Consider the following 113519-nt stretch of genomic DNA (forward strand, 5'->3'; position numbering starts at 1 on the left):
CGATTTATCGATATTTTGATTCCGCTTTTAGATTTTTCAATTTTTTTAACTCTCAACTTTTTTTTGCCTTTCGATTGATCTTTCAATTCCTCAGTATTTAAATTTTTCAATTTTTCGATTTTTTAAATTTTGGACTTTCGATTTTTCGTTTTTTGGTTTTTGAATTTTAGATTTTCAAATTTTTTGACCCGAAAATCGAAAAATCAAACAATCGAAACGTCGAGAAATCGAGAAATTGAAAAGTCGAGAAGTCGAAAAATATCGAAAAACAGAAATACTTCAAAATCGAAAAATGCAAAAGCTAACCATTGAAAATTTAAAACTAAAAAAAGTAAAAATTTTAAATCCGAAAAATCATAAACCGAGGAGTTGAAAATCGAAAGATGGGGAAATCGAAACATCAAAAAACTGAAAAATCTAATATTTAAAAATTAGAAAAATTAAGATAGAAACATTGAGGAACCGATAAATCAAAAAATTGGAAAATCTAAAATTTACAAAATTGAAGAATTAAAATATAGAAAAATTGAAGACTTGAAAAATCGAGAAATTGAAATATCAATAAAATCGAAAAAGCAGAAAATCCAGAAAACGAAAAAGTGAAAAATTGAGAAATCGAAAAGTCGAAATATCGAAAAATTGGAAAATCTAGAACAAGTGAAGAATCTAAAAACGCAAAATTCCCAAAATTGAAACATCAAAAAATTGAGCAATCAAAAAATCGGTAAATCAAAAAACTGAAAAATCGACAAATCGGAAAAGTTCAAAATTTAAAAATTCGAAAATTTGAAAAATTGTAAAATTGAAGAGTCAAAAAACTAAAAAATTGATGAATTAAAAGTTCCAAAACTGAAATGACGAAAACTTGAGAAATCGAAAAACTGAAGAACTGAAAAACTGAAAAATCTAATAATTGAGAAGCCGAAAATCGAAAAAGCGAAAACTCAAAAAATCGAAACAAAAATTGAAACTAAAACATCAAGTAATAGAGAAATTGAAATGTCGATTTTTCGTTTTTCAGTTTATAAATTTTAGATTTTTTCAATTTTTCTAATTTTTAAATTATACATTTTCGGTTTTACGATTTTTTTGTTTCGATTTCTTGACATCTTTGTTTTTCGATTTTTAAAATTTTCGATTATTTTAATTTTTCCAGAAATTGAAAAAGTGAAAAATTAAGAAATCGAAAAGTCGAAATATCGAAAAATTCAAAATTTGAAAAATGGAAAATTTGAAATATTGGAAAATTATGGAGTCAAAAAACTAAAAAAGGGATAAATTGAAAAATTCCAAAATTAAAATGACGAAAAATTGGAAAATCCAAAAACTGAAGAACTGAAAAACCGAAAATCTAATAATTGAAAAGCCGAAAATCGAAAAATCGAAAAAGCGAGAACTCAAAAAATCGAAACAAAAATGAAACTGAAACATCATTCGATAGCTTGACATCTTTGGCTTTCGATTTTTAAAATTTTTCAATTTTTAGATTTCTCGATTTTTAAAATTTTCGATTATTTTAATTTTTCCAGAAATCGAAAAATTGAGAAATCGAAAAGCCGAAATATTAAGAAATTGGAAAATTTAGAACAACTGAAGAATCTAAAAACTCAAAAATTCCAAAACTGAAACATCAAAAAATTGAGAAATCAGAAAATTGGAAAATTAACTGAAGGTTCAAAATTTAAAAATTCGAAAATGGGGGAGTCAAAAAACTAAAAAACTGATAAATTAAAATGTTCCAAAACTGAAATGACGAAAAATGGGGAAATCGAAAAACTGAAGAACTGAAAAATCGAAAATCTAATAATTGAAAGCCGAAAAGTCGAAAATTTGAAAAACCGAGTAACCAAACAATCGAAACATCCAAAAATCGAAAAACTAAAAATTTTAGTCAAAAAATTGAAAAACCGAAAAATCAAAAACTAAGAAGTCGAAACATCGAAACTTCAAAAAAACTGAAAAATCGAGAAATCGAAAAATCTAAAATTAAAAACATGAAAATTATTTATAGAGAATTGAAGACTTGAAAAATTGAGAAATTGGGAAATTGAAACATCAGAAAAATCCAGAAATCGGAAAAGTGAAAAATTGAGAAATCGAAAAGTCAAAATATCGAAAAATTGGGAAATCGAAAAGTTCAAAATTTAAAAAATGGAAAATTTGAAATGTTGGAAAATTGTGCAGTCAAAAAACTAAAAACTGGATAAATTAAAAAACTTCAAAACTGAAACGACGAAAAATTGAAAAATCTAATAATTAAAAAGCCGAAAATCGAAAAATCCAAAAAGCGAGAACTTAAAAAATCGAAACAAAAATTGAAACTGAAACATCAATCGAAATTGAAATGATTTTTTGTTTTTCGGTTTATAAATTTTAGATTTTTTCAATTTTTTGATTATTAAAATTTTTCAATTTTTAGATTTCTCGATTTTTCAAAATCCTCCAGGTGTGCGGTATTTCGAGCTTACTTTCAACTTATAAACTAAGGGAATATATAACTGTGTAAAACATTCAATAAAGGTTTTTTTATTATTTCAATTACAACTTGAAGAAATCAATAATTAATATGTTAAATTTTTATAAAAACAATTTTCTGCGGTTTGGGTACTAATGAAAGTCCACAAACCCCAGAAAAAGCTACAGGACTGGATTCACACGGCTCAACTTTAAAATTCTTGACTAGAGCAGCTACAAATATATACATCATTGTTCTAGCAAACTCCTCCCCAACGCACATTCTTTTACCTAAAACACACAGCTCAACTTCCATATCACTCTCAAACCATTCATTTACCACACTGAAACGGAAGAATGGACTCTGAAGGTACAAATTTTTTCTCGTCGTCTAAAAATCTCTCAGGGCGAAATTCTTCAGGCTGGTCAAAGACTTTGGGATCCATATGAATGCCCCACAATAACGGCATTATCGTCATACCTCTGCGAATTTTAACATTATCAACGTAGATATCTTCAGAAGCATAGTGAGGAAATCCCAGTGGTATTGCAGTTCTGTTTCTGGAAACTTCAGTAAGTACTGCTTGCGTGTACGATAGTTTCGGTACGTCACTCATTTCTAGTCTTTTTCCATGTAAAATTTCAAAAATTTCTTGACGTACTTTATCTTGTACATCTTGGTACTGCGCCAAGTACAGAATGATCCACTTTAACGAAGCTATTGTAGTTTCAGTACTACCAGCAAAAATGTCAAATAAAAGGTAAATGAGTTGGTCCATGTTGTAGATTTCTGGAGGACCTCCTTTAGATCGTTGCAGCAAAAACGCTTCAATAAAATTTGTAGCAGAATCGTCGCTAGAAAATGTCTTTTCGCACTCATTAATGTAGACAGTACAGCTTTCTAGAATTTTGTCCATAGTGTCCCTAAAAGTGTTCACAGTTTTCCTATATTGTGGCAAAAACCTACAACAACAATGTATTACGTTTTACTATCTTCAGCTACGTACCGTAAAAATGGTAAATAGTTTAAAGCTGCTCCAATCTGTGCTTCGTGCACTATTATCTCAAGATTGTTCATCAAATTTTTGCGAACTGCGTCATCTCGCGAAAAAAATTTACCCAGAATTAAAGTACCAGCTATGTTGCTGACGTAGTGCGTAACGGCTTCTCCAGGGTCCAGAGGTACACAATTCCCTTGAGTATTTATATGCTGCTTAAAACAAAATCAGACAATAACCGATTACACTAAAGTTACAAACACACATCTACAAAGTCATCAGTGTAATTCGTTATAAGATCTTCCAGTTGCTCTCTAGCTGGTGAAAATTTGGTGATCCCAAGTGATCTTAAAAAGTTAGTAGTAAACTTACGCTGATCTTTCCATAGACTGAGTGGACTACACGTTAACCCTGTCAAGACAAACTGAAAAAATTGCCAAAGTTATGTTTTTTGTGTTACCTTTGTCCTTAAACATCATACGTAACATAAAAAGTGGCGGCCTTCCTACAGCTTCGTCTTTGAGTAAAATTTTTTTTAGTAATTTAGCTTCTGAAATCACGGCGATGTTTACTAAACCTAGTTTGATTCGAAAAATTGGTCCGTATTTTTGTGCTAGTTTTGTCAAAGTCAGGTACGGTGCCACAGGGTCCAACTTATGTAAACAACCTATTAGTGGCAGATTCCATGGTCCCGGGAGGTGTTTTTCGTGGTTGTAGTAAATATATAGAACACAAATGGGAACTAGTATAATTAAGACGGCTACAAACATCTACAATATTTTTGGAAACAAATTATAAATTCAAAGTTTAATGGTTAAGATCGGTTCACTTACGTTCTCGTTACACACGTGCCACACAAATTAAATAATAAATATGTGAGTAAGTAGATCAAAAGAACCTGTTTATCGCGACCCTGACTGGATTTTAATTGTAAAACTAAGTCAGCAATGCGATTTCCTAAGCAGGGCAACGAGTTTCCACTAGCTGACCGAAAAATATTTACTGGGTCGTGAACCATGACCCCTCAAGGCTTCAACAATCACAAACAATCTAAAACTCCATTCATGTTTTAGTTTTATAACAGAGAACTTAAGAGTTAATCTTAAATGCCAATTACAATTTACTATTTCAAAAAACCCGAATGAGAAGTTATTAAATCTAAATAATAACTTTGGAATAGCATTAGACCGATCACACATTTAATTACGCCAGACCTATGTTAAGAATTTTTCACAACAAAAAATTTGTAATATGTTAAATTCAATAAATCAAAATGAATGAATAGAGACTACATCGTGAACCGAATTCCCCATTACATTATTTCAAAACACATCGTAAATACGGTCGAAATCACAACAATTCGTTTTGGTACACACTTCGCTGTGAGAGGAATATCCGAAAATAAATATTCAACATACAATTTCTAATACGTGTTTTAACATTTACATCACTACAACAACTATTTCAACAGAAAAACAAATCTCCCTAAAACATTTTAAAACCACATTTACAAGTATGTCAAAGCCTCAGGTCGTACTTTCGGTAAAATACAGAACTAAAACTAAAAAATAAAATTTTTACAAAAACAACTTTCTGTGGTTTGGGCACTAGTGAGATTCCGCAAACCCCCGAAAAATCTATAGGGCTGGAAGTACACGGTTCAATTTTAAAATTCTTGACGAGAGCAGCAACAAATATGTAAGTCATCGTTCTTGCAAACTCTTCTCCGACGCACATTCTTTTACCTGAAACACACAACTCAACTTTTGCCTTACTAACAAAGCACTCATAGTAGTAAGTGTTTATTTTTTTTACCCTACGGGCTTAAAAAGATTCTTGACACTACAATTTTTTTTCCCTAGTTAACAAAAACCAAATAAATACATTTTATAAACTAAATAACTAATTTTTCCTTCCTTTACCCCATCCCCCTTTGCCCCAGACTTACTCTTGTCCTCTCCACTTATTTTATCCATTCCACCCCTCTTCCGTCTTCATTCAATATCTCTGTCACACTCTCCTCTCTTTCTTTGCTCTCCTCACAGTCATGCAGCATGTGCTCTATCGTCACTCGCCCTTCTCCACACATCCTACATATTCTCTCACCTTCGCTTACCCAAAACTTGTTATTTCTCTCTTCATTTCCACACCTAAATCTCGCACTTTTTTTTTTCTTTCGCGCTTTCTCTGTCTAGGTACTTTGGTATTGTTTCTGTTATTATCTTTCGATAGTCTGCATTGTACCTAGAATTACTTACACTCGCTCTTCTCTCTTGTTTATCTATGTCTCTGTCACGCATACACAACTCTTCTCTCATACTCACCCCCATTTCTCTCTCTCTCTCTCTATTTCCATCCATGCGTATCCCAGTTTTTCCTAATATCCTTGTCTACCCTTGTGATGTTCTTTCCCTGCTTCCTTTTTTTTTTCCTTCCTGCATTCATACAATATCCTACATTCCTCTCTTTCTTTCAATCTTACATCATACTTTACACTTCTTTTCCCAGTGTATACTCTTAGTTTCTCTCGTTTACATTCTTCTCTTACTATATAGCCTGGCGTCTATTTCCGTAGCCCTAACATCCACCTCAAATATTGTTCTTGTACTGCTTCAATCTCTGCATATTCCTTCCATCCGCATATCTCCACTCCATACATTAATACACTCCTAACTAAACTATCAAACATTTTCATCCTTCTTCTTACGTCATGTCCAAATATTCTCTCACCTATACTACACACCATTCTCATTAACTGCATTGCTTTGACCCTTTCTTTTATGTGTGCTTTTACCGTGTTAGTTGTTGTAAACTTAAATCCTAAATATTTAAACTCCTTTACTGTGTCTATGATTCGATCTTCCCAACGCCACACTTTTTCCTCCCTTTTTCTCCCTTTTTTTCTAAACACCATCCTTTTTGTTTTTTCTACATTTACCTCCAGTTTCTTTCTTTTAAAGTATCTTTGCAGATTTTTTTTCATCTCATTTATTCCACATTCATCCATCGCCAATATTACCAAATCATCTGCAAATGCCAAACACCATACCTTTTCTCTCCCCACCACAATTCCTCCCGCTTGTACTCCTCTAAACATTTCCTCGATATCGCTTATGTAACAAGCAAACAGACTGGGACTTAATGGGCATCCCTGTCTCAATCCTTTCGTCGTCCAAAACATTTCGCTTTCTATTCCTCGCACTCTCACACTAGTCACTGTCTCTCTATAAATCTCTCTTGCTGCTACAATTAACTTTTCGCTCAGTCCTCTTCTTTCCATGCATTCCCACAAACTCTCTGTCCACCGTATCAAACGCGGCTTTTACAAACAGTGCATTTACCCGACCTCCTTCCTTTAGCAACTCTTTTTCTATTAGGTGATGCAGGATATATACATTGTCCATAGCCCCTCTACCTCTTCTAAATCCCGCTTGACTTTCCGGTAATATATTCTTTTCGTTCATCTCTGTCACCAACCTTTCATTTAACATCATTGCGTACAGTTTATATGCCGTATTTAGAAGAGTTATTCCCCGATAATTCTCTACTTTTTCTTTACTACTCTTTTTATGAATTGGACATATTTGTCCTACTCTCCATTCCCTGGGAAAACCTTTACCCGTCCACACCTCATTCATTAACTCGCTCAATCTTTCAAGCATCCCATCCGTCCCAAATATCCACACTTCGTTTACCAACCCATCCTTCCCCGGTGCTTTTCCCCTTTTCAGTCTTCCTACTTGTTTTCCTACTTCCTCTACTCGAATCTCCGCTTCCCTTTCTCTACCACCAATCCCGGTTTTACTATCTTCTACAATTCTCTCTTCCTTTCCGTTCAACAGTTTCATAAAATGCTTCTTCCACTGTATTATAGGAATGTCTTCACTAATCGTGATTTTGTTCTTCCGTTCTTTATTTATATACTGCCATACGTCTTGCTCAGTTCTTATGGCTTTAATTTTTTCTTCTTCTTCTTGCTGTATCTCTTCTTTCTTTTCTTTGCATCGTTTTCTATAATTATTTTTTGCTTGCCAGTACTCTTCTTTTATACCTTTCCCCTTTTTCCACCTTCGCAAACATTTCCTTGCTTCTATTTTTAAATCTCTGCATCTGCTATCCCACCATCTGTTTCTCTTTTCTGAATTTGTCGTTACAATTTCTTTTCTTATGGCTGCTTTTTCAATTTCTCTTTTTAATTCTTCCATTTTCTTTTCAATTCCTTTTTTTTTAAATTCCACTTCCAACATTTTTTTTTTTATATAATGCTCAATTCCTTTTTTATTCCATACCCATATCTTCTTCTTTTTTCCTACTTCATTCCTTAAGCATCCGCTCCCTCTACTTATGCGCCTCACTTTTACTTCTAGTGGCATGTGATCGGAGTCCACTCTTTCTCCTATCTTGAATGTTTCTACCTCTTCTTCTGCTAATCCGTTTACTATTACGTAGTCTATTACAGATTCCCCTCTTTTACTTATCCAGGTAAATTCCCCCTCCTCGTCCCCTTCCTTCACCCCATTCAAGACTTCCCAACCTCTTTCTTCAATTAATTCCCATAGCAATTTTCCGTCTTTATTTTCTACTTTATCTTTCGATTTTCGTGTGTTTTCCCCGTCTTTTTCCCTGCTTTTGTTCCCTATTCTGGCATTAAAGTTCCCTCCTAACAATAAAAATTCTTCTTCGGACTCTTCGATTTTTTCTTGTATTTCTTGTTTCGTGTTTCTCATTCCTCTACTATATATTGTGCAGATTCTCCATCTGTTTTTATTTATAATCAGTTTTCTTTCAACTAGGCCTTCCATTTCTATTGCCCCCTCTCCTATTTCTTTTATATCTTTCTTCACTCCTGTTATGATTCCACCTTTTGCTCTACCCTTGCGTTTTTCTTTTTTTACCCCTTGCAATTTCCACTGAAATTCCTTTGGCAACACGTCTTTCAGTTTGTTCCAGTCTCTCTCTAGTATCCATGTTTCTGTTAGTCCCACAAAATCAAAATTTTTCACGTAGTTCCAAAATAAGTTATCTTTCTTTTTCAAACCCGCAATATTCCAAAAGAGTAATTTTAAACCACTTTTATCTTCCCCATTCCCCTATTATGTACAAAATCTACATTCTTAAACCTAAAGTCTTTATTTGTCCCATCATTACTACCCCTCCCCTTTGTGTTTCTTTCTTCGGTTAGTGCTGACTTGATTTGAGAAATTTTTCTTCCAATTTTCCTTTATTTTCATTCAATATATACATTTTGTCCCCTACTGCCAGCTTCTTATATCCCACCCCTGTTGTGTATCCTGTTTTTCTTTTCTCTTTAGCTATCTCCCTAATTCCTTTTTGAATTTTTTGCTCTTGTACTGTCCAATCATTATCAATATATATTCTCTTTACTCTCAGTTTATTTTTATTCTTCATCACGTCTTGTTTTTCCTCCCAAAGCGTCTTAACCAGTATTTTCTTGCTTTCCTCTTTCCCTATAATTATTGTTTCCAACACTTTTACTTCTACCTCAATTTCTTTTTTCAAAAATTCCTCTACTTCTTTTGCATCTGTTCTTTCCCTTATTTCCATACCCGTAATTATGAAATTATTTTTTCTTTCTTGCCTCTCTTTTTTCCACCTTCTTCTCTAAATTATTGATTCTTTCTTTGAAGTTTCTCTCCTTTTGTTTCCATTCTTCTCTTTCTCTATCCAGTATTCCATTTATTGTCTGTAATTCTTTTTTTATCCCTCTATTTTCTTCTCTCAGTTGTTTCATTTCTTCCATTAGTTGCTTCATCATTTCCATCAACGGCTCTTGTCCTTGCTTTATTTCTTCTCTTTCTTCCATTTTCAATGTTTTTGCTGGCTCTTTGCGCGGCGTACGCCTCTGCTGTCGCTTCCCTCACTATCAGCTCTTTCTCGCCAGGCCGCAAAAACGTCACCAATCTTATCACTCTCAATCCTTTTCTGATTTGACATAACCTTGTTGTTTTTCTTGTCTCACCAGTTGCACTCGCGTTTTTTTTTTTTACGAAATATTCTCTTGTGCTGCTTTTACTATCACGTAATCACACTTGTTACCCCTGAAAGTCACTGTTAACTATGACTTTAGCTTTAGCTGTTGCTAACAATGTGCACTCGCTCGCTGCTCAATCAAGAGTCAGTGAACCGAATTCGCCATTACATTATTTTAAACACATAATAAATACGGTCGAAATCACAATAAATCGTTTTGCTGCACACTTCGCTGTGAGAGGAATATCCGAAAATAAATATTCAACATACAATTACTAACACGTGTTTTAACATTTACATCACTACAACAATTATTTCAACAGAATAACAAATCTCCCTAAAACATTTTAAAACCACATTTACAAGTATGTCAAAGCCTCAGGTCGTACTTTCAGTAAAATACAGAACTAAAACTAAAAAATTAAATTTTTACAAAAACAACTTTCTGCGGTTTGGGTACTAGTGAGAGCCCGCAAACCCCCGAAAAATCTATAGGACTGAATGCACACGGTTCAATTTTAAAATTCTTGATTAGAGCAGCAACAAATATATAAGTCATCGTTCTTGCAAACTCATCTCCAACGCACATTCTTTTACCTGAAACATACAACTCAACTTTTGCCTTACTAACAAAGCACTCATTTACCGCACTGAAACGGAAGAATCGACTCTGAAGGCGCAAAATTTTTCTCTTTGTCTAAAAATCTCTCGGGGCGAAATTCCTCAGGCTGGTCCCAAACCTTGGGATCCATATGAATGGCCCACAATAACGGCATTATCATGGTACCTTTGCGAATTTTAAAGCTATCGACGTGGACATTTTCAGAAGCGTAGTGGGGAAAACCCAGTGGTATTATGGTTCTAATTCTGGATATTTCTGTAAGTACCGCTTGCGTGTACGGTAGTTTCGGTACGTCACTCATTTCAAGTGTTTTTCCATGTAGAACGTCACAAACTTCCTGGCGTACTTTATTTTGCGCGTCTTGGTACTGCGTTAAGTAGAGAATGATCCATTTCAACGAACTTATAGAGGTTTCGGTGGCAGCCGTAAACATATCGAATAAAAGGTGTATGAGTTGATCCGTGTTGTATATTTCTGAGGGACCACCTTTTGATCGCTGCAGCAGAAACGCTTCAATTAAATTCGTAGCGGAATCACCGTCAGAAAATGTTTTTTCGCACTCGCTAACGTAACCGGCTAAAAGTTTTCGAACTTTGTCCATCGCATCGTTAAAAGTGGTTAACGTTTTCCTATACTTTGGCAAACAGCTAAAAAAAAATTGTCACTTGTTAATATAGGAGTACTTACGTACCTTAAAAATGGTAAAAAGTTTAAAGCTCCTGCAAGCCCCGCTTCATACACGATCATGTCAAGAGAGTGTATTAAATTTTTGCGAACCTCGTCACCACTTGAAAACAATTTACCCAGAAGTAAAGTACCGGCGATGTTACTGACGTAGTGCATCACAGCTTCTGAGGGGTCCAGAGTTACAATGTTCCCTTGACTACTTATGTGCTACTTAAAACAAAATTAAACAATAACCGAAGTTACATTAAAGTGATACACACATGTACAAAGTCTTCAGCATTGTTCGTTATGAGATCTTCTAATTCCTTTCTAGTTGGCGAAAATTTTGTGATCCCAACTGATCTTAGAAAGTTAGAAGTAAACTTGCGTTGATCTTTCCACAAATCGAGTGGGCTGTACACTAACCCTGTCAAGAACGAACTGAAAACAATGTTAGCGTTATGTTCTTCTTGTTACCTTTGCCTCTGGATATCAAACGTAACATAAAAAGTGGTGGCCTTTCCAAAGTTTCGTCTCTGAGTAAAATTTTTTTTAATAACTTTGCTTCTGATATCACAGCGATATTGACTAAACCAAATTTGATTCGAAAAATTGGTCCATATTTTTGTGCTAGTTTTGTCAAAGTCAGGTAGGGTACCACAGGATCCAACTTATGTAAATAACCTATCAGTGGTAGATTCCATGGTCCTGGGAGGTGTTTTTGATGGTCGTAATAAATATATAGAACACAAACGGAGACTAGTAGAACTAACGCAGCTACGAGCATCTACAATATTTTTGGAAACAAATTATAAATTTAATATTTAAAAGCAATTCACTTACGTTTCCGCTGCACACGAGCCACACAAATTATGTCAGTGGGTAAATCAAAACAACCTATTTATCGTGACTCTGACTGGTTTTTAATTGTCAAACTAACCTAAAAACTGAAAAGCGAGTTTCCACTAACTAATTAAACTTAAACCTTGAATGTAAATAATAATTTAATATTTAAAAAATTTCAAAATAATGATAAATTATTATTAATCTAAATAATTGCTTAGGAAAAACCGTCCAGGCCATTTTTGTCGTGAACTGCTGTCGTCAACAAAATGGAACTCTATTTTAGACCGAATTGAATAATTACACCACACTTATGATAAGACTTTTTCATAACAAAGAAGTTGCAGAATGTTAAATTTAATACATCGTGAACCGAATTCGCCATTACATTATTTTAAACACATAATAAATACGGTCGAAATCACAATAATTCATTTTGGTACACACTTCGCTGTGAGAGGAATATCCGAAAATAAATATTCAACATACAATTTCTAACACGTGTTCTAACTTAACATTTACATCAGTACAACAACTATTTCAACGGAAAAACAAATCTCCCTAAAACGTTTTAAAACCACAGTTACAAGTGTATCAAAGCCTCAGGTCGTACTTTCAGTAAAAAACTAAAACTAAATAAAACTTAAATTTTTACAAAGACAACTTTCTGCGGTTTGGGCACTAATGATAGCCCGCAAATCCACGAAAAATCAATAGGACTGGATTCACACGGTTCAAGTTTAAAATTCTTGACGAGACCAGCAACAAATATGATTGTCATCATTCTTGCAAACTCATCTCCAACGCACATTCTTTTACCTGAAACAATCAGCTTAACTTTTGCCTGACTATCAAAGCATTCATTTACCGCACTGAAACGGAAGAATTGACTCAGAAGGACCAAAATTTTTCCCTTCGTCCAAAAATCTCTCGGGCCGAAATTCTTCAGGTTGGTCCCAAACCTTGGGATCCATATGAATGCCCCACAATAACGGCATTATCATGGTACCTTTGCGAATTTTAAAGTTATCGACGTGAACATCTTCAGAAGCGTAGTGTGGAAAACCCAGTGGTATTACGGTTCTAATTCTGGATACTTCAGTAAGTACTGCTTGGGTGTACGGCAGCTTCTGGACGTCACTCATTTCGAGTGTTTTTTCATGTAGAACGTCAAGAACCTCCTGGCGTACTTTATTTTGCACGTCTTGGTACTGTGTTAAGTACAGAATGATCCATTTTAAGGAGGTTATTGTAGTTTCGGTGGTACCCGTAAAAATATCGAATAACAAGTATATGAGTTGATCTGTGTTGTAGATTTCTGAAGGACCACCTTTAGAGCGTTGCAGCAAAAACGCTTCAATTAAATTTGTAGCAGAATCATCGTTAGAAAATGTCTTTTCGCACTCGTTAACGTAGACGGCTAAAATTTTTCGAACCTTGTCCATCGTCTCGCTAAAAGTGGTCAACGTTTTCCTGTATTTTGGCAAAAACCTGAAACAAGATGTTATCATTTTTTCAATAATTTTACCGACGTACCTTAAAAACGGTAGGAAGTTTAAAGCTCCTCCAATCCCCGCTTCACGCACTATTATGTCAAGGTTGTGTATTAAATTTTTGCGAACTTCGTCATCACGCGAAAACAATTTACCCAAAATTAAAGTACCGGCGATGTTGCTGACGTAGTGTACCACAGCTTCTGAAGGGTCCAGAGTTACAATGTTCCCTTGACTACTTATGTGCTACTTAAAACAAAATTAGACAATAACCGAAGTTACATTAAAGTGATACACACATGTACAAATTCTTCAGCATTGTTCGTTATGAGATCTTCTAATTCCTTTCTAGTTGGCGAAAATTTTGTGATCCCAATTGATCTTAAAAAGTTAGTGGTAAACTTGCGTTGATCTTTCCACACATTGAGTGGGCTGTAGGCTAATCCTGTCAAGAAAAGGACGAAGTAAAAACAGTGTTAGGGTTACGTTTTTGTTGTTACCTTTGCCTCCGAACATCACACGTAATATAAAAAGTGGCGGCCTTCCCAAAGTTTCGTCTTTGAGTAAAACTTTTTTTAATAATTTTGCTTCAGAAATCACGGCGATGTTCACTAAGCCTAGTTTGATTCGAAAAATTGGTCCATATTTTTGTGCAAGTTTTGCCAAGGTAAGGTTGGGTGACACAGGGTCAAGTTTATGCATGGACCCGATTATTGGTAGATTCCAAGGCCCTGGGAGGCATTTCTGATGATCGTAGTAAACGTATAGAACAAAAATGGTAACTAATATTGCTAAGGCAGCCACCAGCATCTAAAATATTTATTGTAAATGATGTTAACTATCAGTTCACTTACGTTTCCAAATTCAGGAAGTTCTGTTATTATGTAACTTACACAAGAACCACACAAATTGTGTGACTGAGTAGTTCAAGAGAACCTGTTTATCGCGAAACTGACTGGTTTTTTAACTGTAAAACTAAGAAGACTAGGTAACACCGACTGAAAAAATTAGAAGGCCGTGACCCTGCAAAACATCATCAACATTAATCACAAAGAGTAAAAATTAAAAACTTGATTGAGCAGCGAGCGAGTACACATTGTTAGCAACAGTTAAAGCTAAAGTCATAGTAAACATTGACTTTCAGGGGTAACAAGAGTGATTACGTGATAGTAAAAGCAGCACAAAAGAATATTTCGTAAAAAAAAAAACGCGAGTGCAACTGGTGAGACAAGAAAAACATTGAAAATGGAAGAAAGAGAACAAATAAAGCAAGGACAAGAGCCGTTGATGGAAATGATGAAACAACTAATGGAAGAAATGAAACAACTGAGAGAAGAAAATAGAGGGGTAAAAAAAGAATTACAGACAATAAATGGAATACTAGAAAGAGAAAGAGAAGAATGGAAACAAAAGGAGAGAAGCTTCGAAGAAAGAATCAATAATTTAGAGAAGAAGGTGGGAAAAAAAGAGAGGCAAGAAAGAAGAAACAATTTCATAATTACGGGTATGGAAATAAGGGAAAGAACAGATGCAAAAGAAGTAGAGGAATTTTTGAAAAAAGAAATTGAGGTAGAAGTAAAAGTGTTGGAAACAATAATTAATTATAGGGAAAGAGGAAAGCAAGAAAATACTGGTTAAGACGCTTTGGGAGGAAAAACAAGAGGTGATGAAGAATAAAAATAAACTGAGAGGAAAGAGAATATATATTGATAATGATTGGACAGTACAAGAGGAAAAAATTCCAAAAGGAATTAGGGAGATAGCTAAAGAGGAAAGAAAAAAAGGATACACAACAAGGGTGGGATATAAGAAGCTGGAAGTAGGGCACAAAATGTATATATGGAATGAAAATAAAGGAAAATTGGAACAAAAATTTCTCAAATCAAGTCAGCACTAACCGAAGAAAGAAACACAAAGGGGAGGGATAGTAATGATGGGACAAATAAAGACTTTAGGTTTAAGAATGTAGATTTTGTACACAATTGGGGAATGGGAAAGAAGAATGGGGAAGATAAAAGTGGTTTAAAATTACTCTTTTGTAACATTGCGGGTTTGAAAAAGAAAGATAACTTATTTTGGAACTACGTGAAAAATTTTGATTTTATGGGACTAACAGAAACATGGATACTAGAGAGAGACTGGAACAAACTGAAAGACGTGTTGTCAAAGGAATTTCAGTGGAAATTGCAAGGGGCAAAAAAAGAAAAACGCAAGGGTAGACCAAAAGGTGGAATCATAACAGGAGTGAAGAAAGATATAAAAGAAATAGGAGAGGAAGCAATAGAAATCGAAGGCTTAGTTGAAAGAAAACTGATTGTAAATAAAAAAAGATGGAGAATCTGCACAATATATAATAGGGGAATGAGAAACACGCAACAAGAAATATAAGAAAAAATCGAAGAATCCGAAGAAGAATTTCCATTGTTAGGAGGGGACTTTAATGCCAGAATAGGGAACAAAAGCAGGGAAAAAGACGGGAAAAACACACGAAAATCGAAAGATACAGTAGAAAATAAAAACGGAAAATTGCTATGGGAATTAATTGAAGAAAGAGGTTGGGAATTCTTGAATGGGGTGAAGGAAGGGGACGAGGAGGGGGAATTTACCTGGATAGGTAAAAGAGGGGAATCGGTAATAGACTACGTAATAGTAAACGGATTAGCAGAAGAAGAGGTAGAAACATTCAAGATAGGAGAAAGAGTGGACTCCGATCACATGTCACTAGAAGTAAAAGTGAGGGGCATAAGTAGAGGGAGCGGATGCTTAAGGAATGAAGTAGGAAAACAGAAGAAAGATATGGGCATTTAATGAAAAAGGAATTGAGCATTATAAAAAAAAAAGTGTTGGAAGTGGAATTTAAAGAAAAAGGAACTGAAAAGAAAATGGAAGAATTAAAAAGAGGAATTGAAAAAGCAGCCATAAGAAAAGAAATTGTAACGACAAATTCAGAAAAGAGAAACAGATGGTGGGATAGCAGATGCAGAGATTTAAAAACAGAAGCAAGGAAATGTTTAGGAAGGTGGATAAAGGGGAAAGGTAGAAAAGAAGAGTACTGGCAAGCAAAAAATAATTATAGAAAAAGATGCAAAGAAAAGAAAGAAGAGATACATGAGGTATGGCAGTATATAAATAAAGAACGGAAAAACAAAATAACGATTAGTGAAGACATACCTATAATACAGTGGAAGAAGCATTTTATGAAACTGTTGAATGGAAAGGAAGAGAGAATTGTAGTGCAAGATAGTAAACCGGGATTGGTGGTAGAGAAAGGGAAGCGGAGATTCGAGTAGAGGAAGTAGGAAAACAAGTAGGAAGACTGAAAAGGGGAAAAGCACCGGGGAGGGATGGGTTGGTAAACGAAGTGTGGATATTTGGGACCGATGGGTTGATTGAAAGATTGAGCGAGTTAATGAATGATGTGTGGACGGGTAAAGGTTTTCCCAGGGAATGGAGGGTAGGACAAATATGCCCAATTCATAAAAAGGGTAGTAAAGAAAAAGTAGATAATTATCGGGGAATAACTCTTCTAAATACGGCATATAAACTGTACGCAGTGGTGTTAAATGAAAGGTTGGTGACAGAGATGAACGAAAAGAGTATATTACCGGAAAGTCAAGCGGGATTTAGAAGAAGTAGAGGGGCTATGGACAATGTATATATCCTGCATCATCTAATAGAAAAAGAGTTACTAAAGGAAGGAGGTCGGGTATATGCACTGTTTGTAGACCTAAAAACCGCGTTTGATACGGTGGACAGAGAGTGTTTGTGGGAATGCATGGAAAGAAGAGGACTGAGTGAAAAGTTAATTGTAGCAGCAAGAGAGATTTATAGAGAGACAGTGACTAGTGTGAGAGTGCGAGGAATAGAAAGCGAAATGTTTTAGACGACGAAAGGATTGAGACAGGGATGCCCATTAAGTCCCAGTCTGTTTGCTTGTTACATAAGCGATATCGAGGAAATGTTTAGAGGAGTACAAGCGGGAGGAATTGTGGTGGGGAGAGAAAAGGTATGGTGTTTGGCATTTGTAGATGATTTGGTAATATTTTACGATGGATGAATGTGGAATGAATGAGATGAAAAAAAATCTGCAAAGATATTTTAAAAGAAAGAAACTGGAGGTAAATGTAGAAAAACAAAAATGATGGTGTTTAGAAAAAAAGGGAGAAAAGGGGAGGAAAAAGTGTGGCGTTGGGAAGATCGAATCATAGACACAGTAAAGGAGTTTAAATATTTAGGATTTAAGTTTACAACAACTGACACGGTAAAAGCACACATAAGAGAAAGAAGGGTCAAAGCAATGCAGATAATGGGAATGGTGTGGAGTATAGGTGAGAGAATATTTGGACATGACGTAAGAAGAAGGATGAAAATGTTTGATAGTTTAGTTAGGAGTGTATTAATGTATGGAGTGGAGATATGGGGATGGAAGAAATATGCAGAGATTGAAGCAGTACAAGAAAAATATTTGAGGTGGATGTTAGGGCTACGGAAAGAGACCCCAGGCTATATAGTAAGAGAAGAATGTAAACGAGAGAAACTAAGAGTATACACTGGGAAAAGAGCTGTAAAGTATGATGAAAGGTTCAAAGAAAGAGAGGAATGTAAGATATTGTATGAATGCTGGAAGGAAAAAAAAAAGGAAGCAGGGAAAGAACATCACAAGGGTAGACAAGGATATTATGAAAGACTGGGATACGCATGGATGGAAATAGAGAGAAAGAGAGAAATGGGGGTGAATATGAGAGAAGAGTTGTGTATGCGTGACAGAGACATAGATAAACAAGAGAGAAGAGCGAGTATAAGTAATTCTAGGTACAATGCAGACTATAGAAAGATAATAACAGAAACAATACCAAAGTACCTAGACAGAGAAAGCGCGAAAGAAAAAAAAATAAATGCGAGATTTAGGTGTGGAAATGAAGGAAGAATTAATAAGTTTTGGGTAAGCGAAGGTGAGAGAATGTGTAGGATGTGTGGAGAAGGGCGAGAGACGATAGAGCACATGCTGCATGACTTGGAGGAGAGCAAAGAGAGGAGAGTGTGACAGAGACATTGAATGAAGACGGAAGAGGGGTGGAATGGATGAAAGAAGTGGAGAGGACAAGAGTAAGGCTGGGGCAAGGGGGAATGGGGTAAAGGAAAGAAAAATTAGTTATTTAGTTTATAAAATGTATTTATTTGGTTTTTTGTTAACTAGGGAAAAAATTGTAGTGTCAAGAATCTTTTTAAGCCCATTGGGTAAAAAATAAACACTTACTACTACTACTACTAAAAATTAAAAAGAAAACTATTTTTCCAAAAAATATGTTTATTGTTAACTCCTGCACCTAAGCAATCTAGCAAAGAAGTCTAAAAATAATCATGCCCATTTTAGCATTTACATTTTTATAAAAACCAGTTTCTGCGGTTTGGGCACTAATGATAGCCCACAAACCCCCGAAAAATCAATAGGACCGGATTCACACGGTTCAATTTTAAAGTTCTTGACTAGAGCAACAACAAATATATAAGTCATCATTCTTGCAAACTCCTCTCCAACGCACATTCTTTTACCTGTAACACACAACGTAACTTTTGCCTCGTATGAAAGTATTCATTTACCGCACTGAAACGGAAGAACCGACTCTGAAGGTACAAATTTGTTCTCTTCGTCTAAAAATCTCTCAGGGCGAAATTCGTCAGGCTGGTCCCAAACTTTGGGATCCATATGAATAGCCCACAACAACGGCATTATCGTTGTACCTTTGCGAATTTTAATATTATCAACGTGGATATCGTCAGATACATAGTGCGGAAATCCCAGTGGTGCCAGAGTTCTAATTCTGAACACTTCACTAAGTACTGCTTGTGTGTACGATAGTTTCGGTACGTCACTCATTTCGAGAGTTTTCCCTTGTAAAACTTCCACAAACTCTTGACGTACTTTATTTTGGACATCTTGGTGCTGTGCTAGGTACAAAATGATCCATTTCAACGAACTTATTGTAGTTTCAGTGCTGCCAGTAAAAACATCAAATAAAATGTACACGAGTTTGTCCACACTATAGATTTCCGGCGGACCTCCTTTAGAACGTTGCAACAAAAATGCTTCAATAAAATTTGTAGCGGAGTCGTCGTTAGAAAATGTCTTTTCGCACTCATTAATGTGCACAGACAAACTTTTTCGAATTTTGTTTATCGTATCCCTGAAAGCTGTTAACGATTTTCTATATTTTGGCAAAAACCTGGAACAAAAATTTTATCACTTTTTAAACGGATCTACTGACGCACCGTAAAAATGGTAGAAAATTTAAAGGTCCTCCAAGCTGAGCTTCACGCATTGCTATGTCAAGATTGTGTATTAAATTTTTGCGAACTTCGTCATCACGCGAAAACGATTTACCCAATAGTACAGTACCGGTGACGCTGCTGACGTAGTGTGTCAGAGCTTCTGACGAGTCCAAAATCACTCTGTTCCCTTGACTGTTTATATGCTATTTAAAAATATATAGATAATAGGGGACGTTACACTAATCTAATAAACATACATCTGCGAAGTCGTCAGCATAATTCGTGATGAGATCTTCTAATTCCTTTCTGGCTGGTGAAAATTTTGTAATCCCAGCTGATTTTAAAAAGTTAGTAGTAAATTTGCGTTGTTCTTTCCATACATCGACAGGGCTGTACGCTAATCCTACCAAGATAAAAACAACTGGAAGTATTGTTAATGTAATGTTTGTGTTGCTACCTTTGTTGCCGAACATCTCAAGTAACATCAAAAACGGCGGTCTTCCCAAAGTTTCGTCTTTGAGTAAAATTTTTTTTAGCAATTTTGCTTCGGAAATCACGACCATGTTTACCAAACCTAGGTTGATTCGAAAAATAGGCCCATATTTTTGTGCCAGTTTTGTCAAAGTGAGGTAAGGTGTTAAAGGGTCTAACTTATGTAAATAACCGATTATTGGTAGATTCCATGGTCCTGGGAGGTGTTTTTGGTGGTCATAGTAAATGTATAGAAAAGTGGAAGCTAATATAACTAGAGCAACTATCAGCATCTAAAATAATTTTTCAAATTAATTATAAATTTAATGTTTACAATAAATACACTTACGTTTAGATTACACAATAACCACATAAATTGTACGATTGTGTAGACAGAGAACCTGTTTATCGTGAAACTGACCGGTTCTTTAATTGTGAAAATACGAAATCAATGTGTTGTTCTAAGCTGAAAAACGTGTTTCTACTAATTGATAGATAAAAATGTGCAAGGTTGTGACCCTGCAAAATTGCAACTCAAAAGTAAGACTCGAATTGTATACAAAATGCATATTTAAGCATATTTTTGTAAAATTTTCAAATTGTACCTTTATTTAGCAAATACCAAGACGTTTCGGCAGAATCTTTACTTGAAAAAATCAGTAATTAAGACATCCTAATCCGAACTGGACACATCCCGCTATATTGTTGAATTTGCCACATTTATTTTTATTAGTTCCAAATTCAAACAATTGCTTTAATGTATTAATATTGTTACGTTGATCGGTGATTAAAATCGGCGTGGGTTAAACTCAACAATTTATTTCTCACTAACTCAAATTTACAGCTGTTATGCACAAAATAATTCCGGTGCGAGTTGGCTGAACTCCGTCTTCGCTCAACTCGATTCGTTAACTGAATAATCATCATTCCCAAAGGTGGTCTCTATTTAAAGCCATACTTCCCTTCTAGAAGTTCCGCAGTCGAGGTCTTTCTGGATTGCCTATCGCGACTTCCGCTTCCAGGCTTTTCTTTTACCTAACTTCGCCCGGCCGCCGTCATCGACGATGAGTCATCATCGCCGTACATACTAGAAGCCATAGGCGTCACTGTTATACTTCATGAGGCGGTCTAAATGAACGATCTTCATTTACTTTTTCGACCTTCGTCGAATTCTGTAAGCAACATCGTTGATTCTCGTCACCACAATAGATGGACCTGCCCAGTCTGGTGACAACTTCGGCCAATGACCTTTTCTTTTTCGGGGATTATAAAGCCATACCAAATCCCCTGCCTGAGTTACCCTTAAGGTCGTAGCGTACAAGATGCGCGCTGGTGTCTGACCCGTCGTGTCATGGACAGGTGAACGATTAACCAGAAGGAACAGTGGAAGATGTCGATCCCAATCTTTCTGATGTTCGATCACCATCTTCGAAAGATGTTCGTCCATGGTACAATTGAACCGCTCTACCATTCCATCTGACTGTAGGTGCAACGGTGTAGTCCGCGTCTTTCGTATCCCTAGTGCTTCAGTAACCCTTTTGAATAGGTTTGGCTCGAAGTTTCTGCCTTGGTCCGAATGTATTTCCATTGGAACCCCAAACCTACTCATCCAATTGCCAATTAGCATTTTTGCAACCGTTGTGGCTTCCACTGCAATTCTTTCCAACGGCGAACCGGTGTTGCACTGTTGTATCGGCCCTTTCTCTCTAGTCCTCGGTCCCTTGACTGCCGCACAGGAAGTACATTTCTTACACCAGCTCTCGACGTCTTCTCGGCAACGCACTTAGTAAAATGAGCACCAGAACCTCTCTTGCGCATCTCTAGAAGTACTTCCTTGACTCTGGTTGCCGGAACCACCAACTTTATGCTGGTGTGTTTCCCATCCGGACTTTCTCAACCTCGCTTTAGCAATCCGTTCTCAACAGGCAGGGAGTCCCACTGAGCCCATAAAGTCTTAAAAGAGGGTAACTCGTTTGATATCTCCGACTAAACTGGTCATTCTACCCCATCCTCTTCCCATTTGAGCAACGGTCCGATATCCACGTCCTCCTCCTGGTCTTTTCTAATCTGGGCTGTAGACCATTCTTCTTCTATGACTGCTGTTCTTCCACAGTTGAACGACTTTTCACGCTGCTCGATCTTGTTGCAGTGTTTACAATTCTTACACGGTCTTCTCGACAAAGAGTCCGCATTATTGTAGAGCTTAGCAGCCCTGGGTCGAATTTTGAAGTGATCCTGTTGGAGTCGTTCAAGCCATCTAGCTACTTGTCCTTCGGGATTCTTCATCTGAAGGAACCATGTGAGGGTTGCGTGATCGGTTCTAATCAGGAATTCGAATCCATAGAGATACTTATGGAAGTGTCCAACAGTCCTGACAATCACCAGCAACTCCTTCTTCGTAGCACAATAGTTCTTCTCGGGTTTCGAAAGCACGCTGCTGAAGTACTCGATGACTTTTTCTTCCTTGTCCTGCATCTGTGAGAATACAGCACTAACTCCAATGTTGCTCGCGTCCGTGTCCAAGATGTACATTCTCGATGACTGAGAATAGGAAAGAATAGAACTAGAGCATAGTGAGTTCTTCAATCTTTTAAAGGCTGCTTCACATTCAGCAGTCCAATTAAACTGAGACTTGAAATCCGTTAGCCACTGCAGAGGAGCAGCATTGATCCTTGTTCCCATAGTCTAGATATCGTTTGCCGAAACAGTATTCTCCAGAGATTCTATTTCTTTTTTTAAAAGGAGGCACATCTTCGGATTCAACTTCAAATTTACCTCCTTCACTCGGCTAAATGCTTCTTAAAGTTGGTCATGCGTTCCTCAAATGCCTTTCCCATTATCCTAATGTAGTAAGTAGTAGTAGTAAGTGTTTATTTTTTACCCTACGCTTAAAAAGATTCTTGACACTACAATTTTTTTTCCTAGTTAACAAAAACCAAATAAATACATTTTATAAACTAAATAACTAATTTTTCTTTCCTTTACCCCATCCTCCCTTGCCCCAGCCTTACTCTTGTCCACTCCATTTCTTTCATCCATTCCACCCCTCTTCCGTCTTCATTCAATATCTCTGTCACACTCTCCTCTCTTTCTTTGCTCTCCTCACAGTCATGCAGCATGTGCTCTATCGTCTCTCGCCCTTCTCCACACGTCCTACACATTCTCTCACCTTCGCTTACCCAAAACTTGTTATTTCTCTCTTCATTTCCACACCTAAATCTCGCAATTATTTTTTTTCTTTCGCGCTTTCTCTGTCTAGGTACTTTGGTATTGTTTCTGTTATTATCTTTCTATAGTCTGCATTGTACCTAGAATTACTTACACTCGCTCTTCTCTCTTGTTTATCTATATCTCTGTCACGCATACACAACTCTTCTCTCATACTCACCCCCATTTCTCTCTTTCTCTCTATTTCCATCCATGCGTATCCCAGTCTTTCATAATATCCTTGTCTACCCTTGTGATGTTCTTTCCCTGCTTCCTTTTTTTTTTCCTTCCTGCATTCATACAATATCCTACATTCCTCTCTTTCTTTCAATCTTACATCATACTTTACACATCTTTTCCCAGTGTATGCTCTTAGTTTCTCTCTTTTACATTCTTTTCTTACTATATAACCTGGCGTCTCTTTCCGTAGCCCTAACATACACCTCAAATATTTTTCTTATACTGCTTCAATCTCTGCATATTCCTTCCATCTCCATATCTCCACTCCATACATTAATACACTCCTAACTAAACTATCAAACATTTTCATCCTTCTTCTTACGTCATACCCAAATATTCTCTCACCTATACTCCACACCATTCCCATTATCTGCATTGCTTTGACCCTTCTTTCTCTTATGTGTGCTTTTACCGTGTTAGTTGTTGTAAACTTAGATCCTAAATATTTAAACTCCTTTACTGTGTCTATGATTCGATCTTCCCAACGCCACCCTTTTTCCTCCCCTTTTCTCCCTTTTTTTTTTGTAAACACCATCATTTTTGTTTTTTCTACATTTACCTCCAGTTTCTTTCTTTTAAAGTATCTTTGCAGATTTTTTTTCATCTCATTCATTCCACATTTATCCTTCGCCAATATTACCAAATCATCTGCAAATGCCAAACACCATACCTTTTCTCTCCCCACCACAATTCCTCCCGCTTGTACTCCTCTAAACATTTCCTCGATATCGCTTATGTAACAAGCAAACAGACTGGGACTTAATGGGCATCCCTGTCTCAATCCTTTCGTCGTCCAAAACATATCGCTTTCTATTCCTCGCACTCTCACACTAGTCACTGTCTCTCTATAAATTTCTCTTGCTGCTACAACTAACTTTTCACTCAGTCCTCTTCTTTCCATGCATTCCCACAAACACTCTCTGTCCACCGTATCAAACGCGGCTTTTAGGTCTACAAACAGTGCATATACCCCACCTCCTTCCTTTAGCAACTCTTTTTCTATTAGATGATACAGGATATATACATTGTCCATAGCCCCTCTACCTCTTCTAAATCCCGCTTGACTTTCCGGTAATATACTCTTTTCGTTCATCTCTGTCACCAATCTTTCATTGCGTACAGTTTATATGCCGTATTTAGAAGAGTTATTCCCCGATAATTCTCTACTTTTTCTTTACTACTCTTTTTATGAATTGGGCATATTTGTCCTACTCTCCATTCCCCTGGAAAACCTTTACAAGTCCACACCTCATTGATTAACTCGCTCAATCTTTCAATCATCCCATCCGTCCCAAATATCCACACTACGTTTACCAACCCATCCCTCCCCGGTGCTTTTCCCCTTTTCAGTCTTCCTACTTGTTTTCCTACTTCCTCTACTCGAATCTCCGCTTCCCTTTCTCTACCACCAATCCCGGTTTTACTATCTTCTACAATTCTCTCTTCCTTTCCGTTCAACAGTTTCATAAAATGCTTCTTCCACTGTATTATAGGTATGTCTTCACTAATCGTGATTTTGTTCTTCCGTTCTTTATTTATATACTGCCATACCTCTTTCTCAGTTCTTATGGCTTTAATTTTTTCTTCTTCTTGTTGTTGTATCTCTTCTTTCTTTTCTTTGCATCGTTTTCTATAATTATTTTTTGCTTGCCAGTACTCTTCTTTTATACCTTTCCCCTTTTTCCACCTTCGTAAACATTTCCTTGCTTCCGTTTTTAAATCTCTGCATCTGCTATCCCACCATCTGTTTCTCTTTTCTGAATTTGTCGTTACAAGTTCATTTCTTATGACTGCTTTTTCAATTTCTCTTTTTAATTCTTCCATTTTCTTTTCAGTTCCTTTTTCTTTAAATTCCACTTCCAACATTTTTTTTATAATGCTCAATTCCTTTTTCATTCCATACCCATATCTTCTTCTCTTTTCCTACTTCATTCCTTAAGCATCCGCTCCCTCTACTTATGCCCCTGACTTTTACTTCTAGTGGCATGTGATCGGAGTCCACTCTTTCTCCTATCTTGAATGTTTCTACCTCTTCTTCTGCTAATCCGTTTACTATTACGTAGTCTATTACCGATTCCCCTCTTTTACCTATCCAGGTAAATTCCCCCTCCTCGTCCCCTTCCTTCGCCCCATTCAAGACTTCCCAACCTCTTTCTTCAATTAATTCCCATAGCAATTTTCCGTCTTTATTTTCTACTTTATCTTTCGATTTTCGTGTGTTTTCCCCGTCTTTTTCCCTGCTTTTGTTCCCTATTCTGGCATTAAAGTCCCCTCCTAACAATAGAAATTCTTCTTCGGACTCTTCGATTTTTTCTTGTGTTTCTTGTTTCGTGTTTCTCATTCCTCTACTATATATTGTGCAGATTCTCCATCTTTTTTTATTTACAATCAGTTTTCTTTCAACTAAGCCTTCCATTTCTATTGCCCCCTCTCCTATTTCTTTTATATTTTTCTTCACTCCTGTTATGATTCCACCTTTTGCTCTACCCTTGCGTTTTTCTTTTTTTGCCCCTTGCAATTTCCACTGAAATTCCTTTGGCAACACGTCTTTCAGTTTGTTCCAGTCTCTCTTTAGTATCCATGTTTCTGTTAGACCCACAAAATCAAAATTTTTCACGTAGTTCCAAAATAAGTTATCTTTCTTTTTCAAACCCGCAATATTTCAAACGAGTAATTTTAAACCACTTTTATCTTCCCCATTCTTCTTTCCCATTCCCCTATTATGTACAAAATCTACATTCTTAAACCTAAAGTCTTTATTTGTCCCATGATGACTACCCCTTCCCTTTGTGTTTCTTTCTTCGGTTAGTGCTGACTTGATTTGAGACATTTTTCTTCCAATTTTCCTTTATTTTCATTCCATATATACATTTTGTCCCCTACTTCCAGCTTCGTATATCCCACCCTTGTTGTGTATCCTTTTTTTCTTGCCTCTTTAGCTATCTCCCTAATTTCTTTTTGAATTTTTTGCTCTTGTACTGTCCAATCATTATCAATATATATTCTCTTTCCTCTCAGTTTATTTTTATTCTTCATCACCTCTTGTTTTTCCTCCCAAAGCGTCTTAACCAGTATGTTCTTGCTTTCCTCTTTCCCTATAATTATTGTTTCCAACACTTTTACTTCTACCTCAATTTCTTTTTTCAAAAATTCCTCTACTTCTTTTGCATCTGTTCTTTCCTTTATTTCCATACCCGTAATTATGAAATTGTTTCTTCTTTCTTGCCTCTCTTTTTTTTTCCGCCTTCTTCTCTAAATTATTGATTCTTTCTTCGAAGCTTCTCTCCTTTTGTTTCCATTCTTCTCTTTCTCTTTCCAGTATTCCATTTATTGTCTGTAATTCTTTTTTTACCCCTCTATTTTCTTCTCTCAGTTGTTTCATTTCTTCCATTAGTTGCTTCATCATTTCCATCAACGGCTCTTATCCTTGCTTTCTTTGTTCTCTGTTCTGTCCAGATGCAAACATTCCACTGTGTTTCTATAGAAACTCTCTTGTGACTTTCTGGTGATGTTCAGTTAGATGACCAAGTTCTAGGGTAGGAATGTCTAAGTTTCTTTCTATTCCTTCATCACTGTTACCAGAAAGATCTTCGTTGTGACGAAATATCTTCGTGACTGGTTCACAGACGGCAAGAACCACCCCACTTTTGATGTTCTTGGCATTGGGGAAAAGATTTGCGACGCGTACAGGTATGTCAGAATCGGTATTAACTCGTCATAAGATTATTCTTGGGGGTGTACGGTGATTGAATAATGCCGAGGGTAAATCTGGGTTTGACATTTGCTCTGACTGGAACAATCGCTTCTGCATTCCCTCTAACTTTCACATCCTGACAAGCGATCAGTCTTATAGGCTTGGATTCAGGATAAACTCTTCATTGCCAAGACGTAGGATCGACCGTCAATCCATGGCAAATAATCAAATCCATTCCCAAAATAAATCGTCTTCAATGTTAGCCACGAGAGCCCGATATTTTATCTTCAGTTGACCAATGCAGATTTCTACCTCTGCTTCACCCATGATTGGCGTCGACTCTCCAGTCACGGTCTTCAATCTGATTGTTTCGGGAATAGTCCTTAGATCTTTAGCTTTCAAGGGTCTTCTACGCAGGATTGAGACTTTAGCGCAAGTATCCATTGTGAGTTGTTGTTGCATTTTTTCATTAACTTTTCGAATTTCTTCATTTTGTTCTGTATTCTATCTTCCATGTTGTTTTCCATTCGGTCTTGCATAGTTTTCATTCGATCTACCATACATTCCTGCGCTCGTTTCGTCTTTCATTTCTTTATTTTTTGCGTCCATCATCTGCCTTACTTGTTCCCCCATTTTCGCGGCTTGAGCTGTAGTCTCGATAGGCATAAATTCATCCGAGTTCTTGTCCTATCTGCCCGGAAGTCGTCGTAAAACCATTTATTAATCTCAAATCCCACTTCTGACACCAGTGTTACGATGATCGGTGACTAAAATCGGCGTGGGTAAACTCAACAATTTATTTCTTACTAACTCAAATTTACACTTCACTGGACTCGACTCGACTAAGTCTTTGACCACTAGTATTTAAATGCTCTGTTCAGTTCGTCTTAAAAATGTATTTGAAGTAACCAATATTGCAAATTACAACATTTATAAATCAAGCAAGTGATACAATTCATACTGACAAAGAAGTCTAAAACTAATCACTTCCAGTTTATAACTTAAACTTTTACAAAAACAACTTTCTGCGGTTGGGGCACTAATGATAGCCCACAAACCCCCGAAAAATCAACAGGAACGGATTCACATGGTTCAACTTTAAAATTCTTAACGAGAGCAGCAACAAATATACATATGCATCATCATTTTTGCCAACTCTTCTCCAACGCACATTTTTTTTCCTGAAACAGGCAATTTGGCTTTTACTTTACCAACGAAGCACTAATTTACCACACTGAAACGGAAGAATCGACTCTGAAGATACAAATTTTTTCTCTTCGTCTAAAAATCTCTCAGGGCGAAATTCGTCAGGCTGGTCCCAGACTTTGGGATCCATATGAATGGCCCACAACAACGGCATTATCGTTGTACCTTTGCAAATTTTAATATTATCAAGGTGGATATCCTCAGAAACGTAGTGAGGAAATCCCAGTGGTACCAGAGTTCTAATTCTGGATACTTCACTAAGTACTGCTTGTGTGTACGACAGTTTCGGTACGTCACTCATTTCGAGAGTTTTCCCTTGTAAAATGTCAACAACCTCTTGACGTACTTTATTTTGCACATCTTGGTACTGCGCTAAGTACAGAATGATCCATTTCAACGCACTTATTGTAGTTTCAGTGCTGCCAGTAAAAACATCAAACAAAAGATACATGAGTCTGTCCAGGCTATAGATTTCCGGAGGACCTCCTTTAGATCGTTGCAAAAAAAACGCTTCAATAAAATTTGTAGCGGAGTCGTCGTTAGAAAATGTCTTTTCGCACTCACTAATGTGCACAAACAAACTTTTTCGAATTTTATTTATCGTATCCCTGAAAGCTGTTAACGATTTTCTATATTTTGGCAAAAACCTGAAACAAAAGTTCTATCACTTTTTAAACGGATCTACTGACGCACCGTAAAAATGGTAAAAAATTTAAAGCTGCTCCAAGCTGAGCTTCATGCATTACTATGTCAAGATTGTGTATTAAATTTTTGCGAACTTCGTCGTCACGCGAAAATGATTTACCCAAAAGTAGAGTACCGGAGACGCTGGTGACGTAGTGTGTCAGAGCTTCTAAAGGGTCCAAAATCACTCCGTTCCCTTGACTGTTTATATACTATTTAAAAATATGTTGACAATAGGCGACGTTACACTAATTTAATAAACATACATCTACGAAGTCTCCAGCATAATTCGTTATGAGATCTTCTAATTTCTTTCTGGTTGGTGAAAATTTTGTCATTCCAGCTGATTTTAAAAAGTTAGAAGTAAATTTGCGTTGTTCTTTCCATACATTGAGTGGGCTGTACGCTATTCCTGCCAAGATAAGAACAAACTGGAAATATTGTTAATGTAATGTTTTTGTGGCTACCTTTGAGGCCGAACATCTCACGTAACATAAAAAATGGCGGTCTCGCTAAAGTTTCGTCTTTGAGTAAAATTTTTTTTAGCAATTTTGCTTCGGAAATCACGACGATGTTTACTAAACCTAGTTTGAGTCGAAAAATTGGTCCATATTTTTGTGCTAGTTTTGTCAAGGTAAGATAGGGTGACACTGGGTCTAACTTATGTAAATAGCCGATTATTGGTAGATTCCATGGTCCTGGGAGGTGTTTTTGATTGTCGTAGTAAATATATAGAAGAAAAGTAGAAACTATTAGAATTAGAGCAGCTATCAGCATCTACAGTAATTTTGGAAACTAATTATAAATTTAATGTTTGCAGTAAACACACTTACGTTTACATTACACAAGAACCACACTAATTGTATGAGTGTGTGGACTAAGACAACCTGTTTGTCGTGAAACTGACCGGTTCTTTAATTGTGAAAATAAGAAATCAATGTGATTTTCTAAGCTAAAAAACATGTTTCTACTAACTCATAGAGAAAAATGTGTAAAGTTGTGACCCTGCAAAATTACAACATCAAAAATAAGGCTTAAGTTCTATGTAAAATGCATATTCCTTAAAAAGTGGCATTGTTATACAGAAACAACGGGCTTTAAAAAAAATGCATATTTTGCATATTTTTCAATTTTACTACAATTTACCGATGAAGGACATATTTTAGTAAAATAATGCGAACTGGAGACATTCCGTCAATAGCCGTGGGGCTATTTGAAAAATAAAAAATTAAAAAAGAGTGCGTCGACCCAGGGACGCACGGATGGAGTTTTAACTCTGCGTTGTAAATTTACATAAATTAAACACGTATCCGAAGTTATTAATTTTCTCTTAAAAAATAAAACGCTTTCATTAGTTCATTTGCACATAATACACTTTTGCTTCATGTTGGTAGGCAACTTAAAAATCAGCTTACTTTCAGTTTTATCAGTCAACTAATTCAAGCTGTTCGGATTTTTATGGAAATCAGTATATTTTCAAATGTAGCTATGCCATCTTTCTTTTTTTATTTATTCTTATTTGAAATAATTTATTTTGGCATTTTAATCAGAAAGAAAGTATGATTGTGCTCCAGCCATAAATTCAAAAAAAAACTCTATTCCAAAACGCATTAAATGAAGCAAAAACAATTTTTTGACGAATTAAACCACAACTTCTTGTACCCCTATACCCAGTGTTGGGCAATATCTAGATACTTGTATCTGAATAAAGTATCTAGATACATTTTTGGGTATCTAGTATCTGTATCTAGATACAATCGAATTTAAGCACATAATATCTGTATCTAGAATCTAGATACAAAATTAATGGCGCAGATACAGATACATTTTTTTATTTCACTTTTTTTCAGTAGTTATTAGTTGAGTTACTCTAGTAGTCATTTTTGATACTTCATGTTGGTAATTTTGGTCACATAAACAAAAATAGAGGTAAGAGGTCCACTAATAGTGTTTTGTCACGTAAATTTTCATATTTTAAATACCATCATTTCCTACATTGTAGCCTTCAGTACTTATACATCTTTAAATATAATCCTGAGGGGTAATAAATCTAAGCCATGGTAAGATGGTATTTTAAAAACCATAAACCACAATTCACTATTCACAGCGTTTTACGCTTATCGGGGCAATGCATTTTATCTGTACCTGAGCAACCCGGGTCCGGTAGGCCCGTTGGTTGTATTTGTGTTATTAAATAAGAGTAATTTTAATAGTAAAAATATTTGTTTAAGGTATGTTATTAATTTTAGAAAATAATAATTGCGTGTTACATAATGATTAATTTTTTCAATTAGCACAAATTAGTTCTGTAATCGACTAATCGAATGTTCAATAGATATATTTCTCTCGCATAAATCGCATATTTGTTACTGTTTTATACCTTTATTTTTCAGACAAATGTAGCATCTTTTCCTGTTGCCACATGTGTCATTTCTTCACTTTTTCATTGTTGGACCTAACGCGAAGCGGGCTTGGCAGGTCCGTTTTGCCCTAGAATGTGCCGATTATGTTTTAGTGTAAATCTTGGGCAATAAAATTAATATTTTTACAACCCTCGATAGAATAATTTATCGTGATATATTCTCAGAAATCGTGAAACTTGATTAAAATAAAATGAGTTTCAACAAAAATCTGAAAATTTAAAGTTGCACTCTGGTGATTAAGGCCTGCCAGGCAGCCTTTGATCGTATAAGGGGTTTAAATACTTTTCTAAGAAATTGTACTTATTTTGCCTTAAGGGGACTCGCTAGACGAGGTATAACATTTTTTTAGCTTTTTATTTAAAAAAATGATATTAATATAGATATATCATACATCAAACTGCAGCTTTTTTCATATTCTAGGGCACAGAGACCAGTTCAATCAATTAAAAAAATAATGCTGAGAAATATCGTAAAAAAAGCACCATTGTATGTTTTCTTTTCAAGTTTTTTGAGTCATAACCATCATAGAATCGCTTGAAAATTCGCACATGGATAAAACATCACTTTTTACAGGGCGCAGAGTCATTAAATGTTTGTTAGTGGTACAATTTGTTTAAATAATAATGTGTTTATTCAAATCAAAATATACCACAAATTAATGCAAAATACGTCGAATAATTTTAACAGGAATATCAGAGGAAAATTAATGATCCATTGGTTAGCAGAGTTTTTAACAAAAACTAACAATTATTGAACAAAAAAGGTTTCAATTCGACAGAATAGCAGTTAGTTCAGTACTTTGCCGATAGGAGCGCCACTAAAATTTACGGAAGCGACTTTCCAGGTAAAACTCTTATCGCCTGCTTTACCATAAGCTGCTTGTTAGCGTTCTCGGCTGATTTTTCTAATTTATGGCAAGGAACTCAGTTTTATAACAAGCCGCCAGGACCGGCCGTAGTAATCTATTGTTAGAGAAATTAACTTTTACGCAATGAGGTACTATCATAAAACCGAATTAAAACTGGGGAACTATAATATTTTTACTCCACTCAGGACCCTGAATTCAATACACATGATTACTAAAAATTCATTGTAATATTATTGTTAATATATATTTTGCTTTCTTAATTAATAAAACTAATAAACATATTTAAAATAATAATAAAAATATGTAAAATACAGCTTTTGTTTAACACGTATAAGAAGCTAAGTATATCTACTACTTATCCCAGGAAGGAGGTGTTTTAAAAAAGCCCTACGCCCAGTAATTTTTCCCTTCATTGTTTACTCGAAAAAAGTGCTCGTATATGTTTTTATTTGCCGAGAGATCATTTTCAAAATATATTTATAATTAAAATATGCAAGTCTTGGTGATGAAAAACCTACTCCTAATAAATTATTAAAGTACATAAAAAAATAGAAACAAATTTTATTTATTTTAAAATAATCTCTCGCAAAGGCAGGTTCCTCTTTCTTCTTGAATCAATTATTTCGGGCAATAAAGCGCCGAAGCAAAATCTGCCAAGTTTATCTGCCATCTTTTTACATATATTTCTTCGTCTTTATAAATTTTTTCTAAATTTATTCCTTTGGGTGTCCATACAACAAAATAATCTTGTGAAATACCGTAACAAGCATTTGTCACTGGACTTGAAAGTAGTAATCATAATTTTTTTTTAGTTTCAATTCTCTGTCTGTCAATGTGCAAAATTTGATTATTTTTTTTCTAACCGCTTCTTCGGGAGATAAATCTTGCGATTGTGAAGGGCATTTAATTTCGACTAATGCACTCCTATCCTCTAGAACCCTGTCTGGACTAGCAGCCAAGTAAGGAAATTGTTTTGAAATAAACAAGCCACACCGTTCAGTTTTTATATTTTTATTTATTTCAAAACACTTGACAGCTTTTTCCTCACTTTGCTGTCCATGGTATGTATGACTGTTACCTCTAAATGTACTGCACAACAGAGATTCCACAGTTTTAGCTATTGCTGTAGTCGGTTTAAGTTTGTGAATACGTCCAAAATTTGAAACCGTAACCCTAATTTCTCTTTCTTTTGCCCAAATGTGCCTGTTGCCTAGTGTCTATTTCAATTTGGTCTAAATTCAAAGATAATTTTCTCAAAAAAACCTCTTTGGCTGTCACAAATGTTTCTACATCCATGACAGGATTTTCTAAAAAATATTTAAACCATAATCGCAGTCGGGACCAGCATACGTAATTTTTTACGACATATTTTTTTACGAATACTTTGTCTAAGACGAGCTTGTTTTATAGACGAACAATATTCTTTTGTTATTAAACCAAGACCGTTTTAATCACAATATATTTACTTACCCACTCTAAAAAATTGATGACGTCACCTCAAAATTTTGCTGAATAAATCCTATCTAAATTGTATAAAATATGATGAGTCTCTTCTTGTGATTTATCATTCCATTCATGTTTTTTGGATTTGCATATACAGGATGACCCCAAAAGAGTCCAGCGAGTGAGCGAATTCATCCAAGTGAACCACGAAGTTACTCTGTACATAATCGCTGTAATAGTTAGTCATGTAATTCAAGTTATTAAGAAAGAAATTGCTGAGTTTAACCCACGCCGATTTTATTCGCCCGCTCAACGTAACAATATATTATAAATCAACCAAATGAATACAACACATATTGACAAAAAAGTTTAAAACTAATCACTTCGAATTTAAAACTTAAATTTTTGCAAAAACAACTTTCTGTGGTTTGGGTACTAATGTTAGTCCACAAACCGCCGAAAAATCAATAGGAATGGATTCACACGGTATAATTTTAAAATTCTTGACCAGAGCAGCAACAAATATACATGTCATCATTTTAGCAAACTCATCTCCAACGCACATTCTTTTTCCTGAAACACACCACTTGACTTTTGCCTCACTATCAAAGCATTCATTTACCGCATTGAAAGGGAAGGACCGACTCAGAAGGTGCAAACTTTTTCTCTTCGTCTAAAAATCTCTCAGGGCGAAATTCTTCAGGCCGGTCCCAGACTTTGGGGTCCATATGAATGGCCCACAATAACGACATTATCGTTGTACCTTTGCGAATTTTAACATTATCGTGGTGGATATCCGCAGAAACATAGTGAGGAAATCCCAGTGGTACCAGAGTTCTTATTCTGGACACTTCACTAAGTACAGCTTGTGTGTACGATAGTTTCGGGACGTCACTCATTTCGAGTACTTCTCCTTGTAAAACTTCAACAAATTCTTGGCGTACTTTATCTTGCACATCTTGATGCTGTGCTAAGTAGAGAATGATCCATTTCAATGAACTTATTGTAGTTTCAGTGCTGCCAGTAAAAACATCAAATAAGTTGTACACGAGGTTGTCCACGCTATAGATTTCCGGCGGACCTCCTTTAGAACGTTGCAACAAAAACGCTTCAATAAAATTTGTAGCGGAGTCGTCGTTAGAAAATGTCTTTTCGCATTCATTAATGTGCACAGACAAACTTTTTCGAATTTTGTTTATCGTATCCCTAAAAGCTGTTAACGATTTTCTATATTTTGGCAAAAACCTGGAACAAAAATTCTATCACTTTTTAAATGAATCTACTGACGCACCGTAAAAATGGTAGAAAATTTAAAGGTCCTCCAAGCTGAGCTTCACGCATTGCTATGTCAAGATTGTGGATTAAATTTTTGCGAACTTCGTCATCACGCGAAAACGATTTACCCAATAGTACAGTACCGGTGACGCTGCTGACGTAGTGTGTCAGAGCTTCTGAAGGGTCCAAAATCACTCTGTTCCCTTGACTGTTTATATGCTAGTTAAAAATATATAGATAATAGGCGATGTCACATTTATCTAATAAACATACATCTATGAAGTCTTCCGCATAATTCGTTATGAGATCTTCTAATTCCTTCCTAGCTGGTGAAAATTTTGTAATCCCAGCTGATTTTAAAAAGTTCGTAGTAAATTTGCGTTGTCCTTTCCACACATTGACTGGACTGTACGCTATTCCTACCAAGATAAGAACAAACTGGAAGTATTGTTAATGTAATGTTTTTTTGCTACCTTTGTCGCCGAACATCTCCAGTAACATCAAAAATGGCGGTCTTCCCAAAGTTTCGTCTTTGAGTAAAATTTTTTTTAGCAATTTTGCTTCAGAAATCACGGCCATGTTTACCAAACCCAAGTTGATACGAAAAATTGGCCCATATTTTTGTGCCAGTTTTGTCAAAGTCAGGTAGGGTGCCACAGGATCTAACTTATGTAAATAACCGATTATTGGTAGATTCCATGGTCCTGGGAGGTGTTTTTGTTGATCGTAGTAAATATATAGAAGAAAAATGGAAAGTGATATAACTAGAGCAGCTAGCAGCATCTAAAATAGTTTTTGAAACTAATTATAAATTTAATGTTGACCGTAAATACACATACGTTTACATTACACAAGAACCGTACAAATTGTATGACTGTGTAGATTATGAAAAGTTGTTTGTCGTGAAACTAACCGGTTCTTTAATTGTGAAAATAAGAGATCAATTTGATTTTCTAAGCTGAAAAACGTGTTTCTAGTAAATGATCGAGAAAAATGTCCAAGGTGGTGACTCTGCAAAATATCATCATAAATAAGGGTCGGATTGTATGCAAAATGCAATATTAAATTTTACAATCCTTCGAATATTTTGTATTTTATAGAACGTGTACTTCCAGAATACCGAAAACACACAAAATATTTGTAGACGCGTTTCGCCAGCCACGTTGGCATTATCTAATTAATTAACAGCGGCGCGAAATCGCGCTTGAATAATTTGAATTTCAAAGAAAAAAAAATTCAATCACAAAAAAGGAAATCGTTAAACATAGGCAACCTGGTGCACGAAAATGCTTGCTTGGTAATCGGACGATTTAGCCCTAAGGGTTTTTATTTACAAGGTTGGTTGATTGGTAGAGACAGGGCGGCATGGCGTAGCGTCATTCTGAATGTGCTGGTGTGAGTGTAACCACGTGATAGGAGCTAGGTTTAAATTAGTTGGTTTTGGTAGTTAATAAAATGGGAGGAAGCCTTTGTTTAATGACAATCAATCGTAACTGACGTCACTCATGTCCCCCCAACCCGCGCGGTTAATTCTTGCGGCCTTTTATCGGAAAATGCGGACTTCCGGTCAACGCGAAACACGTGCTGTAAATTTGCTTCATTGTTTGTAAATTCACCAATCAAGTTAGTTTTTCTTAATAGTCAGCTAGCGCAAACACAGTTTAACAATCAGGATTATTTAAATAAACCACTTGCTAGAAGATTTCATGAAATTCACTTAGTCAGGAAAATACCTTGTTGTTTAATTACGAATAGGTTTCTGAATGCAAGATTGCTAATAGTTCATTTACTGCAGTTAAACAAGTTCATTACACTGCGAACTGGCGGGGGTTATGATAATTTCTTCCCTTAGGTGGTTGTCATCGTTATCATGATTAATTCATCGAGGCATGCCCTCACAACGCTACAGATTGATTCATTCATCGAGGTCCGTCCTCGCGACGCTTTTTTTCTCGAAGCGATGATTGGATATTTTTATGTTTGTTTATTATGTGTTTTGTTGAGGTAACCAGTTCACGGTATTTTAAAGTCTCAAAGAAAATTGTTTTTTTTTGAAGTAACCAATCACTTAGGTCATGATATAATTTGACATAATGTAAACTCTTTGTTTGAATCATTGAAAAAGTGTGGCAATTATTGATCTCATGTAAATTTTGTTAACTCTGCAACTTTTCACCTCATACAATATTTCTATAATCTCGCAATTTTAACCTCAGTAATTTTCATTCGTTGTATAATTTTAATTCAACCCAAATTTCATGTTCTACAGTTTTAACCTCACATAATATTTCTATTCGTACAAGTTTATTTCGCACCAGATCTTTTGTTTCATTTTGTTTTGTAAATACTTTGTTGATGAATGTTTCTATCATAAATTGTTTGATGTCCAATTTTTATCTCACATAAGATTTATTTGTTGTTTAAAATTTCACAAGATTGTATGGCGAATTTAAATGTCGTTTATTGCTCTCAACTTGGACCAGTAGTCGAGATCCACTTGCGGGTCTGGCGACTGTAATGGCCTAGTTCCGCAGGGCACGTTCGTAATGGAAATATGCGTGCGGGTAGGCTTTGTGAATCACCGACGTGGGGGGAGAACAGCCCTAGACCGGTAGCCCCAAACTCCGCTTGTCTATTATTTCTTGCGCTCTCGAATCACACACAGTGTATGCAATTGTATGAAAGAACGTCTTCCCGCCACTTTAAAAAAAACACACACACACACACACAACGTAGGTTCCCATTTGTTAGACGATCACAGCTAAGGCCAAATTTTGAATTTTTGAATTTTTCGCGTTCCTTTCAAAATCTTTCAAGGTCAATTTAAAGGCGGGAAGTTTGGGTTATCACAATATATAGTAAAAATACAAAATTTTGCGACAGGATATTCCTAATATAAATACAAAATTTGACAACAATCGGCCCAGTACTTTCGGAGATTATCTGACTCATAAAAATCCGTAATGGCAAACAGACAGACAGACAGACAGACAAACAGACAGACAGACGGACAAACAGACGAAAGACGGAAAAGGGAGACCTATTTCTTCTTACTCTAGGGATCATGAAAGGTCGACAAAATGTAAAATTTTGTTCAATTCGTTATAAAATTTATTTGAAGTATTCAAAATTTCAAATTACGATATTTATAAATCAAGCAAGTGATACAATATATACTAACAAAGATGTCTAAAACTAATCACTTCCAATGTAAAATTTGAATATTATATGATCGTTTTCCGGGTTGGGACCGTGTCAATTGAGTTTTTGGGCTCAACGTTTCGCACCCTTTCGTAACTGGTATCTTCAGGAACAGGGTTGAGAAATTAGGAAGAAGGCACAAGAACACGGTAATTCAGTCTGTCGACCATACCAGAGGCGCACTTTCGTAAGTGCCTTCTTCCTAATTCCTCAACCCTGCTCCTGAAAATGCCACTTACGAAAGTGTGCGAAACGTTAAGGCCAAAAACTCAATTGACACTGTCCCAACCGTGGAAGCCTCCCAAATTAATTTAAATATTTACAAAAACAACTTTCTGTGCTTTGGGCACTAATGATAGCCCACAAACTCCTGAAAAATCAATAGGAATGGATTCACACGGTTCAACTTTGAAATTCTTGACGAGACCAGCAACAAATATATATATCATCATTCGTGCAAACTCGTCTCCAACGCACATTCGTTTACCTGAAACACACAACTTAACTTTTGCCTCTCTATCAAAACATTCATTTACCGCACTGAAACGGAATAAACGACTCAGAAGGTGCAAATTTGTTCTCTTCGTCTAAAAATCTCTCAGGTCGAAAGTCTTCAGGTTGGTCCCAGACTTTAGGATCCATATGAATAGCCCACAACAACGGCATTATTGTTGTACCTTTGCGAATTTTAATATTATCAACGTGGATATCCTCGGAAGCATAGTGAGGAAATCCCAGTGGTACCAGAGTTCTAATTCTGGATACTTCACTAAGTACAGCTTGTGTGTACGATAATTTCGGTACGTCACTCATTTCTAGAGTTTTTCCTTGTAAAACGTCAACAAACTCTTGGCGTACTTTATCCTGCACGTCTTGGTACTGTGCTAAGTACAGGGTGATCCATTTTAACAAACTTATTGTAGTTTCAGTACTACCAAGAAAAACGTCAAATACAAGGTATATGAGTTGGTCCACGTTATAGATTTCCGGAGGACCTCCTCTAGATCTTTGCAGCAAAAATGCTTCAATAAAATTAGTACTAGAGTCCTCGTTAGAAAATGTTTTTTCGCATTCATTAATGTACATAGCTAGATTTTTTCGAACTTTGTCCATCGTCTCCCTAAAAGCGACTAATGATTTCTTATACTTCGGTAAAAACCTAAAAAAAAGAACTTTTATCACTTTTTCAACATATTTTTTCAAAGTACCGCAAAAATGGCAAATAGTTTAAAGCTCCTCCAAGCTTAGCTTCATGCAATATTGTGTCAAGATTGTGTATTAAGGTTTTGCGACTTTCGTCATCACGGGAAAACAATTTACCCAGAAGTAAAGTACCGGCGATGCTGCAGACGTAGTGAACCAGGGCTTCTGAAGAGTCCAAAGTCACTCTGTTCCCTTGAGTACTAACATGCTACTTAAAACAATATATAGATAATAACCGATGTCACACTAAAGTACCAAACACACATCTACAAAGTCTTCAGCATAATTCGTCATAAGATGTTCTAATTCCTTTCTGGCTGGTGAAAATTTTGTGATTCCAGCTGATTTTAAAAAGTTAGCAGTAAATTTGCGTTGATCTTTCCATAAACTGACAGGGCTGTACGTTAATCCTGTTCAGAAAAGAACAAACTCAAAGCATTGTTAGTGTTATGTTTTTCGTTAGTACCTTTACCGCCAAACATCTCATGTAACATAAAAAGTGGCGGTCTTCCCAAAGTTTCGTCTTTGAGTAAAACTTTTTTTAACAATTTTGCTTCGGAAATCACGGCGATGTTCACTAAACCTAGTTTGATTCGAAAAATTGGCCCATATTTTTGTGCAAGTTTGGTCAAGGTCAGGTTGGGTGCCACTGGGTCTAACTTATGTAAATAACCGATTATTGGTAAGGTCCATGGTCCTGGAAGGTGTTCTTGACGATCGTAGTAAATATATAGAACAAAAATGGAAACTAAGATAACCAGTGCGGCTACGAGCATCTAAAATAATTGTGTAAACAAATTATAAATTTAATGTTTAATGTTACTCTCACTTACGTTTACGTTGCGCAAGACTCACTCTAATTATATGACTGTAGAACAACAGAACCTGTTTATCGTGAATCTGACTGGTCAACATCATAAATCACCCACAATCTAAAACTTAATGCACAGTTTATTTTTATAACAGTAACAAGTAAAAAAGATTACTATTTTCCGAAAAAACTTATTTCAAGGTATTACGTTAACATTTCGCTATTTTGTCTAATTTGGGACGAAAAATATGAAAAAAAGGAAGTAAGAAGAATAAATATGATAAATAACGTAAATAATAGTGAATTTTAAAATGTTTTGTGGTGTATTGTTGGTTGCATATGTCATATTAAAAGCTGCTACCATTGTTTAAGTATATTATGTTTGTAATATCGAGTTGTTAAAGGCTGCTTTTGTTCCAAAAATACGAGATAACTAATTGTTTCTTGAACTAGTAATTTTCTAAGGCATGAAAAAATTCCATATAGGTTTCTATGAATTTATTAACGAAATCAACTCATAACTTGCGCGCCATTTTGTGTTAATTAATATGATACTTATGATTATGATAATTTTATAATTATCATTTTAATGAAATTGTGTTCTTCACTTCGCGAACGACAGCAAACAATTTAAAATTACCGCTAGTCAAGCACCTGAAAATCCATCTCTCCCAAATATGTCTTTCTTGGCACGATTTGTAATCCGAAGTCTCCCTCCACATGCAATTTTTCGTCGCCTGAGAACTTGTTTGATGTACAGACCAAAGCACACTCAGGCCAATATCGACTCTAAGCGGTTTATCTATAAGGCGACATTCGTTAGAGTTGATCTGATACACATCCACTACGAAGAACTAACCCATTTCGACCATTGGACTTTACAACGAATAAGTGAACAAAGTTGTTAAACATCTTAACGATTTAATACATAATGTTCCCGAATGACAAAATTTACATTTCAAATTGTATTATCAAATGGTAAAATATTCACCAAAATTTGAAATGACGCAATCTCCAAATTTTACAATAGTATATCCCCCGTTTACGGTTTATGCATCCGTGTCGAGTTTTCACCTTGGACGTCAAGATTTTTGGAAAAAAAATCAACATTTTCCAATTTATAATGTTATTTAAATTTTAAAAAGTAGCATAGTCCTGATCTTGTGACTTATACCTAAGTACGCTATTGAGATTTTTCGGCTTGTCGATTTCTCGATTTTTCAACTTTAAATGTCTAAATTTTTCAATATTTCAATTTTGGGCTTTTCCGATTCTTCCATTCTTCGAATTTTGTATTTCACGATTTTTTTATTTTTCGATTTCTCAATCTTTCGATGTTTCAATGATACGATTTCTCAATTTTTGTCCTCTTCAATTTTACGGTTTTTAAATATTTCGATTTTTCAAATTTTCACGTTTCAAAATTTTCAGGTTGCCGATTTCTAAAGTATTTTTTTTATTTGTCCATTTCTGGACTTCCTAAAGTTTCGATTTTTCACATCTTCAATTCTTCAATTTTTCGATTTTTTAAGATTACGATTTTTCGATTTTGCTTTTTTAGATTTTCGATTTCTCAATTTTTCAATTTTTTGAATATTTCTTTCAGTTATGAAATTTTTCAATATTTCAATTTTTCGACTTTACGATTTTTGAATTGATGGATTTATTTTGATTTCTCGATTTTTTACTTTTTAGATTTTCAATTTATTGTAAACTTTAGATTTTTCAATTCTGCGACTGTTTAATGCTTCGATTTCTCAATTTTTCAACTTTTCGCTGTTTTAATATTTCATTTTTTAAAATTCTAGGTTTTTTGATATCTCGAGTTTTCAGTTCTCCTATATTTCAATTTTTCAATTTTTCGATTTTCGAATTTGTCTTTTTTAAAATTTTTCGATTATTCATTCTTTTAATTTCCTTTTCGGCTTCCGACTCCTCAGTTTCTTGATCCTCCGATTTTTCTTTTGAGCTTTTCAATTTCTGGATTTTCCAATTTTTCAATGTCCCGATTTTTCAATTTTTCAAATTGAATTAGATTTCTCGATTCTTCAATTTTGCGATATTTTAATTATTCAGTGTTTTAAATTTTAGTTTTTCGATTTCTCGATTTTTTGACTTTTCAATTCTTCAGTATATAAATTTTTCAATTTTTCAAATTTTTGAGTTAAATTTTCAGTTTTCTGATTTCTCAATTAATCTATTTTTGATTTTCTCACTTCTCAAAGTTTCGATTTTTCAGTTCTTCAATTCTTCGATTTTTCGACTTCGCTTTATTGGTTTTTCGATTGCTCAATTTTTGGATATTTCTTTCAGTTTTAATATTTTTCAATACTTCGATTCTTTGATTTTTCCACTTCCAGATTTTTCTATTTTTTATTTTTGGATTTTCAGTTTTTTGTTTTTTATACTTCAGATTTTTCAATTTTTCGATTGTTTTATATTTCAATTTCTAAATTTTTCAACTTTTCCATATGTTAATTTCTAAATTTCAAGATTTTTCGGTTTCTCGAGTTTCCAGTTCTATAATTTAATTCTTCAAATTTCCGAATTTTTTAATATTTTGAGATCTCAATTTATTGAGATTCGGATTTTTCGATGTTTTGATTATTCAATCTCTCGCTTTATCAATTTTTCTATATTTAAGTTTTCGATTTTTCGATTTTGGCCTATTTCGGTTTCTCAATTTTTTGATTTCTCGACTTCTCGATTTTTCGACTCCTCGATTTTTTTGTCTTTTGATTTTTCGATTTCTCGATGTCTCAATTTTTGAATTTTACAATGTTTCGATTTTTCGATTTGTTGGTTTTTTGATTTTTTCTTTTCGGTTTCTCCATTTTTCGATGTTTCGATTTTTGATTTATCCGATTTTTCAGTTTTCTAATTTTTTAAATTCTCGACATCTCGATTATTTGATTTTTCAGTTTTTCGATTTTTAAATTTTAGAATTTCGAATTTTCATTTTTTTGATTTTTTAATGTTTGGATTTCTCCATTTCTCAGTTTTAAGATATTTTAACTTTTCAATGTTTTAAATTTTAGATTTTTCGATTTTTCAGTTCTTCAATATTTTTTTATTTTTCAAATTTTGACGTTTCTGAATTTTTAGTTTTCGGATTTGTCAATTAATCTATTTTTTTAGATTCCCATTTATCCATTTCCTAAAGTTTCGATTTTTCAGTTTTTCAGTTCTTCAATTTTTCGATTATTCAGGTTTTTGATTTTTCAATTTTTAGATTTTTTAATTTTGCGATTTTTTGACTCTGCTTTTTTGACTTTTCTGTTTCTTAATTTTTTAATTTCCTATTTTTTTTTTGATATTTCGTTCAATTTTGTGATTTTTTAGTTTTTCGATTTCTCAATTTTAACTGTTCAGTTTTTAAATTATTAATTTTTTTCGGTTTCTCGAGTTTCCAGTTTTATAATTTAATTCTTCAAATTTCCGAATTTTTTAATATTTTGAGATCTCAATTTATTGAGATTCGGATTTTTCGATGTTTTGATTATTCAATCTCTCGCTTTATCAATTTTTCTATATTTAAGTTTTCGATTTTTCGATTTTGGCCTATTTCGGTTTCTCAATTTTTTGATTTTTCGACTTCTCGATTTTTGGACTCCTCGATTTTTTTGTCTATTGATTTTTCGATTTCTCGATGTCTCAATTTTTGAATTTACAACGTTTCGATTTTTCGATTTGTTGGTTTTTTGATTTTTTGCTTTTCGGTTTCTCGATTTTGCGATGTTTCGATTTTTGATTTATCCGATACATATACTTAAACGATGCTGCTACCTACATGTGGAAGTAGATAAGAAACGGAACTGGTAGAGAGTTAATCCTTTTACAATATACTGAACTATGAATAGAACACGCCACAAGGGATTAAATATAGTCACAGTTATTAGAAAACAAATATACTTTATTATTAAATCTAGAAGTACAATCAAGATAAAGCTCTTCATTAAATACTGTCATAATTGGAGATTTAGCCACGTCCTGTTCCTCTCGTGATCACTGTCACTCTCATTGCCACTGGAACTACCAACATTGATAACGTTGTGATTCAGTTTCCCCACGGCGATTTCGCCTAGGCTGTGCCTCGGGGTAAAATCTAGATGAAGACTTGAAGATCTAGAACTACAAACTACAAACACAAACGTGTAAAAAATCCGATAGAAATACTCACGTGACTTGGGTTGCATATGATTATACTCATCTATGTAAGCAGCAGAACACAGCGGAGTACTAATTGGCAGAAGTTCATCAAACTTGGAAAAGTCCGCTTCGAACTCCCTTCTGTCGTAGTTAAAATTTAACAGCCCTTGAAACTTCTTCCCCCAAAAAATCTCAGTTGGCATATAACTCGTCCTGGCTTGTGTCATCTGCCCAGTGCTCTGAGTGGTACCTTCTAACAGTACCACAATTTCGAAACGGTCTTGGGTTAAGTCTTTAGGTGCTAGGTAATACAAAGGCGACTTTTTATCAATTTTGTGGAACACTACCAACGGCCAGTTGAAGAAAATCCCACTTTTGCAACCATCTACAGTCACTGGTATTTCAACTTGGTGGTGATCTAGAACTTGTCCTTCTATGGTACGTTCTGACCGAACATAGAAAGCTCTAATTCTAGCATCTATGATGTGGTTCTTACGCATATCGCCCATCCTGAACATCCAACACAGTTTGTTGTTTCTAGGACAAACCACTGCATTCTTGGAAAATAGAAGAGTTTGCGAACGCAATCTAGGAAGTGTCATTTTGGAAAAAATGATAACAGCCATAATACCTTGCATGATAAAGCCTATAATACACTGCAACGCGTTGACAAAAATGGCTTCCGGACACTCGTCAGTAGTGGCTTTAATCCCATACCCCACAGTATGCTGCGTTTCAATACTAAACAGAAGACACGATCCGAAATTATGGATGTGGTACACACAAGGCGTAAATTTGTTTGCCTTTTGCACTAGTGGTAGATGGTCTGGTTCAAAATCGCCATGGGTATAGCAAATCAACCACCAAATCACCGCAAAAAGCAACCATGACAGGAGCAACGTCGCCAAAAACACCACGATGGTAAAAGTCCATGAGGCGTCCACGAGCTTGGTGAACCTCAAGAACGCGAATCGTTGGCGTTTGGATGCCGGGCGGTGGATGTTGCATTTTCCGTTCTTGAGGATTATTCTTCGGCGGGGTTTGCGGTGGTGTGAAGGGGCTCTTAAAGAGGTTGTTAGTTGAAAACAAAGTTGAACAGAGTTTGAGGGTTTACCTTTGGAAGGCCTGGGTTTCATCGTGGTTCAAGAGATGTTGTCTGGCTTCGCTGCGTTCCTCCATAATGAGGGGTTTTAGGAATGGGTTTGTTTGTGAGCAAATAGAGACTTATCAGATAATTGTGCGAGGTCGGTGGTATTTACACGAATTTGTGAAATGCGGATTTGCGGTTTTTATGGTGATGAGTGGAAAGTTTGGAGTTAGTAAGACGGGTTGGAATGTTATCGGGCTAAGCTGTAAACGAGTTGAAGATGGGTGGGAGATGATGTTTGTAGTTTGATTGTGGTCTCAGAACTAAGATTAATTTCATTAGTTTTCAAAAACTTCATGGTTAAATAAAATGTGTTTATAAAAGTAGCATTTCAAAAGTGATAATTTAGAGTTTGCTTTACAAAGAAAGTGTTTCTTCAGTTGTTTTCCACTATTCATCTTTTAAGATCCTTAGATTATTTTCTAGCGTTCTATGTCAAGTGTATTTTAAATTGCTTAATTTTTTTGCTGAGTACTTGTCTGGCCATAGAAATTTTTAGTACGTAATAATTTAATAAATTTAAATACGGACATTTTAAACTGATTATACTGATGGTGTCGTACATATAAAAAACATTGCTAAAGCCGACCTAGAGACGTCATAACGTGTGTAAAATTAGGAAAATTAAATATTTATTTATTCATGTTAACAAATAACAGTTGTTTATACCAGAATTTTCGTAAAATTTAAGACTGAGTGCAGTACTCTAATTAGTTGGTAAACAAAGTAAATCTCTCAAACGTCTCAGTTTTTATTGTTCGAAAGTAAACTGAAAATTGCACCTTAAACCATAAAAATCCTCAAATCTCAAAACACAATGATTTGTGAAGGTACAGCAAAAATAAGAACAGATTCGTGATCCTGAGAAATTTCCAATAAGATAGAGGTCTCTCTGAGACGATTTGATTAGTTTTAAAATTTCGTCAAAAATGGTGGAGGTGTCCAGATATAGGCACGATTTTCTAAGTTATTTGTGGAAGTACAACAAAAATAAGCACAGATTCGTAATTATGAGAAAATTTCCGATAGGATAGAAGTATCTCCAAGATAATTGGAGTGGTTTTAAAATTTTGTCAAAAATGGTGGAGGCGCCAGGATTTATCCGCTATTTTCTAAGTTATTTGTGAAGCGATTTTCTCAAAACCTCAGAACACCATAACTCTCAAATTCTCAAAACAACATAATCTAAAATCCTCAAAACACCATAAACATCAAACCCTCAAACCATCGTAATTCTAAATTCCTAAGAACACGATAATCCTCAAATTAACAGAAAGTCTTAATCGTTAGATCCTGAGAACACCACAAAACTCAAAACCTCACAACAACATAATCCTCAATTCCTCAGAACTCCAGAACCCCCAAATCTTGAAAATACCATAATCCCCAAATCCTCAAAACACCATAATTCACAAATACTCAAAACACCATGACATTCAAATTCTCAAGTCATATTTCTCAAATCTTCAGAACACGATAATTCTCAAATTGTCACGACATATTAATCCTCAAATCTTCAAAACATCGTAATCCCCAAATCCACAAAACCCCATAATTATCCAATCTTCAGGACACGATAACTATTAAATCTTCAAAACACCATCTTCAAATCCTAAGAACATCTTATTCCTCAAATCGTCAGAAAACCATAATACTCAAACTTTTAAAACAACATATTCGTCAAATCCTCAGAACACCATAATCTTCAAATCCAAACAACATCGTAATCCTCAAATCCTCAGAACAATATTACCCTTAAATCCTCAGAATTTCGTAGTGCTCAAATACTCAAAACACGATAATCTTCAAATCCTCAAAACATCGTAATCCTCAAATCTTCAGAACATTGTAATCCACAAATCCTCGGAACAACATAATCCTCAAATTCTCAGAACATCATAATCCTCAAAAACTCAGAACACGAAAATCCTTAAATTTTCAAAACATCTTAATCCTCAGATCCTCAGAACATCTTAATCTTCAGATTCTCAGAACACCATAAACCTCAAATCCTCAAAAGATACAAATCCTCAGAACATTTTAATCCTCAAATTTTAGAACACCATAATCCTCAAACTCTCAGAATGCCATAATCTTCAAATACTCAAAACACGATAATCCCCAAAATAATCAAAACATCATAATCCTCAAATTCTTAGAACATCGTTATCCTCAAATACTGAGAACACCATAATCCTCCAATCCTCAAAATACCATAACCCTCATATCCTCAAAACACCGTAATCCTCAAGTCACAAAGCACCTAAATCCACATATTCACAGAATACTATATTCCTCAAATCCTCAGAACACCATAATACTCAAATCCTCAGAACATCATAATCCTCCAATACTCAGAACACCATAACCCTCAAATCCTCAAAACAGCATTATCCTCAAATCCTAAGAACACCATAATCCTGAAATCCAAAGAACACCATAATCCTCTAATCCTCAAAACACCATAATCCTCGAATCCTCACTACATCGTAATCGTCAAACCCTCGGAACACCATAATCCTCAAATCTTCAGAACACCATAATTCTCAAATCCTCAAAACACCATAATCCTCAAATCCTCAGAACATCCTAATTCTCAAATCACAGATTCACAGATTACTATAATCCTCAAATCCTCAGAACATTTTAATCATTAAATCGTCAGAAAATCATAATCCTCAAGCTTTTAAAATACCATAATCCTCAAATTCTTAGAACATCGTTATCCTCAAATATTGAGAACACCATAATCCTCAAATCCTCAAAATACCATAACCCTCAAATTCTCAAAACACCATAATCCTCAAGTCCTGAAAGCACTTAAATCCTCAGATACTCAGAAAACTATAATTCTCAAATCCTCAGAACATATTAATCTTCAAATCCTCAGAACACCATTATCTTCAAGTCCTAAGAACACCATAATACTCAAATCCTAAGAACACCATAAACCTCTAATTCTCAAAATACCATAATCCTCGAATTCTCAATACATCGTAATCATCAAACCCTCGGAACACCATAATACTCAAACCTTCAAAACACCACAATTCTCAAATCCCCAAAGCACCATAATCCTCAAATCCTCAGAACACCCTAATTCTCAAATCCTCAGAACACCCTAATTCTCAAATCCTCAGAACAATTTAATCCTTAAATTCTCAGAACACCATAATTCTCAAATCTTCAAAATACCATAATCCTCAAATCCTCAGAAAATCGTAATCTTCAAATAATCAGAACATCATAATCCTCAAATCCCCAGAACATCATAATCCTCAAATTCTCAAAACACATGATCCTTAAATTTTCAAAACAACTTAATCTTCAGATCCTAAGAACATCTTAATATTCAGATCCTCAGAACACCATAAACCTGAAATCCTCAAAAGATCCAAATCCTCAGAACATTTTAATCCTCAAATCGTCAGAAAATCATGATCCTTAAATTTTAGAACACCATAATCCTCAAACTCTCAGAATGTCAAAACACGATAATCTTCAAAATGATCAAAACACCATAATCCTCAAATCCTCAAAATACCATAACCCTCATATCCTCAAAACACCATAATCCTCAAGTCCTCAAAGCACCTAAATCCATATATTCACAGAATACCACATGCCTCACATCCTCAGAACACCATAATTCTCAAATCCTCAGAACATCATAATCCTCAAAAACTCAGAACACAATAATCCTTAAATTTTCCAAACATCTTAATCCTCATATCCTCAGAACATCATAATCCTCAGATCCTCAGAACACTATAATTCTAAAATCCCCAAAACACCATAATCCTCAAATCCTCAGAACACCCTAATTCTCAAATCCTCAGAACACCTTAATCCTTAAATTCTCGGAACACCATAATTCTCAAATTTTCAAAATACCATAATCCTCAAATCCTCAGAAAATCATCATCTTCAAATAATCAGAACATCATAATCCTCAAATCCTCAGAACATCATAATCCTCAAATTCTCAGAACACATTATACTTAAATTTTCAAAACACCTTAATATTCAGATCCTCAGAACACCAGAAACCTCAAATCCTAAAAAGATCCAAATCCTCAGAACATTTTAATCCTCAAATCGTCATAAAATCATAATCCTCAAATTTTAGAACACCATAATACTCAAACTCTCAGAATGTCGAAACACGATAATCTTCAAAATGATCAAAACACGATAATCCTCAAATCCTCAAAATATCATAACAATCATATCCTCAAAACACCATAATCCTCAAGTTCTCAAAGCACCTAAATCCATATATTCACAGAATACCACATTCCTCAAATCCTCAGAACACCATAATCTTCAAATCCTCAGAACATCATAATCCTCAAAAACTCATAACACGATAATCCTTAAATTTTCAAAACATCTTAATCCTCATATCCTCAGAACATCATAATTCTCAGATTATCTTCAAGTCCTAAGAACACCATAATACTCAAATCCTCAGAACATCGTAATCTGCACATCCTCAGAACACCATAATCCTAGAACACCATAATCCTGAAATCCTCAAAAGAACATAATCCTCAAATCCCCACGCCTTATGTTGTATTTTATTATATATCGTGAAAATTTTGAAACTTTACAGTATTCATTCCATTATAAAATTTATTTCAATTATCGAGTTTTACATATTACTACATTTATAAATAAACCAAGTAAGAACAATATATGTATTAATATCCTGAAAGAAAACTCTGAAAATAATCACACTCGCATTTTAAAATTTAAATCTTTACAAAAACAATTTTCTGGGGTTTGGGCAGTAGTGCTATCCCGCAAATTCCTGAAAAATCTATAGGACTGGATTCACACGGTTCAAGTTTGAAATTCTTGACGAGACCAGCGACAAATATATATATAATCATTCTTGCTAACTCATCTCCAACGCACATTCTTTTACCTGAAACGGACGATTTAACTTTCACCTCACTATTAAAGCATTCATTTACCGCACTGAAAGGGAAGAATCGACTCTGAAGGTACAAATTTTTTCTGGTCGTCTAAAAATCTCTCAGGGCGGAATTCCTCAGGCTTTTCCCAGACTTTAGGATCCATATGAATGCCCCACAATAACGGCATTATCGTCGTACCTTTTCGAATTTTAACATCATCGACGTAGATATCTTCATCAGCGTAGTGGGGAAAACCCAATGGTACTATAGTTCTAATTCTGGATATTTCAGTAAGTACTGCTTGCGTGTACGGCAGTTTCGGTACGTCACTCATTTCGAGTGTTTTTCCATGTAGAACTTCAATAACTTCTTTGCGAACTTTATCTTGGACATCTTGGTACTGTGCTAAGTATAGTATGGTCCATTTTAACGAACTCAGTGTGGTTTCGGTGCTACCGGTAAAAACATCAAATAAGAGATGCATAAGTTGGTCCAGGTTATAGATTTCTGGAGGACCACCCTTTGATCGTTGCAGAAGAAACGCTTCAATGAAATTTGTAGCAGAATCGTCGCTAGAAAATGTCTTTTCGCATTCATTAATGTAGACAACTAAACTTTTTCGAATTTTGTGCATCGTATCGCTAACAGTGGTTAATGTTTTCCTATATTTTGTCAAAAACCTGAAAAAAAGTGGTACCGCTTTTTCAAAAATTGTACCCACGTACCGTAAAAATGGTAAAAAGTTTAAAGCTCCTCCAAGCTGACTTTCAAACACTATTGTCTCCAGGTTGTGCATTAAATTTTTGCGAACTTCGTCATCACGCGAGAAAAATTTACCCAAAATTAGAGTACCAGCGACGTTGCTGACGTAGTGCATGAGGGCTTCTGAAGGGTCCAAAGTTACTCTGTTCCCTTGAGTACTAATATACTACTTAAAACAATATATAGATAATAATTGACGTTACACTAAAGTAGCAAACACACATCTGCAAATTCTCCAGCATAATGTGTTATAAGATCTTCTAGGTCCTTTTTGACTGGCGAAAATTTTGTGATCCCAACTGATCTTAAAAAGTTACTAGTAAACCTGCGTTGATCTTTCCACACACTGAGTGGACTGTACGCCAATCCTGTCAGGGAAAGAACAAACTAAACAGTTGTTGGTGTTGTGTTTATGGTTACCTTTGCCAGATGATATCACACGTAACATAAAAAGTGGCGGTCTTCCCAAACTTTCGTCTTTGAGTAAAATTTTTTTTAGTAATTTAGCTTCGGAAATCACGACGACGTTTACTAAACCTAGTTTGATTCGAAAAATTGGTCCATATTTTTGTGCAAGTTTTGTCAAGGTCAGGTTGGGTGACACTGGGTCTAACTTATGTAAATAACCAATTATTGGTAAATTCCATGGTCCTGGGGGATATTTCTGGTGGTCATAATAAATATATAAAACAAAAATGAAAACTAGTGTAACTAATCCAACCACGAGCATCTAAAATATTTTTGTAAACGAATTATAAATTTGGTGTTTAAAGTTATAGAGAGGTTTACTTACGTTTATATTATACAACAGTTGCACAAATTATGATTAAAACAACCTGTTTATCGTGCAATCAACAAGGTCATAAAAACAATCTGAAACCCAATTTACGTTGTTTTTTTTTTTTGTAACGGTGTTCTAAAAAGATTTCTTCGCGAAGAATTAAATCAAAAAGGAAAACAAAAGTAATAAAAGAGTTGACTATTTTTCCATTTAGTGGAAATTCTGAAACCAGTACTCATTCCACTATGAAATTTATTTCAACTATTGGGCATTTCAAAGTGCTAGACTTACAACATAACTAAACCAAGTGACTACAATATCTACTGCAAAAAACCATTTCAACGTTTAAATTTTTACAAAAACAACTTTCTGAGGTTTGGGCACTAATGACAGCCCACAAACCTCTGAAAAATCAATAGGACTGGATTCACACGGCTCAACTTTGAAATTCTTGACGAGAACAACGACAAATATATACATCATCATTTTCGCCAAGCCATATCCAACGCACATTCTTTTACCTAAAACACACCACTTAACTTTAGCTTCGATACCAAACCACTCGTTTACCAGACTGAAACGGAAGAATCAACTCCGAAGAAACAATTTTTTTCTCGTCGTCTAAAAACCTCTCAGGGCGAAATTCTTCAGGCTGGTCCCAGACTTTCGGATCCATATGAATGGCCCACAACAACGGCATTATCATTTGACCTTTGTCAATTTTCACGTCATCCACGAACACATCTTTATCAGCAAAGTGGGGAAAACCCAGTGGTGCTATAGTTCTAATTCTGGAAACTTCAGAAAGTACTGCTTGTGTGTACGGCAGTTTCGGTACGTCACTCATTTCGAGTGTTTTTCCACGTAGAACTTCAACAATTTCTTTGCGAAGTTTATCTTGGACATCTTGGTACTGTGCTAAGTAGAGAATGACCCATTTTAAAGAACTCAGCGTTGTTTCGGTACCAGCAAGAAACATATCAAACAAAAGGTAAATGAGTTGATCCATGTTGTAAATTTCAGGAGGACCTCCCTTAGACCTTTGCAACAAAAACGCTTCAATTAAATTAGTAGCAGAAAAGTCGTTAGAAATAGGTTTTTCGTATTCGTTAATGTAGACGGTTAGACATTCCCGAACTTTGTCCACCGTGTCGCTAAAAGTAGTTAACGTTTTCCTATATTTTGGCAAAAACCTGAAAAACCACTTGCATCACTTTTGCAAAATATTTACCATCGTACCGTAAAAATGGTAAAAAGTTTAGAGTTCCTCCAACCTGAGCTCCGTGCATTATTATCTCAAGATTGTGCATGAAGCTTTTGCGAACTTCGTCATCACGCGAAAACGGTTTGCCCAAAATTAAAGTACCAACAACGTTGGTAATATAGTGTACCAAAGCTTCTGAAGGGTCTAGTGTGACGTGGTTACCCTGCGTCTTTACATGCTACTTAAAAACTTACGTAAATAGTGAAATTGATTTCCATTAATGGAAACAACTTACATCTAGAAATTCTTCAGCATAATTCGTTATAAAATCTTCTAGTTCTTTTCTGACTGGTGAAAATTTTGTAGCTCCAACTAGTTTTAAAAAGTTGCTAGTGAATTTACGTTGATCCTTCCACAGACTCAAGGGAGTGTATGCTAACCCTATTAAGAAAAGGACAAGTAAAAAAAATTGCTACTTTTAAGTTTTATGTGCTACCTTTGCCACGAAACATCACATCCATCATAAAAAGTGGCGGTCTTCCCAAAGTTTCGTCTTTGAGCAAAATTTTGTTCAGCAATTTTGCTTCAGAAACGACGGCGATGTTTACTAAACCTAGTCTGATTCGAAAAATTGGCCCATATTTTTGGGCAAGTTTGGTCAAAGTCAAGTGGGGCGACACTGGGTCTAACTTATGCAAGTAACCTATTATTGGGAGATTCCATGGTCCTGGGAGATGGTTTCGGTTGTCGTAGTAGATATATAAGACAATAATTGAAACTAATATAACTAAGGCAGCCAAAATCATCTACAATATACATATTTCAAATAGATTATAGATTTAATTTTATAGTCCGTTCACTTACGTTTCTTGGTTTCCAAAGGTCTAAAATTGCACTGACTGGTTTCTAAATGCAGTGCAGTTAAAAACAAATGTAATGATTAATTAAAGTCCCGACCTTGCAAGGATAGCAGCACCATAAATTACAAAAAAAGTAGAACGCAGTTAACGCTTGCTTGAACATAAACAAATACAATGTAAAACACCAACAGCGATTTATTTTTAAACCTGTCCCTAAGACTGTCCTTGATTTTCAAAAAAAGGTATTACTTTTTTCCAAAACAAATCAGATTCGAAATTGATTTTAGCAAATGACATAGGTGCTCTTTAAGAAAATAGACTGCGGGTGGGCGGGCCTAGTACTTAAGTTAAGCTAGGTTAAAATTAATTTTGAGCAAATGACATATCTCCCCAAGAAAATAGAGGGCGCGTGGGCGGCTCTAGTATTTGTCAAGTTAAAACTAATTTTGGCAAATGACATACCTTCTAAAAAATAGAGGGCGGGTGGGCGGGGCTACTACTTGTTAAGTAAAGAGTAGTTTTTCAAATGATTACTCTCTAAGAAAATAGAGGGCGGGTGGGCGGGGGTAGTACTTGCTAAGATAAGACTGAACAATATTAACATTAGTCATTGAAACGAAGAGAGGTAGGTGGGCGGGGCTTCTGCTTGCCCATAAGACTCTTTATAAAAAAGCTAAACTCAGCTCCGCCCACGTTTTTTTTCTATTTCATTGACTGATTTTATTTACTGTAAAGTGGGAAGTGAATTCTATTTTGACGAGGAGTAGAATATATTTCAAATAAAATACAAAGTGAAATCCCCACCCATCCTCCTTTTTCGATCAGTCATCACTATTGGTTCTGAGGAACGGAAGTTGAATTTTATATTGATAAATAACAAAATCTAGGATTACAATTTACTTTTAACAAAATTGAAGTTTTACTAACTTTTAATATTTTTTTTTTTCGGAAAAATGTTTCGATTTTTAGATTTTTGGATTTTTGACTTGCAGTTTCTCTAGTTTTCATTTTAAACATGCAATAATATTCAATTTTATGATTTTTGAACTTTTCCATTTTTCAAAAATTTTAAAAGAAGGAGATAAGGACGAAGCAGGGGAAAGTTTGTGATTGGAAATTGGTATGAAATTGTGGGAGAGTTTATATGGATGTAGGGTTCATTCGCAAGTCTAAAAATGGAACAGAATTATCATTTTCGATTTCGTATGTGATTTTTATTGAAGGATGGACATAATTAATAAAATTTAGAAAAGAGTGAAAATCGTCAAGAGAACCTTGTGATAACCCAAACATCTCGTCTTAAATTGACTTGTGAAAAAAATTTGAAAAACCCGCGAAAATTTCAAAAATTAACAAAATGGAACCCTACATTGTGTTTATTCCTCCACTGACAAAAAAAAGAAAACAAAAGCTGAGATCTCTGAGTTCTCAGCTACAAAAAAAAACTTGCCTAACTTCGAATGAAATCAAATTAAACGTTCTGAATTAATGCAAATATGTGAATATCACAAATGTAATAAAAAGAAAGAAAAATCTGAACTAAAGTAACTGGATGCAAATACACAAGTTATTACGGACGTGTGGTGGCAAATTTAAAATTATGGCAGTCAACACGAGAACAAAATTTTAATAAAAACTCTGTACAGCGACAGCGGCATCAAAGCGCCTCCTCGTGAATGCCTATGACTCCAAAAGTTGAGGGGGGACTCGGGTCACTATAAAAGTGTGGCGATGAACTATATCAATTTCATTCTAGAACACAGCAAAATTTCCCGTAGATGGCGTTGTAGCACGAACGGAGTTTGGAGCTCCTGGTTGTGGCTGTTCTTCCACCACGACAGTGATTCTACTATACTCCGTAAACCGCTTCCCTGACTTCTATTTAAGATCCGCGTCTTTTCCGCAGATGGCACGATACATCCCGTCAGCTCGACTAGAAACCGCGCCCCCCGCTCATGCCACGTGTTCCTGTGTTATTTACCCCAATTCCATTTAAATGTTCACTTTCAATTACTCTGATATTAAACTACAATCGAACAAGTGTTAAAGTTTAAAAAAAAACAATAAACAACATTTAAATTCGCCATACACTCTCGCGAAATATGAAACAACAAATAATTCTTATCTGAGATTAAGATCGAACATCAGACAATTTATATGATGGAAGCATTAATCAACAAAATATTTTCCTTATAGAAATAACTACCAAAGATTTATAAAAACAAAAAAAAAGAAACTTGTGCAGACAAAAAAATACGTGAGGTTTGGAACTAACTGCAGAACATGAAAATTTACGTTCAATTTAAATGATACAACAAAGAATAACTAGAAAATTGACAAAAAAAATCTGTATTCAACAATGTGGTGACCGAATTTGAATCAAATTTTCGAGCTGAAATTAATTAACAGCAGCCTAAATCACATTTAAATAATTTGAATTTGAGAAAAAAAATCAATAAAAAAATCGTTAAACGGGCAACCATGTGCACGTTAGCGCTTTTGGGTAGTGTGTAGTTTGCTTGAGATTTTAGTTAGAGGGTTGGTTAGAAGAGGGCGGTTTGGTAGAAGATGGCGGCTTGGTAGAGAGGTGAAAGCGTCACATTTAGTGTGTTTGTTGTGAGTGTAACCACGTGATGAGTAGGTTAAGTTAAGTTGGCTTGATAGTTAATAAAAGGGAAGAAGCCTTTGTTTACCGACAATTAAACGTAACGCCAGCGACGCCACGCTTTTACCCAACACGCGCAGCTAATTCTTGCGCCAACACGTGTAAATTTAATTCATTGTTTGTGAATTCACAGTTGATGTTAGGATTTTAATCGTTAACTGCTGCTAACACAATTTAACAGACATTTGCTAGGAGTTTTCATGAAATACACTTAGTCAGGGCTCGTTTGGTTTTGTTTGCCTAATTATGAGTAAGGTATCTGGATGCTAATACTTAAGTGTCATACTGTTTTTTTTATAAATCTTTGATAGGTTTTTTTATGTAAATATTTTGGTTTCCATCATATAAATTATCTGTTGTCCAATCTTAATTTCAAATAAGAATTATTTGTTTTTTAATATAATATAACCGAACACATTTTCAAATTATTATCGATGTTGGTCAGTTTTTTCGATTGCTCACTGGATGAAGTTGATCTGTTAATAAAAAAATACTACTACCCATTTAAAATCCAGCGTATTAAATTTGTTAAATAAAGATTCATTATTGTTAAAAAAAATCACCCTAATGTTTATTTTTTAAAAACTTCTCGTTTCGAATTCAAAATTGTCTGTAATCAAACCAGGAAATCTTGATCCTTGTCCACTTTATTCTAAGTGTTTAGGGATTATGGAAATCCGCAGTGCGGAGGCGGGGCAGTCTAATACCCCTCGCTGTTGTATACCGATAGGACAACAAATGGGGCTTAATTCAAAGTTGCCTGCCGCTTGAAGTTCCACTTTTTATGTCTCTATTTTATTTGGTGGACATTTTAAGACCATTCCGTCATGAAAATTTTTCAAATATTGGACATTTCAAATTGCTAGATTAAACCAATGACTACAATATGTATTACAAAAACCATTTCCACATTTAAATTTTTACAAAAACAACTTTCTGAGGTTTGGGCACTAATGACAGCCCACAAACCTCTGAAAAATCAATAGGACTGGATTCACACGGCTCGACTTTGAAATGCTTGACGAGAACAACGACAAATAGGTACATCATCATTTTTGCCAAGTCGTATCCAACACACATTCTTTTACCTAAAACACACCACTTAACTTTACCCTCGCTACCAAACCACTCATTTACCAGACTGAAACGGAAGAATCAACTCCGAAGATGCAAATTTTTTCTCGTCGTCTAAAAACCTCTCAGGGCGAAATTCTTCAGGCTGGTGCCAGACCTTAGGATCCATATGCATGGCCCACAACAACGGCATTATCATTTGCCCCTTGTCAATTTTCACGTCATCCACGTACACATCTTTATCAGCAAAGTGGGGAAAACCCAGTGGTACTAGAGTTCTAATTCTGGATACTTCAGTAAGTACTGCTTGCGTGTACGGCAGTTTCGGTACGTCACTCATTTCGAGTGTTTTTCCATGTAGAACTTCAACAACTTCTTTGCGAAGTTTATCTTGGACATCTTGGTACTGTGCTAAGTAGAGAATGACCCATTTTAAAGAACTCAGCGTTGTTTCGGTACCAGCAAGAAACATATCAAACAAAAGGTAAATGAGTTGATCCATGTTGTAAATTTCAGGAGGACCACCCTTAGACCTTTGCAACAAAAACGCTTCAATTAAATTAGTAGCAGAAAAGTCGTTAGAAATAGGTTTTTCGTATTCGTTAATGTAGACGGTTAGACATTCCCGAACTTTGTCCACCGTGTCGCTAAAAGTAGTTAACGTTTTCCTATATTTTGGCAAAAACCTGAAAAACCACTTGCATCACTTTTGCAAAATATTTACCATCGTACCGTAAAAATGGTAAAAAGTTTAGAGTTCCTCCAATCTGAGCTCCGTGCATTATTATCTCAAGATTGTGCATGAAGCTTTTGCGAACTTCGTCATCACGCGAAAACGGTTTTCCCAAAATTAAAGTACCAACAACGTTGGTAATATAGTGTACCAAAGCTTCTGAAGGGTCTAGTGTGACGTGGTTACCCTGCGTCCTTACATGCTACTTAAAAACTTGCGTAAATAGTGAAATTGATTTCCATTAATGGAAACAACTTACATCTAGAAACTCTTCAGCATAATTCGTAATAAAATCTTCTAATTATTTTTTGACTGGTGAAAATTTTGTGGCTCCAACTAGTTTTAAAAAGTTGCTAGTGAATTTACGTTGATCCTTCCACAGACTGAAGGGAGTGTATGCTAACCCTATCAAGAAAAGGACAAGCAAAAAAAAAATTGCTACTTTTAAGTTTTATGTGCTACCTTTGCCACGAAACATCACATGCATCATAAAAAGTGGCGGTCTTCCCAAAGTTTCGTCTTTGAGCAAAATTTTGTTCAGTAATTTTGCTTCAGAAACCACGGCGATGTTTACTAAACCTAGTTTGATTCGAAAAATTGGCCCATATTTTTGGGCAAGTTTGGTCAAAGTCAAGTGGGGTGAAACTGGGTCTAACTTATGCAAGTAACCTATAATTGGGAGATTCCATGGTCCTGGGAGATGGTTTCGGTTGTCGTAGTAGATATATAAGACAATAATTGAAACTAATATAACTAAGGCAGCCAAAATCATCTACAATATACATATTTCAAATAGATTATAGATTTAATTTTATAGTCCGTTCACTTACGTTTCTTGGTTTCGAAAGGTCTAAAATTGCACTGACTGGTTTCTAAATGCAGTGCAGTTAAAAACAAATGTAATGATTAATTAAAGTCCCGACCTTGCAAGGATAGCAGCACCATAAATTACAAAAAAAGTAGAACGCAGTTAACGCTTGCTTGAACATAAACAAATACAATGTAAAACACCAACAGCGATTTATTTTTAAACCTGTCCCTAAGACTGTCCTTGATTTTCAAAAAAAGGTATTACTTTTTTCCAAAACAAATCAGATTCGAAATTGATTTTAGCAAATGACATAGGTGCTCTTTAAGAAAATAGTCTGCGGGTGGGCGGGCCTAGTACTTAAGTTAAGCTAGGTTAAAATTAATTTTGAGCAAATGACATATCTCCCCAAGAAAATAGAGGGCGCGTGGGCGGCTCTAGTATTTGTCAAGTTAAAACTGATTTTGGCAAATGACATACCTTCTAAAAAATAGAGGGCGGGTGGGCGGGGCTACTACTTGTTAAGTAAAGAGTAGTTTTTCAAATGATTACTCTCTAAGAAAATAGAGGGCGGGTGGGCGGGGGTAGTACTTGCTAAGATAAGACTGAACAATATTAACATTAGTCATTGAAACGAAGAGAGGTAGGTGGGCGGGGCTTCTGCTTGCCCATAAGACTCTTTATAAAAAAGCTAAACTCAGCTCCGCCCACGTTTTTTCTCTATTTCATTGACTGATTTTATTTACTGTAAAATGGGAAGTGAATTCTATTTTGACGAGGAGTAGAATATATCTCAAATAAAATACAAAGTGAAATCCCCACCCATCCTCCTTTTTCGATCAGTCATCACTATTGGTTCTGAGGAACGGAAGTTGAATTTTATGTTGATAAATAACAAAATCTAGGATTACAATTTACTTTTAACAAAATTGAAGTTTTACTAACTTTTATTTTTTTTTTTTTTCGAAAAAATGTTTCAATTTTTAGATTTTTGGATTTTTGACTTGCAGTTTCTCTAGTTTTCATTTTAAACATGTAATAATATTCAATTTTATGATTTTTGAACTTTTCCATTTTTCAAAAATTTTAAAAGAAGGAGATAAGGACGAAGTAGGAAAAAGTCTGTGATTGGAAATTGGTATGAAATAGCGGGAGAGTTTATTATTGATGTAGGGTTCATTCGCAAGTCTAAAAATGGAACAGAATTATCATTTTCGACTTCGTATGTGATTTTTATTGAAGGATGGACATAATTAATAAAATTTAGAAAAGAGTGAAAATCGTCAAGAGAACCTTGTGATAACCCAAACATCTCGTCTTAAATTGACTTGTGAAAAAATTTTGAAAAACCCGCGAAAATTTCAAAAATTAACAAAATGGAACCCTACATTGTGTTTATTCCTCCACTGACAAAAAAAAAAAAGAAAAAAAGCTGAGACCTCGTAGTTCTCAGCTACAAAAAAAAACTTACCTAACTTCGAATGAAATCAAATTAAACGTTCTGAATTAATGCAAATATTTGAATATCACAAATGTAATAAAAAGAAAGAAAAATCTGAACTAAAGTAACTGGATGCAAGTACACAAGTTATTACGGACGTGTGGTGGCAAATTTAAAATTATGGCAGTCAACACGAGAACAAAATTTTAATAAAAACTCTGTACAGCGACAGCGGCATCAAAGCGCCTCCTCGTGAATGCCTATGACTCCAAAAGTTGAGAGGGGACTCGGATCACTATAAGAGTGTAGCAATGAACTATATCAATTTCATTCTAGAACACAGCAAAATTCCCCATAGATGGCGTTGTAGCACGAACGGAGTTTGGGGCTCCTGGTTGTGGCTGTTCTTCCACCACGACAGTGATTCTACTATATTCCGTAAACCGCTTCCCGGACTTCTATTTAAGATCCGCATCTTTCCTGCAAATGGCACGATACATCCCGTCAGCTCGACTAGAAACCGCGCCCCCCGCTCATGCCACGTGTTCCTGTGTTATTTACCCCAATTCCATTTAAATGTTCACTTTCAATTACTCTGATATTAAACTACAACCGAACAAGTGTTAAAGTTTAAAAAAAAGCAATAAACAACATTTAAATTCGCCATACACTTTCGCAAAATATGAAACAGCTAATAATTCTTATCTGAGATTAACAGAACATGAAAATTTACGTTCAATTTAAATGATACAACAAAGAATAACTAGAAAATTGACAAAAAAAATCTGTATTCAACAATGTGGTGACCGAATTTCAATCAAATTTTCGAGCTGAAATTAATTAACAGCAGCCTAAATCACATTTAAATAATTTGAATTTGAGAAAAAAATCAATAAAAAAAATCGTTAAACAAGCAACCATGTGCACGTTAGCGTTTTTGGGTAGTGTGTAGTTTGCTTGAGATTTTACTTAGAGGGTTGGTTAGAAGAGGGCGGTTTGGTAGAAGATGGCGGCTTGGTAGAGAGGTGAAAGCGTCACTTTTAGTGTGTTTGTTGAGAGTGTAAGCACGTGGTGAGTAGGTTAAGTTAAGTTGGCTTGGTAGTTAATAAAAGGGAAGAAGCCTTTGTTTACCGACAATTAAACGTAACGCCGACGACGCCACGGTTTTACCCAACACGCGCATCTAATTCTTGCGCCAACAAGTGTAAATTTAATTCATTGTTTGTAAATTCAGAGTTGATGTTAGGATTTTAATCGTTAACTGCTGCTAACACAATTTAACAGACATTTGCTAGGAGTTTTTGTGAAATTCACTTAGTCAGGGTTCGTTTGATTTTGTTTGTCTAATTATGAATAAGGTTTCTAGATGCTAATACTTAAGTGTTATACTGTTGTTTTTATAAATCTTTGCTAGGTTTTTTATGTAAATATTTTGGTTGATAAATGTTTCCATCATATAATTTATCTGATGTCCAATCTTAATGTCAAATAAGAATTATTTGTTTTTTAAAATTTCACAAGATTGTATGGCGAATTTAAATGTTGTTTTTGTCTTTTTGAACTTTAACACGTGTTCAGTTGTAGTTTAATGTCCGAGTTATAAGAATTGAACATATAAATGGAAGTGAGGTTAAACAGAAACGCGTGGTGGAAGCGGAGTACGCAGTTCCTAGTCGAGCTGGCTGGATTTATCGCGCCATCTGCACAAAGATGCAAGTTAGAATAGAATTCAGGGGCGGTCAAGATGACGTAACGCTGTCGGCTTCGTTATAGCCGGGACCGAACTGCAAGTTTGCGCCGTAACGGTCTGCTCGTGTAGGCATGTTATTCGTGCCTTGTGCATATAAATAAGCTCGTAATAAAACTGATTTTGACAATTGACGTACCCTCTAAGAAAAGAGAGGAAAGGTACGTGGGCGCGGCTAGTACCTGCTAAGGTAAAACTGATTTTGGCAAATGAGATATCTTCTAAGAAAAGAGAAGGTGAGAAATTTCATTTTCTAAGAATTTATAAAAATTCTCAAAACTTCAGGGTTATACATCTTGACGGACTACTGATTCCAAAAACATTGCGTGTTTAGGGTCACGGAACAATATTTTTGAAAAATTTGGTGTGAAATACGAATTTTCTGAAATTTTAAAAAATAGCTGTATTTCAATAGGCAACTATTCAGAGCATTCGATTTTGAAGTTACATTTTTGGAAGAGAACTAACATGTAATAAATTATGAATATGAAGTCAATGAAGAAAAACATGATAATTAAAAAACAACATAAAAACAATAAAATAACCGAAAACATTATCAAATTATCGATATTGGTCAGTTTTTTCGATTGCTCACTGGATTAAGTTGATCTGTTAATAAAAAAATACTACCACCCATTTAAAATCTAGCGTATTAAATTTGTTAAATAAAGATTCATTATTGTTAAAAAAAATCACTCTACTGTTTATTTTTTAAAAATTTCTCGTTTCGAATTCACAATTGTCTGTAATCAAACCACAAAATTTTGATCCTTGTCCACTTTATTCTAAGTGTTTAGGGATTATGGAAATCAGCAGTGCGGAGGCGGAGCAGTCTAATACCCATCGCTGTTGGATACCGATAGGACAACAAATGGGGCTTAATTCAAAGTTGCCTGCCGCTTGAAGTTCCACTTTTTATGTCTCTATTTTATTCGGTGGACATTTTAAGACCATTCCGTCATGAAAATTTTTCAAATATTGGACATTTTAAATTGCTACACTAAACCAATGACTATAACATGTATTACAAAAACCATTTCCACATTTAAATTTTTACAAAAACAACTTTCTGAGGTTTGGGCACTAATGACAGCCCACAAACCTCTGAAAAATCCATAGGACTGGATCCACACGGCCCAACTTTGAAATTCTTGACGAGAACAACGACAAATAGATAAATCATCATTTTCGCCAAGTCGTATCCAACACACATTCTTTTACCTAAAACACACCACTTAACTTTACCCTTGCTACCAAACCACTTATTTACCAGACTGAAACGGAAGAATCAACTCCGAAGATACAAATTTTTTCTCGTCGTCCAAAAACCTCTCAGGGCGAAATTCTTCAGGCTGGTCCCAGACTTTCGGATCCATATGAACGGCCCACAACAACGGCATTATCATTTGTCCTTTGTCAATTTTCACGTCATCCACGTACACATCTTCATCAGCAAAGTGGGGAAAACCCAGTGGTACTATAGTTCTAATTCTGGATACTTCAGTAAGTACTGCTTGCGTGTACGGCAGTTTCGCAACGTCACTCATTTCGAGTGTTTTTCCATGTAGAACTTCAACAACTTCTTTGCGAACTTTATCTTGAACATCCTGGTACTGTGCTAAGTAGAGAATGACCCATTTTAAAGAACTTAGCGCTGTTTCGGTACCAGCAATAAACATATCAAACAAAAGGTAAATGAGTTGATCCATGTTGTAAATTTCGGGAGGACCTCCCTTAGATCGTTGCAACAAAAACGCTTCAATTAAATTCGTAGCAGAAAAGTCGTTAGAAATAGGCTTTTCATATTCATGAATGTAGACGGTTAGACATTCCCGAACTTTGTCCACCGTGTCGCTAAAAGTGGTTAACGTTTTCCTATATTTTGGCAAAAACCTAAAAAACCACTTGCATCACTTTAGCAAAATATTTACCATCGTACCGTAAGAATGGTAAAAAGTTTAGAGTTCCTCCAACCTGAGCTCCGTGCATTATTATCTCAAGATTGTGCATCAAGCTTTTGCGATTTTCGTCATCACGCGAAAACGATTTGCCCAAAATTAAAGTACCAACAACGTTGCTAATATAGTGTACCAAAGCTTCTGAAGGGTCTAGTGTGACGTGGTTACCCTGAGTCTTTACATGCTACTTAAAAACTTACGTAAGTAGTGAAAGCGATTTACATTAATGGAAAGAACTTACATCTACAAAGTCTTCAGCATAATTCGTTATAAAATCTTCTAATTCTTTTCTGATTGGTGAAAATTTTGTGGCCCCAACTAGTTTTAAAAAGTTGGTAGTGAATTTACGTTGATCCTTCCACAGACTGAAGGGAGTGTATGCTAACCCTATCAAGAAAAGAACAATTAAAAAAAATTGCTACTTTTAAGTTTTATTGCTACCTTTGCCACGAAACATTACATCCATAATAAAAAGTGGCGGTCTTCCCAAAGTTTCGTCTTTGAGCAAAATTTTGTTCAGCAATTTTGCTTCAGAAACGACGGCGATGTTTACTAAACCTAGTCTGATTCGAAAAATTGGCCCATATTTTTGGGCAAGTTTGGTCAAAGTCAAGTGGGGTGACACTGGGTCTAACTTATGCAAGTAACCTATTATTGGGAGATTCCATGGCCCTGGGAGATGGTTTCGGTTGTCGTAGTAGATATATAGGACAATAATTGAAACTAATATAACTAAGGCAGCCAAAATCATCTACAATATACATATTTCAAATAGATTATAGATTTAATTTTATAGTCCGTTGACTTACGTTTCTTGGTTTCGAAAGGTCTAAAATTGTTACTGTAGATTATAGATTTAATTTTATAGTCCGTTGACTTACGGTTCTTGGTTTCGAAAGGTCTAAAATTGCACTGACTGGTTTCTAAATGCAGTGCTGTTAAAAGCAAATGTAATGATTAATTAAAGTCGCGACCTTGCAAAGATATCAGCACCATAAATTACAAAGAAAGTAGAACGCAGTTAACGCTTGCTTGAACATAAACAAATACAATGTAAAACACCAACAGCAATTTATTTTTAAACCTGTTCCTAAGACTGTCCTTGATTATCAAAAAAGATATTACTTTTTTCCAAAACAAATTAGATTCGAAAGGTGACAACCTCAAAAGTACAAATCGGACAACATCTACAATAATCTGTCTGACATCTTTGGTGCTTCCATTGAAACTACTATTACTTCTATTGCTACTAAAAATTGATAGTGCTGCTTTTGTTTAAAACATGTAAGTCTTTAACATTATTAATGCGGTGAAAAGAATGTCCAAATTCTAAAATGTGATCGGCAAAAGCTGAATTTGTGTTAGTTATACCAGTGTTACCGACTGATTAATTAATTGTGTTTTTTAAAACTAAGGGAAAATTTTTCGAGTTTTTAATATTTCGATTTTTTGATTTTTCAGTTTTTCGATTTCCAATGTTTCAATTTTTCATTTTTTTTTTTTGGTTAGTACTTGCTAAGATGAGACTGATTTTAGCAAGTAACATACAATTTAAGAAAACAGACTGTGGGTGGGTCGGCCTAGTGCTTAAATTAAGCTAAGTTAACATTAATTTTAGCAAATGACATACCTTTTAAGAAAATAGAGGGCGGGTGGGCGGGCTTACTACTTGTCAAGTTAAAACTGATTCTGGCAAATGACATACCTTCTAAAAAAATAGAGGGTGGGTGGGCGGGGCTGATACTTGCTAAGATAAGACTGAACTATATTGACAGTAGTCATTAAAATGAACAGAAGTAGGTGGATGGGGCTACTGCTTGCTTATAGGACTCTTTATAAATAGGCTAAACTCAACCCCGTCCACCTTTTTTCTCTATTTCACTGACTGATTTTATTTACCGTAAAATGGGAATTGAATTCTATTTTGACAAGAAGTAGAATCTAAGATTTTAAACAAAGTAAAAAGCGGCCCCGCCCACCCACCCCTATCCCTTTTCGATCAGTCATCACTATTGGTTCTGAGGAAGCGAAGTTGGATTTTATATTGATAAATAACAGAACCTAGGATTACATTTTTTTATATAAAATTTAATTTTTACTAAATTTTAAATTGTTTTCGAAAAAATATTTCAATTTTTAGATTTTTCGATTTTTGACTTGCAGTTTTTCTAGTTTTCATTTTAAGTATGTAATTATATTCAATTTTATGATTTTAAAAGTTTTCCATTTTCAAATATTTTAGAACAAGAAGATAGAGGACAAAGCAAGGGAAAGTCTGTGATTGGAAATTAATATGAATTTGTGGGAGAGTTTATGTTGATGTAGTGTTCATTGAAAATTTTTGTAACTAAGTGTAAGGGCAATTTATTATTAATGGCAATTTGTGCAATGATACCAAGTTCACTCTCAAAGGCTTCGTGATTTAGGTATCAGTAGTGGTGGGTTTCCTGTAAATATTATAAGAAAATGAACGATTGGACAAGTTTTTTGTAATTCTTAAGTCTAAAAAAAAAACAGAATTATCATTTTCCATTTCGTATGTGATTTTTATTGAAGGATGGACAGAATTGATAAAATTTAGAAAAGAGTTAAAATCGTCAAGAGAACCTTGTGATACTAGGTACCGCTAAATAAAACACAAAATATATGGAGGACACAAAACGTTTATTCCTCCACTGACAAAAAAATCTGCGACTAAGTTGGGCTGCAAAATTTCCCGTAGATGGCGTTGTAGCACGAGCGGAGTTTGGGGCTCCTGGTTGTGGCTGTTCTTCCACCACGACAGTGATTCTACTCTATCGGCAAGCACTGCCGTCCAGCAGCAGTCTATCACGAAGGGAACGTACCGCGCGAGCAGGCTACTAGATGGCGCGATACATCTCGTCAGCTCGACTAGAAACCGCGCCCTCCGCTTCTGCCACGTGTTTCTGTGTTATTTACCCCAATTCCATTTAAATGTTTACTTTCAATTACTGTGATATTAAACTACAACAAAGTGTTAAAGTTTTAAAAAAAGCAATAAACAGCATTTAAATTCGCCATACACTCTTACAAAATTTGAAACAACAAAGAATTCTTATCTGAAATTAAGATCCGACATCAGACAGTTTATATGATGGAAACATTAATCAACAAAATATTTACGTGGTAGAAATAACTAGCAAAGATTTATAAAAACAAAAAAAGGTCTGGTGTAAAGTAAAACTTGTGCAGACAAAAAAACACGTGACGTTAGGAACTGCAGAACATGAAAATTTACTTTCAATTTAAATTAAACAACAAAGAATAACTAGAAAATTGAGAAAAAAATCTGTATTCAACAATGTGGTGACCAAATTAGAATCAAATTTTCGATCTGAAGTTAATTAACAGCAGCCCTAAATCACATTAAAATAATAATTTGAATTTGAGAAATAATATGCAATCAAAAAAATCGTTAAACCTAGGCAACAATGTGTACGTTAGCGCTTTTGGGTAGTGTATAGTCTACTTGAGATTTTAGTTAAAGTGTTAGTTAGAGAGGTGAAAGCGTCACTTTTGGTGTGTTTGTTGTGAATGTAACCACGTGGTGAGTGTAAATTTAATTCATTGTTTGTAAATTCACAGTTCATGTTAGAACTTTAATCGTTAGCTGGTGCTAACACAATTTAACAGACATTTGCTAGGAGTTTTCAAGAAATTCACTTAGTCAGGACTCGTTTGATTTTGTTTGGCTAATTATGAATAAGGTTTCTGGATGCTTACATTATAACACTTTTTAACTCTTCACACAAGATTGCTAATAAGTCATTTACGGCGGTTAAATTAACCTAACGTTGTGCTACTGTGGAAAAAGACCGTAGAAAAGTCCAGCAAAATTCATAATATCGTGAACTGCGAGATCAAAGATTTCTCTCCTTAATTTCGGAGGCTTCCACAGTCGGAATCAAAACATGATCGTTTTCCGGGTTGAACCCGTGTAAATTGAGTTTTTGGGCTCAACGTTTCGCACACTTTCGTAAGCGGCATCTTCAGGAGTAGGGTTAAGAATAAGGCAAAAGAGCACGGTAACTCAGTATGTCAACCATACCAAAGGCGAAACTCTTTTGGCGGGAAGAATTTGGTTATGCTCAAATTTTATTTCACACCAGATCTGTTGTGTTTGCAAATCTTTACTAGTTTTTTTATGTAAATATTTTGGTTGATGAATATTTCCATCATACAAATTATCTGTTGTCCAATCTTAATCTCAAATAAAAATTATTTGTTTTTTAAAATTTCACAAAATTGTATGGCGAATTTAAATGTTGTTTTTGTCTTTTTGAACTTTAACACTTGTTCAGTTGTAGTTTAATGTCCGAGTTATAAGAATTGAATATATAAATGTAAATGAGGTTAAATAACACAGAAACACGTGGTGGAAGCGGAGTGCGCGGTTCCTAGTCGAGCTGGCTGGATTTATCGCGCCATCTGCACAAAGATGCAAGTTAGAATAGAATTCAGGGGCGGTCGAAATGACGTAACGCTGTCGGTTTCGTGATAGCCAGGACCCAACTGCGAGGGTGGGTGGGCGGTTCTAATAGTTGCTAAAATAAGACCGATTTTGGCAAATGAAATAAGCGAGGACCGCGATCCCCTTAGGATTTCTTCATTTTATTCTTAATTTTTATTAATAACTAAAAAATGTACATAATTATGTTCCACATTTTTGGGGGACATGTACTCCTGTACCCTAGACCACGAGGCGCCTCTGAATAATACATATTCTACTGACATAAATAACAACACAACAGGTTTTTCTACTTACGAATTTCGATAATCTTGTTTACAATCTGAACAGTGTGCATGACAACAGCGACCTAATTTTACGTAAACACCAACAGAGTAAGTCATTTTAATTTTTTCTTTACAGAAAAAATATCACCTTAATGTATTTCTTATTTCAGATGATTGAAATAATCCTAGTTTGTTTTACTCTGTTAACACTTATAGCTACATATATTCATTATCGTCGCCAAAATTACCTCCCCGGACCCTGGCATTTACCAATAATTGGCTGTTTACACCGAATCGACCCAAAAACGCCCAATTTAACTTTTTTCAAACTCGCCGAAAAATACGGTCCAATCTATAGACTCAAACTTGGATCAATAAACACGGTATTTATTTCTGACGGAAAATTACTAAAAAAGGTGTTAATGAAGGATGCAACTCTTGCTAGACCACCCCTTTACGTATTTGACATTATATTCGAAGGAAAAGGTAAAACTAAACTAACGCGATAACCCTCAATAATTTTTCATATAACCATTAGGTCTCATATATAGCCCTCTTGACGTTTGGAAAGATCAAAGAAAATTTGTAACCAACTTTTTAAAAGCGGTAGGTGCCACCAAGGCATCCCCAAACAAAAAAAACCTAGAAAACCAAATGAGACAGTCTGCTGAAGAGTTTATCCAAGTAAGCTGACAAACTTATTGATTAACAAAAAAACTTTTTTTTTTTTAATTAACCCAATAGTACGTTCAAAATCAAGGAAAATCTGTGACGCTAAATCCAGTAGAAGCTGTAACAAAGTACGTCTCTAACATAACAAGCAGCCTATTTTTAGGGAGACGTGACGGTGAATTGTCTAAAACCTTGATAAATAGTTTTGATAAAATTGTAAAACAAAACCAAATGGTTGGAACGGTGAATTTCTTCCCGTTTTTGCGGTAGGATAAAAAAAATCGCCCCTATTAAATTGACTTTATCCACTTTTAGTTTCATACCAACACTTAGAAAAGCAGTACAGTCTATTAAAGATGCAATGAACGAAATTCACACCATACTTAACCAAATTGTCTGCGAAAACTTAGAAACTCCGTTCAACGTAATGAGTCTTGCTGGTGCGTTTATGGTGGAAAGATCCAAGTGTAGGTCAGACCAAGTCTACAATATTGATCAACTTCAACATCTTCTATATGATATATTCGGTGCTGCTACTGAAACTAGTGTTACTTCTATAATGTGGGTTTTGTTGTACTTGGCCCACTTCAAACAAGTCCAAAATAAAGTTCGAAAAGAACTTTGGGACGTTCTGCAAGAGAGAGACCCACGGGTGGATGATTTAGCACGACTACCATACACAGAAGCCACTTTAGCGGAAGTAGCTAGAATACGAACTGTCGTTCCGGTGGGAGTTCCTCATCACACATCAGAAGATGTACGTGTTGAAAATGTGACAATTCCGAAAAATACTGTCATTATGTCGTTGCCGTGGGCGATTCATATGGACCCAAAAGTGTGGAAGGACCCTGAGGAGTTTTGTCCTGGGCGGTTTTTAAATGACGAAGGAAAATTTTGTCAGTCTGAATCATTTGTTCCATTCCAAGCTGGTAAAATAAGGGTTTCAAAATATCACGAGTTAAAGATGGTGTTTTAGGGAAAAGGATGTGTGTTGGTAAAGACCTAGCAAACATGATGACCTTTCTATTTGTGTCTACAGTTCTACAGAAATTTAAATTAGAGGGTTGTAACTCGGGTTCTGTAGATCTGTCTTATGTCTTTGGTTTCACAACAACACCGAAACCACAAGATTTGCTTTTTATAGAGTTATAAACAAACACTTTGTGGTGGAAGCACTTATTTTTAGTTTTAACTAGATTTTTCTAATTTTTCAATTTTTTTTTTTTTAATAAATTAAAAATATATAACTATGTCCTACATTTTTGTGACCTCTCCTCGACCACGGCCGGTTCTGAGTAATACATAGTCCCACTGATATCGCAGTACAACAGGTTTCTCGACGTTCACACTTCGAAGATCTTGTTTACATCCTGACTGCTGTGAATGCACCGCGAAAAAATATCAGTGTGTTATTGTGTTTTCATTCCAGATGACTGAACTAATCCTATTTTGCTTAGCACTGGTAATATTTACAGCTGCATACCTATACTATCGTAACCAAAATTCTCTCCCCGGACCCTGGAATTTACCAATAATCGGCTACTTACACAAAATAGATCCAAAAGCGCCTCATTTGACGTTTTCCAAGCTTGCCGAAAAATATGGTCCAATCTACAGACTCAAACTGGGACTGATAGACACCGTATTTATCTCTGACGGAAAATTACTGAAAAAGGTTTTAATGAAGGATGCAACCCTTGCAAGACCATCACTATATCTTTTTGATGTTATAGGTATTTAAAGGAAAAGGTAAACTACACCACGAAAATAGGAACGTAATTTTTTTTTCAACCATCAGAAATAACATGCAGTCCTCTTGATTCGTGGAAAGATATAAGAAAATTTGTAAGTAACTTCTTAAAGGTATCAGGTGCCACCAAAGCGTCACCAAACAAAAAATTACTGGAAAACCAAATGAGACAGTGTGCTGAAGAATTTATCCAAGTAAGCTAATAACAAACTTACATTTTAATATATTAAAATACTTATTACTTCTAATTTTTTTATTAACTTATAGTTTGTTCAGAATCAAGGAAACCCTGTGGCTATAAATCCAACAGAAGCAGTAATAAACTACGTGTCTACCATCACAAGTACCTTATTTTTAGGGACACGTGACAAACAATTCTTGAAAACTTTGACACATAATTATGACAGACTGATAAAAGAAACACAGTTCACCGGACCTTTGAATTTCTTACCATTTTTGCGGTACGTAATGACAAATTTCAACCGATGAAGGTTAATTTAACCACTTTCAGCTTCTTACCCAAATATAAAAATGCCCTTAAGTCTCTTGAAGAATTAATGAGTGATAGTTTTACCACAATTGACAAAATTATAAAAACTTCGCCCTTAAGAACTTGGTAAATCTTGTCGACGCCTTTATGGAACAAAAATCTAGGTCCAAATCCGACAAAGTGTACAATTCTGACCAACTGAAACATCTTTTATCCGACATGTTTGGTGCGTCTACTGAAACTACTGTTACTTCGATTCTGTGGACTTTGTTCTACTTGGCACACTTCAAAGAAGTCCAAAATAGAGTTCGAAAAGAAATTTTGGATTTTCTGCAAGATAGACCTCCACGGATGGACGATTTGTCAAAACTGCCGTTTACAGAAGCCACTTTAGCTGAAGTAGCTAGAATAAGGACTGTGGTTCCCGTGGGACTTCCGCATTCCACGTCGGAAGATATACATGTTGATAATGTAACAATTCCGAAAAATACTGTCATTATGTCGTTGTTGTGGGCGATTCATCAAGATCCAGAAGCGTGGAAAAACCCTGAAAAGTTTTACCCTGAGCGATTTTTGAATGACGAAGGGAGATTTTGTCAACCTGAGTCGTTCATGCCATTTCTAGCTGGTAAATTCAGTTGTTTTTTTTAAATATCAAAAATTTGATAACTATGTTTCAGGTAAAAGAATGTGTGTTGGGAAAGATCTGGGAAATATGATAGTTTTTATATTTGTGTCTAGTCTTTTGCAAAAATTTAAATTGGAGGGTTGTAATTCAGGTTTTGTAGATCTGTCGTATGACACTGGGTTAGCAATAACGCCTAAACCACAAGATTTGCTTTTTGTGAGGTTATAAATAAGTCCACTGACTTGTGTTTATTTGCTAAATATTATTTATAGTTACGAGAAATTAATAAAGCAATTAATTTATTTACAAATGGGATTATTTATATATCATCCAATGTTTTCGTCGTATTGACAACAATTTTTTCTTTTATTTTAAATAATAGCTTTGTTGACTGATATCGCCGAACAGCTAACAGGTTTCTTTGCATTTTTATTTCAACAATTTTCTTTACAACGTGCATGTGTGAAACAGAAATTTACCTAAAAACTAAGATGGTAAGTATTGCAATCGAGTCTATCGGGTGACTGGCTATTTTTATGTTTTCTCGACGTTTCATGAACTCTAGTCGACGAATAAGTGGCTGCTTCGTTTCCGTCTGTCCGAATTTTGATAGATAATCTCTGAAACTACTGGAGCGATTCTTGTCAAATTTTACATGTCTGTTATTAGGATTATCGTGTTAACCAAAATTTGGCTACTTATCTCCAGCAACGTCATCTCGAAAATTTACTCATTTTTATTTCAATTTCATAAAGTAAGATACTTCTGCACTAGTAGTTTATGAATCCGTGTTAATTTTTTACCCTAGATATGCAGATTTTTGGGAAAGAATCAAAATTGTATCAATTTAACTTTTAAAATACGAAACGATTCATGAACGCTTTAAGGTCGAATTTTCGGTTTTTCGATTTTTGATATTTCGGTTTTTCCAATTTTTAGGTCACTCGATTTTAGATTTCCCGAGTTTTTGTGTTTTCGATTTTCGATATGTCGATTTTTGGAATTTCCGATTTTCGGATTTTCATTTGATTCACCCAATTTTTCCATATTTAAAATTTGTCATTTTCGAAATTTCGAACTTTCCATTTGTCCATTTTTCGAAGATTGGATTTTTCGATATTGGAATTTTCAATTGTCTTATTCGAGTTTTAAGTTTTTCTAGTTTTCGATTTTTCGACTTTCGAATTTAGATATTTCGTTTTTGAAGATTTCGATTTTTGGATTTTTGGATTTTTCGCTTTTCGATTTGTAGATTTAGATTTTTGGAGCAGTTGATTAATCGATTTATCGATTTTTGGGATTCCGATTTTCCGAATTACGATTTTTCGATTTTTGGTTTGTCCATTTTTCGAAATTCGAATGTTCAATTGTTGTGCTTTACGCTTTTTCGATTTTTCTATTTTTCAATTCTTCGACTTTGTTTTTTTGAATTTTTGTATTTTCAATTTTCGATTTCCCGAATATTTCATCACTGAATTTTCATTTTTTTGAATTTTTATTTTGTCGAATTTTCGATTTTTCAAGTTTCCAATTTTTCGACTTTCGATTTTTCGAAATTTCAAATTAACAATTTTTCAAATTTCCTATTTTCAATATTGGAATTATTAATTATTTTATTTCATTTTCTCGATATTTAAAATTTTCGAATTTTCGATTTTTCGATTTGTAGATTTTATATTTTTCGGGCAGTTGATCAACCGATTTTTCGATTTTTGGTATTCCGATTTTCGAATTTTCGATTTTCGATTTGTTCATTTGTCGAAATTCGAATGTTTAATTGTTTTACTTTCCGCTTTTTCAATTTCCCGATTTTTCAATCCCTCGACTTTCCGTCTTTTCGAATTTTCGTTTTTTCACTTTTCGATTTTTCGAATATTTCAACAACGAATTTCCAGTTTTTTGGATTTTCATTTTTTCGAATATTTGATTCACCTAATTTTCGATTTTTCGATTTTCGATTTGTCGATATTTCAAATTTCCGATTTTTCGACTTTCGATTTTTCCATATTTCAAATTGACGATTTTTCAAATTTCCAATTTTCGATATTCAAATTTACAATTTTTTTAATTTAATTTTCTCGTAATTTGAATTTTTCGAGTTTCCGATTTTTAGATTCTTGAATTTTTCAATTTGTAGATTTTAGATTTTTGGGTTTTTGGAATCTCCGTTTTCCCAATTTTCGAATTTTCGATTTTCGATGGGTTCATTTTTCGAAATTAGAATTTCCGATTTTTCGACTTTATATTTTTCGACGTTTCCAATTTTCGATATTAAAAATTTTCGATTTTTTTCACTTACGATTTTTTGGATATTTGAAATTTACGATTTTAAAAATTTTCGAATTTTCGAATTATCGGACTGTTGATTTTTCCATTTTTCAGTGTTCAAATTTTAATTCTTTTAATTTTGATTTCTAGAAATTTCAGTTTTTCAAATTTCGAGTTTTCGACTTTTCGACTTTCAATATTTCGTATTTTGTGCATTTGGGCTCTTGGGTTTTTCGATTTTTCAAAATCTGGAGTATCAAACTTTTGATTTCTCGATTTTCAATTTCTCCATTTTTCAATTTTTCATTTGATTCACCCAATTTTCGATTTTTTGTCTTGCGATTTTTCGATATTTCCAATTTTCGATAATCCAAATTTCCAATTTTTCCATATCAAAATTTGCCATTTTCCAAATTTCCAATTTTCGAAATTTCGAACTTCCCATTTGTCCATTTTTCGAATATTCGATTTTTCGATTATGGAATTTTCAAATGTTTTATTTCGATTTTTCAGTTTTTCAAGTTTTCGATTTTTTTACTTTCAAATTTCGATATTTCGATTTTTGGGATTCCGATTTTCGAATTTTCCATTTTCGATTTGTTCATTTTTCGATTTTTGGGATTCCGATTTTCGAATTTTCGATTTTCGATTTCTTCATTTTTCGAAATTCGAATGTCTAGTTGTTTTACTTTCCGCTTTTTCAATTTCCCGATTTTTCAATTCTTCGACTTTCCGTTTTCTAGAATTTTCGTTTTTTCAATTTTCGATTTTTCCATATTTCAAATTTCCGATTTTTCCCTATTTCAAATTTACGATTTTTCAAATTTCCAATTTTCGATATTCAAATTTTCAATTTTTTTAATTTAATTTTCTCGAAATTTGAATTTTTCGATTTTTCGAAATCTCGTTTGTCGAAATTTTGAGTTTTCGTTTTTCGATTTGTAGATTTTAGATTTTTCAAGTACTTGATTAATCGATTTTTCGGTTTTTGGAATTTCCCTTTTTCCAATTTTCGATGGGTTTCGTTATTCGGAATTAGAATTTTCGATTTTTAGTATTCAAATTTTCAATATTTCGTATTTTGCATATTTGGGCTCTTAGGGTTTCGATTTTTCAAAATCTGGAGTATCAAACTTTTGCTTTTCGATTTTCAATTGGTCTATTTCGAGTACTTATAATAGATTTTTTGATTTTTGGAATTTCCGGTTTTCCTATTTTTTTTTTTTAGATTTTCGAATTTACGATTTTTCAATTTTCGAATTTTCGAAATTTCGGATCTTCGATTTTTCCGTTTTTGAATTTTCGATCAATTTTTTAAAATGTAAAACCTTCTCGGGGGGTCCCAACTGTCTTTTTTTTAATGTGAAACTTTCTCGGAAATCCCAATTGTCTTTTTAAAAATGTAAAACCGTCTCGGGGGCCCCAAAAGTATTTTTTAAGAATGTAAAACCTTCTCAGGGTCCCAATTGTCTTTTTTAAAATTGTAAAATATTTTCTAGTGCGCCAAATATTTTTTTATTGTTTTTGCCAAGAATTTTGTTTTGTTTTGTTTTTATTTGTAGTACTATAAAAGACTTATTTGTGTTCGTTTTATCAATGTTATCTACAAAACGTTTTACTTGTGTTCAGTATTATTTATTTTTCAATGTTTTACTTTTTTTATTACACAATAAAACAAAAATTAATAATTTTCTTTAATTTATTTGGGGTGACGCATCAATGCGGCACTATAGGTCCTGGCGTACGCAAAAACCTCGAGTCAAGTTCTTACCGACCAGTATTCAAGAGTATATCAGGTTTATTTGCATTTTAGTTTCTAGAATTCTTATTGCAATGTCAATATAATATTGTACAAGGCAACAGCAAGGACAGTTGTAACTTAAACACCAACAAAGTAATTTTAAATATTTCTTTAATTACCATAAAATATCAACGTATTGTAATTTTCATTTCAGATGACTGAATTAATCTATGCTTCGTTAGGACTATTAATACTTATAGCTACATACATATATTATCGCCATCAAAATTACCTCCCAGGCCCATGGAACTTACCAGTAATTGGTTATTTACACAAAATAGATCCAAGACAGCCCAACTTGACGTTTTTAAAACTAGCCCAAAAATATGGTCCAATCTATAGACTAAAGCTTGGGTTGTTTAACACTGTATTCATCTCTGACGCAAAATTACTAAAACAAGTGTTAATGAAGGATGCAACTCTTTCAAGACCACCTCTTCATCTCTTTGGAATTATACTTGGAGATAAAGGTAAAATGGAACTAGAAACAGAACTATAATATAATATTTTTTATGACCACTAGGAATTATATACTCGCCTCCTGATACGTGGAAAAATCAAAGAAAATGTGTAAGTAACTTCCTAAGAGTGTCAGGTGCCACCAAAATGTCCCCAAACAACGAAGCCTTAGAAAATCAAATAAAACAAAGTGTTCAAGATTTTATCCAAGTAAGCGAACCAACTTATAATTGAACCAGTCATCACAGACTTTTTTGTTGCACTAGTATGTCCAGAATCAAGGTAATCCTGTAACATTAAATCCAACAGAAGCTGTAATAAATTATGTCACTGACATAACCAGCAGCTTAATTTTAGGGACACGTAATAATAAATTAGTGAAAATTCTAACACATAAGGTCTTTAAAATAATGAAACAATGTCAAGTCACTGGACCAGTGAATTTCTTACCATTTTTGCGGTATATTTTAAACGATTCTAACCGACACAGTTTAATTTGATTCACTTTCAGTTTTCTACCAAAATATAGAAAGGGCGTAAAGTCACTTCAAGATTTAATGAACGAAATTTTTACCACACTTGATAAAATCGTCTGTGAAAATGAGACAGCTAACAACGACAAGAAATTAACGAACCTTGCCGATACAATCATGTTGGATAAGTCTGTGGACAAAGTGTGCAATCCTGATCAACTGGAACTTTTATATAACATGTTTGGTGCTTCTACTGAAACTACCATTACTTCTATATTGTGGGTTTTACTGTATTTGGCACACTTCAAAGAAGTCCAAAATAAAGTTCGGAAAGAAATTTGGGATATTCTTGAAGACAAACCTCCACAGATAGACGATATACCAAGACTACCATATACAGAAGCCACTTTAGCTGAAGTGGCTAGAATACGAACTTTATTTCCGTTGGGTTTTCCTCATTATACCACAGACGATGTTTGTGTCGAAAAGGTGACAATTCCGAAAAATAGTGTCATAATTCCGTTGCTGTGGGCAGTCCATATGGATCCAAAAGCATGGCGAAACCCTGAAGATTTTTGTCCTGAACGATTTTTGGACGACGAAGAAAAATTTTACCAACCTGAATCATTCCTTCCGTTTCAAGCTGGTAAAACGTGTGTTTTATGAAAATCAATAGTTTCCTAACCCTATTTCAGGTAAAAGGATTTGTGCCGGTAAAGACGTGGCAAATATGATAGTCTTTATGTTTGTGGCAACTGTCTTACAGAAATTTAAATTGGAGAGTGGTAACAATTCAGGGTCTGTAGATCTGTCCTACGATTGTGGTATGACCACATTACCTAAACCACAAGATCTGATTTTTGTGAAGATATAGAAGAAAATTTGATGTGACAATGTTTGTACCTATATCTGGTTTTGACTATTTTGTTATTAACATATTAAATGGGTTTATGGTGTTATTATGAGTAATTAATAAAATAATAAAGCGAATTATTTATTTCAATTTATGCAAAAACAGGCAATAATTACAATGTTTTCCTCTTGCTAAAAATAATTGTATATTTTCCAGTAAGTTTATGGACGAAGTACAAGGTTTCTCGGTTTTTATTTATCGAATTTGTTTACAGTGCAAACACTTGAATATTCTGTAAAAAAAAACTTTGGCTGATAGAACATAGAGAAAAAGACTAATAAACTAAAAAATGACTTGTATTACACTGCAACAATGAAAGATGCAAAAATTTTGCTATTAACATAAAAGAAAACACCACAAACCTGTTCCAAGACTTAATCCTTGAAATTTAGTACCTTGTATTCAAATATTATTTCTGCATTGCAGAGTCCAAGTTTGAGTAAACATATTTAGATAGCCTTGCTGAGGTATAAACACATATTTTCACACTTGGCCCTCTTAGAGTATTTTCTAGATGTTAACAACATTAGTCGTCACAATCATCATATTCCTATTTCTTCTATACAAATTCTACAACCAAAGAAAAAACCCTCCAGGGCCTTGGAACTTACCAATAATAGGATATCTACACAAACTTGATCCAAAATTTCCAAATTTAACCTTAACAAAACTAGCAGAAAAATTTGGACACATTTATAGCATAAAGCTCGGACTGACGGACGCTGTGGTCATATCAGACGCAAAATTACTGAAAAAAGTTTTAATCAATGATAACACGCTTCAACTACCGCGTCTTTATCATTTTAACATATTGTTCACCGATAGAGGTACTTAGCCGACTAATAAAATCAGTCCATTTTTTTTTGGTTGCAGGAATCGTGTGTTGCCCCCTTAACGTATGGAAAGAAAAACGCAAACTCGTCGACAACTTTCTAAGAACGTGTGTCTCCAAAGGGACACCAAATAAAGAAACCTTGGAAGATCAAATTAGAAAGTATGCCGAAGAATTCATTAACGTAAGAAATATTGTTACTCTCTTTTCAACACTTTTTGGATTTTTTTTAACTAGTACGTTCGAAATCAGAAAACTTTAAACCCTTTAGAAGCAGCAGCTCACTATGTCACTAGTACCACAAGTTCGCTAATTTTGGGTACATCGTTCACCCTTGAAGACAAAACAAGACAAACTATAATAAAGAACAGCCAAAGTGCAATGAGGTTAGGTCGTTTGGGCGGTCCTTTAAATTTCTTCCCAATTCTAAGGTATTTCATAGAAATATTGGAACATCATTTTTACACACGTTTCAGATTTTTGCCAAAATACAAAATCATCGCTGATTCATTCAAAAGATTTAATGGTGAAGTTCTTCAAATTATAAAAGACATTAACAAAAGTACCATCAACGACAACTGGATTCCAAACTTAAGGCAAACATTTTGGCACCAAAGCACTAAATGCAACTGTCCAGAAATCTACACCACTGAACACTTAGAACACCTTCTGTTTGAGATTTTTGGTGCAAGTACCGAAACGACTTTAACTTCTCTATTGTGGATTATGTTGTACCTAGCCCGCTACAAACAAGTACAGGATAAAGTTCGCCAGGAATTTCGTGACGTTCTAGGAACCAAAGCTCCACAGATTGAAGATTCATTAAAATTACCGTACACACAAGCGACCATTTCAGAAGTAGCTAGAATTAGAACAGTGGTACCTCTGGGACTTCCTCATTACTAGAGAGCGGAAAATATGCAGCAAAATTTTGAGAAATATGATCATATGATATGCACCAAATTTATGCAAATATGCAGTAACTTTCTTAATATATGCAGACATATGCAGTTGCATATGCTTCAAAAATTAAAAAAAAAGCTTAAAAGCGAACTAAATTTATTTATAAAATACAAAAACAGGTTTCCCGAGCTTCCGTTTTAATACAAAAAATACATAAATCACTTTGTATAGTGTTTAATTACATCTCACTAACAGATAAATCATGTTTTTAAAGATAATATTCTTATACAAAAAACTAAATATGAACAGAACAAATTAAAAAATAGTAGTAATCCACTATTTAATTACTATTTTGGTAACAATTTATTTTTAATATTTTTCGAAATATTGTAACAACAAGTTTTTCCGGTGATTCTAAAGTAGGCAGGTATAATGTATTTGTAAATATGTAGAAAAACTGCGTACTACATCCACACATTTAAAAATACTTACCGGTTTAGGGCATGCGCTACAAAACACAGTTCGTTCTTGAAAAATAAGTTCAGGAAAAGGTTTAATCCATAAATTAATTTGAGTTATCTTCGACATATTGATACACCTGTATCCCTTTAAATGCTTTCAATACAAACTCACGATGAAAAATAATAGTATAACGTCTCTTCGACCACCACTAAACGTACCATTAATACACTTAACTAACAAACAAAAATATTGAGAATGAACGGTATTTCCAAAAGTAATTAGGGCGCGAATTTACCTGGAAGGATAGCTTAACACCCAGTGGTGTCTCCAAACTACCATAAAACCCTAACCTTTCCTAGTTATTTGAAGCTCAGAAGAATATTTCCAATATGATTCATAAAATTTCGTCTTTCTAGATAAATGCCGATAGAATGACAATAATTTTTTTTTCAAATTAGCTCAAAAATTGATAAAAATGCAAAATATGCACCCGTTCCGTGAAATATGCAGCAGAAGGCAAATATATGCAAATATGCAATTTTTTTATAGCTGTATTCATTTCTAATTAACATGATTCGTCCACATTTTAAATATCAAGACTTATATGCAAAAAATAACGGATATGCAAATTTCATAAAATCCGCTCTCTACTCATTACGCATCAGAAGACATAAATGTAGACGATTTTATAATAAGAAAAAGTAGTGTGATTATCCCGCTCCTGTGGGGGGTTCACATGGACCCAAAATTTTAGAAAAACCCTAAAGATTTTCGTCCTGACAGATTTTTAAACGAAGAAGGGAAATTTTGTCAGTCGGAGTCTCTGATTCCGTCTCAAATCGGTAAAGTTGAGTTTGCACTATTGTAAAAATTTGACGCAATTTTTCAGGTAAACGGATGTGTGTGGGTAAAGATTTAGCAAAAATGGTCATATTTATATTTATGGCTACTGTTCTGCGGAAAGTGAAAATTGAGTGCCGTGAGGGTGTGGATCTGTCTTATACTTTCGGTTTTACATTGCAGCCCAAGCCACAAGAACTGACTTTCACGACTGTATAAATTTGATCTGTTAAATCACAGGACACAGGAATCGTCGTGTTGCAACAGTTATTATAGTTAAATTTGTTTAATTTAGGTGAATTTAAATTTCAAGAATCGAACGAGTATATCTAGGCTCATTAAAGTGGACCCAAAAACATATTAAACTTAACAAGCTTGAAAATCAAATTATCACTTCCGCTAATTAACATTTCTCTGACACCACGCGTCGAATTTGTATTTTAAGGTTATCGCATTCCGTTCTGCAGCAGGTGTTAAAAAAGTGCAAGTAATACAATGTTCTCTTATTTAATTCCTCGTTAAATTAAAAATAATGTGACAGTACTACTTGCCACAGACGATGCGAATTTAAACATAATTTTTTTTAATTTGTATTGCATAAAAACCAGTTGTCGGTCGTTTGTAAGTATATAAAGCAGATTTGTTTACGATATTGTCTAAAAGCTGAAAGTGGTTGGTTTTAAGTAGAAAATAAACAGTAAGTAATAAGCACCAGAATTTCACTAATTTGCTTCCCTAACTTACTCTATCTGTTCTAGTGCTCGCAGCAACTATAACTATTTTGGCAGTTATTATAATCTTTATCTATATATTTCCCGAATTCCATAGGTCTCCTCCAGGACCCTTGAATTTGCCACTGCTTGGCTCTCTCACCAAAATAGACCAAAAAGTACCCACTTTAACTTTTATAAAACTAAAACAAAAGTACGGACCCATCTATAATGTTAAACTTGGTTTGACGAATATTGTAGTCATATCTGATGCAACATTGTTGAAAGACATTTTGCTCAGACATGACTGTCTTCCGCGACCCCCGTGTCACATTTTCAACAAAATTTTTCACAATAAAGGTACCTGTCTACTTATTTACAGGTACTACTAATTATTTGTATTCTTCTATTAGGAATCTCATATACAACCCATGACCCGTGGAAAAACCAACACAAATTTATTGCAAACTTCATAAAAACTTCCAAGGTACTACTTGAAAATCAAATACAGAAATCTGCTGCGGAATTCGTCCAAGTAACAAAGTTCAAACTATGTTGTTAATGTAATTAATTTGTTGTTGTCTAGAATGTCCAAACCCAAGGACTTCGTGTACCTTTACACACAGTTGAAGTTATAACTCGCTATGTAGTTGATATCATGGGGACTGTATGTTTGGGCATATTCAACTACGACGACGCCTTGATCAAAACCCTATCACATAGCTTCAACCAACTTCTCTCCGGTGCTAGTACTTTAATTACAACAACTTCCATACAGTGGAATCTATTGTATCGAGCACAGCACCAAGAAGTCCAAAATCAAGTACGCCAAGAACTCCATGATGTTCTACACGGTAAAACCCTTCACATAGATGACTTATCAAAACTGTCTTACACACAAGCAACTGTGGCCGAAGTGGATACAATTAGAACGCTGCTACCGCTAGGATTTCCTCGTTATACTTCACAAAATATGGTATTTCTAAATTATACTATACCAGCAAGTACCATGATAGTACCGCTACTATGGGGCATTCATATGGATCCAGGTGTTTGGAAGATGCCCGAGGAATTTCGTCCTGGTCGGTTTTTGAATGACGCTGGACACTTTTTTCAACCGGAGTCATTCCTGGCGTACCAAGCTGGTAAAATATGATTCGCAAGACAATGTGTTTGCTAATGGTTCTGTTTCAGGTGAAAGGATGTGTGTTGGTAAAGATTTAGCTAATATAATGGTAGTTTTCTTTGTTGCAACTGTTGTACAGAACTTTAAAATTGAGGGTTTAGAGTCAGGTTCTGTGGATCTGTCGTATGAGTGGAGTTTCCTGACTCTACCAAAGCCACAAGAACTGGTGTTTGTACAGTTGTAAATAATTTGACTGATACTGTTTGATTTTAAGTCAATCATAAATAGAATAAAACAATAAAGATTTGTTTCACCCATTTGTTAAATTTTCGGTTTTTCCAGCTTCCATGACGTGTGATTTACCTGTCGGTTGTCTGTCTGTTTGTGACGATTTTTACTAGACAGATAATCTCCGAAATTTCTGGACCGCTTGGTATCAAATTCTATGAATGTGCCTTGCAAAAATATGGATGACATTAATACAAGTTTTTGTAACTTCATGGACGAGGGAAGTTTTGCCGAAATAATCTTCGACCAATTTTGTTTTGTTTTGTTTTGGAGTTTAGAGAACAAATTACTCTTTTGAGAGAACCATTTTCAAAAATAATAATTAATTACTGTTCAGTAGTTTGTAAGGTTCTGCAAACCCCTGTTAAAGTGGACTTGCCTTAGCCAGTATTATTATGTGTTGGCTAATAGAAGAAAGATTCAAGAACAAGGACGCACTTTAATCGTGAATAATTAATAATGCATATAAATCAATATTTTTTAACGCATATTCTTGCCGAGTAGTATTACATAGTACAGCAGGTTTAATTCCGTTTCAATTTCTAGAATTTTCCTTGCAATGTCAATACAACACCGTGCATGGTAACAGCAGAAATAAATTGTCACTAAAACACCAACAAAGTAAATAATTTTTAAATATTTATACATAAAATATCAATGTATTGTAATTTTCATTTCAGATGACTGAATTAATCGTTCTTTCGTTAGCACTATTAATACTTATAGCTACATACATATATTATTGCCGTCAAAATTACCTCCCAGGCCCATGGAACTTACCAGTAATTGGTTATTTACACAAAATAGATCCAAAAGCGCCTCATTTGTCGTTTTTAAAACTCGCCCAAAAATATGGTCCAATCTATAGACTAAAGCTTGGATCGTTCAACACCGTATTCATCTCTGACGCAAAATTACTAAAACAAGTGTTAATGAAGGATGCGACTCTTTCAAGACCACCTCTTCATCTCTTGGGCATTATATTTGGAGATAAAGGTAAAATGGAACTAGAACTATAAGCCCGAAATATTTTTTATGAACACTAGGAATCATATACTCTTCTTCTGATGTATGGAAAGATCAAAGAAAATTTGTAAGTAATTTCTTGAGAGTGTCAGGTGCTACCAAAATGTTTCCAAATAAAGAAGCGTTAGAAAATCAAATGAAACAAAGTGTTCAAGATGTTATCCAAGTAAGCGAACCAATTTATAATTGAACGATCCACTACAGACTTTCTTGTTGCACTAGTATGTCCAAAATCAAGGTAATTCTGTGACGTTAAATCCATCAGAAGCTATAACACACTATGTCTCTGACATAAGCAGCAGCTTAATTTTAGGTAGACGTGACAGTAAATTAGAGAAAATTCTGACACATAATTTCTTTAAAATAGTAAAACAATATCAAGTCTCTGGACCAGTGAATTTCTTACCATTTTTGCGCTATATTTTAAACGATCCTAACCGACACAGTTTAATTTCATTTACTTTCAGTTTTCTACCAAAATATAGAAAGGGCGTAAAGTTACTTCATGATTTAGTAAACGAAATTTTTACCACACTTAACAAAATCGTCTGTCAAAACGAAAAAACCGACAACGATAAGAAATTAATGAGTATAGTTGATACATTCATGTTGGATAAATCTGTGGACAAAGTATTCAATACTGGCCAACTGCAACTTTTATCTAATATGTTCGGTGCTTCTACTGAAACTACCATTAGTTCGATATTGTGGGTTTTGCTGTACTTGGCACACTTCAAAGAAGTCCAAAATAAAGTTCGAAAAGAACTTTGGAATATTCTCCAAGACAAATCTCCACAGATAGGTGATTTACCAAAACTGCCATATACGGAAGCCACTTTAGCTGAAGTAGCTAGAATAAGATTTTTATTTCCGTTGGGTTTTCCTCATTATACCACTGACGATGTATGTGTAGAAAATGTGAAAATTCCGAAAAATACTGTCATAATGCCGTTCCTGTGGGCGATCTACATGGATCCAAAAGTATGGCGAAACCCTGAAGAGTTTTGTCCAGAACGATTTTTAAATGACGAAGGAAAATTTTTTCAACCTGAATCGTTCCTTCCGTTTCAAGCTGGTAAAATAGGTGTTTTGTGAAAATCAACGGTTTCATAACCTTGTTTCAGGCAAAAGGGTTTGTGTTGGTAAAGATGTGACAAGTATGATGATCTTTACTTTTGTGGCAACTGTCTTACAGAAATTTAAATTGGAGGGTTGTAACGATTCGGGTTCTGTAGATCTGTCCTACGATTGTGGTATAACCACAATTCCTAAACCACAAGATCTGATTTTTGTGAAGATATAGAAAAAAATTTAGTGTGACAAAATTTGTATCTTTTTCTGGTTTTGATTATTTTGTTATTAACATAATATGTGGGTTTACGGTATTATTATGAATAATTAATAAAATAATAAAGCAAATTATTTGTTTCAATTTATGCAAAAACAGGCAACAATTACAATGTTTTCGTCTTGTTAAAAATAATTGTATTTTTTCCAGTAAGTTTATGGACTGCAACAATAAAAGATGCAAAAATCTTGCGATTAACATGGAAGAAAACACCACAAACCTGTTCCAAGATTTAATCCTTGAAATTCAGTACTTTGCATTCAAACATAATTAGTGCATTGCAGTGACCAAGTTCGAGTAAACATATTTAGATAGTTTTGCTAAGGTATAAACACATATTTTCACACTTGACCCTCTTAGAGTTTTTTCTAGATGTTGACAACACTACTCGTCACAATCATCACATTCCTATTTTTTCTATACAAATTCTACAACCAGAGAAAAGAACCTCCAGGGCCTTGGAACTTACCACTAATAGGATACCTACACAAGCTGGATCCGAAATTTCCAAATTTGAGCTTAACAGAACTGGCAAAAAAATATGGACCCATTTATAGCATAAAGCTCGGACTGGAGAACGCTGTGGTCATATCAGACGCAAAATTACTGAAAAAAGTTTTAATGAATGACAACACGCTTCACAGATCGCGTCTTTATCTTTTTAACATCTTGTTCAGCGATAAGGGTATTTAGATGACTAATAAAATAAATCCATTTCTTTTTTTTTTTTTTTGGTTGCAGGAATCGTGTGTTGCCCCCTTAACGTATGGATAGAAAAACGCAAACTCGTCAACAACTTTCTAAGAACGTGTGTCTCCAAAGGGTCACCAAATAAAGAAACCTTGGAAGATCAAATTAGAAAGTCTGCCGAAGAATTCATTAACGTAAGAAATATTGTCACTCTCTTTTCAACACTTTTTTGATTTTTTTTAACTAGTACGTTCGAAATCAGAGAAATTTAAACCCTTTAGAAGCAGCAGCTCACTATGTCATTAGTACCACAAGTTCCCTAATTTTGGGTACATCGTTCACACTTGAAGACAAAATACGACAAACTATAATAAAGAACATCCAAAGTGCAATGAGGTTAGGTCGTTTGGGCGGTCCTTTAAATTTCTTCCCAATTCTAAGGTATTTCATAGAAATATTGGAACATAATTTTTACACACGTTTCAGATTTTTGCCAAAATACAAAATCATCGCTGATTCATTCAAAAGATTTAATGGTGAAGTTCTTCAAATTATAAAAGACATTAACAAAAGTACCATCAACGACAACTGGATTCCAAACTTAAGGCAAACATTTTGGCACCAAAGCACTAAATGCAACTGTCCAGAAATCTACACCACTGAACACTTAGAACACCTTCTGTTTGAGATTTTTGGTGCAAGTACCGAAACGACTTTAACTTCTCTATTGTGGATTATGTTGTACCTAGCCCGCTACCAACAAGTACAGGATAAAGTTCGCCAGGAACTTCGTGACGTTCTAGGAACCAAAGCTCCACAGATTGAAGATTCATTAAAATTACCTTACACACAAGCGACCATTTCAGAAGTAGCTAGAATTAGAACGGTGGTACCTCTGGGACTTCCTCATTACGCATCAGAAGACATAAATGTAGACCATTTTATAATACGAAAAAGTAGTGTGATTATCCCGCTACTATGGAGGGTTCACATGGACCCAAAATTTTGGAAAAACCCTCAAGATTTTCGTCCTGACAGATTTTTAAACGAAGAAGGGAAATTTTGTCGGTCGGAGTCTCTGATTCCGTTTCAAATTGGTAACGTTGAGTTTGCACTATTGTAAAAATTTGACGCAATTTTTCAGGTAAACGAATGTGTGTGGGTAAAGATTTAGCAAAAATGGTCATATTTTTATTTGTGGCTACTGTTCTACAGAAAGTGAAAATTGAGTGCAGCGAGGGTGTGGATCTGTCTTATACTTTTGGTTTTACATTGCAGTCCAACCCACAAGAACTGACTTTCACGACTGTATAAATTTGATCTGTTAAATCACAGGACACAGGAATCGTCGTGTTGCAACAGTTATTATAGATAAATTTGTTTAATTTAGGTGAATTTAAATTTCAAGAATCGAACGAGTATATCTAGACTCATTAAAGTGGACCCAAAAACATATTAAACTTAACAAGCTTGAAAATCAAATTACAACTTCCGCTAATTAACATTTCCCTGACACCACGCGTCGAATTTGTATTTTAAGGTTATCGCATTCAGTTCTGCAGCAGGTGTAAAAAAAGTGCAAGTAATACAATGTTCTCTTGTTTGATTCCTCGTTAAATTAAAATAATGTGAAAGAACATATACGTTTCCAGTTCAAGATAATTGCCACAGACGATGCGAATTTAAGCATACATTTTTTTTAATTTGTATTGCAAAAAAACCAGTTATCGGTCGTTTGTAAGTATATAAAGCAGTTTTGTTTACGATATTGTCTAAAAGCTGAAAGTGGTTAGTTTTAAGTAGAAAATAAACAGTAAGAAATACGCACCAGAATTTCATTAATTTGCTTCCCTAACTTACTCTATTTGTTCTAGTGGTCGCAGCAACTATAGCTATTTTGGCAGTTATTATAATCTTTATGTATATATTTCCCGAATTCCATAGATCTCCTCCAGGACCTTTGAATTTACCACTGCTTGGCTCTCTCACCAAAATAAACAAAAATTACCCACTTTAACTTTTATAAAACTAAAACAAAAGTACGGACCCATCTATAATGTAAAACTTGGTTTGACGAACATTGTAGTCATATCTGATGCAACATTGTTGAAACAAATTTTATTCAGACATGATTGTCTTCCGCGACCCCCGTGTCACATTTTCAACAAAATTTTTCCTAATAAAGGTACCTATATACTTATTTACAGGTACTACCAACAATTAATTCTATTCTTCTATTAGGAATCTCTTATAGAACACATGACCTGTGGAAAAACCAGCACAAATTTATTACAAACTTCATAAAAACTTCCAAGGTACCACTTGAAAATCAAATACAGAAATCTGCTGCGGAATTCGTGTAAGTAACAAAGTTCAAACTATGTTGTTAATAATGAAATTAATTTGTTGTTGTCTAGAATGTCCAAAACCAAGGACATCGTGTACCTTTGCACCCAGTTGAAGCTATAACGCGCTATGTAGTTGATATCATGGGGACTGTATGTTTGGGCATCCTTAACTACGACGATGCCTTGATCAAAACCTTATCACATAGCTTCAACCAACTTCTCTCCGGCGCTAGTACTTTAATTACAACAACTTCCATTCAGTGGAATCTATTGTATCTAGCACAGCACCAAGAAGTCCAAAATCAAGTACGCCAAGAACTCCACGATGTTCTACACGGAAAAACCTTTCACATAGATGACTTATCAAAACTGTCTTACACACAAGCAACTGTTGCCGAAGTGGGTAGAATTAAAACGCTGCTACCGCTAGGATTTCCTCGTTAAACTTCACAAAATATGGTGTTTCTAAATTACGCTATACCAGCAAGTACCATGATAGTACCGCTACTATGGGGCATTCATATGGATCCAGGTGTTTGGAAGATGCCTGAAGAGTTTCGTCCTGGTCGGTTTTTGAATGACGCTGGACACTTTTTTCAACCGGAGTCATTCCTGCCGTACCAAGCTGGTAAAATATGATTCGCAAGACAATGTGTTTGGTAATGGTTCTGTTTCAGGTGAAAGGATGTGTGTTGGTAAAGATTTAGCTAATATAATGGTAGTTTTTTTTGTTGCAACTGTTGTACAGAACTTTAAAATTGAGGGTTTAGAGTCGGGTTCTGTGGATCTGTCGTATGAGTGGAGTTTCCTGACTCTACCAAAGCCCCAAGAACTGGTGTTTGTAAAGTTGTAAATAATTTGACTGATACTGTTTGATATTAAGTCGATCATAATAGTATATTAAAGAACGAGTTTCATAAGGCAAATATTGAGGCACGAATCCAAGTTTATAGAACGAGCGGCGAAGCCGCGAGTTATATAAAGGATGAGTGCCTCAATGGCCTTATGAACGAGTTATTTATACTATTTTTTCTACCGCACACGTTTTTTCCCAAAATTTAATTAAAATTTGCACTTTTTTTAATCTGGGGACTTTTGTCGTGGTTGGTGATGGGTTGGTCTGACACTAACCACGAAATATTTGAGGTTCGAATTTTCACAACAACAATTGTAATTCGAATCAATTCGAGTTTTCGTAATTTAAAATTGGTTAAAATGTCTTGCGAAGAAGTTACGCGTCCGGAAACGTGGGAAATTTTAAGTTTAGATTTGCCACTGACATTCACCTGACATTTCTCGTCATTGCTACCAATCTTATGGATCTAAATTACACCAGATCTATTAAAGAACGCCTTTCCGCTATTAACGAACTGCTGTGACGTCATTTGCGTGCGTTAATAGCTCTATTAGAAAACCAAAAAACGTGGGCGGTAGAAAAATAGAATTAAACAATAAAGATTTGTTTCACCCATTTGTTATATTCTCGGTTTTTCCAGCTTCCATGACGTGTGATTTACCTGTCGGTCGGCTGTCTGTCTGTGACGATTTTTACTAGACAGATAATTTCCGAAATTGCTGGACAGCTTGGTATCAAATTCTATGAATGTGCCTTGCAAAAATATAAATGACATTAAAATTTTGTAACTTCATGGACAAGACAAGTTTTGCCGAAGTAAATTTCAACCAATTTTTTTTGTTTTGTTTTGGAGTTTAGAGAACAAATTACTCTTTTGAGAGAACCATTTTCAAAAATAATAATAATTAATTCTTGTTCATTAGTTTGTGAGGTTATGCAAACCCCTGTTAAAGTGGACTTGCCTGAGCCAGTATTATTATGTGTTGGCTAATAGAAGAAAGATTCAAGAACAAGGACGCACTTAAATCGATAATAAATAATAATGCATATAAATCAATATTATTTAACGCATATTCTTGCCGAGTAGTATTACATAGTACAGCAGGTTTAATTCCATTTCAATTTCTAGAATTTTCCTTGCAATGTCAATACAACACCGTGCATGGTAACAGCAGAAATAAATTGTCACTAAAACACCAACAAAGTAATCATTTTTAAATATTTATACATAAAATATCAATGTATTGTAATTTTCATTTCACATGACTGAATTAATTCTTGTTTCGTTAGCACTGTTAATACTTATAGCTACATACATATTTTATCGCCATCAAAATTACCTCCCAGGCCCATGGAACTTACCAGTAATTGGTTATTTACACAAAATAGATACCAAAGCGCCTCATTTGTCGTTTTTAAAACTCGCCCAAAAATATGGTCCAGTCTACAGACTAAAGCTTGGATCGTTTAACACCGTATTCATCTCTGACGCAAAATTACTAAAACAAGTGTTAATGAAGGATGCAACTCTTTCAAGACCACCTCTTCATCTCTTGGGCATTATATTTGGAGATAAAGGTAAAATGGAACTAGAACTATAAGCCCGAAATATTTTTTATGACCACTAGGAATCATATACTCTTCTTCTGATATATGGAAAGATCAAAGAAAATTTGTAAGTAATTTTTTAAGAGTCTCAGGTGCTACCAAAATGTCCCCAAACAAAGAAGCGTTAGAAAATCAAATGAAACAAAGTGTTCAAGATGTTATCCAAGTAAGCAAACAAATTTATAATTGAACCACCCAGTACAGACTTTCTTGTTGCACTAGTATTTCCAAAACCGAGGTAATTCTGTGACGTTAAATCCATCAGAAGCTGTAACAAACTATGTCTCTGACATAAGCAGCAGCTTAATTTTAGGTAGACGTGACAGGAAATTAGAGAAAATTCTGACACATAATTTCTTTAAAATAGTAAAACAATATCAAGTCTCTGGACCAGTGAATTTCTTACCATTTTTGCGGTATATTTTAAACGATTCTAACCGACACAGTTTAATTTTATTTACTTTCAGTTTTCTACCAAAATACAGAAAGGGCGTAAAGTTACTTCATGATTTAGTGAACGAAATTTTTACCACACTTAACAAAATCGTCTGTCAAAATGAAAAAACCAACAACGATAAGAAATTAATGAATATAGTTGATACGTTCATGTTGGATAAATCTGTAGACAAAGTATTCAATATTGACCAACTGCAACTTTTATCTAATATGTTCGGTGCTTCTACCGAAACTACCATTAGTTCGATATTGTGGGTTTTGCTCTACTTGGCACACTTCAAAGAAGTCCAAAATAAAGTTCGAAAAGAACTTTGGGATATTCTCCAAGATAAACCTTCACAGATAGGTGATTTACCAAAACTGCCATATACGGAAGCCACTTTAGCTGAAGTAGCTAGAATACGATCTTTATTTCCGTTGGGTTTTCCTCATTATACCACTGACGATGTATGTGTAGAAAATGTGAAAATTCCGAAAAATACTGTCATAATGCCGTTGCTGTGGGCGATCCACATGGATCCAAAAGTATGGCGAAACCCTGAAGAGTTTTGTCCAGAACGATTTTTAAATGACGAAGGAAAATTTTTTCAACCTGAATCGTTCCTTCCGTTTCAAGCTGGTAAAATAGGTGTTTTGTGAAAATCAACGGTTTCATAACCTTGTTTCAGGCAAAAGGGTTTGTGTTGGTAAAGATGTGGCAAGTATGATGATCTTTACTTTTGTGGCAACTGTCTTACAGAAATTTAAATTGGAGGGTTGTAACGATTCGGGTTCTGTAGATCTGTCCTACGATTGTGGTATAACCACAATTCCTAAACCACAAGATCTGATTTTTGTGAAGATATAGAAAAAAATTTAGTGTGAGAAAATTTGTATCTATTCCTGGTTTTGATTATTTTTTTATTAACATAATATGTGGGTTTACGGTATTATTATGAATAATTAATAAAATAATAAAGCAAATTATTTGTTTCAATTTATGCAAAAACAGACAACAATTACAATGTTTTCGTCTTGTTAAAAATAACTGTATTTTTTCCATTAAGTTTATGGACGAAGTACAAGGTTTGTCTATGTTTTTAATTATATAATCTGTTTACAGCGCAAACACTTGAATATTCTGTAAAAAAAAACTTTTCCTGATAGAACATAGAGAAAAAGACTAATAAACTAAAAAATGATTTGTATTACACTGCAACAATAAAAGATACAAAAATCTTGCGATTTTAACATAAAAGAAAACACTACAAACCTGTTCCAAGACTTAATCCTTGAAATTTAGTATCCTATATTCAAATATTATTTGTGCATTGCAGTGACCAAGTTTGAGTAAACATATTTAAGTAGCCTTGCTGAGGTATAAACACACAGGTCCTTGGATCTTACCAATAATAGACTACATATCTACACAAACTTAATACAAAATTTCCAAATTTAACCTTAATAGAACTAGTACCTAGTCACATAAATTGAAACAAATAATTTGCTTTATTATTTTATTAATTATTCACAATAATACCGTAAACCCATATATTATGTTAATAACAAAATAGTCAAAACCAGATATAGACACAAGTGTTCTCACACTAAATTCCTTTCTATATCTTCACAAAAATCAGATCTTGTGGTTTAGGAGTTGTGGTTAAACCACAATCATAAGACAGATCTACAGAACCTGAACCGTTACAACCCTCCAATTTAAATTCCTGTAAGACAGTTGCCACAAACATAAAGACCATCATAGTTGCCACATCTTTACCAGCACATATCCTTTTACCTAAAACGCGGTTATAAAACCGTTGATTTTCATAATACACATATTTTACCAGATTGAAACGGAAGGAATGATTCAGGTTGGTAAAATTTTCCTTCGTCGTTCAAAAATCGTTCAGGACAAAACTCTTCAGGGTTCCGCCATGCTTTTGGATCCATATGGATCGCCCACAAGAACGGCATTATGACAGTATTTTTCGGAATTGTCACATTTTCCACACATACATCGTCAGTGGTATAATGAGGAAAACCCAACGGAAATAAAGACCTTATTCTTGTTACTTCAGCTAAAGTGGCTTCCATATATGGCAGTTTTGGTAAATCACCTATCTGTGGAGGTTTGTCTTGAAGAATATCCCAAAGTTCTTTTCGAATTTTGTTTTGGACTTCTTTGAAGTGCGCCAAGTACAGCAAACCCCACACTATCGTAGTAATGGTAGTTTCAGTAGAAGCACCGAACATGTTAGATAAAATATGCAGTTGATCTATACTGCACGCTTTGTCCACAGATTTATCCAATATAAGTGTGTCGACAAGATTCGTTAATTTGTTATCGTTGTTGGTTTTTTCATTTTCACAGACGATTTTGTCATATATGTTAAAAATTTCGGTCATTGAGTCTCGAATTGATTTTACGCCCTTTCTATATTTTGGTAGAAAACTGAAAGTAAATAAAATTAAACTGTATCGGTTAGGTTTTTTAAAGTATACCGCAAAAATGGTAAGAAATTCACTGGTCCAGTGACCTGACATTGTTTTATTACTTTATCGACCTTATGTGTTAGAATTTTCACTAATTTACTATTACGTGTCCCTAAAATTAAGCTGCTAGTTATGTCAGTTACATAATTTATTACAGCTTCTGTTGGATTTAACGTCGCAGGATTACGTTGATTTTGGACATACTAATGCAACAAAAAAGTCTGTACTAAGTGGTTCAATTATAGGTTTGTTCGCTTACTTGGATAAAATCTTGAACACTTTGTTTCAATTGATTTTCTAAAGCTTCTTTGTTTGGGGACATTTTGGTGGCACCTGACACTCTTAAGAAGTTACTTACAAATTTTCTTTGATCTTTCCATACATCAGAAGAAGAGTATATGATTCCTAGTGGTCATAAAAATATTTCAAGCTTATGGTTCTAGTTCCATTTTACCTTTATCTCCAAATATAATTTCAAAGAGATGAAGAGGTGGTCTTGAAATAGTTGCTTCCTTCATTAACACTTGCTTTAGTAATTTTACATCAGAGATGAATACGGTGTTAAACAATCCAAGCTTTACCCTATAGACTGGACCATATTTTTGGGTGAGTTTTAAAAACGACAAATGAGGCACTTTTGGATCTATCTTGTGTAAATAACCAATTACTGGTAAGTTCCATGGGCCTGGGAGGTAATTTTGATGGCGATAATATATGTATGTAGCTATAAGTATTAATAGTGCTAACGAAACGACGATTAATTCAGTCATCTGGAATGAAAGTTACAATACATTGATATTTTATGTATAAACGTTTAAAAATGATTTACTTTGTTGGTGTTTTAGTGACAATTTTTTCCTGCTGTTACCATGCACAGTGTTGTATTGACATTGCAATGAAAATTCTAGAAATTGAAACGCAGATAAACCTGTTGTACTATGTAATACTACGCGGTAAGGATTTGCGTCAAAAGATATTGAATTAAGTATTGATTTATTTACAGCTTTATTAATTACTCACGATTAAAGTGCGTCCTTATTCTTGAATCTTTCTTCCATTAGCCAACATATAATAATAATACAGACACAGGCCAGTCGACTTTAACAGGAGTTTGCAGAACCTCACGAACAATAATTAATTTTTATTATTTTTGAACATTTTTTCCCAAAAGAGTAAAAAAAGATTAAAACGAAGTGACAAAAAAACGATTAAAAAACTCCTTAAGGCGACTAAAACATGCTACAAAAAAAAGGACAAAGTGTTAAAAAAGTAACAATAACCGAATAAAAGGCTTAAAATATGGAGAAAATGACCCCAAAAAAAAACACGACAAATGAATTGCCATTAAAGACTTAAAGAAGACTACAAAAAGAGCCGGAAAAGAAAGATAAAAATGGGATGAAAAACGTAAAAAAAACAGTAGAAAGCCAACAAAAATAAGATGACAACAAAAAGATGGAAAAAAAAACACTAAAAAAGCGACAAAAATTTGTAAAAAGCACCAAATATGCGACAAAACAAGAGCGACTAAAAAAAGTTAACAAAAAAACTAGAAAGAGAAAAGTAAAAAAGGTAAAAATAAATGATAGCGACAAATAAGATGGTGAAAATGCGACAAAAAAAGCCGAGAAAAGTACCAACGTTTAAAAACCGCAAACCAAAGCTGCATAAAAAAAGTAACAAAAAAGAAAAAGGTGATAAAAACTCCACAAAAGAGGAGCTAAAAAATCGTAAAAAGGCAGCAAAAACAAAGAGTAAAACGAGGTGACTAAAAAGCTATTAAAAAAAAGCAAAATTTAAAGGACCGTCCAAAGGACCTAACCTCATTGCACCTTGGATGTTCTTTATTATAGTTTGTCTTGTTTTGTCTTCAAGCGTGAACGATGTGCCCAAAATTAGGGAACGTGTGGTACTAGTGACATAGTGAGCTGTGGCTTCTAAAGAATTTAATGTTCCCTGATTTCGAATGTACTATAGTTAAAAAAAATCCAGAAAGTGTTGAAAAGAGAGTCACAATTGCCTTACGTGAATAAATTCTTCGGCATGCTTTCTTATTTGATCTTCCAAGGTTTCTTTATTTGGTGACCCTTTGGAGACACACGTTCTTAGAAAGTTGTTGACGAGTTTGCGTTTTTCTTTCCATACGTTAAGGTTCCTGCAACCAAAAAAAAAAAAAAATTGTGTAGATATCCTATTATTGGTAAGTTCCAAGGCCCTGGAGGGTTTTTTCTCTAGTTGTAGAATTTGTATAGGAAAAATAGGAGTGTGATAATTGTGACGAGTAGTGTTACCAACATCTAGAAAAAACTCTAAACGGACCAAGTGTGGACGTATGTGTTTATACCTCAGCAAAACTATCTAAATATGTTTACTCAAACTTGGTCACTGCAATGCACTAATAATATTTGAATGCAAAACACTAAATTTCAAGGATTAAATCTTGGAACAGGTTTGTGGTGTTTTCTCCGATTTTAATCGCAAGATTTTTGCAACTTTTATTGTTGCAGTGTAATACAAGTCATTTTTTAGTTTATTAGTTTTTTTTCTCCGTTCTATCAGGAAAAGTTTTTTTTTTACAAAATATTCAAGCGCTGTAAACAGATTCTATAATTAAAAACATAGAGAAACCTTGTACTTCGTCCATAAACTTATCGGAAAATATACAATTATTTCTAGGAAGAGGAAAACATTGTAATTGTTGTCTGTTTTTCCATAAATTGAAACAAATAAGTTGCTTTATTATTTTATTAATAATAATTCATAATAATGCCATAAACCCATTTAATATGATAATAACAAAATAATCAAAACCAGATATAGGTACATACATTGTCACATTAAAGTTCCTTCTATATCTTCAGAAAAATCAGATCTTGTGGTTTAGGAATTGTGGTTATACCACAATCGTAGGACAGATCAACAGAACCTGAATCGTTACAACCCTCCAATTTAAATTTCTGTAAGACAGTTGCCACAAAAATAAAGATCATCATACTTGCCACATCTTTACCAACACAAACCCTTTTGCCTGAAACATGGTTATGAAACTCTTGATTTTCATAAAACACCTATTTTACCAGCTTGAAACGGAAGGAACGATTCAGGTTGGTAAAATTTTCCTTCGTCATTTAAAAATCGTTCAGGACAAAACTCTTCAGGACTTCGCCATATTTTGGGTCCATGTGGATCGCCCACAGGAACGGCATTATGACAGTATTTTTCGGAATTTTCACATTTTCTACGCATATATCGTCAGTGGTATAATGAGGAAATCCCAACGGAAATAAAGATCTTATTCTAGCTACTTCAGCTAAAGTGGCTTCCGTATATGGCAGTTTTGGTAAATCACCTATCTGTGAAGGTTTATCTTGGAGAATATCCCTAAGTTCTTTTCGAACTTTATTTTGGACTTCTTTGAAGTGTGCCGTACAGCAATACCCACAATATCGAACTAATGGTAGTTTCAGTAGAAGCACCGAACATATTAGATAAAAGTTACAGTCGGTCAATATTGAATACTTTGTCCACAGATTTATCCAACATGAATGTATCAGCTATACTCATTAATTTCTTATCGTTGTTGGTTTTTTCATTTTGATAGACGATTTTGTTAAGTGTGGTAAAAATTTCGTTCACTAAATCTTGAAGTAACTTTACGCCCTTTCTGTATTTTGGTAGAAAACTGAAAGTAAATAAAATTTAACAGTGTCGGTTAGGTTCGTTTAAAATATACCGCAAAAGTGGTAAGAAATTCACTGGTCCAGAGACTTGATATTGTTTTACTATTTTAAAGAAATTATGTGTCAGAATTTTCTCTAATTTACTGTCACGTGTACCTAAAATTAAACTGCTGCTTATGTCAGAGACATAGTTTGTTACAGCTTCTGATGGATTTAACGTCACAGCATTACCTTGATTTTGGACATACTAGTGCAAAAAGAAAGTCTGTACTGGGTCGTTCAAGTATAAATTTGTTCGCTTACTTGGATAAAATCTTAAACAGTTTGTTTCATTTGATTTTCTAACGCTTCTTAGTTTGGGGACATTTTGGTAGCACCTGACACTCTTAAGAAATTACTTACAAATTTTCTTTGATCTTTCCATACATCAGAAGAAGAGTATATGATTCCTAGTGGTCATAAAAAATATTTCGAGCTTATAGTTCTTGTTCCATTTTACCTTTATCTCCGAATATAATGCCTAAGAGATGAAGAGGTGGTCCTGAAAGAGTTGCATCCTTCATTAACACTTGTTTTAGTAATTTTGCGTCAGAGATGAATACGGTGTTGAACGATCCAAGCTTTAGTCTATAGATTCGACCATATTTTTGGGCGAGTTTTAAAAACGACAAATGAGGCGCTTTTGGATCTATTTTGGGTAAATAACCAATTACTGGTAAGTTCCATGGGCCTGGGAGGTAATTTTGATGGCGATAATATATGTATGTAGCTATAAGTATTAATAGTGCTAACGAAACAAGGATTAATTAAGTCATCTGAAATGAAAATTACAATACATTGATATTTTATGTATAAATATTTAAAAATGATTTAAGTACTTTTTTGGTGTTTTAGTGACAATTTATTTCTGCTGTTACCATGCACGGTGTTGTATTGACATTGCAAGGAAAATTCTAGAAATTGAAACGGAATTAAACCTGCTGTACTATGTAATACTACTCGGCAAGAATATGCGTTAAAAAAATATTGATTTATGTGCATTATTAATTATTAACGATTAAAGTGCGTCCTTGTTCTTGAATCTTTCTTCTATTAGCCAACACATAATAATACTGGCTCAGGCAAGTCCACTTTAACAGGGGTTTGCATAACCTCACAAACTAATGAACAATAATTAATTATTATTATTTTTGTAAATGGTTCTCTCAAAAGAGTAATTTGTTCTCTAAACTCCAAAACAAAACAAAAAAAATTGGTTGAAAATTACTTCGGCAAAACATCTCTCGTCCATGAAGTTACAAAATTTTGTATTAATGTCATCTATATTTTTGCAAGGCACATTCATAGAATTCGATACCAAACGGTCCAACAATTTCGCAAATTATCTGTCTAGTAAAAATCGTCACAGACAAATAGAGGACCGACGGGTAAATCACTCGTCATGGAAACTGGAAAAACCAAAAATATAACAAATGGGTGAAACAAATCTTTACTGTTTTATTCTATTTATGATCGACTTAATATCAAACAGTATCAGTCAAATTATTTACAACTTCACAAACACCAGTTCTTGTGGCTTTGGCAGGGTCAGGAAACTCCACTCATACGACAGATCCACAGAACCCGACTCTAAACCCTCAATTTTAAAGTTCTGTACAACAGTTGCAATAAAGAAAACTACCATTATATTAGCTAAATCTTTACCAACACACATCCTTTCACCTGAAACAGAACCATGACAAAATATATATATATATACTTGTGAGTCATATTTTACCAGCTTGGTACGGCAGGAATGATTTCGGTTGAAAAAAGTGTCCACCGTCATTCAAAAATCTACCAGGACGAAACTCCTCAGGCATCTTCCAAACATCTGGATCCATATGAATGCCCCATAGCAGCGGTACTATCATGGTACTTGCTGGTATAGTGTAATTTAGAAATACCATATTTTGTGAAGTATAACGAGGAAATCCTAGCGGTAGCAGCGTTCTAATTCTACCCACTTCGGCAACAGTTGCTTGTGTGTAAGGCAGTTTTGATAAGTCATCTATGTGAAGGGTTTTTCCGTGTAGAACATCGTGGAGTTCTTGGCGTACTTGATTTTGGATTTCTTGGTGCTGTGCTAGATACAATAGATTCCACTGTATGGAAGTTGTTGTAATTACAGTACTAGCGCCGGAGAGAAGTTGGTTGAAGCTATGTGATAGGGTTTTGATCAAGGCATCGTCGTAGTTAAGAATGCCCAAACATACAGTCCCCATGATATCAACTACATAGCGCGTTATAGCTTCAACTGGGTGCAAAGGTACAAGATGTCCTTGGTTTTGGACATTCTAGACAACAACAAATTAATTTCATTATTAACAATATAGTTTGAACTTTGTTACTTGGACGAATTCCGCAGCAGATTTCTGTATTTGATTTTCAAGTGGTACCTTGGAAGTTTTTATGAAGTTTCTAATAAATTTGTGCTGGTTTTTCCACAGGTCATGGGTTCTATAAGAAATTCCTAATAGAAGAATACAATTAATTGGTGGTAGTACCTCTAAATAAGTAGATAGATACCTTTATTATGAAAAATTTTGTTGAAAATGTGACACGGTGGTCGCGGAAGACAATCATGTCTGAGCAAAATGTCTTTTAACAATGTTGCTTCAGATATGACTACAATATTCGTCAAACCAAATTTTACATTGTAGATGGGTCCGTACTTTTGTTTTAGTTTTATAAAAGTTAAAGTGGGTAATTTTTGGTCTATTTTGGTGAGAGAGCCAAGCAGTGGTAAATTCAAAGGTCCTGGAGGAGACCTATGGAATTCGGGAAATATATAGATAAAGATTATAATAACTGCTAAAATAGCTATAGTTGCTGCGACCACTAGAACAAATAGAGTAAGTTAGGGAAGCAAATTAGTGAAATTCTGGTGCTTATTACTTACTGTTTATTTTCTACTTAAAACCAACCACTTTCAGCTTTTAGGCAATATCGTAAACAAAACTGCTTTATATACTTACAAACGACCGATAACTGGTTTTTTTGCAATACAAATTAAAAAAAATGTAAGTTTAAATTCGCATCGTCTGTGGCAATTATCTTGAACTGAAAACGCATATGTACTTTTACATTATTTTTAATTTAACGAGGAATTAAATAAGAGAACATTGTATTACTTGCACTTTTTTTACACCTGCTGCAGAACTAAATGCGATAACCTTAAAATGCAAATTCGACGCGTGGTGTCAGGGAAATGTTAATTAGCGGAAGTGGTAATTTGATTTTCAAGCTTGTTAAGTTTAATATGTTTTTGGGTCCACTTTAATGTGTCTAGATATACTCGTTCGATTCTTGAAATTTAAATTCACCTAAATTAAACAAATTTGTCTATAATAACTGTTGCAACACGACGATTCCTGTATCCTGTGATTTAACAGATCAAATTTATACAATCGTGAAAGTCAGTTCTTGTGGATTGGGCTGCAGTGTAAAATCAAATGTATAAGACAGATCCACACCCTCAATGCACTCAATTTTCACCAAAATTTGTCACGAACATTGAAATGACGCAAGCTCCAAATTTTACAATATACACTGCGTTTCAAATAAAATGCACCACCTAGAAGGAGTAGGCGTAGAATGTTGAAATTTTGTGGAGAAGACTATTGCACGTAGACAAACATTTGATTAAAATTTCAAAGAAAAAATAAAATGTCTAACACAAGAAATGTTAATAATGTGTTAAAATTCCACGTGCACGAATACAAGACTGTATTCTTCTAGGCATGCTTAAAATGAGATGATCTATTGCCTGCTGGGGTATCTCATTCCAGGCATTTTGAATTTGTTGTAGACATTCTTCCAAAGTCTTTGGAGGATGTGGTAAATTGCGCAGCCTTCTATGCATTAAATCCTAAACATTTTCGATTGTTGATAAATCTGGTGATAGGGCAGGCCAGGGTAAGAAGTTGACGTTATTTTCGTCAAACACTCTTTAAGTTAATATGGCCACATGAGGCCACGCATTATCTTGTTCAAAAGATGTTCTTCGACGGTTCGAGAGATAAGGAAAAAGAAATTGATTTAACACGTTAACGATGTAATGCCGGGCATTTAGCGTGCCTGGAATGAACACTAAGGGAGTAGTTCAACAGATGTGTATACCATCCCATATCATTACTCCAGGTGTTAGAGCGATATGACATCTCTGTACAAATTCCAGATTTTACCTTTGACCTCAAGGCCTTCGAACACGTATGCGTCCATCAGAGTGCCACAAACAAGACCTAGACTTGTTCCTAAACATTATGACATTCCACTATTACAGCCATTGCTGCCTGTCTTGGTACCAGTGAAGCCTGGTAGTTTTGTGTTCTTGTGGTAAGGGAAGTTTGCAGTTTGGACGATAAGATCTCAAGCCAAAGGAACGAATTTGGCGGTAGATGGTACTCCTCGGATTCTGTGCCCAATTGCTGTCATCCAGTCCATCCCGACTGATCGTTATGGTTACCAAGGGTACTGAATAACACTTCTTCTTAGCAAATGATCTTCGCGTTCTTGGGTGACTCTGAAACGGTCGGTACCCCTGCGACGCATTTGTAGCTCTTCGTTGTTCCATTCTCGACTTGTTCTTAATATCGTAGAATCCGTTGGGCCGAGTCTTCTGGTGATTTCCCGAAATGGTAAACTAGCCTCATGCATCCCAATCATTCGCCCTCTTTCAATAGGTGTTATCTGTTGAAAATTACCTCGTGTGTGAACTCGTAGCATTTTTGCAAGCACAATAATGACAAATGTCAAGTAAAATTGCAAAAGAATCTTACTCAAGTATCTTTAAAACATAATCAAAAAATTAATAAAAATCGAATAACACTCGGTATATTATCTAAACAAGTAGTAGTTTTTCTTTCAAATTTTAATCAATTGTTTGTCTATATGCAACAGTCTTCTCCACCAAATTTCTACATTCTACGCCTACTCCTTCTAGGTGGTGCATTTTATATGAAACGCAGTGTATATCCCCCGTTTACGGTTTATGCATCCGTGTCGAGTTTTCACCTTGGACGTCAAGATTTTTGGAAAAAAAATCAACATTTTCCAATTTATAATGTTATTTAAATTTTAAAAAGTAGCATAGTCCTGATCTTATGACTTATACCTAAATACGCTATTGGGATTTTTCGGCTTGTCGATTTCTCGATTTTTCAACTTTAAATGTCTCAATTTTTCAATATTTCAATTTTGGACTTTTCCGATTCTTCCATTCTTCAAATTTTGTATTTCACAATTTTTTTATTTTTCGATTTCTCAATCTTTCGATGTTTCAATGATACGATTTCTCAATTTTTGTCCTCTTCAATTGTACGGTTTTTAAATATTTCGATTTTTCAAATTTTCACGTTTCAAAATTTTCAGTTTGCCGATTTCTAAAGTATATTTTTTATTTGTCCATTTCTGGACTTCCTAAAGTTTCGATTTTTCACATCTTCAATTCTTCAATTTTTCGATTTTTTAAGATTACGATTTTTCGATTTCTTAATTTCTCAATTTTTTGAATATTTCTTTCAGTTATGAAATTTTTCAATATTTCAATTTTTCGACTTTACGATTTTTGAATTGATGGATTTATTTTGATTTCTCGATTTTTTACTTTTTAGATTTTCAATTTATTGTAAACTTTAGACTTTTCAATTCTGCGATTGTTTAATGCTTCGATTTCTCAATTTTTCAACTTTTCGATGGTTTAATATTTCATTTTTTAAAATTCTAGGTTTTTTGATATCTCGAGTTTTCAGTTCTCCTATATTTCAATTTTTCAATTTTTCGATTTTTCAGTTTTTCAGTTCTTCAATTTTTCGATTATTCATTCTTTTAATTTCTCAATTTATCGAATTCAGATGTTTCGTTGTTTTGATTGTTCAATTTCTCAATTTTTCAATTTTTCACTTTCCTTTTCGGCTTCCGACTACCTACTCAGTTTCTCGATCCTCCGATTTTTCAATTTTTCAAATTTTTGCGTTAAATTTTCAGTTTTCTGATTTCTCAATTAATCTATTTTTGATTTTCTCACTTCTCAAAGTTTCGATTTTTCAGTTCTTCAATTCTTCGATTTTTCGACTTGGCTTTATTGGTTTTTCGATTTCTCAATTTTGGGATACTTCTTTCAGTTTTGATATTTTTCAATACTTCGATTCTTTGATTTTTCCACTTCCAGATTTTTCTATTTTTTGTTTCTGGATTTTCAGTTTTTTGTTTTTTATACTTCAGATTTTTCAATTTTTCGATTGTTTTATATTTCAATTTCTCAATTTTTCAACTTTTCCATATTTTAATTTTTAAATTTCAAGATTTTTCGGTTTCTCGAGTTTCCAGTTCTATAATTTAATTCTTCAAATTTCCGAATTTTTTAATATTTTGTGATCTCAATTTATTGGGATTCGGATTTTTCGATGTTTTGATTATTCAATCTCTCGCTTTATCAATTTTGCTATATTTAAGTTTTCGATTTTTCGATTTTGGCCTATTTCTCGATGTCTCAATTTTTGAAGGTTCGCAAGATGGCGAACAAACAAGACGCACCAACTAAAGCTCCGTGTTTAAAATGTAAATATCTAATAGACAGTGGCTTAACATGTATAAATTGTGGCTCTATGTGTCATCCCAGCTGTTCCCAATATCTACGACATCTCGAAGTACTTAGTGCAACAACAATGAAGTGCTGCGAAAAAAGTGAGTGTAACACTCCAAATTCCATCTTAATCCCGGATAATTCGGACCTATCTCAGTATGGATCACTAACAGAGATCATCAGAGATGTAGTTAGTGCAGCAGTAGCTCCGCTTGTTGATGAAATTTCTCATTTACGTGAGGAAATCCTTGCATTGAAACGATCGATGAGTAATAATCAGCGAGATAAGGCAAGTGACAGTATAAAACCTACAACTACAAAAAGCACCAAGCAACCGAAAGAGAAAGTGCATGATAAGAACATCAATAATCAAAAATCACGAAAATTATCCGGGACTAATGAACCCAACTTGACCTCTTTGGAAAAAGACCAACTAAATCTAATGAATACAATCATAGATCTTTCCAAAAAAGGGACCATAGGAATAAATAAGGATAAGGATGTAAACACTACTACCCCTACTACATTACATAATGATACCGATTTTGTCGAAGTACGCTATAAACACAAAAAGAAAAGTCGCCCTCTTGTTATTGGAAACAACAATACCAGTACCACCTCGACGTTGAAAGCTGCAGAAAAGAAAATCCTTTTGTTTGCCACCCGTTTTGACCCTGATACTACCGATGAGGACATAAAGAAGCACATTGGGACAGTTTGCAACTCGAAAGTGGAAAAGCTCTCCCTCAAAAACAAAGATCGAATAGCATCTTTCAAAATTATGATCCCACTTCAGCACAAAGACAAAATATTGGACGAAAATTTTTGGCCTAACGGAATAGTACTAAATCGCTATTATTTTCCAAGAGAACAGACGAACGATATTTCCCAATACAAAAGAGAAAAGACAAATATGACAACTTTTTTAGGACAACGGCAAAAAGTCCAAAACTGAAACGCAACCACATCCGACCCACCACAGGTAATTACAAAATCAAAATCTTGTTTTTTAATGTCCAGTCTTTAAGAAACAAAATTGGTGAAATAGAAGCATTCCTTGAGGAGCATAAACTTTCCCCTTCCATCCTATGTCTCACTGAGCACTGGTTGACGAGTGCCGAGTGTGACACTGTGACAATAGATGACTACGTAATAAAATCTTGCTTCTCAAGAGATGATGACGGATATGGGGGATCGATTATATTCACCCAACAACAATTTGTAGCGGATGGTTTACCCAAATTAACAGCGCTCTCCTTCAACAGAATTTGTGAAATATCTGCCATTCTAATACCCTCCATGAATTTAACAGTTGTCTCCTTATATCGACCTCCATCGAGTGTCTTTGACGAATTCATAGCTATTGTTAATAGACTGCTTACCTGTTTGGATGTTACAAAAAATATTATCATAGGTGGCGATTTCAATATTGTATTTAATTCTAACAATACAAGGAAAAATAATCTGTTAGATTTATTTCTAGGATATGGTTTAAAGCCGTTAGTTAATTTTAATACTAGGGGGAATAATCGTCTAGACAATGTATTCACGAATATTCAAACTCATTCTATTCATATTCAACCCATGAACTTAGGCCTCTCGGACCATTTGGGAATATTGTTTGAAACAAATATTCCAGTCAACCAGTTCAATGAGAACTCTTTAATCATTAGACCAATCACTGAAATTGGGAAATTTTGTTTGTATAAACATCTTGAAGCGGTTGATTGGAATCCTATCACCTGTAACTGCGCATACGACATAAACAAAGCTTTTGAAGATTTTCTCAATGTTTTGGAGCACTATGTTTGTATCTCGTTCCCAGAAAAAGTAATTAAACCATCTTATTGTAAACGGATTCACTGGTATTCTTACCATCTAAAAACTATGAAAAATAATTTATCCATATTGAATGATCTTTATCTTCTAACAAATCGCCTTGATATCAAAAAATCTAGAAACTCATATCGCAAAATGTATCGAGAAGCAATTAAAAACGCAAAAATTAGTGCTAACGATAAATATATAAATCAATCTCATAATAAAATGCGAGCAATGTGGTCTATGATTAATTCTAAACGAAGTGTTAAGAAAACGAATAAAATAAGCGGTTGTAATAAAAGTGCTCATGATTTTAATGATTTTTTTTGTAACATCGCAAAAAATGTGATTAATAAGCTTCCTCATTCAAACTGTGATCCCATTCTGTTAATGTGCAATAATAACTGTGATAATAGTTTAACGTATTTTCAATTTAGCGAAGTGTCTTGCGCTGAAGTTCGTGATGTCGTAAAAAAATTAAGAAATAGTAAAACCAAAGATATCTATGGTCTTAGTGTTGAAATAGTCAAAACTGTTCTGGATGTAATAATATCTCCCCTTACGAAATTAATTAATACAAGTATTAAAACACTTACTTTTCCTGATTGCTTGAAAATTGCAAATGTCCTACCAATTTTTAAAAAAGGAGAACCCAATGAGATCAGTAATTACCGACCGATATCACTATTGCCCATTTTATCGAAAGTTTTGGAGAGAATTCTGATGGGTCAATTATGTCATTATTTTGAGGAAAAGAAAGTATTATGTGACAATCAATTTGGTTTCAGGCCCAGATTAAACACCTCGAAAGCCATTATTGATATTGTTAACGAAATCACAAATTGCTTTGACAAGGGTATTTTCAGTACAATTTCTTTTCTAGATCTCACCAAGGCCTTTGATTGTGTTTCCCATTCGAATCTGGTTCGTAAACTGTATTTCTATAATTTACATCCCACTAGTTGTCGTTTATTGTCATCCTATCTCTGCAATAGAATCCAAAAAGTCACGGTTGATGGAACATCTTCTAATTATCTCCCTGTGGAATATGGCGTACCTCAGGGATCTATTTTAGGTCCTCTTTTATTCTTAGTCTACATCAACGACCTACCATCCAATATAGAAGACTCGAAAGTTATTCTATACGCTGATGACACCACCATACTCAACAGCAGTAGCAGTCAAAATGACTGCATTGATAAAAGTTTGGAAGCACAATCTAAGGCAAAACTATGGTTTGATACCAACAGTTTAGGCATGAATGTCGACAAATCGGTGTATATGTTCCTCAGTCTTAAAACCAGTGCAACATTAAATTTAGGTCAAGCCAATAATGCACTTTTTCTTGGCATTACCATCGACGACCAGCTTCTCTGGAATACCCATGGAGATACATTAGCTAAGAAACTAAATAAGAACACATATCTTTTGAGACTACTAAGTAATAATGTATCACAGAAAACATTAATAGTTGCCTATTTTGCATTTTTTCACTCTTCAATTGAGTATGGTAACTTAGTTTGGGGACATTCTACTTGTCGACACAGGATATTTGCTCTTCAAAGGCGTGCTGTTCGGATTATAGCTGGACTTCAGTACCGTGATGATTGCAGATCTGCATTTGTTGAACTTAAAATTTTATCTGTGCCTTCAATTTTCATCCTACAATGTTTATTACATCTCAAAGACAATATTGGCAATTATTCTAAGTTCACTGACATTCATTTGTACAACACCCGAAACAAATAAAATTTAGTTCCCAATTCAAATCGTTTGAAGAGGGTACAAACTGGCACAAGATACTTCGCTGTGAAATTTTTTAATGTGTTACCCGAAGAATTTCGTAATAAGCCTATTAATATATTTAAAAAAAAACTCAAAACTTTTCTTATTATGAATTGTTTTTATAGTTTTGAGGATTATCTTCGGTGTAAAAATTTTAATAGTTTATTGATTTAATTTAATGTGTTTGACTTGTGTAAAACTCTATTTGTAGTTTTGAACACCAATAAAGTATTGATTGATATTGATTGATTGAGTTTTACAATGTTTCGATTTTTCGATTTGTTGGTTTTTTGATTTTTTGCTTTTCGGTTTCTCGATTTTTCGATGTTTCGATTTTTTATTTATCCGATCTTTCAATTTTCTAATTTTTTAATTTCTCGACTTCTCGATTGTTTGATTTTTCAGTTTTTCGATTTTTAAATTTTAGATTTTCGAATTTTTATTTTTTTGATTTTTTAATGTTTGGATTTCTCCATTTTTCAGTTTTAAGATATTTTACCTTTTCAATGTTTTAAATTTTAGATTTTTCGATTTTTCAGTTCTTCAATATTTTTTTATTTTTCAAATTTTGACGTTTCTGAATTTTTAGTTTTCGGATTTCTCAATTAATCTATTTTATTAGATTCCCATTTATCCACTTCCTAAAGTTTCGATTTTTCAGTTTTTCAGTTCTTCAATGTTTCGATTATTCAGATTTTTGAATTTTCAATTTTTAGATTTTTTAAGTTTGCGATTTTTCGACTCTGCTTTTTGACTTCTGTTTCTCAATTTTTTAATTTCCTAATTTTTTGATATTTTGTTCAATTTTGTGATTTTTCGGTTTTTCGATTTCTCAATTTTAACTTTTCAATTTTTAAATTATTAATTTTTTTCGGTTTCTCGACTTTCCAGTTCTATAATTTAATTCTTCAAATTTCCGAATTTTTTAATATTTTGAGATCTCAATTTATTGAGATTCGGATTTTTCGATGTTTTGATTATTCAATCTCTCGCTTTATCAATTTTTCTATATTTAAGTTTTCGATTTTTCAATTTTGGCCTATTTCGGTTTCTCAATTTTTTGATTTTTCGACTTCTCGATTTTTCGACTCCTCGATTTTTTTGTCTTTTGATTTTTCGATTTCTCGATGTCTCAATTTTTGAATTTTACAATGTTTCGATTTTTCGATTTGTTGGTTTTTTGATTTTTTGCTTTTCGGTTTCTCGATTTTTCGATGCTTCGATTTTTGATTTATCCGATTTTTCAATTTTCTAATTTTTTAAATTCTCGACTTCCCGATTCTTTGATTTTTCAGTCTTTCGATTTTTAAATTTTAGATTTTCGAATTTTTATTTTTTTGATTTTTTAATGTTTGAATTTCTCCATTTTTCAGTTTTAAGATATTTTAACTTTTCAATGTTTTAAATTTTAGATTTTTCGATTTTCCAGTTCTTCAATATTTTTTTATTTTTCAAATTTTGACGTTTCTGAATTTTTAGTTTTCGGATTTCTCAATTAATCTATTTTATTAGATTCCCATTTATCCACTTCCTAAAGTTTCGATTTTTCAGTTTTTCAGTTCTTCAATTTTTCGATTATTCAGATTTTTGATTTTTCAATTTTTAGAATTTTTAAGTTTGCGATTTTTCGACTCTGCTTTTTTGACTTTTCTGTTTCTTAATTTTTTAATTTCCTAATTTTGTGATATTTCGTTCAATTTTGTGATTTTTCAGTTTTTCGATTTCTCGATTTTAAATTTTCAATTTTTAAATTATTAATTTTTTTCGGTTTTTCGAGTTTCCAGTTCTAAAATTTAATTCTTCAAATTTCCGAATTTTTTAATATTTTAAGATCTCAATTTATTGAGACTCGGATTTTTCGATGTTTTGATTATTCAATCTCTCGCTTTATCAATTTTTACTTCCCGAGCGTAAGCAAAGGAAGTATTGTAATCGAGTCCGTCGGCCGACTCTCTACTTTTACGTTTTCTCGATCTTTCATGACCCCTAGAAGACGAAGAAATAGGTCTCCCATTTCCGTCTGTCTGTCCGTCTGTCCGTCTGTCCGTCTGTCCGTCTGTCCGTCTGTCCGTCTGTCCGTCCGTCTGTCCGTCCGTCTGCCGTCCCGGATAATCTCCGAAAGTACTCGACCGATTGTTGTGAAATTTTGTACTTATATTAAGAATATCATGTAGATGGTAAAACGCTAACCAAAATTTGTCTAATCATCCCCACCACTAATGCGATGACGTCACTTCAAAATTGTACATAGTAAATGGGTTTTCAATTGTATAAAATAACATAGTCCTACACATGTAGTTTACAACTCTGAATCGACTTTTCACCCGAAACGTCCAGATTTTTGGAAAAAAAATCAAAATTATAAAACAACATTTTGAAATTTAATTTTTAATCTGCTAACCAGAATGCTTTGAAATGTTGCAGATGTTTTAAGGCTATAAAGAGCATCATAAATCTTTAGTCAAAAAATATTTGCTTATCCCCTCCAAAAACTTGATGACGTCAGCTCAAAAGTTTGTGGAATAAATCATATCTAAAATGTACAAAATATAATGAGTCTGTACTTGTGATCTATCACTCCATTCATATTTTTTGGATTTGCATATACAGGGTGACTCAAAAAAATTAATGAATGCATAAATATATTTTATTGATTTAATCAGGAACTACAAAACCGAATGCTCTGAAATCTTGCAGATGTTTTAAGGTCATAAAGAGCATAATAAATGTTTAGTCAAAATATATTTGCTTATCCCCTCCAAAAACTTGATGACGTCAGCTCGAAAGTTTGCCGAATAAATCATATCTAAAATGTACAAAATATGATGAGCCTGTACTTGTCATTTATCACTCCATTCATATTTTTTGGATTTGCATATACAGAGTGACTCAAAAAAATTAATGAATGCGTAAATATATTTTATTGATTTAATCAGGAACTACAAAACGGAATGCTCTGACATCTTGCAGATGTTTTAAGGTTATAAAGGGCATAATAAATGTTTAGTCAAAATATATTTGCTTATCCCCTCCAAAAACTTGATGACGTGAGCTCGAAAATTTGCCGAATAAATCATATCTAAAATGTACAAAATATGATCAGTCTGTACTTGTGATCTATCACTCCATTCATATTTTTTGGATTTGCATATACAGGGTGATTCAAGAAAATAAATGAAAGCGTAAATTTATTTTACTGATTTACTCAGGAACTACAAAACCGAATGCTTCGAAATCTTGAAGATATTTTAAAATTATCATAAGCATGGTAAATTTTTGATCAAAACGTATTTGGTCGTCCCCCCTAAAAAATTTATGACGTCACCACAAAATTTTGCTGAAAAAATCCTATCTAAAATGTACAGAATATGGTGAGTCTCTTCTTGTGATTTATCATTCCATTCAAATTTTTTCGATTTGCATATACAGGGTGACTCAAAAAAATTAATGAATGCGTAAATTTATTTTATTGATTTAATCAGGAACTACAAAACCGAATGCTTTGAAATCTTGCAGATGTTTTAAGGTTATAAAGAGCATAATAAATTTTTAGTCAAAATATATTTGGTTATCTTCTACAAAAAACTGATGACGTCAGCTCAAAAGTTTGCCGAATAAATCGTATCTAAAATGTACAAAATATGATGAGTTTGTACTTGTGATTTATCATTCCATTCATATTTTTTAGATTTTCTTAAGAGGTGGTTCAAAAAAATTAATGAAGTCAATCTATTTTATTGATTAAATTAAAGGCAACACTTATTATTAGTATTACATCCCAACCAACCCAATTTGGTAGACACAAAATTTGTTAAAGGAAAAACTCGGTTGAAACATAAGGGTAGCACGCTTATTTACATCGACTTTAACATTACAGACCTGCATTTGTTTTATGCGCTCACTTGGTTCCGCGAATGTGAAATAGACATGTTTATAATCAACCAATTGTGAATTTCACCGTCAAGAATTAAAATAAAACCCAATGTTTTATATAATAAGCGGAAGTCGAAGCAATAAAACCGATGGTCGTTTTGTTTACAGTTTCTCTGTTTGACTCTCACGTATGGTGTTACGCCTGTCATCTTAAATTAAGAATGTTTATACATCCACGATTTTCAGTTGCCTCTGATACGTATACGTGAGTAAATTGTTTCGTTATTTTATTGATTATTACAAATCAATATTCAAAACGACCCAACTCATTTTCCCGAAAATTTGAGAATATAATAATTTTATTCTTAGGGCCGGTTGCATAAACGCAAATCAAATTTAATCTCTGATTAACTCCATAGTAACGATTGTTATTATCATAGTTACAATTGTTCTTAATCAGAGATTAAATTTGATTTGCGTTTATGCAACCGGCCCTTAGTATTACACTGCATCTATCCCAACTGATATACGTGTCCTTGCAAAAATGTTGATGACGTCATCGCAATTTTTTTTAAATTCCCACTACAAAAATGTAATGAGAAAAAAAACGCAATAGGCATGCAGTCGTCAAGTTTCCGACAGCGAGGGAAGTACTGTCTAGACTCTTTAGACCAATTTTTCTATATTTAAATTTTCGATTTTTCGATTTTGACCTATTTCGGTTTCTCAATTTTTCGATTTTTCGACTTCTCGATTTTTCGACTCCTCGATTTTTTTGTCTTTTGATTTTTCGATTTCTCGATGTCTCAATGTTTGAATTTTACAATGTTTCGATTTTTCGATTTGTTGGTTTTTTGATTTTTTGCTTTTCGGTTTCTCGATTTTTCGATGTTTCGATTTTTGATTTATCCAATTTTTCAATTTTCTAATTTTTTAAATTCTCGACTTCTCGATTGTTTGATTTTTCAGTTTTTCGATTTTTTAATTTTAGATTTTCGAATTTTTATTTTTTTGATTTTTTAATGTTTGGATTTCTCCATTTTTCAGTTTTAAGATATTTTAACTTTTCAATGTTTTAAATTTTAGATTTTTCGATTTTTCAGTTCTTCAATATTTTTTTATTTTTCAAATTTTGACGTTTCTGAATTTTTAGTTTTCGGATTTCTCAGTTAATCTATTTTATTAGATTCCCATTTATCTACTTCCTAAAGTTTCGATTTTTCAGTTTTTCAGTTCTTCAATTT

General features: G+C 34.3%; 22 protein-coding genes and 1 long non-coding RNA gene across 36 annotated transcripts; 9 read left to right on the top strand and 14 right to left on the bottom strand.

The window, feature by feature from the left end:
- Positions 1-2569: 2569 nt before the first annotated feature.
- On the bottom strand, positions 2570-4297 carry LOC135131740 (cytochrome P450 306a1-like). The gene is made up of 6 exons (XM_064059588.1): positions 4286-4297; positions 3913-4222; positions 3718-3863; positions 3462-3664; positions 2795-3417; positions 2570-2745 (listed from the first exon to the last, which is right to left on the bottom strand). The coding sequence occupies exons 2-6, from the start codon at positions 4220-4222 to the stop codon at positions 2570-2572; spliced, it is 1458 nt and encodes a 485-aa protein (XP_063915658.1). The 5' UTR covers positions 4286-4297.
- A 5483-nt stretch (positions 4298-9780) lies between these two features.
- LOC135132882 (cytochrome P450 306a1-like) lies at positions 9781-11664 on the bottom strand. The gene is made up of 6 exons (XM_064061095.1): positions 11575-11664; positions 11209-11518; positions 11013-11158; positions 10757-10959; positions 10090-10712; positions 9781-10040 (listed from the first exon to the last, which is right to left on the bottom strand). The coding sequence occupies exons 2-6, from the start codon at positions 11516-11518 to the stop codon at positions 9865-9867; spliced, it is 1458 nt and encodes a 485-aa protein (XP_063917165.1). The 5' UTR covers positions 11575-11664; the 3' UTR covers positions 9781-9864.
- Positions 11665-12213: 549 nt separating this feature from the next.
- Positions 12214-14182, bottom strand: LOC135132881 (cytochrome P450 306a1-like). Of its 2 annotated transcripts, none has more exons than XM_064061094.1 (6): positions 13961-14182; positions 13568-13877; positions 13367-13512; positions 13111-13313; positions 12443-13065; positions 12214-12393 (listed from the first exon to the last, which is right to left on the bottom strand). In XM_064061094.1, the coding sequence occupies exons 2-6, from the start codon at positions 13875-13877 to the stop codon at positions 12218-12220; spliced, it is 1458 nt and encodes a 485-aa protein (XP_063917164.1). In that variant the 5' UTR covers positions 13961-14182; the 3' UTR covers positions 12214-12217. The 2 variants fall into 2 exon arrangements, with proteins under 2 accessions (XP_063917164.1, XP_063917163.1); XM_064061093.1 differs by having other exon boundaries at positions 13922-14182.
- A 4207-nt stretch (positions 14183-18389) lies between these two features.
- LOC135132558 (cytochrome P450 306a1-like) lies at positions 18390-20328 on the bottom strand. The gene is made up of 6 exons (XM_064060684.1): positions 20158-20328; positions 19795-20101; positions 19595-19740; positions 19338-19540; positions 18669-19291; positions 18390-18620 (listed from the first exon to the last, which is right to left on the bottom strand). The coding sequence occupies exons 1-6, from the start codon at positions 20179-20181 to the stop codon at positions 18445-18447; spliced, it is 1479 nt and encodes a 492-aa protein (XP_063916754.1). The 5' UTR covers positions 20182-20328; the 3' UTR covers positions 18390-18444.
- A 7535-nt stretch (positions 20329-27863) lies between these two features.
- Positions 27864-29740, bottom strand: LOC135132559 (cytochrome P450 2J6-like). Its single transcript, XM_064060685.1, has 6 exons — positions 29673-29740; positions 29307-29616; positions 29106-29251; positions 28849-29051; positions 28180-28802; positions 27864-28130 (listed from the first exon to the last, which is right to left on the bottom strand). Exons 2-6 carry the CDS (start codon positions 29614-29616, stop codon positions 28057-28059), a joined length of 1356 nt encoding a protein of 451 aa, XP_063916755.1. The 5' UTR covers positions 29673-29740; the 3' UTR covers positions 27864-28056.
- Positions 29741-33703: 3963 nt separating this feature from the next.
- LOC135131741 (cytochrome P450 2J3-like) lies at positions 33704-35427 on the bottom strand. The gene is made up of 6 exons (XM_064059589.1): positions 35322-35427; positions 35122-35267; positions 34865-35067; positions 34196-34818; positions 33992-34146; positions 33704-33790 (listed from the first exon to the last, which is right to left on the bottom strand). Exons 1-6 carry the CDS (start codon positions 35425-35427, stop codon positions 33704-33706), a joined length of 1320 nt encoding a protein of 439 aa, XP_063915659.1.
- Positions 35428-37936: 2509 nt separating this feature from the next.
- On the bottom strand, positions 37937-40190 carry LOC135132798 (cytochrome P450 306a1-like). The gene is made up of 6 exons (XM_064061003.1): positions 40086-40190; positions 39719-40028; positions 39517-39662; positions 39258-39460; positions 38586-39208; positions 37937-38536 (listed from the first exon to the last, which is right to left on the bottom strand). Exons 2-6 carry the CDS (start codon positions 40026-40028, stop codon positions 38361-38363), a joined length of 1458 nt encoding a protein of 485 aa, XP_063917073.1. The 5' UTR covers positions 40086-40190; the 3' UTR covers positions 37937-38360.
- A 3765-nt stretch (positions 40191-43955) lies between these two features.
- LOC135132177 (ATP-sensitive inward rectifier potassium channel 11-like) lies at positions 43956-45438 on the bottom strand. The gene is made up of 3 exons (XM_064060164.1): positions 45327-45438; positions 44244-45274; positions 43956-44201 (listed from the first exon to the last, which is right to left on the bottom strand). Exons 1-3 carry the CDS (start codon positions 45389-45391, stop codon positions 44029-44031), a joined length of 1269 nt encoding a protein of 422 aa, XP_063916234.1. The 5' UTR covers positions 45392-45438; the 3' UTR covers positions 43956-44028.
- Positions 45439-49976: 4538 nt separating this feature from the next.
- Positions 49977-51919, bottom strand: LOC135133002 (cytochrome P450 306a1-like). Of its 4 annotated transcripts, none has more exons than XM_064061224.1 (6): positions 51837-51919; positions 51464-51773; positions 51266-51411; positions 51007-51209; positions 50339-50943; positions 49977-50289 (listed from the first exon to the last, which is right to left on the bottom strand). In XM_064061224.1, exons 2-6 carry the CDS (start codon positions 51771-51773, stop codon positions 50114-50116), a joined length of 1440 nt encoding a protein of 479 aa, XP_063917294.1. In that variant the 5' UTR covers positions 51837-51919; the 3' UTR covers positions 49977-50113. The 4 variants fall into 4 exon arrangements, with proteins under 4 accessions (XP_063917294.1, XP_063917293.1, XP_063917291.1 ...); XM_064061223.1 differs by having other exon boundaries at positions 50339-50961; XM_064061221.1 differs by having other exon boundaries at positions 50339-51209.
- Positions 51920-52080: 161 nt separating this feature from the next.
- Positions 52081-54283, bottom strand: LOC135133005 (cytochrome P450 306a1-like). Of its 2 annotated transcripts, XM_064061231.1 has the most exons (7): positions 54096-54283; positions 53893-54042; positions 53525-53834; positions 53324-53469; positions 53064-53266; positions 52395-53017; positions 52081-52345 (listed from the first exon to the last, which is right to left on the bottom strand). In XM_064061231.1, exons 3-7 carry the CDS (start codon positions 53832-53834, stop codon positions 52170-52172), a joined length of 1458 nt encoding a protein of 485 aa, XP_063917301.1. In that variant the 5' UTR covers positions 53893-54042; positions 54096-54283; the 3' UTR covers positions 52081-52169. The 2 variants fall into 2 exon arrangements, with proteins under 2 accessions (XP_063917301.1, XP_063917300.1); XM_064061230.1 differs by having other exon boundaries at positions 53893-54283.
- A 3047-nt stretch (positions 54284-57330) lies between these two features.
- On the bottom strand, positions 57331-58573 carry LOC135133009 (cytochrome P450 2U1-like). Its single transcript, XM_064061234.1, has 3 exons — positions 58360-58573; positions 57691-58313; positions 57331-57641 (listed from the first exon to the last, which is right to left on the bottom strand). Exons 1-3 carry the CDS (start codon positions 58428-58430, stop codon positions 57466-57468), a joined length of 870 nt encoding a protein of 289 aa, XP_063917304.1. The 5' UTR covers positions 58431-58573; the 3' UTR covers positions 57331-57465.
- Positions 58574-58811: 238 nt separating this feature from the next.
- On the bottom strand, positions 58812-59132 carry LOC135131742 (cytochrome P450 306a1-like). Its single transcript, XM_064059590.1, has one exon. It carries the CDS (start codon positions 59130-59132, stop codon positions 58812-58814), a length of 321 nt encoding a protein of 106 aa, XP_063915660.1.
- Positions 59133-63357: 4225 nt separating this feature from the next.
- LOC135133004 (cytochrome P450 306a1-like) lies at positions 63358-65300 on the bottom strand. Of its 2 annotated transcripts, none has more exons than XM_064061229.1 (6): positions 65196-65300; positions 64756-65065; positions 64556-64701; positions 64296-64498; positions 63627-64249; positions 63358-63577 (listed from the first exon to the last, which is right to left on the bottom strand). In XM_064061229.1, the coding sequence occupies exons 2-6, from the start codon at positions 65063-65065 to the stop codon at positions 63402-63404; spliced, it is 1458 nt and encodes a 485-aa protein (XP_063917299.1). In that variant the 5' UTR covers positions 65196-65300; the 3' UTR covers positions 63358-63401. The 2 variants fall into 2 exon arrangements, with proteins under 2 accessions (XP_063917299.1, XP_063917298.1); XM_064061228.1 differs by having other exon boundaries at positions 65124-65293.
- A 170-nt stretch (positions 65301-65470) lies between these two features.
- Positions 65471-70992, top strand: LOC135133007 (cytochrome P450 2K6-like). Its single transcript, XM_064061232.1, has 8 exons — positions 65471-65598; positions 66557-66667; positions 69087-69177; positions 69240-69555; positions 69608-69753; positions 69814-70007; positions 70057-70670; positions 70718-70992. Exons 4-8 carry the CDS (start codon positions 69240-69242, stop codon positions 70891-70893), a joined length of 1446 nt encoding a protein of 481 aa, XP_063917302.1. The 5' UTR covers positions 65471-65598; positions 66557-66667; positions 69087-69177; the 3' UTR covers positions 70894-70992.
- A 50-nt stretch (positions 70993-71042) lies between these two features.
- Positions 71043-72895, top strand: LOC135131744 (cytochrome P450 2K6-like). The gene is made up of 6 exons (XM_064059591.1): positions 71043-71416; positions 71475-71558; positions 71605-71685; positions 71759-71952; positions 72080-72609; positions 72662-72895. The coding sequence occupies exons 1-6, from the start codon at positions 71171-71173 to the stop codon at positions 72835-72837; spliced, it is 1311 nt and encodes a 436-aa protein (XP_063915661.1). The 5' UTR covers positions 71043-71170; the 3' UTR covers positions 72838-72895.
- Positions 72896-73001: 106 nt separating this feature from the next.
- LOC135133003 (cytochrome P450 306a1-like) lies at positions 73002-78600 on the top strand. 2 transcript variants are annotated; one of them, XM_064061226.1, is made up of 6 exons: positions 73002-73103; positions 76833-77148; positions 77202-77347; positions 77404-77597; positions 77649-78256; positions 78306-78600. In XM_064061226.1, exons 1-6 carry the CDS (start codon positions 73068-73070, stop codon positions 78482-78484), a joined length of 1479 nt encoding a protein of 492 aa, XP_063917296.1. In that variant the 5' UTR covers positions 73002-73067; the 3' UTR covers positions 78485-78600. The 2 variants fall into 2 exon arrangements, with proteins under 2 accessions (XP_063917296.1, XP_063917297.1); XM_064061227.1 differs by lacking the exon at positions 73002-73103 and adding an exon at positions 76592-76771.
- A 209-nt stretch (positions 78601-78809) lies between these two features.
- LOC135133008 (cytochrome P450 306a1-like) lies at positions 78810-80414 on the top strand. The gene is made up of 5 exons (XM_064061233.1): positions 78810-78990; positions 79038-79350; positions 79397-79539; positions 79593-79786; positions 79832-80414. Exons 2-5 carry the CDS (start codon positions 79038-79040, stop codon positions 80259-80261), a joined length of 1080 nt encoding a protein of 359 aa, XP_063917303.1. The 5' UTR covers positions 78810-78990; the 3' UTR covers positions 80262-80414.
- A 154-nt stretch (positions 80415-80568) lies between these two features.
- LOC135132869 (cytochrome P450 2K6-like) lies at positions 80569-83971 on the top strand. Of its 2 annotated transcripts, XM_064061085.1 has the most exons (6): positions 80569-81562; positions 81610-82257; positions 82319-82630; positions 82684-82805; positions 82857-83415; positions 83465-83971. In XM_064061085.1, coding segments are annotated over exons 2-6 (1170 nt in total). In that variant the 5' UTR covers positions 80569-81562; positions 81610-82256; the 3' UTR covers positions 83641-83971. The 2 variants fall into 2 exon arrangements, with proteins under 2 accessions (XP_063917155.1, XP_063917156.1); XM_064061086.1 differs by having other exon boundaries at positions 80569-82257.
- A 143-nt stretch (positions 83972-84114) lies between these two features.
- On the top strand, positions 84115-86078 carry LOC135132868 (cytochrome P450 306a1-like). The gene is made up of 7 exons (XM_064061084.1): positions 84115-84129; positions 84231-84305; positions 84365-84680; positions 84731-84876; positions 84933-85125; positions 85177-85785; positions 85835-86078. The coding sequence occupies exons 3-7, from the start codon at positions 84365-84367 to the stop codon at positions 86011-86013; spliced, it is 1443 nt and encodes a 480-aa protein (XP_063917154.1). The 5' UTR covers positions 84115-84129; positions 84231-84305; the 3' UTR covers positions 86014-86078.
- A 176-nt stretch (positions 86079-86254) lies between these two features.
- LOC135132806 (cytochrome P450 306a1-like) lies at positions 86255-88571 on the top strand. The gene is made up of 6 exons (XM_064061009.1): positions 86255-86383; positions 86431-86743; positions 86800-86942; positions 86996-87189; positions 87235-87845; positions 87893-88571. The coding sequence occupies exons 2-6, from the start codon at positions 86431-86433 to the stop codon at positions 88060-88062; spliced, it is 1431 nt and encodes a 476-aa protein (XP_063917079.1). The 5' UTR covers positions 86255-86383; the 3' UTR covers positions 88063-88571.
- Positions 88572-88818: 247 nt separating this feature from the next.
- On the top strand, positions 88819-90524 carry LOC135132807 (uncharacterized). The gene is made up of 4 exons (XR_010281094.1): positions 88819-88933; positions 88990-89107; positions 89166-89724; positions 89774-90524. It is a non-coding gene; the product is annotated as an uncharacterized LOC135132807 (long non-coding RNA).
- A 696-nt stretch (positions 90525-91220) lies between these two features.
- LOC135131745 (cytochrome P450 2U1-like) lies at positions 91221-92875 on the top strand. The gene is made up of 5 exons (XM_064059592.1): positions 91221-91530; positions 91581-91726; positions 91783-91976; positions 92028-92635; positions 92685-92875. Exons 1-5 carry the CDS (start codon positions 91467-91469, stop codon positions 92861-92863), a joined length of 1191 nt encoding a protein of 396 aa, XP_063915662.1. The 5' UTR covers positions 91221-91466; the 3' UTR covers positions 92864-92875.
- A 623-nt stretch (positions 92876-93498) lies between these two features.
- LOC135132204 (cytochrome P450 306a1-like) lies at positions 93499-96909 on the bottom strand. Of its 6 annotated transcripts, none has more exons than XM_064060207.1 (10): positions 96836-96909; positions 96517-96646; positions 96314-96462; positions 95512-95611; positions 95321-95395; positions 94946-95261; positions 94751-94896; positions 94501-94694; positions 93843-94450; positions 93499-93793 (listed from the first exon to the last, which is right to left on the bottom strand). In XM_064060207.1, the coding sequence occupies exons 6-10, from the start codon at positions 95259-95261 to the stop codon at positions 93615-93617; spliced, it is 1443 nt and encodes a 480-aa protein (XP_063916277.1). In that variant the 5' UTR covers positions 95321-95395; positions 95512-95611; positions 96314-96462; positions 96517-96646; positions 96836-96909; the 3' UTR covers positions 93499-93614. The 6 variants fall into 6 exon arrangements, with proteins under 6 accessions (XP_063916277.1, XP_063916276.1, XP_063916280.1 ...); XM_064060206.1 differs by having other exon boundaries at positions 95512-95730; XM_064060210.1 differs by having other exon boundaries at positions 95321-95437; positions 95512-95730.
- Positions 96910-113519: the final 16610 nt, after the last annotated feature.

This window comes from Zophobas morio, unplaced genomic scaffold (genome assembly GCF_036711695.1).
Source record: "Zophobas morio isolate AGI-343-1 ecotype UQ-CSIRO unplaced genomic scaffold, CSIRO_AGI_Zmor_V1 ptg000021l, whole genome shotgun sequence".
Taxonomy (NCBI): Eukaryota; Metazoa; Arthropoda; class Insecta; order Coleoptera; family Tenebrionidae; genus Zophobas; species Zophobas morio.

Excerpts from the sequence above, each read along its gene's own strand:
- LOC135131740 (XM_064059588.1), bottom strand. The coding sequence starts at position 4,222 with ATGTTTGTAGCCGTCTTAATTATACTAGTTCCCATTTGTGTTCTATAT. Across the intron at positions 3,864-3,912 it reads TATGATGTTTAAGGACAAAG|GGTTAACGTGTAGTCCACTC; the intron begins GTAACACAAAAA and ends TTGTCTTGACAG. Across the intron at positions 2,746-2,794 it reads CATTCTTCCGTTTCAGTGTG|GTAAAAGAATGTGCGTTGGG; the intron begins GTAAATGAATGG and ends TGTGTGTTTTAG.
- LOC135132882 (XM_064061095.1), bottom strand. The coding sequence starts at position 11,518 with ATGCTCGTAGCTGCGTTAGTTCTACTAGTCTCCGTTTGTGTTCTATAT. Across the intron at positions 11,159-11,208 it reads TTTGATATCCAGAGGCAAAG|GGTTAGTGTACAGCCCACTC; the intron begins GTAACAAGAAGA and ends CGTTCTTGACAG. Across the intron at positions 10,960-11,012 it reads ATGCTGAAGACTTTGTACAT|CACATAAGTAGTCAAGGGAA; the intron begins GTGTGTATCACT and ends TGTTTTAAGTAG.
- LOC135132881 (XM_064061094.1), bottom strand. The coding sequence starts at position 13,877 with ATGCTGGTGGCTGCCTTAGCAATATTAGTTACCATTTTTGTTCTATAC. Across the intron at positions 13,513-13,567 it reads TGTGATGTTCGGAGGCAAAG|GATTAGCCTACAGCCCACTC; the intron begins GTAACAACAAAA and ends TTTTCTTGACAG. Across the intron at positions 13,066-13,110 it reads AACTTCCTACCGTTTTTAAG|GTTTTTGCCAAAATACAGGA; the intron begins GTACGTCGGTAA and ends ATCTTGTTTCAG.
- LOC135132558 (XM_064060684.1), bottom strand. The coding sequence starts at position 20,181 with ATGTGGTTATTGTGTAATCTAAAC. Across the intron at positions 20,102-20,157 it reads GGTTATTGTGTAATCTAAAC|ATGCTGATAGTTGCTCTAGT; the intron begins GTAAGTGTATTT and ends AAATTATTTTAG. Across the intron at positions 19,292-19,337 it reads AATTTTCTACCATTTTTACG|GTTTTTGCCAAAATATAGAA; the intron begins GTGCGTCAGTAG and ends TTTTTGTTCCAG.
- LOC135132559 (XM_064060685.1), bottom strand. The coding sequence starts at position 29,616 with ATGCTGATAGCTGCTCTAATTCTAATAGTTTCTACTTTTCTTCTATAT. Across the intron at positions 29,052-29,105 it reads ATGCTGGAGACTTCGTAGAT|TATATAAACAGTCAAGGGAA; the intron begins GTATGTTTATTA and ends ATTTTTAAATAG. Across the intron at positions 28,803-28,848 it reads AATTTTTTACCATTTTTACG|GTTTTTGCCAAAATATAGAA; the intron begins GTGCGTCAGTAG and ends CTTTTGTTTCAG.
- LOC135131741 (XM_064059589.1), bottom strand. The coding sequence starts at position 35,427 with ATGGCCGTGATTTCTGAAGCAAAATTGCTAAAAAAAATTTTACTCAAA. Across the intron at positions 34,819-34,864 it reads AATTTTCTACCATTTTTACG|GTTTTTGCCAAAATATAGAA; the intron begins GTGCGTCAGTAG and ends TTTTTGTTCCAG. Across the intron at positions 34,147-34,195 it reads GGTCCTTCCCTTTCAATGCG|GAAAAAGAATGTGCGTTGGA; the intron begins GTAAATGAATGC and ends GGTGTGTTTCAG.
- LOC135132798 (XM_064061003.1), bottom strand. The coding sequence starts at position 40,028 with ATGCTCGTAGCCGCACTGGTTATCTTAGTTTCCATTTTTGTTCTATAT. Across the intron at positions 39,663-39,718 it reads TGAGATGTTTGGCGGTAAAG|GATTAACGTACAGCCCTGTC; the intron begins GTACTAACGAAA and ends TTTTCTGAACAG. Across the intron at positions 39,209-39,257 it reads AACTATTTGCCATTTTTGCG|GTTTTTACCGAAGTATAAGA; the intron begins GTACTTTGAAAA and ends TCTTTTTTTTAG.
- LOC135132177 (XM_064060164.1), bottom strand. The coding sequence starts at position 45,391 with ATGGAGGAACGCAGCGAAGCCAGACAACATCTCTTGAACCACGATGAA. Across the intron at positions 45,275-45,326 it reads GAAACCCAGGCCTTCCAAAG|AGCCCCTTCACACCACCGCA; the intron begins GTAAACCCTCAA and ends AACCTCTTTAAG. Across the intron at positions 44,202-44,243 it reads TCATATGCAACCCAAGTCAC|TTTGTAGTTCTAGATCTTCA; the intron begins GTGAGTATTTCT and ends TTGTGTTTGTAG.
- LOC135133002 (XM_064061221.1), bottom strand. The coding sequence starts at position 51,773 with ATGCTCGTGGTTGGATTAGTTACACTAGTTTTCATTTTTGTTTTATAT. Across the intron at positions 51,412-51,463 it reads TGTGATATCATCTGGCAAAG|GATTGGCGTACAGTCCACTC; the intron begins GTAACCATAAAC and ends TTTCCCTGACAG. Across the intron at positions 51,210-51,265 it reads ATGCTGGAGAATTTGCAGAT|TATATTAGTACTCAAGGGAA; the intron begins GTGTGTTTGCTA and ends TGTTTTAAGTAG.
- LOC135133005 (XM_064061231.1), bottom strand. The coding sequence starts at position 53,834 with ATGATTTTGGCTGCCTTAGTTATATTAGTTTCAATTATTGTCTTATAT. Across the intron at positions 53,470-53,524 it reads TGTGATGTTTCGTGGCAAAG|GGTTAGCATACACTCCCTTG; the intron begins GTAGCACATAAA and ends TTTTCTTAATAG. Across the intron at positions 52,346-52,394 it reads GATTCTTCCGTTTCAGTCTG|GTAAAAGAATGTGCGTTGGA; the intron begins GTAAACGAGTGG and ends GGTGTGTTTTAG.
- LOC135133009 (XM_064061234.1), bottom strand. The coding sequence starts at position 58,430 with ATGCACAATCTTGAGATAATAATGCACGGAGCTCAGATTGGAGGAACT. Across the intron at positions 58,314-58,359 it reads AACTTTTTACCATTTTTACG|GTTTTTGCCAAAATATAGGA; the intron begins GTACGATGGTAA and ends GTGGTTTTTCAG. Across the intron at positions 57,642-57,690 it reads GATTCTTCCGTTTCAGTCTG|GTAAAAGAATGTGTGTTGGA; the intron begins GTAAATGAGTGG and ends GGTGTGTTTTAG.
- LOC135131742 (XM_064059590.1), bottom strand. The coding sequence starts at position 59,132 with ATGATTTTGGCTGCCTTAGTTATATTAGTTTCAATTATTGTCTTATAT.
- LOC135133004 (XM_064061229.1), bottom strand. The coding sequence starts at position 65,065 with ATGATTTTGGCTGCCTTAGTTATATTAGTTTCAATTATTGTCCTATAT. Across the intron at positions 64,499-64,555 it reads ATGCTGAAGACTTTGTAGAT|CATGTAAAGACTCAGGGTAA; the intron begins GTAAGTTCTTTC and ends GTTTTTAAGTAG. Across the intron at positions 64,250-64,295 it reads AACTTTTTACCATTCTTACG|GTTTTTGCCAAAATATAGGA; the intron begins GTACGATGGTAA and ends GTGGTTTTTTAG.
- LOC135133007 (XM_064061232.1), top strand. The coding sequence starts at position 69,240 with ATGATTGAAATAATCCTAGTTTGTTTTACTCTGTTAACACTTATAGCT. Across the intron at positions 69,754-69,813 it reads CTGCTGAAGAGTTTATCCAA|TACGTTCAAAATCAAGGAAA; the intron begins GTAAGCTGACAA and ends TTAACCCAATAG. Across the intron at positions 70,008-70,056 it reads AATTTCTTCCCGTTTTTGCG|TTTCATACCAACACTTAGAA; the intron begins GTAGGATAAAAA and ends ATCCACTTTTAG.
- LOC135131744 (XM_064059591.1), top strand. The coding sequence starts at position 71,171 with ATGACTGAACTAATCCTATTTTGCTTAGCACTGGTAATATTTACAGCT. Across the intron at positions 71,417-71,474 it reads ACGGAAAATTACTGAAAAAG|GTATTTAAAGGAAAAGGTAA; the intron begins GTTTTAATGAAG and ends TTGATGTTATAG. Across the intron at positions 72,610-72,661 it reads GTTCATGCCATTTCTAGCTG|GTAAAAGAATGTGTGTTGGG; the intron begins GTAAATTCAGTT and ends ACTATGTTTCAG.
- LOC135133003 (XM_064061226.1), top strand. The coding sequence starts at position 73,068 with ATGTGTGAAACAGAAATTTACCTAAAAACTAAGATG. Across the intron at positions 77,598-77,648 it reads AATTTCTTACCATTTTTGCG|TTTTCTACCAAAATATAGAA; the intron begins GTATATTTTAAA and ends ATTCACTTTCAG. Across the intron at positions 78,257-78,305 it reads ATTCCTTCCGTTTCAAGCTG|GTAAAAGGATTTGTGCCGGT; the intron begins GTAAAACGTGTG and ends ACCCTATTTCAG.
- LOC135133008 (XM_064061233.1), top strand. The coding sequence starts at position 79,038 with ATGTTAACAACATTAGTCGTCACAATCATCATATTCCTATTTCTTCTA. Across the intron at positions 79,351-79,396 it reads CATATTGTTCACCGATAGAG|GAATCGTGTGTTGCCCCCTT; the intron begins GTACTTAGCCGA and ends TTTTGGTTGCAG. Across the intron at positions 79,787-79,831 it reads AATTTCTTCCCAATTCTAAG|ATTTTTGCCAAAATACAAAA; the intron begins GTATTTCATAGA and ends CACACGTTTCAG.
- LOC135132869 (XM_064061086.1), top strand. Across the intron at positions 82,631-82,683 it reads CAAAATTTTTCACAATAAAG|GAATCTCATATACAACCCAT; the intron begins GTACCTGTCTAC and ends TTCTTCTATTAG. Across the intron at positions 83,416-83,464 it reads ATTCCTGGCGTACCAAGCTG|GTGAAAGGATGTGTGTTGGT; the intron begins GTAAAATATGAT and ends GTTCTGTTTCAG.
- LOC135132868 (XM_064061084.1), top strand. The coding sequence starts at position 84,365 with ATGACTGAATTAATCGTTCTTTCGTTAGCACTATTAATACTTATAGCT. Across the intron at positions 84,681-84,730 it reads CATTATATTTGGAGATAAAG|GAATCATATACTCTTCTTCT; the intron begins GTAAAATGGAAC and ends TATGAACACTAG. Across the intron at positions 84,877-84,932 it reads GTGTTCAAGATGTTATCCAA|TATGTCCAAAATCAAGGTAA; the intron begins GTAAGCGAACCA and ends TTGTTGCACTAG.
- LOC135132806 (XM_064061009.1), top strand. The coding sequence starts at position 86,431 with ATGTTGACAACACTACTCGTCACAATCATCACATTCCTATTTTTTCTA. Across the intron at positions 86,943-86,995 it reads CTGCCGAAGAATTCATTAAC|TACGTTCGAAATCAGAGAAA; the intron begins GTAAGAAATATT and ends TTTTTTAACTAG. Across the intron at positions 87,190-87,234 it reads AATTTCTTCCCAATTCTAAG|ATTTTTGCCAAAATACAAAA; the intron begins GTATTTCATAGA and ends CACACGTTTCAG.
- LOC135131745 (XM_064059592.1), top strand. The coding sequence starts at position 91,467 with ATGAAGGATGCAACTCTTTCAAGACCACCTCTTCATCTCTTGGGCATT. Across the intron at positions 91,531-91,580 it reads CATTATATTTGGAGATAAAG|GAATCATATACTCTTCTTCT; the intron begins GTAAAATGGAAC and ends TATGACCACTAG. Across the intron at positions 92,636-92,684 it reads GTTCCTTCCGTTTCAAGCTG|GCAAAAGGGTTTGTGTTGGT; the intron begins GTAAAATAGGTG and ends ACCTTGTTTCAG.
- LOC135132204 (XM_064060212.1), bottom strand. The coding sequence starts at position 95,261 with ATGACTGAATTAATCGTCGTTTCGTTAGCACTATTAATACTTATAGCT. Across the intron at positions 94,695-94,750 it reads GTGTTCAAGATTTTATCCAA|TATGTCCAAAATCAACGTAA; the intron begins GTAAGCGAACAA and ends TTGTTGCATTAG. Across the intron at positions 94,451-94,500 it reads AATTTCTTACCATTTTTGCG|TTTTCTACCAAAATATAGAA; the intron begins GTATACTTTAAA and ends ATTTACTTTCAG.